The following is a 139245-nucleotide window of genomic DNA, read 5'->3' as shown; positions in this document are numbered from 1 at the left end:
TGAGGTGACCATTATTACACTCCAGAGTGAACACTCTGTGGATCAGGAGGTGCTGAATCAAATGCAGACCAAGTGAAAAGAGACTGCAAATGAACCACCTCCAACTTCCCACTCTGCCAGGCTGAGGCTGTACAGCAGGCGATAAAGGGACCCAGCTTACTGGAGCTGCTTGTGTGAGAACATCATCCAAACCCAAATTTACATCTGCTCCCAGTGCAAACCCTGGCCAGGGCCTCAAAGCAGCCATGGCTCTCCTGTACTCTACTGGCTGCTTTCCAATATGCTCTTCTGCATCACCCTCAGCTCAGGCAAAACTCTCACTGAGCCAGTTTTGCCTGGAGAGTGAGGGTTAATAACCCCTGCCCAAAACAGGCACCTTTCCAGAGGGTTATGTGTTGAGCTCTTTAGAATTTGCTCTTAATTCCTCAACCTTTTTCATCTGGAGATATTTCTCTGTGCACTCAGTTTGGGGTTTCTCAGCTGCTGTCTCTATGTGTAGCTCCACAAGCCCTAAAAGCACACGGTGGCTTGATTGTGTGGTGACAACAGGTCTGCTCCTCTGCAGAGCCTGGCAAGCTGGCTGCCAGCTTTGCCAGTTTGGGATCACTGGGTTTGCACACCAGTACAGTGATTCTTTCAGGTAAATCCAGGGTCTTACTTCTCAGATCTGGGAGGGAGGTGCTTCATCTTGTTCCTGTTAAATCCCCACACCTGTGACACTACAAAGCAGGTGTGGTATCCCCATGACTCTCAGGAGCACAAGTTCACCAGAAAATGAGTTTTTTGGACTTGCTAAGATCCTTTGGTAAGCTCAAAACCCCCATGAGGCTCCTTGCCCTGTGCGAAAGGACAGATCCTTTGTTGCCAACAGACCTCTTTGAAAGCCATCCTGACGCAACCTGTGCACGACGTGGCTGCATTTCCCGAGCTGCCAGTGGCAGAGGAAGGGACTGCCCCTTGCAGGTGTGTCCAGCACTGAGCACGAGGGGAGTGAGTGGGTTTTTAGTGCTACCACGAGTGAAATGCCACCCCGGCAGTGCTGAGCCATATGTGCCCGCTGCGTGTGAGTCGGGAGCTCACGCACAGCGCACAAACCTCTGCCAGGGATGATGAAGTGGCTTTCATTGCTGATCTATTTCTCCTGTATTTACAGCTATTTTTAGAGTGGTTGTCACTGGTGTACGAGGGAAAGGGTGTAACGTTCCTCAGAGCCGTGAGAAAAGGCTTTTTCCAGGGAGCACGTTCTGAGACCGGAGCAGTTAAGTGAGGTCAGAAATCTGCGAGGATGGCGAAGGTGTGGCAGATGGGAGAAAATTGCTGAGAGACTGCAGGAAAGGAGAGAGGTTTGTAACCTGTGGCAAAGCTGCTTCCAGACCCTCAAATGCGGAACTGTGGAGTATGAAAAAAATTATGGGCTTTAAAGAGTCCCTTTTGTCGAGCACCTGAAGGTAACACAGTTGGGTGTTTACTCCATCACAAAATGAGTGCATGCTGTTTCCTTTTATGATCAGGTGGCATTTTACAGTCACTTTGCACTGAATAAATAAAGCTGAAGGTGCTGGATAATTAATTAAAAAAAAAATCTGGTCCAATATGTTGAACATGGAGAGAATCTGTGCCTGAATCAAAATCAACGAACTCAGAGGACTCTGGTTGCCTGCCAACATCTTTTACCTACAAAAGAAGGGGAAGGATGTAGCAGGAACGAATCTTGCTTGGTGTAATCCAAGATTACAGCCTTTCTCATTCATAAATTAACAAGGTGCTGTTTCCAGCTCATGGGCTGGTTTCATTTGTTTGTCCTGGGGCATTATAGGTGTGCTCTGTCATAAAGCAGTGGGGAGAGTGAGCCAAAGTTGATGCAGAAGGTCCTTTTTTCTCCCCCAGCTCCAGCACCGTTCCCTGTGTTCAGGTTTAGGCTGTCACAAAGCTGCTTGGCTGGAATACAGATCTGTCTGACAGCTGTGCCCATCAGCAGACAACTTCATTAAACCTCATTAAGATGTCATTTCTCTGCCTTATTTCCCACCTCTTGGCTCTAATTAAAACCGTCTCTCTCTGCATCCCAGGCGGTCCTAATTTTCTCTGGGTACCTTCTGCAAGTTTTCTCCCTTTACGACCTCAGTGAGGGAAATCCAGCATCCTAAATGCTGTTTATCCAGCCTGCTTGGAAAGGACAACTCTAGACTTTTTCCTGAAGCATTCCCAGTGCACCCAGCAGAGATAACACCTCCTCCCAGGGCTGCAGGAGATGTGCACTGAGGCTTTGTTTGTTCTCTCCAACTGTCTTTAAGGACTTGGCTAATCCATCCTTTCCCTTTGGACATGATGATTTTCGTGGTGTGTCTGGACTGGGTTTGGAGGGTGCCATGCTCAGACCAGCCCCAGCACAGTGCTGGGGGGTGATTTATCACTGGGGATAACTTGGCAGGCTGAAAAGCAAGAGGTGTTGGGTGTATCAGGATGTCCCTGACCTTTGCTGAGTGGTTTCTGATTTCTTGAGCCCTGGGTTTTTATCCGAGTGTTGGAAAACGTTTGCTGCGAAGGAAGAGAAGGGGTCTGTTTGTGAGAAGTGGATGCATTGTAAAGGTGTAAGGAAGCACAAAACCTTTCAGGTTTGGGGATGGAGCACAAATATGTCTTGCAACAAAACCTTTCAGGTTTTGTTGCAAGACATATTTGTGTTCCATCCCCTGGTGTTTATGGCCCAGTGACACACATTGCATCAATTTTCTGAAGACGGCTGAGGCTGAGAGGGGTTGGAGATGTGTTTGTGCAGAGCTCCAGCGAGAGACAGGCGTGGATTTTTAATCCCTGCCCCTGCAGCCCTTCACTGGGAGGGAATGCTGGGGCTGCCCCATCCCCTCCTCTCTGGCTCTGCCCCGTGGCCACCTGCAAACTCTGCGCCGGTGCATTTTCATCCTGCCAGGCCCTGCCTCCCTCCCACCTTCTGTTCCCCTTTTCATGACACCCCCTTGTACAGTAAAGCCTCCCCGTCACGCTGCCATTACTATTATTATTGCAGATTTACTGCACTTGCAGAGTGAAGTGATTGCAGTGACAAGGCCCAGCATTTTTCCCCTCCTTCCCCCCGCGACAGCTTGAAATCAAGCCCTTCATTTGCATTTACATGATCTTGCTGTGCAGCTTATGAGATCGGGAGATTTATTTGCTACTTAGCTTGATGTTTGATTACACTCTAAGAAGGCAGTGAGCTACAAAGTGCAGGGATACATCAGAACTGAGCTGCTGAAAGCCTCTGGGGGACAGTAACTCAACATCAGGTTTAGGTAGATGAGAAAGGGAATGTTCAGTGTTTTGAGAAAGGCAAATTTGATGAGATTTTTTTTTTGTTAAGGGTAGAAGGAAAAACTTTCACCAAAAAAAAAAAAAAAAAAAGGGAAAACAAGAATGTTGTTCTATAAAAACACACCTGAAAATCTGGATTTGTTAGTGCAGAAGAAATCCTAGCAGGGGCTGGTGGCTGCTGGGCTGCCTGCCGCTAACTGCTTGCAACTTCCACTCCCAAGAAGATTATTAATAATAAGTTGGCAGTTGTCTTCGAAGCTTTTCATAAGCATTAAAGGTCAAAGTCAAAGGAAGTTTTGCTTGATGGACCACCACAAAATCTGTCCCTGATTTATTGAGCTTCAAAACATGCCACTGAGCATTAATCCTCTGTAATAAGGGGGAAACTGAGGCAGGGAATCAGTGTGACCACGTAGGACAGCAAAGGGAATGGAGTTTGGACTGGGCAGAGAAGCAGACCATTCCTAATGGTCTCCTGAGTTCAGAGTGGGAGACCAAATTATTACAGTGTCCCACAGCAGTGTGAGATTCTTCCAGAGAAAAGGGTGATGGTTGTGCAAACTGCTGCCCTCGGAGTCAGGGATGGCAAAGCTCGAGGATCTTGCTGTGAGTTTAACTCCTTCCATTACAAATGCTGCAGACAGGGTGGACACTCTGCTAACCCAGGGTATGTCCACACATGCCATCTGTGCTAACCTGTGCTCCTGACTGACCTGCACTGGGAGCTGTAGCCTTATTAGATACCAACCTTGGAGTGTCAGGTCTAAGTTTGAAAGGTTTTCCCCTCTGAGAGCTACGCTGTGTGTGATGCTGGCGCTGGAGGCTGGGTTGGGTAGGGCAGGGAGAGAAGGCAGATGGCACCTCCAGCCCAGGTTCTCCCTCCTCAACCCCTGGCACCATCTTCCCTGCTCACAACAGGGCTGTAACACCCACAACCAAAGGCCACACACGAGTCCCCAGCACAGAAACCCCCATCTAGGGAAGGCACTGTCTGATACAGTCACTTGGTGTGCGAACTGTTTGCACTCAGCTTTTAGTCTTGAAAATTGCCCTGAGATATGCTATTACAATTAATCATTAAAGACTTAAGAAAGAGTATACCCCATTACATAAAAGACTCCGGCGATGATCTTTATCCAACTTGTAAAATGGGCAGACTTGATGCGACTGAATAATTTTCCTCTCATCTGCACAAAATCATGAATGCAAGTCAGACTTTGAGCCTGAAGTGAACACTGCGAGACCAGCTTATAATTACCAAAACAGAAAAAAAGAACAGCGTTTTCTAATGAATGACAAGCCACTAGGTGGAAATCTAATTTGGTCTAATTAAGCAGCCTTTGTGAGGATTTGTCTTTAGATGAAAAGAGGGAGCCAAAGAGATCTAAATGCAAATGAACTCTATCATTTTGGTTTTAAAGGGCCAGGCACATATGAAAGTATTTGCGTACACAACACTTTCATTTGTCTTCGTGGGTGTATTCACCTCCTGGTTTTCCATTGAAAAATCATGTTTGCCCCAAAATTCTGGCACTCTGAATACTAGTGTTTAATGAATTAGAAGATAATGTGCCGGTAGAGGGACAATTTTAGCAGTGGTGTGTTGCAGCTGTTAAAATTGCCTTTCTCCATAACAGGGCTGCTCCTTTCTGCTGTTTGAAAACTGGACTTGGGGAAAAAAAAAAAAAGAAAAAAAAGGATGTTTTCTGCTAAGGAGTCTGATCCCAAGTCTGTCGCTGTCGATGTGTGGCACCAAATAACTCTCAGGTCTTTGGGGGCACCTGCTGGACCCTGAGCTCCTCCTCGGCGCCTCCGTGTCAGGATGAATTACTTCAGCATTGATAAATCACCAACACCTTGCCCAGTTGTGCTATTTCTGCTGATTCTGCCGACAGTCTCCACGCTGGGAGCAGGCAGCCCAGGTACAGCCCCAAAGGCTGAGACTCGCCGAGGTGTTTGACTGTAATTGAGATGGAAATATTGAAAACGATCTTCTCCTGCTCTATTAAATCTGCTCCTGCCTTTAAGATAAATTTGAGTCTGTGTAAGGTTTTGTGCCAGCGCTGAAGGTCAAAGAAGCCACATGTGTTTTCTGCAGAGGGTGTCACAGCTTGTGAAGTTCACATCAGCCCCTGCCTGCTCCCAGCCCTGGAGAACAAACAGGGGCTGCAATCAGGAGACAAAGTCCCTGGCAGAAGGGATGGGTTTCTTGGGCTGAACGAAGATGGGGGCAGTTTACAGCTATCACCAGACTGAGATTTACCTGTATATGATTTTTCTCGAGCTACAACCCCCATTTACCTCTAAGAGACAGAATGAACCTGGGATAGATTTGAGGAAACGTAGGGACAATGAGAAGAAGGTTTGGTGAACGGAGAGACACTTCTCCAAGTCCTTGCTCTCCCTGCAGGCAACATAAAGGGGAAAATGGAGGCATGGATGGACAGATCAGGGTGGGAAAATCAGTGGAATAATTCTGTCTTTGATGTGGCAGCAGTTTTGGAAGCTTTGAGGATAATGTGGGCAGAATATTGAATAGTAACTTGGCCAAAAAAAGCTGTTTTGCCATCTTTGCAGTTGATTGCTCAGAGAAATGAGAGGCATCCAGAAAGGAGCTGGAAAGGGTGTAGTGGGGTTGTCATTTCCCAGAGAAATGAGAGGCATCCAGAAAGGAGCTGGAAAGGGTGTAGTGGGTTGTCATTTCCCAGGGACCCACAGCACTGGGGGTTTCTGCTGTGCTGCAAACCCTGAAGTCAAATTCTGCCAGGGAATGTTGATGTTGCCTTCAGTGGGAGCACCAGGTTTAGCTGAGACAGGGTGTGAGCTGTTTGAGGATGAGAGAGAACATTCTCTAAATGTTAAAGAGAATGGAAAATGCTGTTTGATTGGGTTTTTTTTAAAGGTTCTGTCCCTTTCTAGCAGTTATGACCTTTCCTTTGTGTTTCATCCTTAATAGTATCTGTTCTTTGAACCCCTCCATCTGCTACTTCAAGAAAAATCCCCTTATGTTCTCGAGGCCAGATGTTGGCCCAGATTATGTCCAGAGCAACTCAGCTCAGTGAAGCTGCTGTTCACACCATGTAACTCACTGCTGCTCCTTCAGCTCTGGTTTTTATTCAACCCTCCTGCTTTTCTTTGGGTGCCATAGAACATGTGAAGCTGAATGCTGCCAGCATAGCATCCACATGAGCCACAGTGGCATTAAAGGAGTCGAATTCAAGTGAGAATTTGACTGTGGGCCTTTCTGAGCACATTGAATATTGGCCACATTTCCTGTACAGGAAAATAGTTCCCCAGCAGCACAGACCTCTGATTCTTGGGCTAAATTAAATCCCTGGCTTCAAAATGAGATACTGGCTGCCTGGAGAGCTACCTGTTATTTCAAAGAAGAATTTGTCTGAAGTCAATACACTTGTGGTACCTCCTAGAACAAAATTCAAATAAATTACACAAGGAGACAACTTGTTAAATTTGGGCAAGCCTCTGGTTCAGGAATCTCTGGGCTTTCTCTCAAGGAGAAACCCTAATCTCTGATCACAGATGCAGGAACTTACCAACTTCAGTCACCTCATGTACAGAATAATCTCCAATTTCATTAGAGAATAGATAAAGTTTTTGCTGTTAAAAAAAGGATGCTGTTTCTTTAATGTAATAAAACCTCAGCAGGACAGAACGTCTTTACTAGACTATCCCCCACTATTCCCACAAGAAATCAAATATAATCCTATTTAAGAAGCTTTAAATAATTTTGAGCTTTCATATTGACTTATTAAAATGCAGCTTAAAAAATGCCTTCCTTGCAATCCCTTTACAAGGGTCAGGGATATAAAATTTGAAGAAATATGATTAGTAGATCAGTTGGAAAGATATGCAGCAGCTTCCATTTTTATTATTTAAAATGCCCTTTTAGAAGAGAAGGTGATTCTGTAAAAAGTGGCACCATCTCCCTGAAGGAATCTAGTCCTGGGGTTTCCAGCCTGATCTCCTGTGCTCAGCACTCAACACTTCTGCCAGGTTTTTCTTCGACCTGAAGAGCCCTTGCAGCTGGGACAGAAGAGCTGCTTTCTGCGTCCTCACAGCCCAGCAAAATTGAGGCTTATCAGGCTCGAGCCCAGAATAAGCCAATAACACCTGTGGCCATTCCTTGCCTGGTGCAGAGGACAAAGTGATGATAGAGAAGCAAGTGTGCCCCAGAGGACAAAGCCACTGCAGAGCTGTGACCACAGGTACAGCCTGGTCCCCAGAGCTTTTCTTTTAGCCCCTGGAAACTTGGAGAGATGAAGAACCGTAAACTTTCAGATGTTGCTTGGAGAGGAATGAGTCCCTTTTTTGCCTTTTTTTTTTTTTTTTTTTTTTTTTTCAGTTTCTAAACATTATGTGTTGGAATAGAAAATTATAGGATGAAACAGGGGTCCTGCTGTGCTGACTTGAACTCTCTGCAGGGTGAACTGCATCTCCAGGCAACGGCTGCAAACTCCACCCGAGTCCTGAGGGGCCCAGGCAGAAATCTCCTTCCAACAGATTTCAGTCCAGTTGCCCACGTTCATTCCTGCTGACTTCAGAGGAGCTGCAGTTCCCCTGGGACCAGCAGGGTTGGAGGGATGTAAATGATGAGACGATTTGACCCCCGCTCTTGAAGTGTATGAAATACAAGGAAGACCCAAATTGTGCTGTCAGTTAGGCAGGACTCCCATTAAGCACAGAGGGCCTTGTGCTAATGCAGGAATCTGCCTGAATCATTTGCTCTGTCCTACAGCAAAATGTATTCAACATGCTGGAATTTAACTGCAGAACCTAGTGAGCAAAATCACACCCTGCCCATTACACTTACAGCCAGTTACTGTGAAATCCTAATGTGTCAGACACTTTCTCGGGGAAATCAGGTAACTAATAACTTTACTCCTGCCTAAGGCTGGACTTTGGTCAAGGCTGTCAAGGCTTCTATGATTTTCCTGTGTTTCTGGAAAAAAAAAAAAATCCATGATTTTGACACGCTGGGAGCTTCTGTGTGTGAGCAAGGAGAGAGCTGCAACAGCTGAACTTCCCTGGGAGCTGCAGTGCTCAACCCAGGGTGCTCTGCAAGGTAAATACCAGAGGGTCCCGAGCCCACCAGGGCCTGTCTTCAGCTCCTGAACAAGCCTGGCAGTCAGATGTGCTTAACTCCTGGCAGGATCTTGCCCAGAGTTTTTTCCTGTGGCAGAAGAAGCAGCAGTGACACCAACAGCAAGACCATCAAGCCTTGAAGGAAAGCCTTAATCCTCCAAGGAAGAGTTGTGAGGGTTTTTCCCTGCCCTGTCTTCCGAATTTTCTACATTTATAACAATAATTGTGAAACTGGACTGAAATAGCACTGGCAAGTTGCTGCCAATGGTTAAAAACTATCGTTGCTCATGGGTCAATCTTATTAATGGTGCTAAAAACACAGCTTACAAATTAATGCCTGTTTCCTTCAAAGTATATGTATTTCTAAAATTCCCTACAATCCTACATCTGACTTCCCCATTGCTTTCCCCACCACATTCTCTCAGTATAATTCCAGCTCTGCTTTGTTCTACCCTTTTTCTCTCCCCAGTCCCGTATTTTTTGGAAAGGGTAGAACACAAGGGGTTGGAGACTGCTCAGGTGACGTACACGAGGAGCTCAATTTCTTTCAAAGGGGCGAACTTCTGAGGCAACCAAGAGTTGGCTCAAAAAAAGTCACTTCATAATTGCACCATATTTGCTAAATCAGATATTTTCATGTGCTTAAGAATTCTCTGTGCTCCCTTCGTGTTCAGCCCTCACAAAAGGCTCCTGCTCTGCTGGAGTTCTGACCCATATTTTCCCTGCCTCAGTCCAAATTTGGTCACTAAAAGGTAAAGGGGGAAAAAAAAAAATCTCTTTTCTCATCACATCTCTCCCAACCCCTGTTCAGCTGCTGTGGTATTTTCCTTCATTATGCTGCTGCCTCAGACTGTAAACCTCTCTAATTTCCTACATCGCAGCTATTTATTTAAATGCTAACTCGCATTATGAAGTGATAATCCACAAGCGCAGGAGATAATTTATGAAGCATTTAAATTAAGAGGAGCAGCTAATTGGGAGCATGTGTCTTATAAGCCTTGCTAACACCAGAAAACTACAAATTAGGGAGAAAATGGAAGATATTTTTGTCTTGCTTTTTTTCTTTTGTAATGCACTGAGGAAAAATATTACCATACATCACAGGAACAGTGCTGTTCACAGGAGTCTTCTGTTGTTCCTTTCGTAGTTAGTCCAACACACAACGCTCTCCTTATTACAAATTCCTCATTATAACACACAAAATCATCTCTGCTCTCCGAGAAGGTGGAGCGAGGTGGGGTTTTCTGTCTCCAAATAAAGCGGAATAAATTTCCCAGGAAAGGTCCCCTTCTCGGCTACAGGCATTAATTTAAAAGAGCAAAGACTCCCTTGTTATGTAGGGATGTTAAAGTGCATTTAATTTAGGGCTGCACCACGCTGTAAGAGTTTTATAGGTTCCTGTTGAAATGAGAATGAGCATAAATGGCTGTGAATCAGGGAAAAGCAAACGTGCCACGGGCTCAAGGCTGAGGGAATGCATTGTGGATGCTCTGTTCAGATTTTGACACCAAAGTCACAAACTTTCTGTTTTCACTGCAGCTTTGTGGTGGTTTATTCATTAAAAAAACTAATATTGACCTGACTGTGAATAGCACTGTGCCCCATGCTGTGTAATTCCCGGGATACAGCTCTGTGCCAGAGACACCAAACACTGCTGGGCTGGGCTGATGGGGAAAGGAAGGGTTTGACACCCAGGCCAGGACATTAACATTGGGAAAGATGATAATTATCCCCAGTTTGAGGTTCCCAATCCTGCACCAGATTCCCTGGGAGGCTGCTGCCTCAGTGGGGAGGGTGCAAGGCTGGGTGTTCTCAGGAGGCAGCTGCTTCTCCCTGCAAGTCTAAGGCCCCTTTGGTTGTTTTTGGGTTTTTTTCTGAGTGTCGGTGCTTTGATCAGAGGAAACATCTGGGATGTTCCCCCATAGGAGCAAGAGGGTTTCTCTGCACTCCCCAAAGCATCCCAGGCATCCAGAGGATTGCACTAACACAGTTCAGAGGGAACTCATGGCATATGGAGCTGGCACTAAGGACCACCTCCATATCCAGCCCTCTGCCAGCCTGCAGCAACCACTTTAGTTTTCAGTACAGCTGAGTGAGGTCTTTAGTCAGGAATCCTCCTTTACCAGGCAACCAGTTCATGTGGGTCCCTTGTGTGGCTACTTGAGACAGATTTGCTGTTAGAGTAAAATATTGTGTGCACTCCCTGCCTTGCAGGGAACTTGGGAACCACAGCGAGGTCCTCGGATGGAGGAGGCTCTGGGAGTGTCTGTGTGTGAATTCAAGCCCTACACATGACTGCATGTGTGTGCACTGCATAAATACCTCCCTTTAATCTTTGCATTCCTGTTTCTGCTCTTACAAACCCTCCCTATACATCCCTCCTGCCAAAAGCAGTCAGCAAACAGGCTCTGGCATTATTGGAGCTGCTCCTTGATTCGAAGGAAACCATAAATCTGAAACTTCAATCATATCTTTATGATCATTCAGCAAACAGAGATGGAGGATTTATTCAACATGGGATAGCAAAGGGGAAACTGCAGGGGGTTATTGCAGGAGATATTGGTTTAGCTAAGGCAGAACTGCTCCCTCGGGCCTCTCTAGGGCCGAGCCAATGAACAATGGCACCAATGACAATAACAAGGCAATTATGGGGAAGAGGGTGAGGAGGGGGTAATGCTTTGTTAAAGATAGAGGTAGGATTCCAGCATGGTGTCTCTTTTGTGTGCTTTCGGAACTAAAGGATGGTGTCTCTGCCTGGGGTGGTCTGATTAGGAGCTGGTGATCCTAAAAACACAGCAAGTGCTTCAAATGCCTGTAGCTTGCATGTGATTGTGCTGCTCTTAGGAGGGTATGAAGATTTCCTCCCTAATTAAACAGGGCTGGCAGTGGGTTCCCCTAATCCATGTTGCACTCCAGGGCAGGAGATAAGTACATAAAGCTCTGCTGACAGAGGTTTGTCTCTCTGGCTCTATGATGATGTTGGGTTTTCTGCTTTTAGAACTAACCTTTATTCCCAGGAGGGGACTAAGGGCATCTCCCCTTGCTGGGAAGATGCTCAGACCTCCACCCAGGTGGGTCACAGTGTCATGCCACAAACACTAAAGCCACAAACTTGCCCTGGAAAGGCAGTTTTTGAGATTGCTCAGTGCAAGGTGCCCAGCCTTGCACTGCTCCCAGTTTCATATTCAGGATGATTTTTTTTTAATAACTGTAGCCAACTTTCAACATGCTGACGAGAGAGAGAAGCTCAGTCCTTAGGTTTCAAACACAAGAAGATTGTTGAGCACCATAAGCAGGAGTGTCTGCACCTGCTCTCATGGGGGGCAAACTGGGGCAGTGCTGGAGGGGCTGCTCCTGTAGGACCCCCCCCAAATTCATCCTCGGGGTCAGCCTCGACCACGGGGCCTCCAGCAACAAAGTTTCCTGAGCACCAAATGGGAACACAAAAGCTTTGGCACAAAGGGGTGGAAATGTTCGAGGGTGAGCTGGATCCTGCCACTGTTGCCAATGGATGGGACCTGCATGGAATTAGCACCTTTCCAGGGGCAGGAGACAAGTGTCTCTTCTTTTTTTTTTTTTTTTTATAAAAGATGCCACAGTGCAAAAGCAGGAACTAAGTGATCCATCCCCACCTGTCCTGCCTTCCCCTCCTCTTCTTCTGGCAATTTTTCCTCCTCTCCTTTCCCTGGCGTGCCCCTGAGCGGTTTGTTTTTGCCGGCAGAAGGAAGCTTGAAATATTGCGAGGGGGGTGCAGGCAGCGCTCCCTGTGGCCCTGCCCCTGATGGCAGGAATGCAGACATAAAATAACCCAGCGCCATCCGTAACCTGTCGCCAAAGCCCCTGTACGAGGTGAGAGTTTTCCTCCCTGCCGTGGCTGTTAGCTGCAATGTATTTCTCCCTGCACTAAGCACCGTCTTTCCCAGGGCTGCATTACAATGATTTATAAACCCCATTTCTGGGGAAAACTAATAGATCAAAGTGAGGAGAAGGAAAAGGAGACATGAAGCAGCTGGAAGAAGATATTGAAGCATGAAACAAAAACAGAAATGAAAAAGTAGTTTGTGGCACTAGTGAGTTGTTCTGTGCTGCACTTCTATTATTGAAAAATAATAGGGGGAATCTGTATTTTAATCCATTTTTTTTTATAAGAGACGTTCAAGTAATCTGAAAAGCTCTTCCTAGAGCCAGCTTGCTTTTGTGTGTTTGTGCATCTCGTACAGAACCAAACACTTATTTTTCTGTTTAGCCTTTCCCTGTCTATTCTCATGTCATTTTCAGACTTTCCATGTTTTAAGCAGCATCCAGATTTTCTAACAGGGTAAGAGAAAGCACTGCATGGAGGACTGATGCTCATCTGGACCTGAAGGCAGGACGTGCTCGTTCCTGGGCTGAGACTTGGGCAGGTTTTACAAAGGGACACCACGGACTGAGGTCAGGGTGGCCAGTGAGATATTCTGCCTTTGTTTCTGTTTCCTCTCCTGCACAGTGGAGATGAATGGACGAGATTCATCATATAATTCAAGTTGCAACCTGACTGAACTGAGCCAGGAGCGCAGACCAACGCTCCTCTCTTAGTTTTACGATGATTAATGCATTAGTGTTTGTAAGAGCTTTGGCAACACGGAGCTAATTGGGCTTTTGCGTGTGTTCTGCTTGTCTGGTTCAGCCACCAGACATCCCTGACTTCAAACGTAGGCAGGGCTGGAGAATTATTATGAAAATAACCATAATCCTTGTGGAGCACTTCACATATTCACGGGGCTGCACAAACCTTCTGCCTACAATTTCCCCGTGTAGTGCAGATGTAAAGTGCAAGCGTTACACGCAGCTGATGAAATGTGTTGAATAGGACAAACAGCAGATTTGACAGAAAACAGACACGTGTGGCAAGACCACAGGGGCTTTCCTAAGAGCTTGTGCAGAGCCACGAGATGGAAGCTGAGGAATTATCCCCAGGCACGTTCCAGACTTGTCTGAGGTTTGTAGGTTTCCATTCAAAGTGTTTTTTCTGTGTTCCTGTTGTTTGTTTAAATTTTCACTCTCCCTGGCAATTTTCTGTAGCCAGTTAATGCTACAGTGCCGTGCTCACTTTAGGCTGGCTGGGTTGCCTTGGTCCCTGATTTCTGTTGCACCCTTTGGTGTTGGTGAAAGTGTTCCTGGGGGAAAGGAGATGCAGGGGTATGCTCATGGATGTACATAATTGATACTTCTCAGGGATAACACGGGAATCAAGCAGTGTTGAACACACTTGTGTGCCTGCTCTGCACAAGGAAAGTCTGGGCTTGTTCCCACAGAGGAGCAGTGGTGTATTTTCCCTTTGCTGAATTGTAAAAACATGGCCTGGAGAAGGCACATCCAGGATGGCATTCAGTCTCCAGCATCCATGATGTGATCTACTTTCAGCTGCATGGCATGGCTGTTGATGAGAGAGCTAAACATTGCTACTTGCAAGATCAATACCTGCCCATTCAGTCAGTCTCGTGGGTCTCTTCCACCTTGAGATATTCTACACTCCTCATGGCCAGGCTGGATTTCAGCTCAGGGCTTTGATCAGTGAGAGCTGGGTGAGTTAAAATGAAAATACAACTCTTTTTTTTTCGCTCGTGCCGTGTGTGAGGCAATCTGTGAACCTCTTAAAAAATGCTTCAAACAAGAGAGGTCATCTTGCTGAGATGTTCAGCCCCCTCCTTCCTTTGGCTGTGCAGCCCCGAGCAAACACATCCCTGCTGGGCCATGAGGGTGTCAGAGCTGGTCCTTGGCGTGGTGGCACACGTGGCAGAGGCCCTGTTATTTTTCCTGCATGGATCCATTGTGCTGCTGAGCAGAGCCTCATGCAGCTGCCTCTTCCATCCACAGACCTTGCTCTGGTAGCTGCTGACTGCATCCCTTATTACAGCAGGCAGAAAAAAGCAGCCCGTGCTCTAATAGCTATTGTAACCCTCCTAAAACTATGACAACATCCTTCTTCTGACTCCCCATAGCCCAGCCAGTCTTTACTCTTCTTCTCTTTCCTGTCTGCAGAGAGAGCTGGCAGGATGAAAGACAGCCAGGAAGGCAGGGAGAGCTGAATGTGGACTAAGAGCTGCCAGAGGAATATGAGAAGAGAATTTTGCCCTATAAGCTTTAATAAGGTGGTGGGTTAAGAGAAATGCAGCTGGGGAGAAAAATGGGGAATGTTCTCTCTCCAAATGGGCACTGCTTCAGTTTGTAAAAACACCAGGGATTCCCCATGTGGCTTAATTTATTATTTTCCCACTCGTTAAATGCCAAAACAATAAAGCAAAATCTATTGTTAGCTTTAAAATGCAGGTGATTTGCATATGGCTGTGATAGTCCTACTGCTGCCTTTATTTAAACTCAGTAAGCCGAGGTACCTTTAAAAATTATGACTTGTTTTACATTTAATATACTGAACTATGTTAACATAATATTAAGGGGCTGACTTCACAGCTTAATTGCTGATCACGTAGAAGGCAGCTTTAGCAGCAGCAGCAGCAGCAGTCTGGCAGTGCTGCATGGCCTGATCTGAGCAGCTGGAAGAGCAGCCTGCACAAAGGGGCTGGGAGCTGCTCCCTCCCTCCCTGAGAGCACCCTGGAAACCTGGAGTCCTTTTTCCTCCACCCCTGCTTTCCTCCCTGGGGTTGGAGGGTGTTGGGCTCCCTGTTGCAGAGCAGAGGCTGCACAATTCATACAGGACATGGCTGTGCCTGCACAAAGCAGCACTGGGGTTTTTTCCCCATTCAGTCAGATGTTGCAGATGGGAAGGAATGCACCATTCCCTGGCAGAGCTGGACACACAACTGCACTTCCCAGCCCTGGGTCTCCAGGGTTGCTGCGGGTCGTGCAATTCTAATGTTGCTGTTGCATCTTCTCGTTTTCTTCCTCCCTTCTTTGATCCTTGCTCGTGTCAGGCTGAATGCAAAGAGGGCAGGGTGTGGGAAGGGGAGCCAGGTCCAGACTCTTAACCTCTCCTTGAATCCAGAGCCCCTCTGACAGCATTTTGGTCAATACAGTTGGCTGAGAGTGCCCGTGGCTGCTGGGGAAGGGTGAATTGCTGCAGTTTCCTTCACACCCTCTGTGTTTGCAGCACACTGGACCCCTGGGCCAGCACTCAACAGCAGGGCACCACCTTTAAGAAGGCGGCTCCTACAACTGGCTGACTCGTCCTCGATCCCCAAACCTCCAGCAGGAGAGTGGCACGTGGTGCTCCCCTTCTTGTAGTGTCAGAAACATCATTAGCGTCCAGACACTGCCCCAAGATGTGTCCAAAATAGGAGGCACTCACAGGCTTTTCAGGAGCTGGAAAGGTAACCAAGCACTGCCAGCTATTCACATCCACGTGTCTGTGACTTCCACACGTGGCTCAAATATCAAGTTCCGGACTCCTTAAAAAATTTGCCTTTTTCTCAGTTAAAAAAGCATAAAATTTAGAGAGATGTACATACCAAGTTCTAGCCCTCTATGATTTAAAAGAGCAAAGTTATAGGCCCCTGAAAATTGAGGTTTATAACAGAAGCCCTGGCAAGCCCTTAACTACAGAGAAGCTACCAGGCGTTGCAACAATAATTGGGAAGGGAGGGAAAAAAAATCACACCGTGTTTTTCAGTGCTTAGCTAAGAAATACAACAAGAGAGTTTATTGCTTGCAAAACACAGCTGCAGTGCCTCAAATTGGATGGAAAAACGAACCCTGATAATTTATTACACCCCTAAAGTCACAAGAATGTACCCATAAATTACTTTTTTGGAGGGGGAGGGAAGTGGTACCACTGTAGTCCATTCTGCACAACCTACTTATTAGTATCATAATTTATTATTATTATGCCCTGCTGCAAATAGAGAGGCAGATAAAACTCAAATCTATTAAAACAACCGCTCCACTTTCTCTGAGCCACTGAGGGACACCATTCCAAAGGAAATGAGATAAATTACTAAGACAAATGCATGAGCCTTGCATTAGAACACGTAGCTTGTATATATGCAAGAGCAGGAGGATAATTCAGGCAAAAAAGAGTCCTCTTAAGTTTTACCATTCAGGATTCAACACAGAGGGATTGCAATAACATCAAGTGGTCAATTAAATGTTTCTAATGTATAGATTATTTTTTTTTTCCCAAAGATCCTGTGTGTTAACTTGGAATGAATGTGCAATGATGAAATAACTGCCCTGCTCCTGTTGCAAAATTCTCAGATCAGCATGTATTTAAAAATGTGCTTTATCTGCAGTGAGTAGACACTGTACTGGTAAGTCTGAAAATTACATTGATAGAATATATTTATATATATATGTACTTATATATCTAAGGGGTGCTGATTAATTGCAAAGCTGATTTGAATTTAAGGTTGGTGAAAAGACCTTTTTTTTGCAGTCCCAGAAGGGCGAAGCGGCCGAGCCAAAGGTGCCATTCTCACGTTCACCACGGGCCACTGCTAATGGGTTCCAAATATGTCAACAGGAATTTTGGTTTACTTTTCCCTTCATTTCTCTTCTGGAGCAGCAGTTTTTAACACTGTCCTCCCTCTCCCTGCCACAGGGGTGGATTAGCAGGGATGATAATTGTACTGGGAGGTTATTGCTCAGTTGCCCCCTTCAGGACGTGGTTATTGCCGAGTCAGGATGAGTTTGGTGCTCTTGGCCGTACTCACTGGGGTTTAATGGAGCCCTGATTCTGGAAGCTGCTGTTCCAGAATGGGTTTGAGTGCAATAACTGCCAGGTGTGGGGATAAACCTGGCAACAATCTTCTTTTACACAGCCAATTTGTGGGTTTCAAGGTTATTTTTTTTTTTTTTAAAAGCAAAATGCTACAAATGTTATACAAGTTCATATGGACTTTTCTAAGCAGGGTAAGAGTTGGGCAGGTTTAGGTGGCTTCACTTTTATGAGTGCTGAGGATTCTCAGGGTGGAGACACAGAAGCCAGGAAGCCTCAATGGTCCACAAAGTAAACAAACTTAATGAGAAGAAAAGAGACAGCAATCATCTCATCTCCCCTACAAATCCTGCTGCTCTGGGCAGGGAAAAAATCAGCCAGGCCACGCAGTGAGACATCAAAACTTTGTGCTACAGAGGGTGGGGGAACAGGAGGGACCGGTGAGGAAGGAAATGAGGCACCCACTCACCCTGATACTGCAGATTTTTGGTATTTACAGACTGCTGGTGGCCTGTGGCAATCTGTCCATCAGATCTCTATTGTACACTTGCACACTTGTAGCAGCTGTCTGTGTGTGTGTCCATGTCTCTCTCTCCTGAATGTTTCTCCACACCTTTTCATATTCCATGCACTTGCCCTTTTTCTGTGGGGATGACTCTTCAGAATCATGGTGGTACTTGGAGTGAAAAATGGAAGGTATATAAAATTGTTTACTTTCTGAGCTAAAAAGGTATATGAAATACACTGACAAAGCTACATTTGATGTTGCTCCAGGTTTGGGCTTGGGCATTTTTGCTCCTGCAACTTGTCTAATTGTTTCTGTGAGAACACAAGGGAAGAGAAGGCAAGAACTTGTTCCACCTTCATTTGAATGTCAGCTGCCAAATCCAGCAATTTTAACTTTTGCTTTCTGGGCCTTTGCTGAGATCCTGGATCTCAAAGTTCCCAGGGAAAGCTGAATTTCCACTCTTCAAATGACATGCTGTCATGCTTTGTAAGGATATTTCCATCAGAGGTGACATTTGCCTCTCTGGCAAAGTGCAGGGCTAATTCTTAGGCTCTTTTGGCAGTTTTTCCTCCCACTTTTGCCTTTTCCACAGGGAAATGTTCCTTTCTAGTATTTATTTTGGTAGCTGGTTGCCTTCCTCCTGAGGTTTTGGCACTGCCCATTTACAAAGAGGAAGGCAAAGAGTGGCTTTGACACGTGCCTAAAATGTGGTGCTTGGTTTCTCCTGTAGATTGGTATTCAGCTTTTTCATAAGAGAAAACTGTGCTTTCCCTGCATTAGAAGCTGTGGATGAATTCCTGCTATTTTACAACTTCACAGAGAAGCCCCAGGGCTGGCTGTGGCTCTGTTGGTTTTTAGGAGCAGTGAACAGAGTGCTTTTCTCTGAGCACCAGCTGCTTCTCTAATGGTGGACCCCGAAAGGCTGCTCAGAACAGAGGCTCTGGGATCCTTTAGCTCTTGCTGACCTACAAATATTGCCTGGAAGCCACGGGATGATGCCATGTCCGATGAAAAAATGAAATGCAGCATCATTATCAAATGAAAAATGAGACCAATAGTATTTCTAGGGGGGTTGTGTTGATTGGATGGACAACAGAAGCACATCCTTGTGTGAATGAGAGACACTTCATGGGTGATGTTCACCTGCCTTCTCCACGTGGTGTAGGAACCCCTCTATGTAAATGAACTGTAACTGGGTTTGTGCACTACAGGTGATGTTGGGCAGCCCTTTTCCAAGCTTGGGTAGAATTTTGGGGGAGATAAAAGAAGTGCTGCACGTCCTGAGAGGTAGGATTAGAGCCTGGCACCCCCAAATCAGAGACATCTCTGACCCCAGGCTGTACATGGACAGGGCACATGCCTGAAGAGGTCAGCCAGGAATATGGAAAACTCAATCTCAGAGAGCCATTTTGTGTTGCTTTGGGATCCATGTTGCTGTTCAAGCCAAGTTTCCAAGGCAATATTCCCTCTCCAAAAGGGAAGGGGGTGATGGGAGCCTGAGCAGAGCGAGGATAGTGAAATTTGAAAGTATTATGACACACAGACATTTAATATTACATCACATGTAAGGGAACAAGCACATATGATTGCAATATTACAAGATGAATATAGGTCCTACGACGTTAAATTTAGTGCCTCGTGATTGATGATCCTTTGTTTCCAGGTTTTCCTTTATGTATATATTATTTCTGTAGGATAAGCATCTTACCAGCTGGAAGAAACACACAACTTTTTTTTTATTTTCTAGCATGTAATTTCTGTTTGATTCACAGCTAATAAATAGGTCATCTTGTACTTTTGAAATGCCAACATGCAGTAATTCAGTGAAATGGAGACTCTACATTAAAAAGCTGTCAACCTCAGTGCAATTTTGCTGCACCCTACGCTCGGGAAAGATACCTTGTCACTCATGGTTCAGCTCTGTTTTCCTGAAATATCTCTTCTTCTGCATAAATAATGAATATAGTTGCATGAAAATATCTGGCACAATGTCTGTTCTTCCTCCTACTCTTAAGGAGCTGCAGTGCAGCCTCTGTATTTATTGGCTGATCTCCCCAACAAATCTTAACTGGAATCACAGGTGTGGTAATAGCGTGGCCCCCTCCCAGCTGCAGGCAGGTGTTCCCTGTGCTCACCCCCTCCTTCCCCTCCTGACTGAAGGCAGGGAAATGATGCCTCAAAAAAAAATAAATAATAAAAAATGCCTTTGCTGTTTAGTGCTTCTCAAAATGTAAAGGCTACACAAGGCAGAGTAATTAAAACCACTTACTTGCTTTCAAGCTCTTTCCATTTCTGATGTGTTATGCAGGTCTTGCCCAGAAAAAGTACCAGCCTGAAGCAGATCCCAATTAGGAGTTTTTAATTGTATTCTTTAAAAAAAGCTAGATATAAACCCCATTAGATTACTAAGCCTGTCTCCTAATTCATGTGATCTGAAACACACAATTTACTGGGGTTTTTATGGCTTTCTTCTGGTAGCTCATTAGAGGTGACACAAGGATGGCAAAACCCAGTTCTGTGCCTCTGATTTCCACCCCAAACGTAGGAGCTGGGCTGCCCTGCTTACTCACAGGCCAGAAGGAGTCCTCCAGTTTTCTGTTCTGATCTCTAAAATCACGGTGCTTTCAAGGGATCTCACCTCTTGAGCCAGTTTGCAGATGCAATGCAAGGCAATTTCTGCAGCGCCGATATCTGGGTGTTTATAACCCACCATCACAGCGCACAGACGAAATTTCCAGCCAGAGATTGGATCCTGCAGGTGTTACTCACATGAATGGTTTCCCCTGACCCCAGGGTTTGATAATGTGATGTCAGGCAGGGGCAATTTCAGTGAAACTGCACCGGGCTCAAAGGGTGAGAAATTTGGCTGTGCCTTTTGTGGGTTTGAATTGGCAGGAAGTTGAAGCTTTGCAAGACACAAACCCTGTAAAAATGGGAAAAGCGGGGTGTGCCAAGCCCCTGTGAACTGGGTTTTACAAGGGATAAAGCTGCTGAACCCTCACAGTGAGGTCCAGAAGTAATTTAAATCTCTTCCCCTCTCTCCCTGCTCCCAATTTCCCCATCCCAGTTGTTGTTAGATGCATCAGCTGAGGAGAGTTAGAGAGTGACACTAATAAGGAGGGCTCAGACACACTAAGAGTATTAAAAGGTTAGGTCATGGTGTGTTCTATTAAACAGAATATTAATTGAATTCTTGACATCTGAGGTGAACTGTGACATGCTCATGGGATAAATATTGCATTTAACAGAGCATCATGACCTAAAGCTCTAAATACTATTGAGCATCAGTGCCAATCCCTCACAATAGATCTTGGCCTCCGTCCTCGGGGTACGGATGCTCCCTTGGAGTTTGGGAAGCTTGAGCTGAAAAACAGGTTTCACATTTCTTGTTTCTGGTCTCAGTTAAGTCCAAAATTGCTTCTGCCATCTCAAGGCTACGCTCAGCCTCAGACCTTTGGTTACAGACTCTGAATAAAAAGCTGGAGCTGGACTTTTCAAATGCCACGTGTTCCAACCTATTGGACACGGTTCAAGGAAGGTTGAGAGAAAATTTCTCCACCTCCACCCCCACACCGTAAAGAAGATTAAAACATTAAAAAGACCAATTAAAAATGGGGAAGGGAATCTCATGGCAACATTTTCATTAACCCTCCCCGGTTCTTCTTTCTGTCTCATTAGTCGTCACGGGGAGAGGAAGGATCATTTTAATTAGCAGCATTGTAAAGCTTTATTTAAGGCAACTGCCCCTCCTGCTGCTCTCTGGATTACCCTGACGGCTTATAAATACAATACCAAATCATTACCAGCCAAAAACAACACCGCTGAAGGGGCTGCAGGAAAGAAGATCCACTCTGGTCAATGTTTAGGGCTCTTTAACAATGTCCTTTCTCCTTATTCAGGCATAATTCAAGCGTAATATTGGGCTTTACAAAACAACTCAATATCCTCTTACAGCAAAGCCCTTTCTAGCTGAGGATACCATGTGTTCAACTCTCTTCCCCTTTGTTTTCAAGGCAGTGAAAGCACAGGACCACATCTGATGGGATAGACACGGTAGATAAGGTCACAGGTTTTCCAACATCCCAGGTTAGAATTACTTGGAAAATTCCCAAATTAAAGGGACTGCAGCCCGCTAACAACCTCCCTAGGAGGGAGGTGGGCAACAAGACCCCGACTGGGGGAGGCTGATGGAGCATTGTGGAAAGAGGTTCTTGAGAGTTTAGGAAGAAAACAAAGTGAGTGCCCACATTTCACGGAGAGGAAATTGCTTTTCCCAATTCTCACTTGCTGAGTTTCACATTTTTGTAGGAATTAGCCCAAAGGGTCTGTCCTAGTAAGAAATCCTCAGCCAGTGTTTGCAGCCAGCAGTTTCCATGGCTGGGTCCATGCAGAAGAGCTAATTTGCTTCCCTCACATCCGTGAATGACCCCAGTGCACTGCCCAGGCTTATTTTCAAACTGGTTTGAGTCACTACATTGCAATCAGGGATTAGATGCAAACCAAGATCTCTCACCCTCTTGCAGGATCCTGAATCAGAGATGCATTAATGGAACCAAACAGATCCTAAATACCCCAATACTTGGGAAGATCTGATCTTGCCTCCCAGCCCCTGGATATTTCCCAGTCGTGCACATGAACAGAACATTTTCATTCTGGACCACACTGCAGGATCTCCCTCTTTTGTGTCCAGCAGAACAGTGACGAAAACATCCCATTTTTTAAAGATGTGAGCCGCACAAAACGTCCTCCTTACCAAGAAGCCACCACTCTGTTAGGATCATTAGGACTCTATTAGGATTATTAGAACTATTAGGAGTCCCCATTTAGATCCGTGGCCTACTTTCCCTGACCTGAATATTTAACTACGGATTCCTCAGCACACCTGGATGCTGCAACCTCTAATTGTTCATCACTGTCCAGCCAAGGCAGCTCAGTCTTTCCCTTGGAGCAACCTATTAGCTACACGTGGGAGTTTAAGTGCTGTGAATACCAAAAGGTGGAGTTTTTGTGTCGGGATCACAGTCAGGATTTGATTGTTTAAAGTCATAACGTCCCACGGCTGAAAGTTGCTGCTGAGTTGCCACGTTGCATTAAGGTGTATTAACCACCTAATTCTTCCACTTTATTGCTTGACAGAGGACAAAAGATCTTAAAACTGAAGTCTGAAAATACCAAGTTCCTCTCCCCCTGAAAGCAAGCCTGCCCTGACTTCAGCTGAAGCACTGAACAGAATGTGGAGATAATAGTGGCAAAAAAAGGTGTACATTCCTGAAGAAAGGTTTCAAAATTAGTCTGAATGCTTGATGTTGCCTATGTGAACTATTTTTAACAACAAAAAGGAAGACAGTAATGATACACCACTATATAGTTATTTTATATTAAGTCAAGGTCTGTATCTGTGGAGGTTTGCAGGGAGAGGTGATATCTTTTATGGAGGTGACTGCTCTGTGTCAGATTGTCACAAATGTAAGGGAATTAGAAACAAGTAAAATATTTCCATTTAAAAAAAAAAAAAAAAAAAAGGAGGGGAACACCAAAATTCCAGTTTGGGACTGATCAGAACCTCTGTCTCCATCTCAGCTCCGAGAGGCTGAGCAGGTCCCAGAGCTGAGCTACTGTCACCCAGTGCCACCATCCAAACTGGGGGAGCCTCACAGAGGCCAGAGCACTGCCAGGCCTGAGCAGCAGAACTGCAGCTTCAAGGGATCTCAGTCTCCAGAGATCACAGATGCTAAACTCCCTTAAAACCAGACAGTGAAAAATAGTCTGAGTAACAGTCATTGTAAAAGTTTATATAGGAGTTGCTTTGTTTTCTATTTATAGCTGCACTGTATTTTTCTTGTAATACATTTTTAATGACTTATAAGGCCTAGTTATTTATTCTCCTGAAGCCAAATCCTTTCTCTAGCCTGATAATGCAAGGGAGTGAGCTTTGCACAGCAGAGCTCCCAGGGAGATGCCTGGATCTGCTCCCTGCACTGGCAGCAGGCTGGGGGACCCCACATGGCCCTGGGGACCCCCACAGCACCCAAGGCACTGCTGCCCAGGCACCCCCAGCCTGCAGCTCCCCACTGCCTCTCTGCACAGGGCCCTCCCTGGGCCAGAATATTTTCAATTTAGTAATTATTCTATCTGCACACAGGGGAGCAGGTTTTTGTGGTTATTTTGCTTTACATTTCCTAATCCAAAATTAACTTCATTTAAAAAACAACCCCCAAACCTGCACTGCCACGTAGGCAGTGGCCCCTTCCATCTGTGTGTTGAAAAGTTGAGTAGAATGAACAACAGGCCAAAATTAGCAGAAGATGGGACTCTTTGAAATGGCAGCTTTTTGCATGAAATATAATTAATCTGCTAAACCAGCATCCATCCCTAAGCACAAATGCTGATTGCCTCATGATGAGTCTAACCAGAATGATATTAACTCCACTGTTCTTTCTAAATTGTTATATACCCAATATTTTCTTTTGCCTCTTCTTCATATTTAGATTAATAACTATGTAATCACTTCATTAGTTTATTTAGATTATGTTATTTTAGGAAATGATTGTTTAGATCAGCCCTGTCCTTCCCATCTAGCTGTGCCTTCCCAGAATTAAGTAATATCTGAGGAAACCAATTAATTGCAGCTCGCCCGCTGTAATGGGGTCTGCTCTACAATGTGGCAAAGCCTAATGGAGTTTTAATTTCCCCGTGGTGAGTCAACATTTGCTTAAAGAGAGGAAACTGTTGGAGCAAACCACTGCCTGAGAGAAGTCTGTGAGGCTGTTCAGGCATCTTGGGGCTTTGGTTGGGGGGAAAATTCCCAGTGGGGAGTAGCTGGGGCATCAGAGATCCTTCCAGTAATTCCCAGAACAGGCTGAGGTTTTTCCCGTGGACTTTGTGACTCCCAGGCTGCACCTCCCAGCCTTGCAGGGATCCTGGGGGGCTAAAATGAACTTGTCACCCACTGAAGGTCTGACAGCCCTTTTTAATGCATTGGTCTTCCTTAGGCAATATTTATTTCACTGTCTTGGGTCATCCCTGTGCAGTTTTTGCACCAGCCAGTCCTTGTGGTGGAGCAGAAGCCCATCGTGGTGGGGGCCTGTCAGAAACCAAAGCTCATCCCGAAGGAACCTGCTGTGAGACACTTGGGACAGCAGAATTTACAATGAGAGTTTGACTTTAATTGGCTTGTTCAGAGTGTTTAGCACTGCCAGAAGTTACGTTTGGGATTCTGGGTAGGGGGAGGGAGGCAAAACACCCAGAGCCCTTTGAAATGCCCCTGGTCCTTCCCTGGCTCTGAGCCCCTTCCCAAAGCTCAGCCTGCACTGGTGACTAAAGAGTGCTTTGCTTGGCAAACGCTGACAAACTTCTCAGGTCGGTCTGATCTGCCTTCCCCAATCGTCTGACAGCTTAAAAGGTTGGAAACAAAGCTACATTATGATGCAACCAAATTCAGCAGCATCTGATTAACAAAAAGGAGGCCACAGCTACCTGACAGCAGCCGGTGGTTATTTTTTTTTTTTATTTTATTTCTAAAACAAACTGGTGGCCTCAAACATTCATACCCGTATTTATTATTGTTTGTTTGTTTGTTTGTTTAAATGTCTCATTTCCAGGTTTGTTTTTCTTTTGGATCGTGCAGGGAAATAAAGTTTTGCAATTCTTCTTCTCATAATAAGTCTGTCCAAAAATGATGTCGCTCGTTGTGTTGAAAGATGGTTTCATTTTCTACTCAAAATTGGTATGAAAAATTTGCCTTGCCAAATGAACATTGTATACTGAACTTGTCAAATCCTCTCTCCTGACACAAATAAAAGATAACATTGGGTGGCAGCATGTAAAACAGCACTGACAAGACAGCTAGGATGGAAGCAAAGAAATGCATATTTTTCTCTTTCTCTCTTCCAGAGCAGGGAATGGGAACGATCCAGGTGAGCGAATGCTGGCGTGTTACAACCAAAAATACATCATCTAAAGACTTAACAAGCCATTTCAAGGCAGGTTCTAAGCAGAACATAAGCGATTCCATTTCTGATTAGCAAAATCATGACAAAAGTCTCAACTTTTTTCCAGGCAACCAAGAAAGCTCCTCAGTAGGAAGAGTGGCTGGATGAAAGGGGGATTCAGTTAAAAGTTCCCAACTCTGCTGTGCAGGCTGGAAGGTCTACTCCTAGCACTGCTGAAAATTATTCTAAATATATTTAAAAATAAAGAAGGTAATGATAGCATTTTCACTAGATGTGCAGTCTCACCATGTAAGTGATTTTTTTTTTCTTATTAAAATTGTTGATTGAAAGCTGTTAGCTGTTTATCAGCCCAAAATTACATTTCTTCTCTCTTAGGGGTTGCCTCTTAAAAAAAAAAAAAATAATAAAAAAAAATCATAACAACTGCATAGTTAGAAACAAGAAAAGACTCCTAAAACTGCAGTTTCTGACTTGGGGGTGGTGGGGGGGAGGCAGGAATACAAGCATGAAACACAGATTGCACCTTCAAATCCCCGATGGCATCACGCTTCTTTGTTCTGCTAAGAAAAATTAACCTCAATCTCGGCTCAAGGTCCCCCGATTGATTATCATAGTCATTTAAATACTGTAATCTCATTTTCAGCATCAGGGAAAGGGAGCGAAAAGAAGAAAAAGAGAAAGAGGTGGGGAAGCGAGGGGGAGAGAAAGAGAAAACAGAATAAATTATCTGACAAAAGGAAAAAAGGGCCTTTCTGCTTACGGAGCCTATTTCAGATCCTTCCACTTGATTGGAAAAGTTGATGAAGTTTAAATGAAGCAGAATTAGAGGCTCAGGCCACTGAGTATTGACAGGGGCCCATGGAAGAATGTGCAATTCAATAGGCCTGATTTCTGTGGAAAACAGGGGAAAGGCCTAAATGGTATAATCTTCAATCAAATCTAACATCGACACTGACAAGGCAGGGTAATGAGATAGGCCAGATCAGGCATGTTGGTTAAAGAAATTAATCCCTCTCGCTGCACCAAGAGTTCAGCTTTGATGCCTATTGTGGAGAGCCCCGGCCCAGCCTATCTAAATGCTAACTAAGCACGGCTGCGAGCTGGGACTGTGCTTTTCAGCGCTGGGGATGAGCCGGGAACGATTTTTGAGCTCCCTGGCTGTGGCAGGGCTGGCATTGCAGCCCCTCTCGGAGGCTCCGGGCAGAGGGAGCGGCGGGACAGAGCCCGGCAGGGATGAGGGATGAGAGATGAGGGATGGAGCCCATGGGGGGAAACTTGGTTTGGGCTGGACTGGGGCTTTAACACCCCATAATACGTGGTAATTAGCAGAGTTACAACCACCTCCTGATCATCCCATTGGTATCTCCTGGGAGCTGGAGGGGTGATGGAGATAGCAAATGTTGGGAAGTTGGAAAGCTGCAAACAAAGGGGCTCTTCTACCTGGGTGAGCAGCCCGAAGCTCCTCATAAAAACCCAGTGATATTTTTACAGGCTACTCTGCTCTTTACAAGGTTCACTGTGTTTGCTTTACTGATTTTTATTCCCCCAGCCTGGGAGTTACACTATTATTTTTAATCAGGTTTCACTTGTAAGATTTTTAGGCACAAATCCTGCGTTGGTTTGCTTAAACAAATCAAACCAGAGGTATTTCCCTTGATATTGAAGTTTTCTTAAAGGCTGTTGTTGGAAATCTAGTAATAGAGTCCCACTTTCATTTATCTATGCTACTTCAAATAAATGTGAGTAGAAAAGTCAGAGTAATTTATTTTATAAAGGACAAATGGTTAAAAAGGAAAATAATTCTCAGAAATACAGGTTCTGTCTAATCTGTACAATGTGAGCAGCCAAGCAAGAACAAAACAATCCCTGCAAGATGACAAAAGGCTTCTCAAATTCAATAATTAGGCATAAGAGCATCTCTGAGAATTTGAATGGAAAGCAGTCTGCCCTTGGGGAAAGTGTAGCTAAAAACTTGCAAAAATGAGGAGCTGAAAACGTTGGTCCCTGTGATTGCTGAGAAGGTGCTCCCTTTGCTCTGTGTTCTGCCAGGCAGCACTCAAAACAGAGGGGATGATTGTGGGAAAGGTAAAAATAAAGAGCTTTTCACCTTTTCCTTGGGCAGCTGCCTCCAGTTGCCTGTCTAACACCCTCCTGTCCAGGACTGAGCTCACTGAGCCCCCACCAGCCTTTCCTCTGTGCTCAGGACACTTTCTGGTGCCTCTTCCAGACAAGGAGGGATATTTATTGGTGCTGGAGTGGGAAGCTGAGGATGGAGAGGAAGGAGGGGAGAGCTATTCCTGTGCTCTTACAAGTTGCAGCTGGATCTCTGGTGCTGCTCTCAGTCTGCTGGGGTTGGTGTTCCTGGAGAAGGATTGGTGGGTTCAGGTCATATTGGCAGGATTTGGAATATCCCTGCCTCAGTCTGAAAATAATCTCTTGCCTTAGTGTGCTTCAGGGCCAGCACTATAAACTGGTGGTGGCTCTCCCCCTAAAAGTTTCTTAAATCTTTCAGATAATAAAGCCTGAGGTTTTTTAGGTTCATCATAAAAATTTATATCCCGCTGCAGCTCTGGGTGCACTGTGAATGTCTGGAGCCATTTGTGACCCTTTTTCATTTTAGGGTTTTTTTTTCCCCTATTCTGCCCACATTCTCTCATCCTTTGGCTGAATTTTTGCTTTTACATCACCACCAGCTGAGGCAAGAGGCTGTACAGATGTTCTCTGCTATGACAATGCTGCCATTGGGGTCATAATGCAACAATTTGGTCTCACCATTATTACGGGGCTGGCTGACTTCAAGAAGGCACTTTTAAATCAAAGAGCCTTTGAAGCTTTATTTCCATTGTATTAGACAAATAAACATAGAAGATTTTCAGAAACATAAAAGGCTTTCACCTTGTAATGTTTCTGGGCTTATTAGTCTCACCCATTTGCATTGTTTTGTTCACATAAAGGAGCAAAATGCCCTTTTGCTTGATTTTACATCCTGCACGTGGATCTTGGGGGTGAGCAGCTCTGAGTGCCTGGTGCTGCTGGTGCTGTCCCTCTGCCTGCTGAATCACAGCTGGCAGTGTGCAAGCTGCCCAAGTCCCGTGTTCAAATAACCAGGAGTGAAAAAAAAAACCCACTCCTTTCGCTCCTGCAGAATGTTTATTTGCCTCTTGGAAGCACCTTATTTATTTCAGTGGTGTCTGTGCAAAATATGGGAGGGCACTAAAGCTCGTGAGGAGTTTAATTTTTAGTGTACCAAATAATTCATTTAAAAACCTTAAATGAGTTCATGCTGAGAAGAAAACCCTTAGAAGTCAGAGCATTGGAAAGAAAGCCCAGAACCAAACCTAATGATTATTTGACTAACCAGCCCTTCATTAGCTTATTTCTCTAATGAATTATTGAGCTGTACAATGTAGACATTTCAGAATACATTTTTAAAAGCACAACAACTGGCCTTAGATTGCAAAAAATATAATGGTACGAGTGATGTAATAATAATAACAGTAATAAGCACACAAAATGCTGCCTAAACACTAATTAAACCTCAGTGTCCCCAGGCAGGAAGCACAGAAGGCAGGATGCTCAGCACATGCAGTGATTCGAGGTAAATAGTATAATTAACACCAAATAAGACAACCTTCTTGCAGATGCAGCTCAAAGCACTTGTGGCCACTCTGCTCTGTGTTGTGGGGGTCCTTCACCTGAGCAGACCAAGCAAAACCTGGTCCCTGACCAAATTTTCCACAGATGTATTGATCCCACACAGCTGAGAGCAGGTTTAGGTTAGGAGAGGAAACAGAGTTATTTAAATCATCAAGGCTAACACCTGAGGGAAGTTATCCAAACTCTCTGGAAGCTGCCTCGCAGGGTTGTGATGGAAGCAGCTCTGAGATCTCAGCTGTGGCTGGAGCCCCAGCTCCCTGGGGAGAGCAGGGATAAGGGGATCTGACAGCCCTGCCTGGGTGCCCTGTGGAAAGGCAACGACTTTGCTCCTGTCAGTGCCAGCCCTCACCCAGACACGACCCCTGCACGTTTCTGATGGCTCATCCAGCCCTCTCTGAGCATCCATGGGTGTATTTTTAAGGAAGCCTCTACTTTAGCACCTTCCCTTCCTGCCCAGGTTGGTGCCCTGTCCTTACCCCCACCCTCCCTGGGCATGGAGCAGCTCCTGGGGGAGCTCAGGGAGAGCTCTCCTGTGCCTCCTCTTCCTCCACAAAAAGGGCAGTTCACTCTCCCTGGTTTAACAAATCCTTCCTCTGCTGGGATTCCTGGACCCTCCTGTGCTAGTTCCTATGGTTTTGTGAGCTTTTTTTTTGATCATATATTCTTCTTCTGAAGATTGTAGCTACTGAAATTTTATTGCTGGAGTTCTGTAGCTTTTGTTCAATCCTATTTGGAAAAAAAGAAAAAATTCCAGCCCTCAGGGCTGCAGAAGGAAGCTTAGGAAAATGAATCTTAAATGGCCTGGCATTCAGACCAATAAAGACAGCCTGGCATCAGTTTTCATGTAAATAACCAGCTTTTAAAACAAGTAGTGCACATTCCAGCAGTTCTCTTTGTTAAATCTCTGTCTCTCCTGCAGCCTGGACTGAGACCTGGTGCCAGCCTTTCCCCTGCTCTCACCATCCTCCTCTTCCTCCTCACAACTGCCAGTTCTGAAACAACTTTTTCTGCTGTTGGGGCTCTGAGGGTGGCTCAGGTGCCTCTCAGCAATGAGGGCATTTCCTGGAGAGCAGTTCCCTGCTTTCTGCATGTCCTGTGGCTCCACTTAAACAGGTAAGAGGATGCTTTGGCACGTGGGGCTGAATTCTCCATTTACCTTCACACCTCAGAGATATGTCTGATTTCACACGGGTGACACAATGACTTTGGAACTTATTTATGCCATATTGTGCAGAAGATCTTAATATAAATGTCACCAGACTTCTATGGACAACTTTTTCTGCAGTTCCTCTTGAGCATGCCGGGGGTTAAGGGTGGTAAACTCTTTATTTCCTTCCCAGAGCTGGTTTATTTTTCTAACACAGGAGTTTTCAGTAAGTTTGCACTGCAAAAGTGCTTGGCTAAGGCTTTTATTGGTGAAAACAAACCAAAAATGCTTTGCTCAGTTTTTCACTGGCATCAGTAGATGAAATGCTTTCCTCAGTTTCATGCTGCAAGCAAATATATATATATTGATAACTAATTTAACTCCTTGATTAATTAAAACACATTCTAGCAGAGAAAAATAGAGCATTTATCCCTAGAAATCTTGATGTGAGAAAATGGTGGGTTTAATCTGTGATAGCCAGTGTGTGTGGACACATCCTGGTGGGATGGGGCTGGGCAGAGCCAGAAACAGTCTGGGCAGTGGTTCATTTGGATACCTGATGCCACATTTAGAAGATTCATAAGAGAACTGGGAGAGAAAGCAGCAGATCCTGTTGCTGGCTGCTGCAAAGTGGGGGTCTGTCACACTTCCACCAAGGTTTTGGGGACCAGGTGTCCCATCCATCACTCCTGGGCCTCAGGTTCCTGTGTCTCTGCTGCCCAGAGGGCCTGACTGGCAGCAGTTGGAGCTGTGTGTTCCTCATGCTCCAGCTGCCAGAGCACTTGTCCAAGCAGCAGTTGTCTCAAAGCCTTTTGTCCCTTTCTTCTAAACCGTCTCTGTGTCCTTGGTTTTCAGGTGGCCCTGCACAGCGGGAGGGCTGGGACCTGCTGGCCCTCCTCTCCAAAATGCCTGGTCCCCAGGGCTCTCCTGAGGGGAAGGAGGCTCCACAGACTGCAGCTGGAAGCAGGAGGAGATGTGGCAGAGGGCTGATGCTGTAAGTGTGCCAGTGTGTGCTCCAGTGAAGGGGACTGGCCGAGTACCAGCGTTCACCCAGTCAAATGCCATCCCTTCTCTGTCACCTCCTGGCAGTGAAGGACACCCTGGTAAACCCAGCACTTGCTGGGGGCAGCAGCTCCTTGCACAAACTTTACAACAGAACCTACCACGAGGTGAAATTACCATTGGTTCCAAGAGTAAAACCATCCCTGTTAACAGCCCAGTTACTCCAGGCTCAAGGATTCCATCAGGTGGATGCAAATCTCCTTACATCCCTACCAGCAGACACCCTCCTGCAAGGAAGCCCTGAGAGAACGGGAATTGTCCTGAATGCTAAAATTTAACACTATTTTTTTCCCAAAAAACTTGCTCTAATTTTAGTTTTACCTGGCCACAGAGCAGGAATCCAGATTGGAAGGGAGCTTAAAGTTCATCCAGTTCCACACCCTGCCATGGATTTGAACAAGTGAAGCTGCTTTTGAATTCTGATTCAAAACCTGCTTTTCCTTTTCCTTTTTTTTTCTTTCTTTGCCTGATACAATTTCCAAACATATTTTTAGAGTTTCACGAGAAAGCAAGAAAAGTTACTGAACATTGCAAAGACTCAAATTTTCAGTGACATCCCAAATTTTTTATGGCTGACTTCCAAGCCCGGGGTGCGATTACCGAGGGGCTCAAGAGCTGAACTCCGCGCTTAAAGTGGGAAAGTTTTCCCACCACTGGCTGCAGTGGGAAAACAAGGCTTTGGAGCAGAACCTCGGCAGGGAAAGGGGAAAAGAAGGGCCGGTCCAGCCCGGAGCGCTCGGGGCTCGTTCCCTGCCGGGGCCCGGGCTGGGAGCGCTTGGTTCGGGCACGAAGCTGTTCCGCGAGTGCCATCCAGGGGATGGGAGCTGCACTTTCAGCTGCTGCTCGGTCCGGGGCAGGCGGGGGTTAAAGCGGGACCTGCTGTGGGTTGTGGGGGTCGAGGAGGAGGAACCAACCGAAGGGAGATGCCTAAAACTTCGTAAGGCCAGCCCCGAGCTCGGCCGGTGCGCAGGGCGGGGATACAAACTGAGAAGCGTCAGGAGTTTGTCAAGGGACCAGAGCCTCCACAGCAGGTCTGAAAATCCTAATTACAGAATCCTTACGGTTGGAAAAGCCCTCCAAGACCATCGAGTCCGACCTTTGACCGATCACCACACTGTCAACCAGACATCCCTGTCCCCGAGCTCCCCAAAGAGTGGAACCACAGACCGGGAAACCCCCGACCCTCCGAGGGAGAGCTCCGTACCCGTCACCCTCTGGGACCGCCGGGACTTTAAAACACGAAGGAGCAGCGAGGAAACCCAATTTCCCCCTGCCGTTTTCAACTTTAACAGGAACCTTTTCCGCCGAGGAGCCGCCGCGGTGACCGTGACCCCTTCCCTCCCTCCCCCGCCCCTCCCGGGGGTCCCGTTCGCGGAGGGGTCGCGGGGCTCACCTTGATGATGAGCGGGTTTTCGAACATGCTGAGCCGGATCACGCCGAGCCGCTCGTTCTCGGTGCCCGGGCCCGCCTCGGCCAAGGTCATGGGCGGCCGCCGCCGGCGCCCCGCCGTGCCCCCACCCATGGCCGGGGGGCTCTCGGGGGTCCCTCTTCACTGGAGTCTCGGTGGTCCCGGGGAGCGTCTCTGCAGTCCCAGTCTCGGTCCCGGGGGGTCGGTCCCGGTCGCGGGGGGTCTCTCCCAGTCCCACTCCAGGTGCCGGGGGGGTCTCTCCCGGTCCCAGTCCCGGTCCCACCGATCGCGTGGCGCGCGCGGCGTCCTCCGTCTCCCTGGCAACGGGCGGTGCGCCGCTCTAACGGCTCCGGCCGGGGCCGCTTCCGCCGGGGGAACGGAAGATCCGGCGGCCGCGGGGCGCGAGGGGGACGGCGGCGCGGGAGGACCCCACGTGGAGGTGGCGGGGCCGGGGCGGTTTCGGGGGGGTCCCGGAGGGGTTTTTGGGGGGTCCCGGAGGGGTTTTGGGGTCCCTGAGGAGGCTGAGAGGTCCTGGCGCCGCCGAGAACGCGTTGGGTGCTCTGCGCGTGTCCACGGTAGTCCCGGAGCGGCGGGGCGGGCGCGGGGGGTGCGGCGGGGCCCTGCGCTCGGGCGGGCCTGCGGGCGGGTCGGTCGGTAACGGGGCGCTGGGACGAGCTGGGTGCGAGCGTTTCGGTGTCTGCCCGCAGGGCCTTCGCGGGCCGGTGATGCCCGGCGCTGGCTGGCGCTGCAGACTGCCCCGGGGCGGCGAGATTCAAAGGCTCGGGTTGCGAACGTGACGCGGGTGTTGCTCGGTAAGTACTTTTGCTACGAGCTGGGTATGGGAAAACGTGCTGAAAGTCCTTCCTGCTTGCTCTGTGTAAGCGTGTTCTTCGGGAATTGCCGCGTGCTGGGACAGAGCCGGGCAGGGCTGAGTTCGGCCTCGGCCGGTTTGAGCGCGGGCAGAGCCCGGCAGAAGTTTCTAATTAGAGAATTGGGTTTTAGTGCTGATTAGTCTCATATTTCTCTCTGTTAATTTTAACTTGTTGCTGCTTCGGTGCTGAAAGCAGAGTTGATCATGACAGTCTGACAGTGCTTAGTTACTCAAAATCAAACTAATAGTTATTAAAGTGTGTCTTTTGGTGTTCCAGGAAGGCACTCCCAGGCGGAGTCCAGCTGTGATGCACATCTGTTCCCAAGAGAAGGCGTCAGTTTTTCGTAGGCACTTTGCAAAACCAGTTGGTTTGAAAAGTGAGTGTTTTCATTTAACGTTCCTAAGATAAAATGGAGCATTTGATTTTTAAGGTTTTGGGTGGGCTTTGTGCTTTTTTTTGGGGGGGGAGGGGGAGGGGTTTGTACAGTCGAACGTGGGTCGTGGTAGGTAAATTACAACACTCTTAATAAAACTCCTGTCTTTTATCCAAGAAAAAAGGAAAGGAATGGCACGTGCAGATGATTCTCAAGGCCAGGATTTCCTCAAGAAGAGGAAGAAGAAGAGAAAACACAAGGAATGCAACAGCCAGCGTGGGAATGAGGGGAGTGGGGGGGACCCGGAGCTCGGCCGAGCTTCCCCTCCGCTGTTCGAAAACGCGGCAGCGCAGGGTGAGGAGGGCAGCAAGAAGAAGAAAAAACAAGCCCCAGACAAGGGGAAGAAGGAGCAGCAGGCTTCCATAGCTGATTATTGTGTGAGAATGGACCAGGAGATTACCAATGGAACGGGAGTGGAGGCTTCCCAGAAGAAGAGGAGGAAGCAGGAGTGCAGCGAGAGCACGGACGAGCAGAGCGATGTCACCTGCGTGCTGGTGAACCAGGACAGCCCCGGGGACTGCCAGGACAGCACTATGGATTATGTGTACATCAAAAAACCCCTCAAGAAGAAGAAGAAGAGGAAAGCAAAGCTCCCTGAGGCGGGTGAGGAGCACGAGGAGCCTCCCTCCCAAAGAGGCAGCGAGAACAGCGGAGAGAAAGCCAAGAAGAAGAGGAAGAAGAGGAGAGGCAGCAGTGCCCAGGACGGGCAGGAGGACACGGATGGAGCTGCTGACCAATCATCTCCAGGGCAAAACAGGCCAGCAGGGGACAAAGGGTCGCCTTTACCTGCCCAGGAGGGGCAGAGGCACAAGGGTGGTGACTCTGATGCTGCTTCTGCCACCAGTGAGCTCTCAGTGGAGGAACCTGCTGGTTTTTCCACACCCAGTAAAGCACCTAATCAAGCTCAGAAAACACCAGGACATGCTAAAAAGACAATTAAAAGCAGTGCTTTTGTCACGGAAGAAAGTTCTTCAGACTCAGATGAGATGTAAGTTTAGGAGGGTTTTTTTGTGTTTTTTTTTTTCCTTCTCTCACCCCCCAAAATGTGGGTTTTTTGGGTCCACAGATTTTTCTTTGTTGTGTTTTGTATGTATTTTAAAGAAAAACTTACACAGCACATTGAGATGTTAGAGACTACTTTAAAAGCTTAGTTATCTTATGGAAATACAATAACAATTTGTAAGAATAATCTACAGTTGTCTTCAGTGTGGGCTCCTTCCTCCTTTCTAAAAGCTGTAGATATAGAAATAATGTAAGTTCAAGCAGTTCATATTTAGTAAAAAAAAAAAAAGGGGGGGGAAGGAAGAGAGTTCATGTGTTAAATTTGGAAGCAACTAGTAAGGTTAGCTAGAGAATTTAATGATCTGTGCAGACAAATGTTCTTGTAAGTAGCTCTTGGTGCTTTTACAGCGTCTAGAACCCACAATAAGTGCTCTAGAAAGGGACAGATGGAAAAAAAAAAATCTGTGTGCCAGTGGTAGCAAGAGACACTATTTCTTCAGTGTGGCCAAGGGCGAGAGTTTTGTGGATTTTCTAAAGCTTGAAAAGCTCTTTGACTATTGTAAGTATAGAAATTTGATAATAAATTATATTTTTGTTAAAAAGTTGGAAATACAAGGGGGCGGATTTGTGAAGTGTTCCTTGTTCTTTAATGAACGGGTATGTTCACTCTTTTAGTGGCAGAGATGCTAAGAAAAACCTCTGGGTTGGAGTTCTGGTGGTGTATTTATGTTTGGTTTTGATTTTAAACAGCAGGACCCCAGAACCCTCAGCATCAAATAAAAAGAAGAGCCAGAACAGCTCCTTTGCTGAGATGGCAGCCTCTGATGAGGTGAGTGTGGACGATGATGAATACCTGGACTCTCTCACGTCTTCATTCATGGATTTGGACACTGCCAGGCAAGAATTGAAGGAGTTCATTCCTCATGTGGAGAATCTCTCAGATAGTTCCATCAAGAAGATGGTTGGAAGAGACCTGCCAAGGTTTAAAGAGTTTAAAAAACAAGGTGAGCTCTCTAAAATACTGTTGTGGTGAGGAAGGGCCGTGCTCATGTTTTGACAGAGGGAAAATAATTATCTGTATCATGCCTGTTGTGGTTCACCTCATTCCAACTGACATATTTTCTGGTTTTTTGTGTAAATTACTCTTTTGACTCTTTCAATTTTCTTTTTTCCCCTTTGGATGTGTTGACCTCTTGTTAAACCTGAGCTAAAACCTGATACAAATCAAAGATGCTATTTGAGGTTTGACTTGGGTTTTTTTTTACCTTTGTATATTTTAGGTGTTGCTGTCAAGTTTGGCAGATTTACCCAGAAGGAAAACAATCAAATCCGGAAAAACGTTGAAGAGTTCTTATCCATCAGTGGGTTGGACAGTGCTGAGAAACTCCTGTTCACTTCCAGGTATCCAGAAGAAAAAGCAACAATCAATCACCTCAAGGCAGAGCACGAGTTCTGTGCGAAAATCTGTGAGTATTTTAGTTCCTTCTCAAACAGCTGAATGTTCCATTCCACAGCCTGGTGATGCCATGATATATTTTTTTAAACTGATTTTCATTGAAAAGCACTGATATTGCTGAATTTGGTCAAGAAAGGAGCATGCTGGTGAGATGATGATGTTGTTGATAATCCTCACAGTATTATGTTCGTGAGGAAGAGTTTAGAGATAAAATATCAAGACCACTAACAGAGAGTTTTAAACTTGTATTTGGGCTTTGTGGCTTCAGGTGCATTATTTGCTGGGCAAGAATCTGTTGTTGGCAGCACAGTCATGAAAATGTGTGGTGGTGGATTTTGATTTTGTTTTGTTTTGGCTTTTTTTTTTTTTTTTTTAAATGGCCTGAGCAGCGTGAGAAATGTTTCTTAAAAATGATCCTTTCCCTTCTAGCTGAGGGCATACCCCGACCCTGGAGGCTGATATATTACAGAGCAAGGAAGATGTTTGACTCTAATAATTATAAAGGAAGGTAAGGGAATCATTTAAGGGTTTCTGAATGCTCATATCTGTATCTGTTGGTTATTTGTGCATTAAAAATTTATGTAAATGAAGACTGCCTCCTGTTTATGCCAGTTGCTGTGACGTAATGGATAGTAGAGGTTACAGCTCTTTTAAAAGATTGAAATGATTTGAATTTACAGCTGTGCCCATTTCCCCAACCAGGTACACTGACGAAGAAAAAGAACAGTTAAAGAAGTATCAGGCTATGCATGGCAATGACTGGAAGAAGATTTCTGAGTTGATGTCCCGTTCTAACCTCTCAGTTGCTATGAAATTCTCTGAAATCAAGTCAGGTATTAATTTCAAGAAAAGCCATTAATTCTGTGTAACACAATTTGAGAAGCTGTATTAGAACTGGATGTTGTATGTACCCTACACATTTTAAGTGATGAGGCTGAACTCTCAAGTCTGGTATGGAGAAGAGTTTCCAGGAGGTGTTTTAAGAAGCTGGTCTGAAAATAATAATAATGCAAAATGAAACACTTGCTCATTTTGCCTTTTTTCCTAATCCTTTATGACAAATTACGCCTCAATCTGGTGTTCTTTCAATCTTAGCTGTTAATTATGGTCCTTGGACAAAGGAAGAGATCCAGAAGTTAAAGCATGCAGTGAAGGAAGTGGTAAGGAAAAGAGTGGAACGTGGAAGTTCTCCTTCCTCAGTGGAACGGCCAGACTGGGATCTCTGGGTTGACCGTGAGACACTGTGCCAGCAACTACCATGGACTGAGATTGAAACCAAAGTGGGGAGTCGATTCTGGAGACAGTGTAAACAGAAATGGTAAGGGTTTGTACTCACCTGAGAGAACCAGATGTGTTCTGGGGAGCATTTCTTCTGTGTTTTGTGCTGTCATTTGGTAGGACGTGTAATAGATTGTGGACTACAGAATGTTGCAAATATGTCTGAGACAAATAACTCTTTGCTAGCTGGATTAAATTTTCTTTTTGCTGTGATAGCAAAGCCTGATTTCTGCCCCTCTGTGACAGCAGTAGCATCTGGATGCTTGGAATGATAGAAACCTGTTTTTGTGTGTTTTCAAAGGAATACAATTCTGGTAAAGAAGATGTCCAAAGGGCAGCAGTTCAATACGTGGATCAAGAGATTACAGAACAGGATCACTCTTATTAAAAGGTACAGTTCAGAGGCACTGGGATGTTGGTTCTGAGTTAGTTTTTAAAAGCTTGCAGGGGGAGAACAGCCTGCTTGCAGCTTGATATGTGGTTTTCAACCATTTTTACTCTGGGCTAAATGTCCTGTGCCTTCTGACTTGGGGGAGCTGGGGACAATGAATTCTGTCTTGAATTCTGCCTGCAAACTGTTCCTGTCTTGCCTTCACAGGCTGTATGAAATGAAAGTGGAGGATGCCAATGAAGTAAACTGGGAAGAACTCTGTGATGCTGTTGGGTAAACCTTTCCCCCTCCTCTTTTTATGGGTAGAAAGGGTAGTTGAAGCAGATGAATCAAAATTCTTAGAGCTCTGTAACCACAGCATGTGTTTAGTTTGACAACATACATGTATGTCCTGGCATATCACTGAGCAGGAAACCATCCCTACAGGATCTGAAACTTGCTTTTAACCACATCAGGAAACTCTTCATTGTGTAATACAGTAGAACAGTTGTCTTCCAGATAAAGGAGTGTTGAATATGAAATTACCAGTCCTGTGAATGCTGAACTTCCCCTTTTTCCACATACTTTCATTTAATGTGTGCAATGGCACCGTGGAGGTTCTTACCTTCAAGGGGAATTGCTGTTCTGAAAACCTGTTTTAATTACAAATTGAATTCCATCCTTTCTGCCTAAAGGTATTTTTTAACTGGCATCACTCTCATGAATGGGTGACTCAGTAACAACCAAGCTTTGTGACAGTTCATTGCACCACTGATTCTTTGACCTCTTCTCTTTGCAGAGATGTCCCTTCAGCCTATCTTCAATCACAGTTTTATAAGCTTAAAGTCTCCTTTGTCCCTTTTTGGCAAAACAAGACCTTTTCTGGTCAGTACCCCAGCTGTTTGTATTTACATACATTCCTACGGAGCTTTCCCCTACTTGGCTAAAATCTTGGGCTTTATGCTTATTTTACTGAATGTTTGGTTTTTTGTTTTATAATTTCCAATGTCATCTTTGTGCAGTGCATGTGAAGCTCTTCTTTTTAATACCTTGGCTCTAAAAGTTTTCTGACTGTGCACTTTAACTTATCTTTGCATGTTTGTATGTAGTGGTGTCCCTGCAGCCTCTGTGATCAGAACAACTCAGACATTCTGTGCATTTAACACAACGTTTAAATTTCTATCTGTGAGCTCCTGTTCCCTTACAGATTCAATTAAAACTACTTATTTTTCCCTCTTTTTTTTTTCCCCCCTAGAAATTATCGATTTTCTGTTTCAATACAAGCTCCCAGAATTAGAAGAAAATTTAAGAAAAAAGCACCTGAGTTCTTATGATTTATCAGCCAGTCAGGAGAAAAAGGCTTTCCGACTCAGTGACATTTTTGACTCCGGTGAAGAGAGTGATTAAATGGGACTGTCCTAAAAGCAACTCCTAATTTGCATTTTTAACTGCAAATGGATCTGGGTGAGAGTGGGTGCAGCTCAACAACTGCAGGTACACAGGCTGTGGAGTGATGGGAAAAGTCAAGATGGGCACGTGTGATTTTCTTCTTCCATGTTGAAGACAGAGTTCAGTAGAGCTTTTGAGCTACTATTTATTACTTTCAATTAGTTCTGGGTTTAGAAGCCTTCATTGCTTTTTAAATGTCTCAACGTGATTTTTTTACTGATTTGTTTTCTGTGAAATTAAAAACTGCTGTTTTCCTTTGATGAATAAACCTGGTTTTCAGAACTGTATTTTTTTAAAGTTATTTAAAATTCATGTAATTGGAAAAAGACTTTCAATTTGGTTTTAAATCTCTGTTATAACCATATCTTAAGACATCTCTGTTGATGGAAACAGCACAACTTTTGAGTTTTTTTTTTTTTAACAGGTATATCTTGTTCTTAAAAGCACCTGATTTTATTTTTGATGTAGATTTACACTTTTCTCAACCCTCCCAGCGAGAAAGGATATTTGTCCATTTCTGTTCATAAATTATAATGTCATTTCATGAGAAAACCAAAACAATACATTTGAAATGTTCATGTTTGGAATATAGAGACAAAACAGACAGTGTAAATATATATATACATGTGCATACACATACTTTTATTGTGTCAAGGAGAATTTCTACATTTTAATAAGAAAACTGAGCAATAAGATGGAGGTTTTACTCATGGCTTTGTATGATATTTGTATCTCTCTGCCCAGAGTGATTATCTGTAAATTGACTGCAAAAAACCCCTCAAACCCCAAAATACCTTACTGTGTAAAATGTTTGTATGGCTTGTTTATATTTCCCATATGCTGTTTTTTTAGAAAGCAATGCAAGAAGACTCAGGCTCTGCTTTTTGAGGGTCATTTTGATAAGTTCTTTAATAACTGTTATTGAAAATCCAGAACTCTGAATGCCTTGAAATAAAGGCCTTGTTGGAGGGTCTGGAATGTGATTTGTAGCAAAGGATTTTAAAGGAGAGCTTGCCATATTTAACTGTGTGTGGCTTTGGTCTCTCTCAAGATAGAAAACAGTGGGATTTTTGTGGGACAGGCACGATCAGCCCCTGCTACGAGGGTAAGTTTGCCAGCCAAGACATGAAGTGGGGCAGAGGAGAAGAAAACATTCACCAGTCCTTCTCTTGCTTTATGTGTTTGAAGGTTAAAAGCTGAAAAACGTGGACTTTTACATCTAAAAAGTTTGTGTTTCTCAAGGAATATGGAGATGCTCTGAATTGTCTGCAGGCTGGAGCACAAACAGTTGCCTGGTTGTAGAGTAGATCTCACAGAAATAAACTTCTACCTCCATAATGAGATTTATTTTTATTCTTTGCTTTAAAGGAAAACTGTTGTGGATGAGTGGAATGCACCTAACTCAAAAAAGAGAAGCAGCAATATGTCTTACTGAGGTAAATTCAGTGGAATTCAAAGTTTTAACAGTGGTTTATCAAGATTCAGAGAGTTTGATGGCAAAGTTCACTTTATTAATTACTGCATGGAAGAGACATACAGAAGAAAATTGAGTTAGAATCAAGTTAGAATGATTCACAAAGAGTCTGGAGGCACAAAGGGTAAGAAAAACCCTCCTGTTGAGTCATGAGGTTCAGAGTGGACCCCTTTGAGGGGGTCTCAGAGAGGAGTCTGGGTGCAGCTGGATCCAGGCTTAGTCCCACCCAGGGTCAGCGATTTATATCCATAAAATCTATAATTAATACTGAGTAGCCCCATGGATTAATGTTTCTTTAGTACTAATCCTGTGGCTGTCACTCACTTAGCCAATGATCTCTCAGAGTAAGGGATCTTGGGCAAGGAATCCTAAACCTTGAGAGGTTTCCCTTCTCCAGGGGAGTCACCCACCCACCCTGCATTCCAGCTGCACTTCACTCATTAGGGGGAGATAGCTGTCAGTTAGAGACAACAGAGCTGTCTTTGTTTTAGCTCTGCTATCTCATTCCCTGCTGTCATTATCTTGCATGTTTGGGCTTCAAAACCACCTTCCAAAATATTTTTCTGAGGTACTTTCACTCCCTTGGCCTTGAGCCAGGAGCATTCCAGCTCACAGGGTCACTGCAGGGCACGAGGCCTGTTGCTGCCTCACAGAAATTCTTAAAAAAACCAAAAAAGACTCCCTGCTAGTTGTTAAAAGCAGTTTTTCTGCAAAATGTTACTAAGTCAGGGCAGGAACTGTAAACTTGAAGCCATCACTGCACTGGCTGCTTTGGGAAAACACCTGAGAAAAGAGTGTGTGTCCCTGGGACTGGAGTAAGGAAACTCCTTACCTGCATCTCCCTGGGTGAAGTGGGTGTAATCCATTTGCAGGAGGAGAGCAGTTGTTGATGGCTTCCCAGGTGCTGAATAATAGACACGAGGAGGCAGCTTTTCCCTTCGCCTCCCTCTTACCCAGGCCCATGGGAACACAGACAAAGGAAGGCAGTTGTTTCACGTGGATATTTAAATCTTATTGCTAACAGCAAACTCTGCAGAGGTTTTTAAAAAAAAACACCAAACAGACTTCACAGAAGTCTGAGGGGAAATAACACTGACAAAGCTTTGTGTATCAGGCTGCATTATAAATAAGAGCATGACAGATCCTTCAAGTGTAGAAAGCACTTGAAAAAGCACCTAAAAACTTGGGTGTTTCAAGCAGATGTGTCTCTTCAAGCATTTTCCTGACGTGCTCATGGCCTGAGTGGTGTTACAGCAGAAAACTCAGCTGGGTGGTGTTATCAAAGGCAGAGACAGATGAGTTCCAAGGGTTGTGTTTGCAGCAGAGACACACTTCAAAGCTGAGGAGCGTTACGGTGGCAGCAGCTGCAGATCAAACAGGGACTTGCCTTTTTTCACCCCCTGCACCTGTAAGGTCTTAAACAAGGATCACACAATCATCACGGAATATGCTGAGTTGGGAGGGACCCACAAAGATCATCGAGTCTGAGAGAGAGCTGTTAAATATTGTACGCTGAAAAGCTGCTGAATCCTGTATATTCCCCATTAAGCCTGGACTTATTAGTATGGATAAGTTGTTTCTTTTAAAGTTTTAAATTTTAAGATTTTAATTAACACTTAAATAGAAGATAGTTATTAAAGAACTAATGCAGAATTATTTTAAGCTGAAGTCATGTATACTTCTAATGTAATAACCTTGCATTTTTGGTTAACTTGCTGAGAATTTTCTTACTTTTATCTAGATAAGGGACATAGCTTTTGCAACTGGGGAAAAAACCCACATAACTTTTGCAAGTTAATAGGATGTATCTCTTCAAACGGACAAGGAACCAATCAGCATTTGACATTCAAGGTTGGGAAGTAATTCATCCAAGACAAAAAAGCTACATCATACAAAGGATTTTTATGGACTAGAAACCAAAGACTTATATAGCAAGGAGGCATAGAAAGGTGGGATTTAACGTGAATCTGTAAAGACCTTAGAAAATATAAGGTTTTTGCTTTTGTAATTTCCTTTGGAGGCTATTTATGGAGGGCTATCCCCAATGCTTCTCCAGTGCTGTCAATAAAAAGGGATGCTGCTCAACACTGGTCAACTCCGGTGCTGAGTGAGTTTCTTTAAATCCAACCAAGAATCACAGATTATGCTGAGTTGGAAGGGACCCACAAGGATCATCGAGTCCAAGTCCTGGCCCTGCACGGGACCATCCCCAGGGAGTTCATGGAAGGAGGGTGATCCCTGTTTGCTGTCTCAGAGCCCCCCAGGCTGTGGGGTGGTGTCACCCCTGTGACCCGGAGGGTCAGGGACACTCCTCGAGCTCAGTGGCTTCATCCCCCAGCCCCAGGAGCAGCCAGGCCTGAGCAGGGACCAGCCCTTTTCCTTCCCCATGTGGGATGCGCACCAAGAGGCACCAGGGGCATCCACGAGCGGCTTCCACCGCACCAGGAACCCCCGCGCCCCCGGGGGCATCACTTTGTTGCAGTTTGGTCAAGGCTTGTCTGGAGCATAGGCCTGAAAAGGCCCCTGCCAGAAACAAGTCAGGGCTTGTCAGAGCTAAGTTGGGACTGCTTAGACATTAAGGCTGTGCTGACCAAAAAGAAACAATAAGTCAAGCAGAACCGAGACAAGAAAAATTTGCAACTAGAGATAGGATGTAATCTGGTGGTGGGATTTAATTACACGATGTTTACAGTTAGGTAAATGGATTAACAGTCAGGTAAATGGATTAATATTTGAATATAATCAAAGTGATATGTAAGTTTATGTTTAACTGCTATGTCTCCTGTGAAATGTAAAACCAATCATGTAACCTTGCTTGGAAAATAGTATAAAAGATGCGTTCAAAATGTGGGTCTTTGGGTACCTGTCTTGGGACAGGAGTCCACAGGGACCCCGGGCCCTGAATAAAGCACCGCATAAACTGACACTCTGTTAGTTTGTGTTCTCATTACGGGCAACAACTTCAGGCAGCTGGAGCCGGGCGCGCGTTTGGGGTGGGATTTTACTATTCCACTCCTTATTTAATTCCACCCTGGAGGGCTGCCCGCCCCTCAGCGCCCCCTCGCTGGCCCTTTAAGGCCCCTCCCGCCCGGGTAACCGAGCGCCCGCTTCCGACTGCGCCCGGAAACGTGGGGGGCGCGGCGGCCTCAGGGCGGCACCGCCGGGAGCGGGGGGAGCGGAGTGAGGTGAGGGCAGAGCAGAGCAGAGAGGAGCGGGAGCGGCGGGACCGCCCGCCCGGAGCCGCCGCCACCGCCGCGCTGCCCCCGGCGCGCCCCGAGCGCGGGGCCCTCAGGCCGCCTCAGCGCCCTTCGCGTCGGGCCGGCCCCGCTTGGCGGGAAGGGCGGCGGGGCCCAGGGGGGCTGTTGGGGGGCGCACGGGGCGCTGCGGGGGTTGGAGGCGGGATTGGGGTTATTGGGGTTATTGGGGTTGCTCCAACCGCGAAACCGAAAGCGCTTGCGGGGGCCGGGGCTCCTCAGCCGGTAGCGGCGTTACGGGGGAAGGCGCCGCTCGCAGCCCAGGTTGGTATGCGTGCTTTAAAGCGGTTTCCTTGCTTAGCGTGCGTAGATAAATGTTTACTTCTTTCCTCGACCAAGCGGGTGTTGTCGTACCCGCCCAGCTGGAAGGACAGGAGGGATTCGGTTGCAGAGCCTCCTTATCGCTTCGTGGGGTCCGCTCAATGGAACCTGTGTTATCCTAAATGCCAGAGCGATTCTGAGACTATTTGTGGTGATTTATTGCCCGCGAGGAGGTTGGAGCAAGGTGGGGGTCGGCCTGTTCTCCCCCACAGCCCGTGACAGGGGAGGTAACACAGCCTGCAGCTGTGCCAGAGGATGTTCGGGTTGGACAGCGGGAAGAATTTGTTCAAGAAAGGGCTGTTAAACACTGGAAGGGGCCGCCCGGAGAGGTGGTGGAGTTGCCATCCTTGGAGTTGTTCAGGCAACAGCTGGAGGTGGTACTCAGTGCTCTGGTCTGACAAGGTGGTGACCAGTCACAGGCTGGACCCGAGGATCTCAGGGGGCACTTTTGATTGATTCTGTGACTCAGTGGTTTGATTTCTGTTTTGCTGCTGTAGATCCTCGAAATACCGCCGGGACTTGGTGGCCAGGGGATGGATTGCTGAGGACTCTGCTCTGCTGTGCTGCTCTCAGGGCATGGATGGCTGAAGGGCTCAGCTGCCTTTCCTGCCTGCAGGGCAGTGCTGTTCTGCTTCCCACCATGTGACTGGCACACCTGCACAGCAAAGAGCTTCCCTTTCCAAAGGTAAAGGCCACGGAGGTGATTGTTGGGGTTTTCCCAACATGAGGACTATGGTTTGGCTTTGTCTGGCTTTCTTTGTTACGCTGAATAAGGGAGGCAGTTACCATCTTTCTTTTCATACACTTAGTTCAAGTGTTTGTGCTTTTTCAGCCTTCCAGTATCTGAAAGGGCCTACAGGGAAGCTGGAGAGGGACTCTCCATCAGGAACTGTAGTGATAGGACCAGGGTGAATGGGTTCACACTGACAGAGAGGCAGGGTTAGAGGAGATATTGGGAAGAAATCTGTTCCCTGTGAGGGTGGGGAGGCCCTGGCACAGGTTGCCCAGAGAAGCTGAGGCTGCCCCATCCCTGGGAAGTGTCCAAGGCCAGGTTGGACAGGGCTTGGAGCAACCTGAGCTAGTGGAAAGTGTCCCTGCCCATGGCAGGGGGTGAAATGAGATGGTCTTTAGGGTCCCTTCCAACCCAAACCATTCTGTGATTCCAGTGTTCTGCTGAATTTTTCAGACCAGCAGGGTCTGAGACGACTCTGCTGCTGCTTAGTGAAGAACTTCTGTTTTTAGAGGAAGCAACCTGTGGTGAGAATTCTGTCACACTTTGTAACTCTTAACAGTAATGAAGACAGCGAAGTTCTCCCTAAATATCCTTTGCTTGTGACAAGAGGGATTTGTTGACCTATAAATTTTAGCAGGAGATTAAGGAAAAAAGCTAATTAAATTCTGTGCCACTAGACCTAGATTCCACAGTCACCTGTAAATTAATATAAAGAGCTTTAGCATTGTAGGTCTGGAAATTGCATTATTTGTGGGTGAGGATATTTTTGTGTGTGTGTGTGTGTGTGTGTGAAAAATGAATTTTCACTCATTATTTCACAGTCTGCAAATTCAGCTTCTCTTTGGTGCTTTGCCTGAGGAATGGCAAGCAGTAAGGGTATTTCTTTGTGATGATGTTCCTTTAATGCTTTAATCTGTTTAACTGCCTGCACCTGTAGGAATATATAAGAACACCTGCATCTACTCTGTTAACGAGCCCAGAAATCCTGAAGCTCGCCACACCTGAAAAGTAACTGCTGTTGTGAGCTACTGGGAAACATTTTGCCTCTTCCAGGCCTTGGACTTTATTAATTCCTCGTTTTTCCCACCCCTAGAATGAGCACATGCCGATGGTGCACCCCGAGTGGCCCTGACACCACCGAGTTCCTGAAGCACTATGCCACTGAACAGCTGTCCCAGGACGAGTTTGAGGGATCCAACGATGATCTCAGTTACTGCCTGGAGTGTGTGGTTGAATACCACAAGGCAAGGCAAGAATGCCCAAGGTTGCATAAGGTAATTAAGGGATTAATTAAGAGGCTTCTCTGTGTGTGCCAGCCTCAGTGTAGGGGGAGTTTTGCACCGGGGTTGTGTTTTACTGTTTTTTGGGAACGGGGTGTGTTGATTTTGAACTGTGCCCTTTTCACGTGGAGCTGTAAACAGCTGATTGTTAAGTGAAGACCCTCTTGTTTTGCATATATTCAAATTAGCAAGAACTAAACCAGTAGTGGGAAGTTGCTGACTAGACAGTATAGCTTGGACTTTATTCACGCTGTGCTGCTTTGTCATGTGAAACAAAGAACATCTGCCAGACTAACATTTCTGCAATTTTTTTTTTTTACTTTCCTTTTTTTGTTTGCTTTCACTTCTCGCTTGTAGTTTTCTACTCTGTTTGAATTTCAGAGGTCAGGCCTTGCAAGTCTGTGAGACCGTGCAATTAAAAGCAATCAGAAAAGTTTGAAACCCCTTAATTTTTTATTAGAAGTATTTTGCAATTCTCCCTCACTAGTATCCAGTGTCCATGTAGAGTGAGCAAATCCCTACAAATATCCAGCCAGTCAGTTGGTCTGTTTGCAATGTTTATGTTGTTTTCCTTCTGTTAATTGCAAAATCCACGAGAGGGCAACATGACAAAATTGCTTTTCCCATCTTCCTAAATACGATATTTTTCTATACCTATGTCCTTCCTTGTATTGGCCAGTGGCCTGAAATAATCACTGAAATACGAATGTTTAGCAGAATTATGAAATTGCTCCTGGTTTGAAGGCTGCTCTTTTAAAAAATTGCTAACCTGAAGTGAGAGTTTTGTGGTTTGCACAGTTGAATTCCGTGCCAAAGCTTCAGGGTTTTGTGCCACGCTTAGGAAGAAGCTTTTCAAAATGAAATCTGAAATTTTGGAAGTTCGGTTTAAGTGTCTACGTGTGATAATAAATGCCCTTAAATCACCTCCTTCACAAATGCACTTTGATGAGTTGTTTTTCCCCCCACTGTGAACAGGACCTGTGGGACCTGGAAACGGCCCGTCTTGTTGCCCACATGGAGAAATCCATGCAGGAAGAAGGGGGGGAAGAGGATGAGTTGTTTCTAGTGGATGAGAATGGAGAGACTCGGCTGTCTGGTTACGTGGGCCCTGATTTTGAGAATAACCTGCGAGTGCCCCTTCTAGAAATCCTGAAATATCCCTACTTGCTGCTGCATGAGAGAGTCAGTGAGTATCTGATCGTACACCTGTGGAGGGAATGGTGTTGTTTCCAGTGAAGAGGGTGAAAATAACAAGTAGTAGTTAAGCCAAAATATCAGTGTGCGTGTATATATCTTCTTTGTTTATTTTGACACTAAGTAGTTGTTTGGGGTTTTTTTGTGAGCCTACAGATTAGTCCTTACTGCAACTGTGTCTTACCCTTTTAGGTGAGCTGTGTGTGGAAGTGCTCTGTAGGATGGAACTCGGCCATGACTCCTTTCAGGTCTTTGAAAAATACCCAGGAATTTATCTCTTTTTGGTGCACCCCAATGAGGTGGTAAGTTCCTCTTTCTCTTCTGCTGAATTCCAGGGAATTCTGGTTTCATGCAGCATGTTAATACTGAGTGCTGTATGCTGAGCCTGGTCCTAAGGTTATTTTGGATAAAGACTGATTTTTAATTATTCTATTAGTAAAATATGCCTTTTTCCCATTTGTAGTAGCAATGGTAATCTTAGAGAATTGTGATTTTTATTTGTTCTCTTTATTAATGCATCCCTTTTTATTTCAATCCATAGATTCGCCGCTGGGCCATCCTAACAGCAAGGAATTTAGGGAAGGTTGACAGGGATGATTACTATGACTTAGAGGAAGTGCTGACTTGTTTGTTCAAAGTTATTGAGCTGGGGCTTTTTGAGAATCCAGATATTTACAGCTCTTCAATGTATGAGAAGGGTAAACTCATCCTTCTGCCAGCACACTTGTATGATACAACCAACTACAAGAACTACTGGCTGGGTGAGTATTTATGATCAGAAATGAATCTCTGGAGTCTCTCACATTTGTAAGCACTTGTTTCAAGTCAGAGCTCTGCAGTTTCATAGGTGCTGTGTCAAAGGGAGAATTGAATGTTGCACAGCTGCAGTGATGAGGTTTTGTTTAATTAGTTTCATATTGCTGCTCATCTCTTTTCTCACGTGTTTCACTGGTAATGGCATTTGGAAAATGATCCTGGATTTGGTGAAAATCTGAACAAATTCTTGCAAATATGCAGACAGGTTGCTTCCTTTTTCCCATTCTTCTCTAGGAATTTGCATGTTGCTGTCAGTGCTGGAAGAACAAGCTATGGACTCTTTGTTGCTGGGCCCAGACAAACAGAATGATTTCATGCAGTCCATACTTCACACTATGGAGAAAGAAGCAGCTGGTAACGAATTTTGATACTTAAAGACAGTTCATAGCCTGTTTGTCATCTTTATCAAACTTTCTTGCTTAATTAAGTTCTTAGAAGTGTAGTGATGAGGTGATTTTAACTGAGGCTTATTTATCTTCTGGAAGGTGCACAATATTTGGCCACTGCTGACAAATGCTGAAGAATGACATTCAGAGTCTGAAGTGGAGGAGGGATGGCAGTGCTTTACCCGAGGCTGGTTTAGGGCAGATTTGAGAGGACAAATCTATAATTTCTCTCATTATTTTCATTTAATGTACAGGCTGGGTGTGCATCCACAATGCACATTTCATTGTGGCATGAAGTTAGAATTTTGAGTCCTAAAGTAAAGGAGCACTTCTGAATTGCTGCAGCTTGCCTTAAAATTTGACTCTTCCATCTGTCTATTTGAGGGCTTCCCTTTTGCAGCTGAAAATTTAGATTTATAGTTTAGATAAGCAGCCTGTGGGTAGATCTTGTGGGTCACGTGCCATGACATAGTCTGGGAGTGGCACATGAACTCAAAACCAGAACTGCCTCTTAAATTACTAGATCTCTATAGACTTAGTGTGTTAATCAAGAATATATTACATGAAGGAGGAAGAACACACTTGAAGGAAAACCAATTGCTTCTGGTATAAATGTAAAGTATAAATTGTCATAGCTGTGTAAGTTGTGCCACTTCTTAGCACAGCCCAGCAAAAATCAGTGTAGAAGAATCCATTTCATAGAGTTGAGAAATATTAGTATTATTTAATATTAACAAGGGGCATCCAGGCTCCTGTTGATTTAAGGCTGCCTAAGGAACAGTGTCCCTGTACAGATTAGTGAGCTTGACTTTTTTCCCATCCTTTCTCCAGGTTAAAAAGTATAGTTGCAACTTACCAGAATACTTCTTTTTACATTGATATTTAAGAAAAATCAATGAGAATTAACTACTTTTTAATTTCAGCTTAGTCTAAGAATGTCCAGGACTTGCATTTCAACTGTCCCCACTGTTACTGTTGTATTTCAGGTGATTCCACTGACCCCTTCTGGCCTGCCCTGCATTGTTTCATGGTTATTTTGGATCAGCTGGGATCTAAAGTTTGGGGTCAACTCATTGATCCTGTCCAAGCCTTTCAAACCATTATCAACAGTGAGAGCTACAAAAATGAAATTAAAAATATACGCAATAGCTTTACGAGGTCAGTGTTGTTAAGAGGGTAGAACAGTTGTATGAATTTAGAGTAGAACCTGATCTTGGATTTCTTGTCAGTGCTGCTGTAACCTGGGGGTGGGGAGGGACATGGCAAGTAAAAAAAAAAAAAAGTTTCCAACTTCAATCAATGAAAAGTTGAAGTAGGTCCCCTAAATTTGTGAGGTACTTCCAGTAAATATGTGCTTGCTACTTTTTGGCAAGTCTGATGCCTGTTACACTTGTTGTTTTTTTTTTTTTTTCTGTGTTTCTTTTTAGGACAAAATCTGAACCAGAGTCAGACTATGGTGATGACATGATTACTTGCAGTCAGATTGTGTACAATTACAACACAGAAAAGCCTCAAAAGGTATTAAACTGTTCTTTTTATTTTCCTATTCTTTGAACTGTGGTCATTTTTTCTTGTTACAAAGCAGAGTAAATATTTGTGAATGTGCCCTTCTCTTGATGTGTTGTATTCATGAAGTGTCTTTTTATAAAGGCTTTAAATATGTATTTGATTACCTGAGGTTAAATTATGTCAGCATAACATTGGAGAGTTCACAATGATTTTTAAAGGAACTTCTATTTCACACTGACTTCATAGGTTACATTTTAGGAAAAAAGCTCCTTATACACGTGTTTGGTCTTTGTTTTTTGCATTTTCTTAAATTTAAATTTTACTGCATGTGGGAATACTGTGGGGTTTTCATGCAAGCACAGACGACTCAACACACCAATATGATGATCAGAGAACACCATTTATTTGAATCAAGCCGCAGTCTTTTATGCAGTTTTTTAACAATACTTTTCTATTAACTCATTTCTTTCATGCCCTTTCCCACTCTGATAGCTGGTACTGCAGATGTGCAGATCAGTGAGGGTGATGTGTGGTGGCTTTGTCTTGCAGGACTCTGGCTGGAAGGCTGCCATCTGCCCAGAGTACTGCCCCAACATGTATGAAGATATGCAAACACTGGCTAACGTGCTGCAGTCCAACATCGGCAAAGACACGCGTGTCCATCCCAGCACCTTCCTCTGGTTCATCCCTTTTGTCCAGTCGCTCATGGATCTCAAGGAATTGGGTGTGGCCTACATAGTAGAGGTCATCCACTACCTGTGCTCGGAAATCAGAGATATTCTCATTGAAAGCCTCCAGCAGTGTGACAAAATCTCGGAGTTTTTCCTCCTCATCTTGGTGTGCATCGTTGAACTCCACAGGAATAAAAAGTGCCTGCACTTGCTGTGGATCAGCTCCCAGGAGTGGGTGGAAGCAGTGGTGAGATGTGCCACCCTTCCAGCCAGGGTGTTCACGTGGCGCACGGACAAAACCTCCGGGCCCTTTGGGAAAGGCTCATCCGCGGGATCTTTCCAAGCCTCCAACTCGGTGCAGCACGCCTGTGTGCAGCTCATCCGGAGCCTCCTCAAGGAGGGCTACCAGATTGGGCAGCAGGCCCTCTGCAAGAGGTACCTGGACAAGCTCAACCTCCTCCTGCGAGGAAATCTCTCCATGGGTTGGCAGCTGAACATCCAGGAGACCCAGGAATTACAGACGTGCTTAAAGCAGGTTTTAAGGAGTATAAAGGGCAGAGCGTTGAGTGCCTCTGTGGCCAAAGGGAGCAATTCAAACTCTTCAGCTTTGCCAACTGTTTCTCTAAAGCAGGAGAAGAACGTGGGCGATGATGGATTCAGGACGAGTGCACATGAGAGAGGTGACCTTTATTCTCCATCTGTCATATCAAAGGAAAGCGGAGATTGTCAAGGGAACCTTTTCCCTAGAAGAAAAAATGCCTGGGAAGAGGAATCTAGAGATGCACCTAAAAGTTCAGCACCGTGGACATCCACAGGAGGTGTCTTGACAGATATTAAAAAGGAACCTGATGACTCAGCAGCTCAGGAATTTATCTTCCCACAGAACTCTTTGGCAGCAAAATTACGTAGAAAAGTTCAGGAAAATAGGAACGATGACTCTGTGGCAGGGAAATGCAATATGGATAATCAGGGCTTTCAGTCAAATGCCCAGCATTCAGATTTCAGAAGAGGCAGAGAGCTGGGAGTCATAGAGGAAGCAGGACCCTCAACGGCACGTTATCTGTCTGCTCAAACTCATCTTGGGTCTTCATCTTCAAGGAATTGCAGAAGTGTGCAGGAGACAAGTGTAAACAGCTTGTTTCAATCCAGAGTGGTCCTCACTAAACAGGGATCAAAAGAAACATCACTGGATTGCTCTAACTGCCCTAAAAATGGACCTGGTATGCAAGAGAAGGAAGATAACAGTATTAACACTGACATGCCAAGTTCAGACTGGGACCAGCCTAATTTCAGTGACCTGGCTAAATATGACTGTAAACATGAAATTTCAAACACCTTTTGTACTACTAAAGTTTCAGCAAATGGCTGTTTTCCATCTAGGTCTGAAAACAAGAGGGATGTGTCCAACCCTGCTCTTCAGATCAGGCCACTGTCAGTGAAGCATGAATCAAGTGACAGGTTGTTTACATTTTCAGAATATTTCAAGAGGGGAAACAGTTCAGAGGGGAAAGAAGAGGATTTTGGGAAGATGTTTTCTGAAGATGATACTTTATCAGACTCCCAGGTTGATAGAGAACTCAGTAAATTATCTTTAGCTGCTTATGCCAAAAGTGTTAATTTTCCCTTGGAGTCAGGCCAGGAAACCTCAGAGTACCAGAATCTAAGTGATATTAGGAGGAAAGTGAAAGGTGCTGTAAGATCTTCCAATGAAGGCCAAGGTACCAGGTCTCTCTATGATGGAGATTGCCGTGACAATCAAGTCATTATAATTTCAGACTCTTCTGATGAAGAAAAAGTGTGGGTGACAAGGAGGAAGCAAAAACCAAGGATGAAAATGCTTGTCCTGCAAAGCTGCCTTCATTTTCCAACAGCACTTCTGATACTGATATCAAAATGGAATCAGAATCTCCAAGGCCTCCCTTGTCAATGGATGACTGTGATTCTCAGTTCTTTGAGTTTGAAACAGATGCTGAGGTGTTTTCAGCTTGGCAAGATACTCAAGCCTATGCTACAGAAGCAACCCAGGAGTATAAACAAGGTGATGTTTCAACAGCAGTTGACAGTAGTTCAGATGACTTCCTGAACAGTAGCATAAACGAGTGGGGTTATGATCTGGATTACCTCAGTGATGATACCATGGGAGAAACAGCAAGCTCGGTAGAAAAGCAGATAGAAGACATTTCTCATCAGAAAGAAGCTGACGATAAAAAAGAGGCAACTAACTTGATGTTGCAAGAATCTGTTAGAAAGGAAGACGCAAAAGGGCAGCTGGAGGAATTTGCAGACAAAGGTGGTGCTGCTGAAGGCTTCACCCTGGGCTCACCATTGCCTGAACCCAGAGCATCTACATCTACCACCTCACTGGCTTCAAAGCTGGCCTGGAAGAAAAACACCGCGAGCCCTCCGAAGGCCGCGCGGCAAAACCTAAATTAGCCATAACTGCCCAGAGGAGCCCCAAAAACCCTACGGTCAAAACAGCCCAACCCAAAAAACCCCTCCCTTCGAGCACCTCGGAACACCCCGAGCCCGGCAGGTCGATGCCTGCTGTGGTGCCTCCGAGGAGAGCCCGGCAGCGTCCTGCTCCCACCTCGACCGCGGAGAAGCTGGGGCTGAAGAAGGGCCCCCGCAGGGCCTTCGAGCTGTCGCAGCCGTCGCGGGAGAGCGTGGCGCAGCTGCGCAGCCACGGCAAGGCCGCGGGCAGGGTGGGCGCCGCGCAGAGGCTGCGAACCAAGCTCATCGACGCCCAGAGCCTGTCCGTGAAGCGCAACAAGAAGCTGCTGGCCTGCCAAGACCGCCAGTTCTTCAGGCAGATGAGGCCCAAGAGAAGCGCCAGGGTGAGGAGTCCGGCGGGGAGCTCTGAGAGCAGGAACAGAAGAGGCGTCAGGGGGTGCGTGAAGCCCGTGGAACAAAAGGCTCCGAGTTTTGAGCTGGCGTCTGGGGAAGATCAAAGAGAGGAAACTGCTGGTCTGTCTGCCGGCGAGAGAAAATTTGGAAGCCTGTCTGTGGAAGGCGGGGCGTGTGCCTCTAAAATGCCTGGCTCTTCAGATTGGAACAGAAAATGGGAGGATAACAGTGGGATGGCTCCTGTCCCTATGGATTCAAGTCTCTCTTCCACTGCACTTGCAGATGATAAAGATGAATCTGCAGGAGCAAGTTGCACCGTCCTGCCTGAGAGCGAGGTGAAAACTTCAAGTGGTTGTAAATCATATGAAAGCAATGAAGATGATGATGATGATAATCTGTTTTTAACTCAGTTAGATCCCGTGGACATGGAATTATGTTCTCAGGAGGAAAGTTTTGAAGATACTGCTGTAGATACTAAAACCCCAGAGGAAACGAATGCTGCTGAAAGCCTTCAGCAGAGCGAGTCCCCAGCTATTCCAACATGTAAACACGAAGGCTGTGTGGAGAAAGTGGAAAAAGCAGGGGAGTCCTGCAGTAAACACACAGCCACCAGCTCGGGAGCGGAGCACGTGTTCGCCAAACCTTCTCTGCTGCCTCCCAAAGCCAGAAAACCTTCCACTACCAAGATCTTCAGCTCGGCAAGCTCCTCCCGCAACGCCGCCTTCAGCAAGGACCTGGAGGACGTGAAAAAGCCGCCGCCGCCTTCCAAAAGCAAAGTGAACGCAGCGAAACCCGCCGTGGTCAGACCACCCCTCCCGAGAGCGTACGTGCCAGCGGGAAACCAGCCGTGCAGGGCTCCGGGCCTCAGCCACGTACCTCAACCCCAGCTGTCTAACAACGTCCTGCAGTCGCAGAACAGGCAGTATGACAATGCTCTGAACATCTCCAGAGGCTCTGCACGAGGAGTTTATTCCTCCTTCCTCGGCGCTCAGCAGCGCGATCACAGCATCTTCGTTAATCAGGTCCTGACGTGGACTTACGAGATGTTCGCCAACTTCAGCTACTTCGGAACTCCAAATCATCTCCTGCAGTCTGTGGTGGCCTCTGTTCCTGTCCAGTTTCAGGACTACAATGACTATTTTAATACCTTCTTCCCCTTGATGATGCTGAACGCCTTTGAAACAGTGAGTAGCTTTCTGCCTTTCGGTTTGGTTGCATCGACCCTGGTGAATTTTACCAAGAGATTAAAACCTGGTTTTTGTCCTCTGTTTTTACCATCTGAAAATGTTGAGATACAGATCAGAGTAGAGGAATGATTTGGGGAAAATGACCTAGACAGTTCTGTTTTAAGATTGGGGACTACCAGGCTTATTCACCTCAGTGAAGTGTTTTGGTTTTTTTATTCCCCCTGGGTGCAAATCCACAATAACATGTAAAATGAGAGACAAAGGAGATGGTTCCTCTAGAGAATATAAAGCCTCAAAGGAGAAACCCTTAAGAAACTGAGGTCCTTCAGTGACAGCATTTGTAAAAAGAGGATAAAACCCTACTGTTTAGATTTCTGTTGAGAACTTATGTGAGTGCTGGTTAATCCAAGTATTTTTTCCCAAACTTTAATAGTTTATAGTTTAATAACAACAAAACTCAGTGTTCCTTCAGCTGATGTCTGAATGCTTTCAAGTTCAGTCATTGCGTGACTTCCTCTGTAGAAATAAGGTAAAAAATTAAGTCATGCCAGAATAGTATTGATATTTTAAGGTGAAAATGCACTTGGGGGAACCCACATTTGTTTTGAAGAGCTTTAAGAAAGCCCATTAAATGGGTGAATGGGGAGGAAGCAATTTTGTTTGCCCTGGGTGTTTACATATAAGGTGTATGCTGATGTGAAAAAAAGAACTGGGTAAGATTCCTGGTCTATTTACTTGGCAGTCTGGCAGCTTTCTTTTATTTCTATGTAGTGTATTTGCCCTTTGAGTCATGACAAGTTCTTCTTATACACTAAACCCTTCAAAGTATTTTTATTTACTTTTCAACACGTAGCTGGCACAAGAGTGGGTAGAAAATCAGAAAGCAAGAGAGAAGAGTTACTGCTTCACCTTGGAGAACTTCTCTGCTGACATGAATACAGCACATTTTACAGGTAAGGATTGTTTTGGTTTTTTTTTTAATAAAATCTTCTGATTTTCAAGTAGGCGATGCCATATAATGAGCTGGCACTTACAGGTAGAGGTTTTTTTATTTGCTTTAAATACAGAGAGGATCTTGACTCTGCTATTCTACAGAATGCATGTAACAGAAATATGTATTTTGCAGGGAATTTGTGCCTTCCCTGTCTCTCACTTGGGATTTCCTTTCAGCTTTCTTTGATAAAGTCAGTCCTGGGCTTGCTCTGGTTTTATGCAGTGCTGTGCTCAGGCTTAAGAATGCAGGATGAAGTTAAAATTCTATCTAATCTTTTGCTCTAGCCTTTAATAGCTTCAAAAGTTAACAGATGAGTGTTATGAAGTCCTTGTGATGTGTTAATTGTAGCATTTCTGGAGTCAGAACCGCAGCCGCTTTCTTTTCAACGCTCTCATTTCAACCTGTATTTTTGGGTAGCTCATTTTCGAGAGGGTGACTTGGCAAGGCAGCTTCATCCAAAGGAGGATGACTTAATCCTTTTGGTGGTCCAGATGGAAAAGGACACCTTTGGGGAAGAAGGTGGGATGGAGAACCACGTGGTGAATCACGTCGGGCTCGTGACGCGATTTTCCCGTGCGTCTGGTTATACAGCGAGTGAGTACTTGTGGGGGGAATAAAGGTGGGGTTCTTCTTGGGGCCATAAAATACTTGTTCATAGCTGGCTGGTGGTATATTCTGCTTTCCTCAGAGGAAATGGGGTTGTTTTTCCACTCTAGCATCTCTGTTGTGTGCTAGAAGCTTTGTAAAAAGTCAGGAACTGAAGCTGCAAACTTGCTTTCTGTGTATTTTTCTAGGGAATTCCTTCAATACAAATGTTAATACTTCGTGTAAGAACAGAAACTAATGATAAGTGCTCTGCACACATCTTTAGGGAGGGCACTGCCATGAGAGATAAGTGCCATGAATTTCTTTGACCTCACTGACTGAACTTGTCACTACCTTCTGGAACTGAAATTGTGAATTACCAGGATCACTAAGTATCCAGTATCTGCCTGAATAAAGATCTGAGTAGTTTTATAGAGCATTGATTTGATAGGGATGGGGAAGTGTTGGGGTTTCTGCAAGAGTTTCTTTGTTGACTCCTTAGTAGAAGACAGCACCTTGTTCTGGTGAATTAATGGAGTGACTTTCTGAAGTATCTTTCCGTTAACGACTCAGATATTTGAATTAACAGATATTTGTTTTAATTATTTCTCTCCTTTACCAGGACAACAGGAGCAGGACAGTGTCTGTCATCTCACTGTGCAGACCAGAGGCAACCTGTCCTTCTGCATCCGCAAGCAGGTGAAGTGTGTGGTGGTTGGGTCCCTGGTGACCACACACCGAACCTTCAAAGGTTTGCTGCTGCTGAGCAGGAGTCCCCTGGCCAGACCCATCATAAACCCCTGCTACAACGACTTCTGCCCCAGAGATCTGCCTGTGGTGGCCTCAGGAAGTGCTGTAAGTCCTGCAGCTGCGAGGGGGACAGGATTAACAAAGTGGGCATTTGGACCTTTGGGAGTTTTGTGAATCTGGCTGTGGAGATGACCAAGGGCAAACAGGCGAGTTCCAAAAGCACTGTTGAAACAACTCTTACAGAGCTGGCTGATTGGGTGGAGAGGAATCTGAGCTTGCTCAGGTATTTGTATTATATTGACATTGTGCACTTCAAGCAGCTTTCAGTTTTCCTTTTGAATTCTGGAGAAGTGTTCAGGAAATAAGACACAGTATGGAAAAGGTAATGTAAAAATAAAGGTGTGGAAAGTAAACAAAACCTTCTTTACAGCTTTCAGGTCAGGACTGGGAGTACCTAGAATCAAAAGCTTCCCTGCCCTTCCAGCTTTTGAGTTGTAGCAGGAGGGGTGGGGATGTTCTGGAAATCCACAAAAAGTTTGATCAACATCAATTCATTGTTTTTCCCCCTGTCTATCCCTTCAGGCTTTGTATGTGAATGAATACAATGAAGATCAAAAGAGAGCCATTGAGACAGCTTATGCCATGGTAAAGCAACACCCAGGGCTCCCCAAGATCTGCCTCATCCACGGGCCACCTGGGACAGGGAAATCGAAAACTATTGTAGGACTTCTGTCCCGTGTCCTGAGAGAAGTAAGTGAACATGATGTGAAGGTTCATTTGGTTCCTCAGTGGAAGTCAGTGATAGCTTAAACTAATTGGAAATGCAGTATTGGGAATTACTGGGGGTATAATTTATGAAGCTGAGGTGATTAAATCTGTCTTGTGGAAATAATACCCTTTGGAACACTTATTTCATAGAACTTAAAATGGAAAAATCAAACACTCGTTACATAAAAAAGTAGTACTTTTATTTATTAAGGAATGTTATTTGGCCTGTCCCACTTAAGGGTTTTTTATATAAGCAGCTGGTAGATTCAAGTACATCATTGAAGGGAATTTGTGCAAATAGCATTAATATATTTGACTGCTTGTTCCTCAGTGTAAAACACACCTTAAGGGATGTTCGAGTGCCAGAGCCCCCACACTCTGCCTGCTGATTAAGGTGAAAGTACTGTCTGGCTTCTAAATCACAAATTAGACAACCTAAAGAACCTGTTTTGGTTTGCTGTTAATTCATCTACAGAACACCAGGAATGAGAAAACAGCTCGGAAAAAGAACCGCTTCCTGGTGTGTGCCCCGTCCAACGCTGCCGTGGATGAGCTCATGAAAAAGATCATCGTGGCGTTCAAGGAGAAATGCCAGAACAAACAGGAACCTTTGGGTAGGGCTTGTCTCAAAATTCTGTTTTTATGCTAAATAGGCAAAGCCTGAAGGAGGAAGTGAAACAGTTGATTACATATTGTCTTTACATGCCCCTCTGAGCAGCTTTTTCCTCTTGCAGAACGTGACCGGTACATCCTCACAGTGTTGTTAATTTTAATGTGCTTTTCTGAAAGGTGTGTGTTGTGTGTTTCTTTTTAAATAAAATTGCACTTTGTTTTTATATAGACAGTGACCTTTTCCTCATGCTATTGGTTTAAGTTCATCAGTTTTTAAGCACTTAAAGGTTTGAACACAAGGTTATTGCCTTGATTTTGAATAAAGTTGGACTTCCCTGATCACACAGAACAAAGTGGTGAAAGTTTTGACATGTAAGAGCCCCTCATTTTTCCACCTCCCAGTTGGACTAACACCAAGTAGATGAATTCTGAACGAGGTATCTTGTCTGTGGCAAGGGGAAAAATAATCTGCATTGTAACCAAATGTTAATTTTTATCAGTTTACCAACTGCATTTCTTGATGATACTCAATAATTGTCTGAATTAGGAGTTCTTTAAGTTTGAGATAAACCTGAGAATAAGAGGTAATCTTGTTACTTCTTATTAACATTATTAACTGTTAACCACCACTAAAACACAGGTAACATCTTTTATTTTTTAGACTTTGGAATTACTGGATTTTTTTGTTGCTGCATTTAGATAAGTACAAGCAAATTGTTGAAAAACCCAGACAAGCAGAAAAGGAAAAGCCTTGTTTGATATCCACGATGTACACATTTTTTTTTTAACTCTCATACCAAAGTGGAGAGGTGACTGGAGTAATGTAAAAGTGTTTTGACTCTGGTTTTGTAAACAGGAAATTGTGGTGACATCAAATTAGTGCGACTTGGTGCTGAAAAGGCCATCAACAATGAAGTCCGGGGATTTAGCCTGGATAAGCAAGTGGAACATAGAATGAGTGAGTAACATGCAAATCAGACTTTCCCTCAGTCTTCTTTAAGAGCCTGGTGATGTTTTACATGTGGGACTACATGTCCTATAAGAAGGAATATGTTTCTACAGGAATATTTCATAAAGCTCTTTGTCTCAGTCTTAGTGGGAAAGTGGCAGTTTCTGTATGGGCCGCTTGCTTTTAAAAACCTCAGGGCTGAGAGCAAGAGTTTCTGTAACAGCTTTTCTGTTCCCCCTGTAAGTTGTCCTTTGGTTTGTGACAGAACGAAAGCCAGGGGACTCTGACCAGGATATTCAGAAGAAAAAAGCAGCTCTGGATCAGAAGCTGGACATGCTGTCCCGGCAGCGTGCCATGCACAGATGTGAGAAGAGAGAGGTAGCGAGAGAACTTTTAATCCTGTTTGTAGAATCCAAAGCATAGAGAGCTACTTTATAATGTCACCCCTGAGCAGTAAATGTCTCTCTTCACCTGCTTTTTCAACTCATGGAAAAGTTGGTTAGCACTGTAAAAGGGAATGAAGAACTTTGCATCAGGGACTTTTTTGTTTATTTACACCAGTGTTTTCCACTTGTTGCTCCAGTGTTCAGTTTGGCTCTATCACCATTAGTTTCTAATGCAACCATATTTTTAAATCCTAATGGTTTAATTTGGTTGTATACTTCAAAGCTCTGGTTTTGTTTCACTGGAAATAGTAAGAGACCTTGTGATCTGAGATTTTTAATGTGTCACACTTGAAGTCTTCAATTTTTATTTTTTTTTTTGATCTAAAAATTGGGCATTTCTGCTCAGCTTACAGATTTCTGGTGGCAAACCATTTCCCAGTTGCCCAGAAATGTAAGATGTAGTATTGTGTGTTGCAAAACCTGAATATGTTGACAACTTTCCAAGAAACTGCTCAGCTTTTTCGGACACATCTGGTATTAAAAGTTGGTCTGAGCAAGTCTAAATGTAGGGTATGGGAAGAAAGAAGAAATATGGGAAATGGGTGGTATTAAAGGTGTTTTGTCTTTATTTTTTCCCCATCTAGAGTCAAATGTTAGATGAGGAAATTGCCAGACTTGCAAAGGAGAGACAACAACTTGCTTCTCAGCAAAAGGAGGTAGGAATTTATTCTTTAAGGCAGCTCTTTATTAAACTTCAGCTGATGTATTTATATACTTGGTGTCCTTTAATTGTGGTGGAATTTGGTTTTGGTGTAGCTGGGAATATTTATAAAGTAGTAGGTAAATAAAAGATCATAAGCTAAGTTATGGACCAGCAGGTGTGAAATCTGTGTGTACTCTGGCTGGAAAAAACAACAAACAAACAGAAAACCCAAACAGGAATATTCACTGTTACAGTTGAGAGTGAGTTTTAAACAAAATGTGCCATGTTTGACAAATAAGGTAATAAAAATGTGCATGTCCTCATGTTCTAGGATGTACCTTCATCCACACTTTCATACAGTCCTGCTGGAACTGAGATGCTCTTAAATGTTCCTGAGTAAAGCAACAGCTGGAGGGCTTTTTGTGTGTGTGTAGATCTGAAAGGGGAAACAGGCACTGATAGCAAACCCAGTAATTAATGCTAAGTAGCATGAACAATGAGATGAATGAAGATCCCTCTAATGAATATATGCTGACCCTTAATGGTCATGGAGGCTTGGAGTTACAAATAGGATGGCAAACTAAACTCTGCTCTCAGTTAGTGTATTTTAGATTGCACAGCTGTAGAAAGGAGTATTTCTTTCCAGTTTGCCACCCTCACTGGCACTGACCTGGAATTTCAAGTGAAAGGAACATTTCAGTTAAATAAACTTGTGCCTTTCGTTTGCCATAATGGAGACAGTTCCATTGGGGTGGTGCATTACACACAATTAGCACTTAGACCTGTCCAGGCAGTTACCAATTGCTCTGAGGAGGTCAGAGAAAGCTAAAAGAGGTGTCCTGTTGTACCTGAAGGTTCGTGGGCACTCCCAGAAGGTGCAGGCAGACATCATCCTGGAGTCTGACATCATCTGCTGCACCCTGAGCACCAGTGGGGGGAGTCTGCTGGAATCGGCTTTCGCGCGGCAAGGCCACGACCCCTTCAGCTGTGTCATCGTGGATGAGGTCAGAGGAGCTCTGTGGCACTCCAGTGTTCTACCTCTGCTTGGGCTACTTGTAGTGGTTTGGCTGCTGGTGGAATATTTTGTGGGTTTCATGCCCCATCCCTGCCTTTTTAACTGATACCCAGCCAGTCCTGCTGTGCAGAACCATGAGGAGAAGGAATGACTTTTAATTGCTGACTTGTTTGGTGCTTTAATGGCAGGCAGCTTTTACTTAAAAATCATGGCTGAAGTGTGGTTCTTGCTGTAGAGGTTTCCAGATGGTTTGGTTATATTTATGTCTGTTTGGAGAGTTCTGCAAATGCAATTATAAAATAAATCTGGTTGCAGTCTTTAACTAGGGAAAAGTCCTTCTTTTTCCTCTTATTTTCTTTTTTTTTTTTTTTAAAGACTTAAAGCATTTAAGTTTTCTGGCTGTGTTACAGGAAATTTAAGATGCTTACAACCACTTTTTGTCCTGTCCTCATTCACAAAAGGCAGGGCAGTCCTGTGAGGTGGAGACGCTGATTCCTCTGATCCATCGCTGTAATAAACTTGTCCTTGTTGGAGATCCCAAACAGCTCCCTCCCACTGTAAAATCAATAGTAAGTGTTCAAAGTATTTTCTTTTTTCTTGCTGTGTAGTTTAAGAATCGTATTTATAGAAAATATTTAAAAGGGGGGGGAAAAAAAGAGACATTTCAGTGTAGCAACAGAAACTTCAGGTGGGTTGTGAGGGGTGTTGTGGCAGGCTCTTATTAGGCTATTTTGGGAGCTTCAGTCAGCGTCACATTCCTTAAGGAAGGGAGGATGAAGAGCATGGGCACTTCCGTACCCCCCAGGCGTGTTCTAAGGATGAACACCCAGGAGCACTTCCTCATATCCAGCACTAAGGACTGTTTTAAACAACCTGCTGAAGAAAGGAGAGAAAACAGGCTGGCTTCCTTAGAGGGATAAATCCTCTAGAGGCTTCTTTAATGAGATCCCACCTGGAAGACCTTGCTTTTCATTACTGTTGGTGTTTTTTAAAATGTTGTTGTGACTGAAACAACAAGACTTAACACACGCCAAAAATCAGAAGTGCGAGTAGTTGCCACGAACAGCTTTAATTTCAAAAAACCCAAATCCCTCTTTGTAATTTGGGACCTGATTCCCCAGCAGTTCAGTGCCCTGTGTTCCCTCTGGCAGAAAGCTCAGCAGTATGGCTACGACCAGTCCTTGATGGCCCGACTGCAGAGGCTGCTGGAGGAGCAGGTGCAGAGGAACGTCCTGCGGAGCCTGCCCGTGGTGCAGCTCACGGTGCAGTACAGGATGCACCCTGACATCTGCCTCTTCCCATCCAACTATGTCTATGGCAAAACCCTGAAGACTGCCAAGTGAGTAGCTGCCTGTTTTCCTTTCTGTCTGTCCAAGATAACTTTTTCAGGTCGGGGATATTCTTTTTGAGTCTAAAAATTCCTGAGGTTGTGGGAGGGGGAGAAGTTGTGCGTCCTGTGGGTGCTGGCTGTGATAGGTGAGTTAACTACATCCCTTAAAATGGAGCAGACAGGCTCCTGAGAGTTCATTTTTAAGCCTCAATATGTTTGGGAGCAGTAAAAATTAAGGACTCTGGCGAGTGGGGGGAAGCTGACATTTGGAATCATAGAATTGTTAAGATTGGAAAAGGTCTTTTAAGATCAGCAAGTTCAAGTGTCAGGCATGTTCACCATTAAACCATGTCCTCAAGTGCCACCTGATTTTTGAACATTTCCAGGAATGCTGACCCTGTCACTTCCCTGAATAGTTTGTTCCAACACTTCACAACCCTTTCCCTGGGAAAAATTCCTAATATTTAACCCAAACCTCCCTTGGTGCAACTTGAGGCCACTTCCTCTCGTCGTGGAGAGTTCCTTGTGTTCGATAACCTTGATATAAATAAATGAAGTATCAGTTGATAGCATTTCTGTGTGGTTACCTAGTGATTAAAATGGTATTTACAGAGCAATAGAAGAGAAAAGATGTTCTTCAGACTGGCCATTCCAGCCCTACCTCATTTTTGATGTAGCAGACGGTCGTGAGGAGCGAGACTGCGAGTAAGTCCTGCATTTTGATCAGCCAAAGTTCAGATTTTCTGACAATTAACTACCCAAAGAAGACTTATCTTCTCTCCTCTTTTGTTCCCGATATGCACTAAGTAGGTAGAACCACATTTTTTTTACTTGATTTGATTTAATTTTACAAAAACAGCTGTTGAATGTTTTTGGCTTTTTCTTATCTGAAACTGGTTTTAACCCTGGTTTGACTTATCTGTTAGATGCCAGTAAGTGCCTTCAGGCTCTGCAAACTCTACAATAGTTTGAGTTCCCGATTTTTTTTTATCATCAGTGACTTCCCTTTCCCAGGTGCAGGCTGAGGTGATGCCAGGAGGTGGCAGGCTCAGTCCTCCCTTTTGCCTGTTGTGTAAGGAAAGCACAGCTGGGAGGTGCTAAGGGAACATGGAAGTGCAGCCTTTCCCTGCCTGCACTTCTCCTGCTTGGCAGCCCCTCCTCAGGGTCTGTTTTCCAAATTCTTTGAGCCTCTGTGTGAAAGAGGCTGCACAAGCTCAAGCCAGGCTGTGACTCACAATCCCCCAACAAACTGGGCATTGAATTGGAAAGGTCTGTCCAAGGTGTTTCTGTAACATCTCCATTTTGTCCTGTTCAGCTCTTACAGTAACCCCCGGGAAGTGAAGCTGGTGATGGAATTAATTAGAACAATTAAAGAGAAAAGGAAGGATCTGGGCGTTCGTCGCATTGGAATCATCACCCCTTACAGTGCACAGAAAAAGAGAATTCAAGGTCAGCTGGACAGTGTGTTTAGGAATAACAGGTAAAGAAACCATGAGTTTTCAAAGGAGACCTGGCTCTTGCATACCAATCCTTTGTTTATCCTCTTAAAGTAACGGCAAAAACTCTCAAACTTCTTCGTCTGCTGCTAAAATTTGTATTTGGTTGTGCCTTCAAAGGGGACGTGCAACCCTCTTGCTTAAAACAGGCATGGTCTCCTTGTACCATTTCTTAGTTATTACCTGTGCACATGCTTTCATTTTCATTGCTGTTCTGAATAAAGCTGATTTAAAAGTAAACCTAAAATTCCAAGCTGTGTGGACCAGAACAGCTTTTCAATAACGATGCTGCTCTCAGAAAAGTAAATTCAGCTTTCAGGCTCGTACACAGAAGCAGAAATTTACCCTGGATGGTTTTGACAGATGAGCATTAAGGACACTGTTTGGACTCTGCATCAGTGAGTTGCTGAAAAATTCAACTAATAGAATTTAACAGCTTGCTAATTTATTCTTCAACAGCCCAGGAGAAGTGGACACAGTGGATGCGTTCCAGGGTCGAGAGAAGGATTGCATCATAGTGTCCTGTGTGCGGGCAAACAGCTCTGAGGGGTCAGCACTGGCACATGTCCAGGCAAACAGCACCAAAGGATCCATTGGGTACGTGTCCTGCACTGAATTGCAAGTTACATTTCCATTGACACTGTGGATAAAGTCATATTTTGGGTAGGACCGGTGAGAACGTTGGAGAGAACAAGTCACTTCTAGCGGTCAGTGAATTAAAGGGCACGAATTTGTGTTACTGGTTTGAGCTCTCAGAACAAAAGGGACAGGGAAGTGCTGGTGTTCTGCTCTCTGCTCCTTGCTGGGCTCCCTTAGCCCTCTTTGGGCTTGGCAGGATTGGCCTTGGGGTCTTGGCTCTGTGCATTAACACTGCAGCAGTTCCTGTTCCTGTAGCTTCTGGTACACGTTGTAACTTTCTGAATGCTGTTCTCTCAAAATGAAATCCATTTACACTCTTCACAGCGCAAAACCAGACTTTGCTCTGCAAGGATACACTTTGCACTCTCGAAGCATGACAAAGCAAAAGTCTGCCTTGACGTGCTTCCAGTGCAGGTCACCTTTAAAATAAAATATTCATGCCCAGTGCTCAGTGTTTCAGTAGGATATTTTCCCATTAATCATGCCAAATATTGTTAATCTGTTTCAGTTCAAGTCAAAAAGAAGCTTAAAGTCTTGATAGGTGAAGTGAGGTTGATGTCCTCGGTACTTTGAGGAACGTTTAAGGAAGCAGGGGTTGGCATTAAGAGGGGATTTGCTCTAAGAAAGGAAACATCAACGGCAAGAGCTGGAAAGAACTGGAATTCCCTTCAAGGAGTCAGAGTGGTGCAAGAAAACACAGTTCATGCCAAGCCTTCCACGTGAGGCAGAGCTGCTGCCAGGGGGTCTGGGGACAAGGCAGGAGCTGCTGCTGCTGTTCATTTCACTGACAATTTTACCTCTTTTTCTCACAACCCCTAAACCCTGTGGGAGGGAGTAGTTTAGGAGCTTAGTTTTGTCTTGTCACTCAGGTTCCTGGCAAGTCTTCAGCGCCTGAACGTCACCATCACCCGAGCCAGGTTCAGCCTCTTCATCCTGGGCAGGCTGCAGACCCTCATGGTAGGTGCAGTGTCAGTTGGATGGTCCTCTGTGATCCACCCTCGAGGCAGGGCTGGGAACTCAAACCCATCCTCAAGGCTGCTGCCAGGAAGAGAATAAACTTTGTGTCTTAGCCCGTGGTTGCTCTTTCCCGAGGGTGGGGGGTGTCAGTTTGCCATTAGAGGGCGATAAAGCCACGTGCCAGTGAGAGAAACCTCTGGAAATAGTGGAATGGTCATTTTTGGTGCTTCTGCTGGTTCAAAGTACCCTCCCTGTGTTACAGCAGCCAGAGTGTCTGCAGCTGTTTTGCAGCTGAAACATAAGATTCTTCCATTCCAGAAGGAACGTAACAGTGGTTTCCATGACAGTTGTGTCAGGTACCTTGGTTAAAGGGGTTGTTCATCCTCTGACACCTCTGTCCATTTGTGTTGATTTCTGGCTAACAACTGGTAGTTTTTCCCTTTTTTTTTTTTTTTTTCCTTTTTTAAAGGAAGATAAAAACTGGAATCACCTGATTCAGGATGCTCAGAAAAGAGGTGCCATTATCAGGACAGCAGAAAAGAACTACAAGAAAGATGCTCTGAAGATTTTGAAGCTCAGGCCAGCAGTGCAGCCCCCAGCCAAAGCAGGGGCAGTGACAGCTCCTCTGGTGCAGGCTGGTTCTAACAGTGGCAAGAGGGGGGAGCTCACAAATCCTGGGAGCAGCCCACGGGAAGCTGCTGCTGGCCCTGGCCATGCAGTGCCCCAAGGAAGCCGAGGGCCCTCCCAGCCTCCAGGGGCTCCAGCTACAGATTCCAGGAGGGGCAGCGTCCCTGCATCCATGGGGACTCCTGCTGGAGATTCCAGGAGGGCCAACGTCCCTGTGCCTGTGGGGACTCAGGGTGCGGATTCCAGGAGGGGCAGTGTCCCTGTTCCCACGGGGGCTCCAGCTACGGACTCCAGGAGGGGCAGTGCCCCTGCATCCCTGGGGTCTCCTGCTGGAGATTCCAGGAGGGGCAGTGTCCCTGTGCCCGTGGGGGCTGCAGCACTTCCTGCCAATCCAGAGAAACCACGGGACCCAAGGCTGGCCAGTCTGGCCAGTAGAACTGAGACAAAAGGGAAGGAGCAGGCCTTGAAAGATGGCAGCTGGTCAGCCCAGAGCAATCCAGGATCAACATCACAGCAAGGCCTTAATGCGCCCTCAGCTGCCAGGGATCAGATTTCCAGACCAGAAAATCTCAGGAAGGCCCAGCAGGCGACAGGACAGTGCAATGTGCTTTCCACATCTCCTTGCACAGCTCAGCACGAGGGTGACAGGAGAGGGGCTGTGCCCAAAAACGGTTCCAAAGCCCTCAGTGAAGGAGGTCACAGCAACAGCAGCGAGTGGAACAAGGACTGTCGTGGTTTAACCAGGAGACCATCAGAGGAACCACCAGAGAGCACAGAATCAAGCACTGCCAAGCGAAGAAAGATCTTTCATTGACTTCTCTACTGGCTCATCAGTGACAAGTGTATTCCCAGGTTTCTGTCTAGCAAGGACTGCATCTTAAATTATTCAGCACACCTGGAACTCCCTCCTGTTGATGCCACTACTCTCGGTAGATCGTTCTCCCATCCTGTCCCTAATTGTGAAGGGACTTCATCCCTGACAGATGGGAGCTTTGAGGTTTGGAGAAGAGAAGTTGGGCAGCTGCATTGCTTGGAAGAGCAGTGAATTTTGCCATCTAGGAAGCTAAGGTTGTAAATGTTTAACAATGTATATTTGTACAGTATACAGAATTATTTTAAGATTTAATTTGACAAATACGTAGCTTCTTTTTTTCCCTTGTGTAAATGCTAATTTCTTAGAGATGTAATTTTTTTATGAAGAACCAGAGCAAAGCAAAAAAAAACCACCCCCAAATCCAAAAAAAAACTAGCCAGACTTCTTTTTTCCCTTTGCACTAATGAGTAATTTATTTGATAACAAAAGTGAATGTTGAAAACGTGGTAGCAGTGGTTCTTCCTCATGCTCCACCAGTGCCTCAGGAAAGACTGAGGCAGATGTACATTGGTTGAATGGAGAGAATTCTACTTATTTTGTATATTTTATTGCCTGCTTTTATAGGAACAGAAGAGTTTTTGTTTATACAGATGTGCCTTGAGTTTTGCTGCTGCTCCATCAGTTGGGATCCCTTTCCTGTTGCAGTGGCAACACAACCTGCAGATTAAAACCCACGAGGTCTCTGTTTGTGTCCCCGTGAGGAATAATCAGCACTGTGGAATCTGGGTCGAAGATTTAGTTAACAGTTATTGGTAATAACACTTGAGTTTCTTTTTGTGGAGCTTTTTGGAGATCTACAGGGGTAAAAAGGGCAGGTAGTTCTTTCTGGATGTTATTACTGGATTCTTTCCACTGTGCTGATGAGGAATATACAGCCACTAACAGGGGATGGGGGGGAAAAAAAACCCAAGCTCTTTGTAAGGAAGCCTTCCTCTAATCATAACATCTCACAATAAAAGTGGAATTATTTCTACTAAGATTTCCTTTGGGTCACTGTGAAGTATCACTTTCTTTTTCTGGAGCCACGTTTCTGTCTCAGGGAGGGGGGAAGAGCAACATTTCACCTGCACAGAGTTTTGCATGGAGGCAGCCTGGGAGTGCAGGCAGGGCCCTGCTGTCCCTTGCTCACTGACTGAACCATTGTCATGCCAGGGGCTTTGCTGAAGCAGAAGAGCCACCAGAATTCTCTTTGCCATCATTTTTAGTCCCATTTTCTGTCCTGCACTCAGGATCAGTGTTGGTTTTGCCCTTTCACCCCTCCCCTGCCCAGTGATCCAGTGCAGGGAGACTGGACTTGCAGCACTGCCCATCAGGTGCTGGTTCACACTGTAAGTGCCAGTAAAACACATCCTTTAATGCCTCCCAACCTGGAACAAAGGTGCTTTACTGGCAGCAGCTGCACTGTGGGTGTGTTGGGAGGCTTTGAGTTGCCATCTGTGACTGTCCAGCTTGTGCTGTGCAGGACAGAGCATTTCAGTGCAACAGGGTGGAGTCCTTGAGATCCCTGTGAGGTGGGAGCAGCATCTGTGCATTGTCTGGCTTAAATTACTCGTTCTGTTGCAGTCTGAGTGGCTTCAGTGAGCCCTGGCCACCTCTTGTTAGCACTGTGTGCTCTTCTCCAGCTGCTGTGGCTCTTGTTGGGAGATGAGGGGAGGCAGCTGGAGTGACTCTGACTTTAATGAACGGGACATTTCGGTCACTCCCCCATCACGGGCTCCCTGCCCTGGGTGTTATCTCCCTTTATGTTAATAGGAATATTTAAAAACACTGCCATCTTTCAACCCCCTTGGCTCCTGTTGGCAGGGCTGTGCTGCCCTGCCTGCTGTTTGTACTTAGCACATTAAAAGGCTGCTGCTCTGTGAACCCCACGGCTGGGGAAGCCACTTGGACTGTCTTGATGTAAATAAAGTGAAGCTGGCACCAAAATAAAATGAGGAAATGCTTTGCTGGTAATTAAATACAACTTTGTCACAAGAATGTTTCTCGAGCTTTTCTTCCAGTTGTCTTTCTCCTCAATCTGCATTTTCAGAGCGTGTTCTGAGAGTGATACTTGCCCCATGCTGGAAGGAATTTTGTTGTAACATTTCATTTTTATTCTGCTCTCCAACACCCGTGTTTTTCCATAAATCCTCTCTGAGGTGTGGTCAGTGGCTCAGACTTTTTTGCTGATTTAATCCAGGATTTATCTGACTGGAGTTGTTGGTCTTTCAGTGGTGGCTTATTGCTGCCATATCAGTGGGTATCATTAATGATGTATTTATGAATAAAACAATGCCTGGGTTGTTGCACTTAGAACACTTCTCCCTCTTCACATACCCCTCAGAGCAGGTTTATAGCTTTAATTAACTTTTTTCCCCTTTTGTTTTATACCCATAACATGGAAAACCAAACAAAATCCCATCCAAAGCACTCTTCTCACGGACTCAAATCTGCAATGGGCACCAAACAGATCAGGTACAATTTTCATAACTTCTCTGCTGTTTCCACTGTGTGTTACAAAGTGCTGGGTAGTGATGGGGCAGTCAGTGTGTGTAAACTGTGAGCACAGACTTGCTTTAGTCATTTATAACATCTCAGAACTGGTGGCCATTAGAGGAGGCTGTTTAATGATTCCTGAGTGTTGAAATTTGGAACAAAATCAGTGAAGAAACATATTCAACACAACTTTCTGTAAAACACTTTATTGGAGGTCATGCCAAAACCCTTTGGAAGGAGCAGTATCCAGGTTTTTATACAGAGGCTTCCATGCTGTTTCCAAGCTTGGCAGCTCAATTCTGAGTGCAAAGCCAGTTCCCTCTGTGGTCTTGGATATCAGGAAGAAGGGAAAGTCTTCTTGTAAGTGTTGGACTATGTTTTGTTCAGAGTTCAGGGTTTTTGGGGTGTGTGTGTGTTTTTATTTTTTTAATTATTCTTTGTACACAAAATAGGCTTTCCAGTAAAGGTGGATATAATGGTGGTTATTCCTTTTTCCTTTAAGGTTTGCTGTGGTTGTTTTTCAAGTCATCACTGCCTGTCAGGGCACTGTGAGAGCAAAGCAGGTGTGTGCAGTGATGACATGCAGTGATGACACCCAGCAGGCACTGCTCTCTGGGAAGTGTCCCTTCCCTCTGTGTCCCTGTGCATGCCGTGGGTGCTGCCTTACCAGCTGTCCATGGGGCACCAGAGGGAAACCAGCAGTTTTTGCAGGAGCATTTTCCACTTGGGAAGTGCAGGAGGGAGGTTTTGGAGGGGCCTGAGCGGTGCTGAGAGCTGATGGTGCCCCTGGAGTTGTGAGTGACAATCCCAGACTCCTGGGAGGACATGAGGCATTGGCCTCTCCTTCCTCCCAGTCTCTCCATTCCCACTTCCACTGCTGGGAGTACTGGTGGGATAACGATTTTTTTCCTGTGCTGTCTCCTAGAGCAGCTGAGTGCAGTAGTTAATTAGCAATTGGTCTAATGAATGGTGGCACAGGAGCTGGGAGAGGGATGTGCAGGCTGGAAAGGCACTTCCCCTCTTCCCTGTGCTAGCCCATGGAATGGGAATAGCCCCCACCCCTGCTGCTGTGGTGTGGGGAAGCACAGAGCTTCCAGGGCAAGGCAGAACTTGTAGTGACCAAACTTACTGATTGGGGCTAAACAACCTTCTCAGTCAGCATCTGAAAGACAACGTGGAACACCAATGATTTCAGAGCTGATTTGGGGTTTTGACAGCTGCTGAAGCGTGTGGTGAGATGCTGGGGTTCACTTTTGGGTGGGGAAGGGAGAAGTTGGGAGCATCCAACAGTTGGAGCTGGGCTGTTCATTCACAGCCCTGTGGCTGGAGCGATGCTGTGGGCAAGGAGAACCACTGTCCTAAAAATGCAGGACATCCCCTCCCTTCTGCATGAATAAATGATGGATGAAATGACTGCTGTATTGTAAATGGAATTTATAATGTTAATGATATAATACAGTCTCCTGGCACAACGGGTCCATTCCCAAGCAATATAAAAGGTCTCCTTTCTTGTCTTTTTAAGCTGCTTGGAAAGGAGCCCGATGCCTTATTCTTTAGTGCAAATAAATGTGAGCTAAGCAGCCCTGGACATCCAATATCCCTGACACGGGCCCTCCTCACCATATGTCTGCTCTGGCCTCGGCTAATTTGCCACCAGCTCCCAGGAAAAGCATGATGGAAGTGAAGGTGGCTTGAGAGCACATCACATCTGTTCTTGGGAAAATGGAGAAAGCCTTTATTTTACAGCCCAACAGGCTGCACTGGTGGAGCTGTTCGGTGTCGTCACTGATTTCACTGTTGCAGGAAGCAAGAACTGCCTTTGCCACAGAGAAATCCCATCAGTTCCCCCCCCCCCATTTTAATTGGTGAGACCATTAATTTTATTCCCACTGAAGTGTTGGTTTTCTTCTCCAGCCTCCGCAGGGCTCCTGTAGGGGTCACTCCTGCAGATGAGATGAGATGAGATGTCTGCTCCCTCATCTTTGAAAACCCAAATAACATACCTGGGAAGTGCCAATGGAATTCTCCACACACACACACCTCTCCCACACCCCCCCTCCTTCCATCTCCAGCTCCCAGGGACTCTTGGTTTAACATTTTACATCGGGCAGGTTTTTGTTGCCTTGGGGCTTTTGGTTATTTGGATTTGCTGGTACTCTAAATAGTTAAAATCAGGGTAGAAATTTGAGGTAAACAAGAAAAATCAAGAGCTCTACTTGTGCTGTTTGGAGAGGTCACTTTTTTGCAGGCAGAAGTGTAATTTAAAAACTTTTTCAAGGGAATCAAATGCTGGTGACAGGATGCACATGGAGCCTCTTGAAAGAGTGCAAGAGGCTTTTCTCAGAAAGAGAAGTACCTTCTGGTTAACCTTTCCCCAAGTAAAGCATCAAGCTCATTGGAAAACTTCTCCCATTTGGAAGCATTAGGTGATGTACAAACGTTTCTATCTTAAAGAAGATGAACTTTGGGATCTGTGGGTACTTGCTGTGATGGTTTCTCTGTGTTATTTCAATAATGCTCAGTTCTCTTTGTGCAGACACCCCTGTGCTAACAGATGTCTGCAGTTAATGGATCTTCAGTGCTGAAGCTTTCAGAAGCTTCAAATTATTTTCTTAAATGCCAAATGTAAGTTTTCCTGTGAGAGGTTTTCTGTCTTGCAGTGGTTTTGTGTTATGTGATTTCAAGTTCTACAGCACGTTGGGACAGGTAAAATTCTGTCCTAGTGTCCCACACACAGGGCTGGCTTTGGCTGAGCTGCACTGCAGGCAGAGCCATGGGAGGGACATCCAAAACTGCCTCCTGTTCACGGCCTTTAGGCCATTTGATTTCTTCTGTGAGGTGGAACGTGTCATGTTTGCTCTTTGCAGTCGCTGTTTCAGAGGGTTTGGCTTCTGCATGACTGGGAAGAGCCCAGGGATGGTGCCCACGGCGTGGAGGGTGGGCTGGTGGTTTTGTTCCCCAGCAGTTTTCAGGTGTCCCGTGGCACAGCTGCAGGAGGGTTTGTGCTGCAGCCACCTTCTGCTTCTGCTGGGAGTTACAGAACCATCCACTGGGCTTTGGTGACAAAGCAGGGCCAGGGCTGAATCTCACTGGTATTCAGGGCTCACAGGGAGGTGGCACCATCTCTGGAGCTCAGTTAGGAAGCCAAGGATGCTTTATCTTACAAATGTCTAGCTGAAGATGCCCCTGCTCAGTGCAGGGAAGTTGAACCTGATGACATTTAAAAGGTCCCTTCCCACTCGAGCTATTCTATGATTCTAAAACCCCAGAGCCAAACAGCCAACACCCAATCAACCAAGAGAAAATGCCCAAACCTCAAAAGGTCTAGTGCAGGGGTCTATTGCCTCCAGCAGTCTTTGTTCCTGGGCTGTTCTGAGCTTTGTTGTGCCCTTCTGAGGTTATTTTCTACAGGAATTCGGTGCTGCTGCTTGGCACGTTCCTGCTTGCATTGCAATAAAGGTGAATCTGCTGGGAGCAGAGCTTGTCTGGGATATGGCTTTATGAAACAGTAAATTTTCTGATGCTTAATCTAATATTCTAGAGAAAAACACCAGTACAGGGAAAGGAGAGTGTTTCTTCACCTTCCAGAAGTGCCATCAGAGATCTTGATCTCGTTACAGCCTTTTCTCTGCTATTACTTGTAAGAACAGTAACATATGAGGATTTAAATCTGTGGCAGCCAGAAAGAAAGAGCAAGTGTTGATACCAAGAGAATGTTACAGACAGGGAGGCACTGCTGGGGCCAGCCCACCTCCTCCAGGATCAAATCTCAGCAGGGTGAGTTTAACCCCTCTTTCATTTTACAGTGGATTAACTAAGCCCCGTGTCCTGCCCCCATGATTTCAGTGATGCTCCAAATGTGCACCCAGATTTGTGTTGCTCTTTGAAGTGACAATATCTATCCTGCAACCTGGAGATGCCAGTGGAGGCTGAAGCCTGGACTGTTTGGAGCTCCTTGGGCTGGCTCAGGGACCATCCTGGAGTTGGGATGGGGACCAAGGGCTGCTCATCTGTCAAGGAAATCCAAATCTTTGGATACGACAACACCAAAGCTCTTGTGTTTGTGACATTCTCACTGTTCTGACTGAGTTACATCATTTCTTGTCTCTGGTTTCTCCTGCCTTTGCTTGTGTGCTTGGTTGCAAATGCCTCCTCAGACAGGGGCATGTTTGTGAGCCTTAAATAAGTTATCTACTCCCTATGAGCTCTATACTGAAATTCTAGGCTGATACTCAAAATAAAGAGCATTGTCATCAAAAGGTGCATCATGGCACCAGCTGGAGGCAGGGGGAGCTGGAATGGGACTGGGACAACTGAGGTCCACCTGGAGAAGCATCCCTGGACTAGCCAGCCTTCCCCTGCCACAGGCTCATTTGGAAATGGCCTTTCCACACAGGACCAGTTGCTTAATGCATCACTCAGGCTTTGTTCATCATCTACAGTTAGTAATCTAACCTAGGTTCAGCAAAGTAATTAGGAGAAATAATTAACAGCTCTCAGTGATGAGGCAACCTCTCTCTCCCTCCCCTCTCCCTCACCATGTGGTGCACCTTGGTAGTGACTCAGAAAACACAAGAGGACATTATGAATCAAAAAAATAAGTCTTTACCTGTAATTAACTGTGCACACAAAAAGGAAAACGTGGTGATCAAGCAGCCATTAATAGTTGCTTTACTGGAGGAGAATACACCAGAATCAAATGCTCATGGCAAAATGTCCCTTTAAGTTGTGGTTCTGTTATAACATTTAATCCAAACAAAAATAAGTCTCTACCAAAAAAAAGTATTTGAACTGTACACTATTCGGACATGTGTGGATAAGACACTGCACTCCTCACGTACCTCGTGGCCTCGTGGCCCTCCATAAGTGCAAGGAAACAAACCCCAGCAATGAAAATACAAAATCAATGCAGCAACTAGAGTTGTAGGCAACAGTATGTGCGTGGCCAGGCCAGGCCGATGGTGGGATGTGGGACTATCAGCAGGGATGGACCAGAGTCCCCCCCTTCCCTCCCTCCCCTTCCCCTGCCTGTTGTGCTGTGGGGCTCTGGAGTCATCATGACAGGCTCTTTCGAAACAGGACACTAAGAGGAAGGGGAAAAAAATAAAAAGAACACCCCAGCCTATACCAAAGTAAAGAAAGTAAGAATAAAAAAAATCTCCCTTGGATCGCGGCACTATTTCAGCAGGGCCCTGGCCCCAGCTTGGCCCTGCGTGGGGCAGGCAAGGAGAGTCCCTGTGCTGAGGGCAGGACGTGCCCACGTCCCTGGCACGGGCTGTGCAGTCCCCACACTCCACAGCCGGCTCTGGGCTGGGCCACCCCGGCTGGGCAGGAGCCGGCCCGGGGTTCTCTGCGGGTACCCCTGCTGGGAGAGCGGGCCCAAAGTTGTGCAAGTCCTGGCGCGGAGGAAGGCGGAGGAGACGGCGGGGAGAGCCACCCCGTTAACCTCGGGCTCCCCAGGTCCCTCGGGCGACGTGCCTGGGCTGGGCCCCCTCCCCTGCGGGGTCAGAGGTCCCCCCAGGCGCGCAGCTGCAGGGCCAGCACCCCCAGGGCCACGGTGCCGAGGCTGCCGCCCGCGCCGGGGGCACCGTCACAGTCCTTCTTGTCCACTTCACACCTGGACTGCTGGCACAGCACCCCCTTGAAGCCCACGGGGCAGATGCAGCGCTGGTTCTGGTAGCAGGTGCCGCCGTTCTGGCAGAGCAGGAGCTCGTCGTCGCAGACGTTGGCTACGGGGCGAGAGGGAGGGGTGGAGGGAAGGGTGTGGGTGTTGAACCCCTTGATTGCAGCACAAACTAGAAGCTTTTGGCTCCTAGGGGTTCAGTTATCCAACCCACAGCACTTCCAAGGCCAGAGGAACACAGTGGGAGGTGCAAACTGCACAGACAAAGCCACTGAGTCGTTTTGGAGTTGGGAGGAATGGCTGGAATCTGCTCACCCTCCACCCCGAGCATCACAGTGCTGAAGATCCCCCTCATTTTTGGGCCCATCCACACATCCCCGTGCCTCTCCAGCCCCGGTACTCACGGAAGCAGCCCTGTCTCCAGTAGTAGTTGGGCAGGCAGTCGTCGCACTTGGGCCCCGTGGCGCCTTCCCTGCATTCACAGTAGCCGGTCTCGTTGCAGCGGTCGTGCATGGAGCCGATCTGGTTGCAGTTACATTCTGGCCAGAGACATTCTGGTCAGAGCCTGCCCTGCCCGGGGCCTCTCTGCATGCCCATGCCCTGAGGGAGGCGTTGGGGACTTTGGAAAAGCCCAACAATGTGCTACAGGAGGGACATCATAGACCAGGGAAGGACACAGTGGCCTGAGACACCCTGATGGTGCAAACAGCCATGGGTGCAAAGGCCACCCTTCTTTGGAGCTGAGCCCCTCCTGGCTCAGCAATGCATCTGAAACTGTTTTACAGCCCTGTTTTACAGGCCCTGGCACAGGTTGCCCAAAGCAGCTGTGGTTGCCCCATCCCTGGAAGTGTCCAAGGCCACGTTGGACAGGGCTTGGAGCAACCTGGGCCAGTGGAAGGTGTCCCTGCCCACGGCAGTGGGTTGTAATGAGATGATCTTTAAGGCAGATCCCTTCCAACCCAAACCATTCTGTGATTCTATTATATTATCTGGGGCTTGTTTTCAGGGAAGAGCTTCCTTGGGAAGCTGCAGAGACCGTAATAACCACCATCCTGGTGGAGCACGCAGGTGGGCACAGCATCCTCCAGAGAGGGGCTGAACTGAAGCCCACCCCGCAGAGTGAGGACCCAGATGAGCCACCCCACAGCCCGGCGGCCCTGCCCGGGGCTGGCACACTCACCTATGCACACATTCTCGTCGTCCAGCTCGGCCGAGCTGTTGCGGTAGAAGCCCAGGCGGCAGTGCTGGCAGTGCTGCCCCCGCGTGTTGTGCTTGCAGCTCACGCAGGTCACCACGTTCAGAAAGTCGATGTAGCTGCAGCGGTTGGAGTGCCCGTAGCATTCACAGTCTGCGGAGAGGATGAGAGACCTGGGGGCTGGGCTGGGCACTCCCTCCCTCCCTCCGGGCGGAGGAGAGGAGCCACAGAACCTTGTTAATGAGCAGAGCTGGGTTTGGCTCTGGGGAGGTGGCAGAGCCCTGGTGAAGGCTCTGCCTCGCTGGGCACAGAGGGGGCTGGCAGAGGGTGCTCAAGTGGAGCTGAAGGTGCTGTGTGTCCAGGTAAAACCTTGCTGTCTCTGGCGTTTTCCCCTCTGTGTCCCTTCTCAGCACACCCCTGGTATTTCCCAAGCCAATGCTGCTTGTGAAGGGTGATGACTCTCAGGTTAAATGTTTAAAATGAGTCTGTACAAGGCAGCATGGCTTGTGTGGGGTCCTTCAAAAGCTGGTGGACGGGTGTGTGAAGGTTTGAGCCAGGGCTGCCTGGCACAGCACAACCTGACGGCTGCTGGGGGGTGGGAGGTGCCACCGTCACTTGGCCAAGCACTGCTCCTGTCCCCAGGGCTGACCTCTCTCTGCTGTGGGCATGTGTTAGAACACAACCAGCCAGGCTGAATTTGGAGCCAGAGGAATTGGATGATGTGGTTCTTGTGTTTGATTTTGATTACCATGACTTGGGACGGTGACAACCTTGCAGTGTCAGATCCAGGTGCTGGATCTTACTGGGAGTTTAAAAGGATAATGCAGGAGGAAAGGAGGTGAATTAGTTCCTTTATGGCCCAGTTGTCCTGATCAGGAGGTTCCCAGACAGCATGGGCAGGGAATAATGTGGGCAGAAATGGTGTCATCCAGGTCTGAGCTTCCCCAGCCTTTGGAGAGGAGGAGGAGGAAGGCTCAGAGCTGGGGCTTTGTTCCAGGCAAGTAACATTAAACATTCAAAGATGACAGGGGTGGGATGGAAGGGTGTGGGTTGCCATGCACATGCAACTGGAGAAGGAGAGTTGTCTCAGTGAAATGATGACCAGGGAAGATGGAGCAGGGCAGAGGTTTCCCCGTGGTTCACAGCTGCCTGAGGAGGAGCTGAGAGTCTGTTGTAATCTTAACCTGCTGTGAAACAGCTTCTGCCTCGTCAACCAATATGCAAAGAATTTCAGCTCAAATTATTGTGCCTGCAATTCCTAAGCGTTGTTTCAGTCTGGGGATGCAGCTGACTTGGATAGCCAGACCCTCCCCATCCTCTCCATGTCTGAGCCTCTTGGACCACATCACCTGAGTGAAGACAAGAAGCCCTGGAGCACCACCCTCCCTCCTCTTACCTCTGTAGGATTCAATAGGAGCCACTGGGCCAGCGTTTGGTTTGAGCCGGATGAGTTTTGAGCTCTTTGAGGACGCTTAAGAGAAATCAAGAGACACGCCTTTTTCTCACTGCTTAACACCACCCTGCCACGAGCAGCTCTGCCACGAGAACAATGCCAAGCCAGGAACACCCCCTCTGGCAGCTCTGGCATCTCATTTCTGCACCAGGAGCTGCGAGCTGCTAAATTCCTCCTCTTCTCCTCCCCTCCTCGAAGTTTGGGGCATGAAAAACTCCACGCACGGCGCTATTGCAGAGCTGGGAGGAGCTACTCACACATCCCCCCCTCCCGCCTTTAGGCACGTTCGGTGATGTGGATTTGGGTTGTTTGGGATAAGGATCTACAAGTCTAAACAGCTTGAAAACAACATCTACTTGGTTGGGTGGCGGTCACGCCAACTGGCACCCAAAAAGCAGCGAGGAGGAAAAGTGCTACGGAGCTGGGGTCTGGCAGGGGGATGCCACGGGGTCCCGCAGAGCAGGTGCTGCTCCAGCCTGGCCCGTCCCCAGCAGCACGTACCTGTTTTTTTGCCGTGCTTCTTGCCTGCAGAGTGTGCTGTGCGCCCTGGTTTGCTCTTCGGAGCCGCTGCGCCAGAGGATGAAACACTCCTGAGTGCTGTGGAGGGGAAGGGGCTCCCGGGGCCAGCCCAGTGTGGCTAAACTGGGATGTTTCCTCGGGGTGAGGGGCTGCCCCAGCTGGGATGGTGCTCCCTGCGGGCTGTGCTGCCAGCCAGACCCCGTCCCACACAGAATGATCCAGCACTGGGGGTAAAGGCCATCGAGCTGGTGGGGTTTGATTGGTGCTTGGGGGGGTTTTGTGCTTTGGTGACCCCAGTGAGGGGCAAGGTGGAGCAGCACTGAGGTGTTTGGGAACAGGTCCTGCTGTTTATTTGTGGAACATGAGCCCTTGCAAGCGCTGTGGGGCTCAAGGAGGCACTGGGTGGGCACTGCCAGCTACAACCACCTGTGTCAGTCACGTCCTGACAGCAACAGCCCTCAGTGATAAGGGGGCCATGGCTGTGGCTGTTGGGAGCAGGGTGATCTGCTAACAAGGCTTGTCCTTGATGGGCCAGAGCAGCCCATCAGCCCAATTAACCTCGCCCAGTTGACTTTGGCCATGGCTTAAAAACCCTTCCCAAAGCAGCCCATGGGCTCTCCCAGCCCCACACGTCTCCAAAAAGACCTCTGTGGGGCTGGATAAGCAGCAGAATGAGCTGAGATGGACCCTCCAAGAAGGAGACTGGATTATTTGATGGTCATGCTGAGGACAGGTGGGTTGTCCTGGCCCATGGCACTGAGGGGGAAACCTGCCCTGTCCTGACCCTGGGGGTGGGCATGGCCTTACCTCGCATGTTCTTGGGAGGGTCTGGGGGCTTCAGCTTGCGTCCAAGTGCTGCTGTGTTTGGTGGGTCACCACAGGTGGCATCAGAGAGAACATCAGATTTAACACAGATCCCCCCTTGTTTGCTTACAAAGGTGGCAAAGGGACACTGGAAGCTCTAGGCAGGTCTCTGGGGTGGGTGGGCAGAGCCGTAGCTGGTTGAGGATGTGCTGAAGCAGGAACGAGAGACAAAGTCTCCTGAAAAGTAGCATTTATAAATGTGAAGAGAGACAGGAAAAGTGTTCCTAAGGGGAGGGCGTGGGAGCTGCTGGGTGACTGAGTGTTGACATGTGGTCTTTACATTGCCCAGGCACGGAGAGAAGCCAAATCTGCAGACCACTGTCAGGACTCAGCACAGACTGACAGCACCATCCGGCCCTGATGGCTGTGGTGTGGCCCTATCACTTGTTGCTGCACCAAGTGCAGCTTTGTGTCTCTGTGAGACCAGAGACAGGCCCAGGGTGCTGTGTTCTGCTCTGGAAGGGATGCCACTGTCTACAGCTGGAGCAGCTACAGGATCTTGGGTGGGGAATGGGAGCTGAGCACCAGCAGGCAGCTACTGAAGTGTGTGCTGGTGGGAACCCTGAGGAGGAGAAGCTTCAGCCTCAACAGCCAGTGTGAAACCTCCCAAGGTTCCCACCAGGAGCAGCTCACCTTAGGCAGTCACTCAGGAGAACAAGAAGGCATCTACGCTCTAGACAACACAGGCTTATCCATTTACAGAGTGATTCTGCTCTACAAACAGACTCCGGTCTCAGGAGATGACAGGATTTCCATGATCCTCTCCGTTCACCCCAGCAGCAAGCTGTGAACAATCCCTTCTACCACTTACCATCCTCATCTTTCATGTACACGGCTAAACCCCGAGGCTCAATGCAGCCTCACCAGAGTGCCAGCTGCGTGCAGGGCACACACAAAACCCCGAGCTCTTTCCCAGGTGGAGGAGGAGGAGAGAGGCATGGAAAGCAGAGGCTCAGAGCTGGAAACTACAGCGTTCTCAGAGCACCAGGAGCTGGTTCTCACTGGCAGGACCCAGCTCAGCCACTGAGTGGCTCTCACTTTCTCACCTTCTGCTCCTGGGCCAGCCTGGGCCGGGGGAGAGCCCACCTGCAGCGGGGCAGCCGCCGACAAGTCCGTGTAGTCTTGGAGTGATCAGAGGGGAAAGTTGTGTTACTGGGTGTGCTGGGAGAGCTGGTGTCCCACAGGCAGCCCTGGAGAACCCCGATGGGGAGCCAGAGCCCCAAAACAAACCGCCCCAACCCTGTGCCATGCGGGTTCTTGCACCCGCTTGATGCCAGCGCTGCTGCTGGCACAGGGTGGTCAACATGTCCTCAGGCTCTGGAGGGGCTGGGGAGCCCTTGGATTGGGAAGGGCAGGATGGCAGCGTGTGTTGAGCTGCCCGTTCTCAGCCCAGCTCAACACACAGGGGTTTGCTCATGTGTTTTTATCAGCACCTGCTCTGCACCCCTTGGAAATAACAGGGCTGAAACAGCACAGGTGGCTTGGGATGGAGGCACCAAATCCTGGTTCTTAATCCCAACTTCCAGCCCTTCCTTCAGGCTCTGCCCTTCTCTCAGAAAATACCAATTTGCAGGGAAATTAAAACCAGCATTAAATTTATAGCTCACTTGTTTGATTTCCCTGCAAACCCTCACCCCCACTGGCTCCATCCCCCTCCCCAGCTCCTCAGTATTGGTAACAATCTTCAGGTTTGCTAGAAAACAAACCAAGGACTAAAAAATTTAAAAAGCCATATTATTAATTTCAAGCTCCAGTTGGGTAACATAAGGAGGAGGAGGAAAAAAAAATTTAAAAAAAAAAAATCTCTTGATCCTTGCCAAGTTTCAAAGGACAAACCCGAGTAGGAGAGAAATGTGATTTCCCAGCCTTGTCAAGGGGATGATAAACAATACAAAATGAAAAAGTAAAAAAAAAATAATAATTTTTTTAATGACGAGCTGTAAGAGAAGGTGATAGACACTGTCCTTTTCAGCTGGAAAGTGGAAACCAATTGATATTAATATGGTGTTAAAGAGAATATGAAAAAAGCCCGGTGCAAATTGGCAAGGGTTTAATTAGAGTCACAATAAAAAACAGCCCTGGAGGCATTTTGCTTTTTAGTCATTCACATACACCTCCACTCAATCACATTTACAGAGCCAGGAAAATTATTAATGCTCATTATCCTGAGAACCTTTCCCTTGCAGCTCAGGGCCATCATGGGCAGTTTTATATTTTGGGAGGGGGGAGAGACACGTTTTGCCCCCAGACCCAGTTGGTACAAATGGGAAACGATGGGCAGCTCTGATGGAAATTGCTGCTCTTGGTGGGTTTCTTGAACCAAGAAGTCACACTGCACAGCAAAAACCACTGGGGCAAACAGTGCTGGGGTAGTGGGGGACCCTGAAAAAGTCCTGCTCAAAACATAAACAGGGGTCCCCTTTCTGCAGGCCCGACACAAAGCCAGGCTGTCAGGAGCTCGTAACCACCAAGCAGGGCTCAGGTTGGCTGTGTTTTTCCCAGAGGTGAACTGGCACTGCTGAAACTGCCACAAACCAGAGTGGGGGGGAGAAAAAAAAGCTTTTTTTTTTTTTTTTTTTTTTTTGAACGCGGGAAAAACGTAACAAACGGCAAGGAAGAACCTGACAGACTTCGAGGAAGGTTTTGAAATAACAGAACTGCAGAAGGCAAAGGAGAATAGCACTTAATTCATCCTCCTTAGGGGAACTCTGCCATTTCCCTTTCTTCTACCCATTTTGGCAGCCTCGAGCTGCCTTCAGACCACAGGCCTTGCCCATGAGCTCATTCTTCTCTCCCCTCTTAACCCACAACAGGCGACAAAAGCAAACACAATCCTCCAAACACGACCACAGCTCCACCTTGACCACGGAAAACACCACGAGCAGCCAAAGGAAGCAGATGTCTAGCAGATCCTTGCAACCCAGAGACAACCCAAATCTAATCTACTCCTCTAAGCCTACGTGCAGCGTTGCTTTCTGCCTTGCTGCTACCCACCAGCGTGCGGAGGCACCAAGGAGAAGGGGAAAAACACGTCGGGCTGGCTTTAAATACCTGGTTTTTTCTGTGTTTCTGTCACGGGCACAGAGGCAGCAAACTCAGAGGCTGGTCTGATGACGCTTGCTTATGGTGGGAAGAAGAAATTCAGAGGGCAGAAGACAGCGTGTCAGTTGGAGGGTGGAGCGGCGCAGGGACGGGGCAGGGCTCTGATGGGACTTTTTTAAATGCCTGGCTGACTGAGGTGGCTTTAAAGCAAAGAGGGATTTGAACACTTCTGAAACTCAGAAGGGAGGTAAAAACAGGGTGTCTCACTTTGGGATTCTGACCCTGCTCGGGGTTATTTTGTCTCCTGCAAACGTGTGTCCCACCAGGAGCTCGAGGGGTCACCTCTTTCACAGGGTGTTTCCCTTGAGGTCCAGGTGAGTTAGATCTGCACCCTGTGGGGATGTCGTGGTGTTTAAAGAAATAACTTATGCTTTGCAGGGAGGAGGAGGAACGTTCTGGCCAAAAGCAGATCTGGCCAAGACCAGAACTAAGCTGGGCCTTGATTCCCTATTGCTGGTCAAAGGCACAGGTGGACCTTTGTCATCAGACTCATCATGCTGCCCAGGTAAGAGCAGGTCCCTGAGCTGCTGGGTGGCCCTGGCTGCCTTCTTATATGGAGCAGCCCCTCCAGGGACTGTCACCACTCTTTGGTGGGGCCTGGCTCTGCAGAAGCACAGATGGGGATCTGGATGGGGGCAGGAGCTCAGAGCTCAGGCCTGGCCATATCCAGGCAGGGATCTGTCAGCCAGGCTGCAATCTATTAATTTTCTCCCTTGCCCTCAGTCAGTGAAAGCATGAGGAAAACATTTTTTCTGGCCAGGAAGCAGGTTTGGGATAAGGAATAAACCCCAAGGTGCATGATGTCTCTCAGGTCCCTCAGAGAAGTTTGGTAGGAGAGATTTTCCCCCACCACCCCCAGCCCCACAGATGCGTCCTGCCCACTCCAGATGCACGACACGAGGCAGAGCACTGCAAGTCAGGCACAAGAGAGGCACTAAGCACATCACCCACATGTACACAGCTAAAAAATAGCCCTAAAACGTCGCTACAGGAGAGCATGGATAAAAACCAAACGACCCCAAGCATTTGGTGTGGATGGGGATGTGATCACTGCCCCTGCTGGGACCGTGGTGATGTGTGAGCTCCGGGCAGGGGTGGTGGATGAACCTCCTCCTGCACGTGTACAGCGTGGATCTGGATGAGGAACACTTCTTAACAGAGCTGGGACTTACACTTTTTTCCCAGGGTCACTCCCAACTCCATGGAAGTTGGTCCCTAAGCCCTCAGCTTCCTGATTAACTCCCCAGGCAGGGTACTTCCATGAATATATCTACATTTGCATAAACATGCAATCAAGTTTCCTCATCCCTTTGACTGGCTTCTGGCAGCTCCCCCAGACAGACTGTTACTAACATACTGTGGGTGTAAAACGTCCTCCTGGGAAATATCAGGCCCTGAAAGCATGGCAAGGGGAGGAATGCGTGTCTAATTCCCCCATGAGAAGCTTAAAAAAAACGTCCTGCTGTTAAGTTTTATCTGCTCATTTCCAAAAGACAGGCGAAAACGCCGTCGTCTCCTTGTTCACGGGGAGGGGAGGGAAGGAGGAACCCCCAAGGAAAAGGACAAAAGTTTTCCTCCACGGGGTGATTTTGGAAATTAGGAAAGGATGTTTCTGGCACGTGTGTGACTTCCAGCCCCACACGCTCCCTGGCTGCTTGTACAGCAGCTGCCTGGGGAATGTTGGCAGGAGGTCAGGGATGGAGCAGGATGTGGTGCAGTTCCTCTCTCTTTCCAGAGAGATGTGTGGTTTAACTTTATCATGGGACTGGAAAATCTTCCTTGCCTTCCTGCCCTGCCTCGTGGTGGAGCTGTAAGAGAGCCCTGCCAGCCCTGTGCAGGACAGCACTGCCAAGTCCAAGGGATGGATTTTGAAAACCTTCTGTTTTTAAAAAAAAACAACAAAGTTGAGTTAAAACAGTGAAAATCAATGGTTCCCCAGCATCCAGTCCCAGCTTCACTTCTGGCTGCCCTGATGGTAACAGAGTGACAGCTGGTGAGGTGGGATGGCACCCCACGGGGTGGTTGTCTCTTGGCTTTGAGGTGGACCTGCCGTGGCTGTCCCTGCTTACAGGGACCATAAACCTTGCTCCTGGCTCATGTTAGACAGGAGCTGAACACAGACAACAGCAAACCAGAGCTGCCTGGAGGCTGGGAGACGTGAAATGAGTCAGGGTGATTTTTATCCATGTCTCTTTATCATCCTACAGAGCAGATATCCAGGGCCACCGACGCGGCAGCCCCATGGGAAGCAGCTAAAAAGAGAGGAGCTGGGAAGAGTCCCGGCCTCCAGGTGAGGCAGCGAGCGTGGCACCCACCTGGCTGGGTGGTGGTGGCTGGTAGGGGCGTGGTGGTGGTGGCAGTGGTGGTGGTGGTGGTGGTTGAGGTGGTGGTGGTGGTGGTGGTGGTGGGCGTTGTTGTGGTGGTCGTTTTTGCGGTGGTGGTTTTTGGGGTGTTTACCCGCTGCGGTCGCTCATACGCTGACAAGCAAAGAGAAGAGGTGGGAGGCACTTACTGGGGGGAATGGAGGGTTTCCTTGCCAGCCTGCAACCCCCACGAGGCTGCTGCTGGGCTGAAGTGGTGACTGGTTTCTCAGCACGGTCACAACTGGGGCACCGAGGGGATTAAGGCGACGGCAGCTCGATGACGGCGGACACAGCGAGCACATGAGAGTGTGTGTGTGTGTGCAGGGGCTGGAGGCTGTGGCTGTATCAGCTTACTCTCCTGGTGCAGATATTGGCTTAAATACTTACAGCTCTATCATAAACTAATTGCCAATTAGGCTGAAAAGGGGAAATGAAGGCATGTGTGGGCAGGGATGGGGTGAGGAGCAGGCGGGACGAACTCCCAGCCCAAGCTGTGATTCCGCTGCCCAGTGTCCACGTGCCTGGCTGTGCTCCTTACACAGCACCATTCCCTCCTGACAGCCCCAAACTGCTCAGCACCATCAAAACCAACCAGGATCACTGGCACCTGCTCATTTCCACTGGCACCCTTCAAATTAAAGGATGGCTCAGGGTCGGGGAGCCCCCACAGAGCCAGGAAGGAGGAGCCCTGGGTATGGAGCCACAACAACCTGAACTGAAATAACACCCAAACACAAATTCCTACTTAACTTACACCTGCTGCCCTCCTGTCCTTGTTTGTCCCACTGCTTCATGCAGATTATCGTGCTTAATTTCATAATAGCCCTGAGCTAGTTTAAATACTTAATTTAGGTCACTTCTAGTCTCCTGTGTGGGCTAAATAATCTCTCCTTAACTGGCCTTGGACACAAATCCCTCCTGTCCACCTCCTGAACGTCGCTCCCAGCACCCCCAAAGCTTCTCCCCAGCAGAAAATTCTGGTGGGAAACGTTTTCCAGTGAAACAAAGGTAGGGCTGAGGATGCCAAGCTTTGTTAAGAGGGGATAAAAAGAGTTATCAAAATGGTTTTGACCAGGAAGGTGAAGAACATTTTGGACTGTTAAAACATTTATTTTTTTCTAATTCTAAATTACTGAAGGGAGACTTTTAATTTTCATTTGAAAATTTTAAGCATTTAACTGCTTAAAATCTAAATATGGTTCATTTACCCAGAAAACCTGTCCTCCACTTGTCAATTAGGTGCATTTTTCTTAATTGCATTTGCATTTCTCTGAAACTCTTTCTCCTCCAATTCTTCCCGCTTGCCTGCAAACCAAAGAATTCATTATTCATTCAGCTCTCTGATTTGTTTCTTCTGGAGGGGAATTCTGAGCCACAGAATTCAAACCCGGGCTTCTGCTTACCCAAAACTCCAGGCTCTTTGATATCAAACTACCTCCAGCTTTGTTAAATAAGGAGTCCTCTCAGCCCATCAATCTTGCAGCCGAAATCCCCACTGAGCTCTGCTGCCTTCGCTGCCGACACTTCATGGACATGTGTTCATGCACATACACGTGCACATGCAGATGCACACACGCTCTACATGTTATTTTATTGATAGCCCAAGGTGACCCAGACTGGATTCTATGCCGAATAATTCACACCCAGCTCCTTCTCAGAGCAGAATCCTGCAATCCTGGGGGGTTGGGGCTGGGGTGGGGGGGGGAGTTCACAGCAAGCGCTGGTGATTTTGAAGAGTCTTTTTTTATTTCCTTTCCTGCTGCCATACTAACGAACCTCATGGGGGGAAACCATGCCAGAGGAAGAGGCAAAATGAGGCTGCTGAAGTCAAAGGAGGAAAATGTAAGACTCATTCGACAAGACAGAAAATGAGGCACAATTAGGGAAGACTTATTGCCTGGAAAACGATAATGGACAGAAAAATAACCGTATTTCTTTTTTCTAGTGACATCCACAAGGACCATGCACCGAGGTGTTAAATGCCAGCATTTCAGTTTGGGTTTTACTTACTGCCAAAGGCCGAGCCCGCAGCTGCACCTGGAAGAAACAAGAAGAAGCCCAGTCACTGGAAGCAGGACACCACCAACCCTGTGACCAGGAGGTCACACAGTCACACAATGTTGGACCAAACTTTTTTTTTAATTTAGTGGGGGTCTTGCTCATGGGCACATCAGTTTGCTGCAACAAACAGCTTAAAAGCTGCTTTTGTCAGACCACAGGAGCAACCAGGCAGTGCTGTCTGGGGTCTTGGCATCTCAAGCCTGTCATGTGGGGAAGGAAAACCAGCGTGGTCTTTGCTGATGGTTTTTCCTCTTAACCATTTTCTTGACCGGCCCTTAAAGCCCAGCAAAGGACAATCACATCCTCTGAGGCTCAGTGGGCTGAGGACAAGCTGGAGGGACTGAACCAGCTCTCAGCGAGCAAGAAGGGCTGGACACTCTTCCCACTGCAGCATTTTGCTCCACAGGATGCTGCAAAGGCACCAGCTCCAAAGTCCATCCAAGTGCCAGCTTCTGGCTTTTGGCACCCAGGAGATGAGTGGCCCTGCTCCTCCCTGCTGTAACCACTGGGTGAGCCATGGAGAGTCTCAGCTCTGCATGAATGTAAAGCACAGGAGCAGCAATGGAAGAGGTGCAGGACTACCAAGAGGAGAGGGCTTCAGAGAACTGCCTCTGCTGCAGAGGAAGAGGATGTTGATGTGGGGAGGAGGAAGCAGCAGAGAGAGTTGAGGCGGGGAGGAGGAAGAGGACTGAGTGACAGATGGGAAGAGAGATGAATGGGAGAAGAGCAAGCAGAGGAGAAAGAGAAATAGGAAGAGACACAAGGAATGGAGGGTAGGGAAAGAGACAGAACAGCATGTCTGTGCCTGTCAACACCAGAAACTCTCCCAGGCTCCTTTGAAGCAATGCAGCCGCTTGGTGGGAGCTGACAAGCTCGTTCCCTTTCAAAGAACCTGCTCATCTACCAGCCCTGGCACACACAAAACATTCCTGTCACGGCCCTCGGAGCCTGAATTTCAGCTTTGATCATCTTAAAGCACATGAATCTTTCAAAAAATTTGGGGGGTGGGAGGGAAAAGGTTCTCTTTGGGAATGCTCAAAGCTGCTGCTTGAAAGGCCGGAGTGGCTACCGTGGCTCCGTGACATTTAAACAAGTCTGCTAATGTGGACTGGACAGAAACCCAGGAGGAACTGGCCCATCTGTGATGTTCCCTGCCCCAAATCCCCCGCTCGAGCGATGGTGGGGATGCATCCTGCGTGCCTCTGCTTCTGTCAGAGCCTTGTTCCAGCAGCAATTGGATGAGACTGGGGCTGCGCAGAGGGACCGGAGCTCGCGGCGCTTGCCTGAAACAGTGACGTGCACAGAACGGGATCCAGGAATCAACCTGCACTGCTACTCCCTCTCCACAGCCAGCGCTCTGCTGTGGTTAACAGTGCTTTCTCTAAAGGGCAAGAATTTGCACTGCCACAAAGCCATGGACCTGCACCTTGGCCCGAGGTCACCCTCCCTATGCCTGACCATCATTTAGATTCACTGCTCATCTACCAGCAGCCAACATACCACCTCTGCATCCACCAGGTCCTCTTTCACATCTCTGTGTACAAAGACAGGGGTAAATACCCGCTTCCCTTTTGAAAGCTGAGCGTCCTGCACCGATTCCAGTTGGAGAAGGACAAGATGAGACCCTTCTCCCGTCTGTGGGTGTTGTGCAGGCCAAGGTGGGAGTGCAGCCAGGGCTGGCTCACAGCAGGTTACTTACATGCATTGGGGGACCCGTTAGGGAGAGGCAGGTAGGACCCTGCTCGCCAGGACCGGGAGCGAAAGTTCTTCTTGCACTTGCCGCAGTCCTGCCCCGTGGTGTTGTGCTCACACTCGCACTGCAGGCTGCCCTCTTTGAAGGTGCACAGGTTAGCGTGGAGGTTGCATTTACACCTGGAGGAGGAAGACAGGGAAGAGCTGTCAGGTGTCACTGCTGCTCCTCTTTGCCCCTGGTGTAGTGCCGAAAATTGTAGTGCTGAAGCCGGGCTGGTCACCCCCCTTCTGTTCCTTCGGCAGGACTTTATCACTGAACTCAGCTGTTTTCCCCAGGTATCTGTGCTGGGGTTGTGATGTCCACTTCCTTGCCCAAGGTGCATCTGCTGTCTCTAGTCCAAGATGAGAGATGCTTTACTCCCACCATCCGACTGGAGCAGCACAGACTTTGATGGTAAGTCAGTGTCTCCAGCTGAGACTCCAGGAAGGAGTCACTCGCATTTCGGGGCCATTACAGAAATCTGGGTGATTACCTCAGATGGAGGCTTTTACTGGGAGGCAGCCTTGGGCTTTAGATGGAGGAGCGTGGCCAGCACTGGTGGGACTTTGGCCCTTGCCCCTTGTGATAAAGTCAGCAGCGTTCTCTCCCGTGGTGTGAAGCTGCACAGCACAAACCCTTTTCCCCAGCCTGCTGTGACCAAAATAACACAGAGAGCAAGTCACCATCAGAATGCGCCTCATCAGAGAAGGCAACAACTAAAAACACTATTCAGCAATTTGCAAACATTAAGAAACTTTTAATGAGCTGTAGTGCAGCATGCAGGGAATAATTATCTCTGTGCACAATAATTCCTGTTGCTCACACTCTGGAGGTGACTTGCGCAGAGCACAGAGACTGAGCCCATAACTCACACGTGGCTCTGGTGACTCCTGGGCCCGAGCTCAGACCATCAGACAGAGACTTTGGGGACCAAAACATCTCATTTCATTCCAGACAGTCGATCCCTAGCACAGCCCGACGCTTTGTGCCGTAATTTACACTCTCAGATGCAGAAGCATTAGGAAAACAGTAACGCTGAGCCTTTTGTGCACGGGTGAGATCTGATGGGGCGACACCTCGTTTTACACAAGGCTGAAGAGATGCAGAGCTGAGGGAATGAACCACATGCAGAGAAGACAGAGGAAACATGGCCTGCTGCTCCTTGTGCTCTATCTGCACCGGGATAAACAGCCTGGATTAGGCTGGGAGCTGGTGCTGCACATGCCTCCCCAGCTCCTGGTGCCTCTCCCCTCTCCCTGGGAGCCCCCAAAGAAGCTCCCCAGCCACCTGCCTGACCCACCGAGGCCGCCTTTGCTGTGCTCTCCTCACGCATGGCTGGATAAGCTGACCTCATGTATGATTTTTTTCCTCCCTCCCTCCCCTCCCTGTCCTTAATTCTAGCAAACCCCGCTCAGAGGCTCAGCATAAGCTGGATGAACGATCTCTCTCCCCATCTTACAATCCTGCCCTGTCTCTGACCAAGCAGAGGAGGGAATTTTGCAGTTTATAAAAGGGAGGGAGGAAGAAAACATGGTCTAGGGAGCAGAGGCAGACACACTCAGCATGCTCCACTTGAAACTGTGCGTTAGTGAGAGCTGGAGATGCCGCGTCACGGCTGAAAGCATTAACAGCCTCCGAGCATCATCGGTGCTCTGGGAACGGGTCACAAATCCAAGCATCCAGGGGAAGGAAGTGACTTTGGCTGGTACCTACACGGGAGGGAGGCTAAATTTCAGATGCTCCATGTCCCCTCTGCCTCTGGTGAGGAAGGATTTTGGCTGAGCTGTCCCAGCCCTGTGGCAGAGGTGATGCCCAGCCCCGGAGTGCTGCGGAGCCTGGCTCTGAATTATTCAGCGTCCACACAGCGTGGCCTCCTTCTCTCACTTCAAAACGAGCAGACGAGAGCAAAGCAGGCAAGATAGTGGGTTAAAGCAGGTCAAAGCCTCACTGCTGCTGCTCTGGGCCCAGCCTGAACAGAGCAACAGCTTCTGGGAGCTGCAGATCTCTCCTCCCTCCTCCTTTGGTGGGAGTGAAGGGATGGGACCAGCTCCAGGGCACAGCATCACAATCCAGCTGAGGACGAGTTTGAGCCCCAGGGCAGTGGGTACAAGGAATGCAGGGACTGTCATGCCCCTTGTTTTCCCTGTAGGTTGGGAAGATGTGGAGGGTAGTGCTTGGCTCCAGTCCTTGACCCTGTGAGTCTCACAGTAGGAACAGCAGCCACAGGGAGGCACCACCTGGTCCCTGAGGTGGCCTGGGACAGCCTCAATAACCCCCTCCACACACAGCACATCCTTGCTCCTGACATCCCCCACCAAGAGCCAAGCAGATGTTTTGAGGTGCTTCTTCTGGCTCCAAGCTGCTGCCAGTGCAGGAGGGTGAGACCTGTTCACCGTTAATTTGGCTCCAGCTACAAAACCTTCACCAAGCAGTGGGACCCAGACTTCCTGCTGAAAACAAGGGCAGTCAGATGTGTCTGCTCCTACACACACACTGCTCACTTGCTGCTGAGGAGAGCTGGGAGCTGAGAACCAGCTCCTGGGACAGCCCCAGCTGCCTCCTGCCCTGGCCAGCAGGATGGGGACAGGGTGGGTGCTCAAGGAGGTCCCCCAGCCACTGCATGTAGGTGAGATGGAGCTCTGCCCTTCCCAGACAAGATCCTCACTTCCTAATTGGTGTAAACAAGGAAAACTAAGTGAAAACAGAGGCAGACATTCACCTTGCCTGCCTGTGCCCAGCTCACTGATTTTTCTCACTCGCCCTTTGCCACCGTGCAGAAGTTTTTTTATCCAAAGGATCAATTTTACCAGGGAATTGCTTTCTGAATTTGACCTTTGAGGATCATCAATCTAAGCTGAGAACTGTAACCCCAGCAGGCTGACCCCGCAGCACAGCACTTTTCAGCCCAATCAATCAGGCTGCATTATTTAATGGCCAACAGCCGAGCGCCGTCAGCCAGTCCTGATTGCCAGCTCTGTTTTGGGGGGCAGGGTGGGGAAGGTTTCTGCATCCCAGCCTTCCTGCTGCTTGGGCTCAGAGGCTCAGCTTCAACCCCTTCTTCAGGCTTCTCTACCTCCTCCTCTGGGCCTGCAGCCCAAGGACATGTGCTTGTTGATGGTCTGTGCACAGCCAAGACCCAGCTGGCAGAGACTGGAGTAAATGGCATTAGCCCAGTCCCCTGGGTGGGAGCTGCTAGTCCTGCCTGCCTCTGCCCGTCTTCCTGGGCGGCCAGCCATGGCAGGAAGGAGAGGATGAAGGGAAAGGTTAGGAGCTACTTAGCAGGGAGGCTTAAATAGCAGGCACAGGGCAGACACCTGCGCCGTGTCCTGCAGCCATGGCCCCGCTCCAGCCCCGGGGCTGCTCCAGCAAAGGGCTGCTTGCAATATGGTCTCTCTGGCTCTGGAGATCTGAAGAACCAGGAGTGTTTCTCCTCCAGCCCGTGGGTCAAGGCTCACAGTGGCAGTGCTGTTCCTCAGTGAGCATTTGGAGCCCACGGTGGGGAGCGGCCCCAGAGCACACCCATGAGCAGCACCCATGGCCTGGGGACACCCATCCTGCACTGGGCAGCAGTCACACAACTGCATTTGGCATTAAACAGGGACTGGCTCACGCTGTTCCCAGCAAGGGAGGCCGGGGCACTGTGTGGCCCAGGATGTTACAGTTTGCAGAGTGGGGTATTTAGGAGTTTGTTTTGGTGCAGCTGCTGCCTTTCCTCAGAGTGGTGCAGTGTGGCCTGATGCTGCCAATGCCTCCACCAGGGAACATCACGGAGCTTGGAGCGCCAAGGAAAGTTTACAGGAAAGTGTCTTTTTTTTTTTTTTTTTTTTTTTTTTTTTTTTCCCCAGCCATAAAGAACAGTTTCCTGCATTTCTCCAAGTCAGCATCCTGGAGGTCACAGCAGTGAGCGGCTGGAGAGGTGTCTGGTGCCAAGCCCACGTGTGAGGGAAGGAGATGCCCATGCAGAGGAAGGGAGTGAGTGCAGAAGCCATGCTGGGAATGGGAAAACAGCCCCTTTCCCTGAGCTTTCATTAGTAATGACTTTTGAAGTGACTTTAAAAAGTCCTCCCAGCCCTTTGTTTTCCTTCCAAGGATTCTTATGTGTTCTATAACTTCTTTTTTTCTCCATAATCCCAGTTGCAGAGCAGGGAAGTAAGGCAGAGAAAGGCAAAGAGCATCTCCTCATCCCTCTCCCTCCCCTCCCCAGGGGCTGAGACACTGTTGAGGTGTTGTCACCCCTCTCAGGACTGATGCAGTGACCCCCCTGCTGTGTGGGGTAGGGCTGGAGGAACCCCTTGCTGGCTGGAGACCCAGCGAGCTGTCCTGTCCCCTTGCACCTTCCACCCACTTCCTATGGAGACAACACTGCCCTGAGCTCCTTAAAAAACCCTGGGAGAGGACATGGAGCAGCAGGAGTCCACTACAGTGGGGCCACCATCTCCTTGCCAAGTCTCATTCCAGACCAGCCTGCAAATTCCTCTCCTCCCTGTGCTCACCACGAGGATGCTGCCGTGTGTCCCCAGGGATTCCATGGAGACTGGTCCCCTCCTGCTGCCTTCTGAGACACTGGGCTCCTGCTTTGCCCCCTCACCGGTGTGGCTTTGCCCCCCTGCTCCCTCTCTGCTCCCTGAGCCGGTGTTGGGGAGAGGCATCGGCTCAGAGAGCTGCTAATGACTGCCGGCCAAAGGAAGGCTTATCAGAGCTTCCCCTGAATTGTTTGCTCTCACTGTAATTGATGAGCCTTTAATGAGTCTCATGGGACGATGTGTTTGAAGGGAGCTCTTTCCTCTCCATCCCCAAGGAAAATGATGTTTCAACTGATCTCGGCTCTCGGGGAAACATGAATAACTCTTTTCCATCTCTCTATTGTCATCCCCAGCCGTTGCTCTCAGCACGCTCCAGCAGCTGCCTGGCCATCACTTACCCACTTTTACCTGCTCCTTTGCAACTGTTTTGGCAGCTCAGCAAAAGCAGGGAGCAAACCTTTTGGGCAAAGCATAACGGGTGCTGAGCTTGGATTGTTTCTGGCCCATCTGTGCGTGTGGAAGCAGGTAAAAATAGCTTCTAATGGCTGGGCCATGGAAGAAGCGCAGTCCCTTTGTGGAGAGCAGTCATAGGAGGATTTGCCTTGCTGGGAGATGGCTGTGGCAGAGGTTTGCTATTGCCAGGCCTGGAGCAGGGCTGAAAGGGCTGAAGAAGGCAAAGGTGGCTCCTTCATCCCAGGAGCAGGACTGGGAGCTTACTGGAGCCTACGGTCCAGGGAGTGAAGAGCAGGAAAAGCCATTTTAACATGTTGTTTCTTTCAGCTTGAACCAGGGTGAGAGGCTTCTGGGTTTCACTGCTTTGTGCAGAGCCAAAAAAATGAAAAAAAACACCAAACCCTGAGTTAGGTCAGAGGGACATGTGAGTGGGTTTATTTTCCTTGTGGGTTTTTACTTTTGGTTGTGTGGCAGGGATGGAAGGAACCCTCCTCGCTGCCCTTCGAAATGATTTGAGGTTTGGGTTACAAAGATGAGACAATTTAAAAGATGCCAAAGTGGAGAGCACGCTAGCTGGCTGTTCCCATCCGAGAGGCTATTTATTTTAAATAAGTTGACACTCACCAGCTGTCAAGATCCTGCTGACTGGTGGAACATTATTTACATTCAAAGCTGTCTTAAAAAAGCAAACACGAAACCAAACTTCCCCATTAGGGGGTCGGGCAGCAGAAGGGAAGAAGGGTGAAGAGGACATCACACGGATATGTGAACATAAATATTTGCAGAGTAATGTGTATAAATGCTCTTGGTCTTTCTCCTGGAATGCAATAATGCCTGCAATTGAGTTCATTGGCCAAATTGAATTTGGCCTCCTGTAGAAGTCTCTTTATATTAAGTGCTTTAACATACATCACCTTCTCAGTCTATCGATGAAATCCTATTATCCGCTCAGGGCCGGACGCGACTCGGCAACAGAATCGGAGGGGAAATAAAAACCCTCACAGAGCGAAGCCAGGAGCAGGTAACAGGACCTTGGGCATCCGTCTCTGGCTATCGACAAAGCGTCAGGAGCGCTGGGGGAAGGAGGAGCTCTCCGTGTTTCTCGCTAACTCCCTCCCTCCCGCTCTGCAAGTTTCCCCTCTGTCGTTCTGCAGTGGGAGCAGAAACCGTCGCAAGACTCGAGCGAACAGTTGCTCCACGTTAACTTAATTTAACTATCTGACCAAGAGCAAGATTTTGCTTGAACTCCAGCTAATTCCAGCCTGGAAGAATGCCAGGGAAATTCAGCCATCCAGCTCCCAGGGGCTGCCCAGCGTGGAGGCGAGGACGGGCCGAGGAACGCGGCGCACCGTTGGCACAGACTTGGCCGTCCTTGACACGAGGATGCTGTTACCTCCTGGGACCCGAATCCTGTCTGCCAGGAGCTGCAGGGGAAGGAGCAGGGACAGGCACAGGCAGTGCTTGCCCTGGTTTTTGTGGTCTTCCCAAAGTTGCTGAGTGTGGGTGGCAGCTGGCCCAGGGCTGCAGGGGCGTTGGGCAAGTTCTTGGGGGTTGTTTGGGTGAGCCCGTGGCTATTTTGGGGGTGATGCTCCAGCACTGGGGCTGGGAAGGCTCAGCTGGGGAAGCCCATGGTCTCACAGATCACACAAAGTCCTGTCTGTTCCCCTTTGGCAAAGCAGCAGCAGTGCAGATTCCCCCCTGCTCCCCAGGGAGGGATGCTCAGCGGGGCCATCGGCCACCACACAAAACCAAGACCCTCAGCAAGAGACTGTTCCATGGACCAAACCTGCTTCTTTTCTCCCTTTTAGAGACAGCTTTGCTGGAGAGGCCAAGATCAGCTGGAGGGTCTCCAACAGCTTCAACAGAGCCATAAAGAGGAATGTCCAAGCAGGGCAAAGCAGCTCAGGGGCTGCCAGGACGCACTTTGCTCTGACACCCCTGGTTTGAGCTGACCTACAACTGCAGGGGAAGTGCACTGAGCTGCTTCAATGTGCTGGCCAGGAGGGCAGAGGAGGAGGCAGTGACCAGGCCAAGCAGGAACTGCTTGATCTTTAACAGCAGTGCAGCATCAAGCATCCCCAGGTCTCAAAACTGATCATGAATGCAGAAAAATACATGTTGCATGTGGGTACTGCTGACAATCAACCAGCTTCATTTGTTGCAGGAAGTACTTCTGGGGATGGCCTTGATCCTCCAGGTCTGGAGTGCCTGATCCTGGCTGTTGGAGACTGGGCAAAGTTGGTCTGCTCCACTGGCACAAACTCTCCCAAAGAGCATCTGAGCAAGGCACCAAGAGCACACAAGGGGAAAGCAGGGAAAGAAGCAGGGGAGCACAAAGGGCCTTTCCCTTCAATTCTTTTGTGTAATCAGAGCAGCAGCCAAGGAAACCATCAGAAGAGCAAGGAAAGGAAATGCTGTTACAAAACTGGAAGCCTCATCTTGTTGGTCCCTCCTGGGCCTGAGCACAGCCCACTGTTCCATGGAGCTGCTCAGGGATGAGGAACACTCCCTCCTCCTGCCTTCCTCCAGGGACTGCTCATCACCAGCAGGATGGACAGACAGACAGGCAGTGCATGCACTGAGGCAGGGGAAGACAAAGGAGCGAAATCCTAATATAAATCAGCCTCAAATTGATTCGCTTCTGCTCAATGTGATTTCTCCTAACTGGATCCACATGTCCCGGCCATGGCACATTAACTTCAATTACAGCTTATTAATGTCTCCGTGATGGAGCTCGGCCTGCTGAGCACGGCGGTGACTGACGTTATGGAGGGGAAAAAATTACTCCAAAGAGACTCGGCGTGTTAATGGGAAGGGAAGCAGCGGCTTTCATCGCGCCGGTCCCAGCAGCCGGGGGAAAGCTCATTCACCCGTTCCTGAGGAGATGACCGAGCTCATTGCTGCACCGAGGGGAAAAACGAAGCAATGGATAGAGATCTGTGGGGAAAAGCCTTTCCGCTTCCCTTCCCAGCCCTGCCTGGCACACACACGGCACACGGGCCAAGGGCTCGCTCGTGTCTATTCCTGTCTTTGCTCTTCTGCGTCTCCAGTTACTCCGTGGATCGATAGGGACAGGACGGAAGAGGGAAGGGAAAAGAAGAGAAAAAGATACCAAGAAGAAAGAGAGTAAAAATAAACTGTCAGCCATGAACGGAGAAATGGACCTGGCTGAGGCTGTGGGAGGAGGAGATGCAGAGGAGGCCCTGAAGCACCAGCCCATTGCACCAGCTCCCAGGGAAGAAGCAGTGACTCCCTGGATTCACCAAACTCGTGACCACCCCAGTCCATCTGGCTTCTGGGAGAAGAGAAGGCAGAGAACTCCTTCCCCTTGACCCCATGTCCTTTGCTCTGTCCCTTTCTGCTTTTCCCCCAAGTTCTGGGAGACTGTGGTGAGGGGGTCTTTTGTGGTGGGAAGCTGAGGTGTGAAGGAAGGGGTGGGTTTGGATGGGGGCCCAGGAGCACATGGAGTGTGTCCCAGGAGGGGATCACAGAGACCTCTCTGAACCCACCAGCCGAGGCTGCAGCACGAGAAACTGCCCCAGCTCATGCTCTGCTCTCAGGGCAAAGCGTTTTCCTCTTCCCTTGACTGTGAACACCAACTAGAAATGAACTTGCAAGTGTCTCATCACCCTGTGGGCACTGGTAGCTGCTGCCAAAATCCTGGTGCTGCTCAGGGACAGAGGCAATGCCACACTCTGACAGCACACACTGCTCCTCCAGTGCCACACACCACGGCTGGGCACGGCTCCTCCAGCCTCCCAGGGCTGCTCACACCCCTGCTCTCCAGGTGGAATTTTCTGGCTGCTTTTTGCCTCTGAGCCCTCATATTGTCATGATCATCTTCCCTCTTGTTTCCATGCCCCCTGTAGTGGATCCCTAACACCAGCCCAATTTTATCCAGGCACTTTCCTCCTGTTCCTCGACCACAGTCGTTCCCACATGCTGGAAGTGGCACTGTGTGTCCATCCCCATCCCTGCCTGCCCTTCCTCCCCCCTTGCCTGCACAGGGCTCCTGTCAGGCTCACATTGATTTCTCCTCTCTTCCTCTCAATAACCCATCCCTTGTTGAGCCATACACAAGATTTAATTTGGTTTTAGTCCCTGCACTGTAACTGGCTTTGCTTACAGCTGGAATTAGATTGCTTTTCAGTGAGAAACCTGCTTGCTGGGACTGGAATAATCACAGGAGCAGAGTTAATTCACACGAGGCTTCTCCATCTTATACACCACTTATCCACAGTTCCTCAGCCAGTCACCTTTCCCTGCCCTGTGCCCACCAGAGCTGGAAGAGTCAGCACAGGACAGGCATCGACCTTTTCCCTGTCCAAGCTGTGTCCCCCTCTCCTGGGCACCATCCCAGCAAGCCGGGAGAGCCGGAGCAGTGCAAAGCCGGGTCCTGCTGCAGCTCAGGACTTGGGAGTTTGGGCTGAAAATAAAAGCAGATTTCAGAGTTTTCTGTCTTCCCAGCCAAGGAAAAGCCCTGTCCTCCCAGAGGCCCTGCTGCATGGGAGGAGTGGGTCAGGCAGCTCGTGGTGAGTGCAGCCAAGAGGGAAGTGGAGGCGAGCGGGAGCCGCTGCTCTGCAGCAGCCGTGGGCAGCCGGCCATGCCGGCACAGAGCCAGCGCCGGGGAGAGGCCACCAGGAACCAGCCAACAAACCCCAACCTGTCTCACCCTGGCCCCAGCTAAAAAAGCAGCATTGCAGCTTCCACTGGGCGGTCGCAGCCCGGCCCTCCCTCGCCTGCCCTGTCCTTGGGGTGCAGGTGGCTGTGGAGTCTTGGATGTCTCTTAGAGGTTGTGACCCCCTTCCCCCCTGCCTGCACCAGTCCTGGGTGCTTGAAAGGGTTTCCCTCCCCTGCCCTGGTTCTTTTCACATAATTTTTGGGATTTTAATCTCTTGAACTGATTGCTGCTATTATTAAATGGTGTTGAATTTGGCCAGTGAGTTCAAAAGCTGATGAGGGATTGGGTGGGTGGGAGGAGGGCAGCCAACCACCAAGGTGCTGGTTTGGGAAGAATCCCTCCAGCATGGCCTGAAATCCAAAGTACTGAAGCAACAAATGCTGCCCAGGGCAGGCAGAGAATGTAATGGGAGGAGGAAGAAGGCATTCACGGGACACCAAGAATACTTGAACTCTTTGAAGCACTGAATATCCTGCACCTGCTGCAGGAGCAGCAACAAGTCCTTGGTTGTCTGCAGTTATCTCCACGCTTGGAAGCCAAAGGTCACTGCACAAGCATTGACATCAAACATTCAGTTCTAATTTACCACTTTCTGAGCTGAAAACTCTGTATCCCTGTTACAGAGTCTAACCAGCCTGGATAAGTTGATGCCCCAGCTCCAACCCTTCCTGCCAGATGCTCTGGTCAGTGTGGGCTTTGGCTGGGGATTGATCCCTGCAGTTTTGCCACCACTGTCAGTAACATCAAGTGTCCCTGTGGGCAGCTGAGCCACCTGGGGGGAGCAGGGCCACAAAAGAAGGAATAGGGGACAGGACTGGCTGTGGCTGGGGGGAGATGGAGGCAACATGTTTGCCTTTTTCCTCACCTTTGCCTGCTTTCCTTCCCTTCCACCCTCCTTACTTTGCTATTTTGCTCCATCCTGAGCTGGTCTTTGGACTGTGGATATTTAGTACACCTGTCAACGCTTCTCATGGGCAGCACATACTTACACAGAACCACACTGCACTGAAACATGGGCACTTGCAGGCACATGCAGAGGGCTCTGCCTCTCCTCTGCCCGTCTGCCTGAGCTCCCCCAGGGCTTCTCCCTGTGCAATCCCCACGGTGGGCACTCCAACATGCCACCAGTCCAGCTGAGAGCCACAGCTGCTCGTCCCAGACAGGCAACTAAACCGTGAGAAAGACCCTCACCGCTGCCTCCTGCCTGCCCTGGCGGGTGGAAGGGGCTCTCCCATCCCTCGCTGCAGCTTCCTTCCCCTTGGAGCCCGTTCAAAGCCAGCCTCGGTGGCACCTGCAAAACATTTCTACTCACAAGTCTCAGTGGCAAACAGTTTGGAACCGATACAAACGGCTCCTCTGTCGCTGTGGTGATGCTTGTTAGCACGGGGTGGGTGATGGGGAGGTTCCTCCCCTCTCGCCTGTAAGTCTCGCACAAGCTGGATGGGAAATCAGCCATCTCGGCACTTTTCCACCTTACTTTGCTTTTTTGGTTGATGTCATAGCGTAACATATGGCACCGTACAGAGAAATTAAAAACAAAACCCAGGAGAAACACCCCCCACTTCCCCTCCCCCACAGCTTCCCCTGCCCCAGATGTGTCTGGGGATTTACCCTCACCCCAAAATTCCTCTGCCAGAGCCAGGGCTGCTCGGGGGGTGAGGACCGACTCAGGATGACCCATCCTGCTTGTACTGGCAGTGAGCTGGAGTTTAGTGGGATGAGCATCATTTCTCACCCCCAGATGCATCAGCATCACCCCTGAGACTTTTGGCTGTGTTGGCACAGCTGGGGACAGGGTTTTGGGAGGGAATTCAGACCCCGACTGTCCATCTAAGCCATGTCCCAAATCCCCCAGCACCGGCTGCAGGAGGACATAGCCCCTCTCATCAGACACAGCCTTGGAGGTGCCCCGGCCGTTCCCTGCAAGGACACATTTGTTTTATTTCCAGTGCTGCCCTGCCTGGGAAGAGAGGGTGTCAGAGGGAGAAACACCATCTGCAGAAACACTGATGGCTTAGTTTACTAGCAGTAACTTCTCATCCCTCAGAGAAGAGACGCCCAAAGAAATACAGCAGCCGTTACCTGCCAGTGACTTCGATGTTGGAGACGGCATAGAAGTACTTGTACAAGTTCTCCCTCTGCACATAGGTGCCCCCCAGGGCGGGTCTCAGCAGCCTCATCCGCAGGTCAGTCACGGTAAAGAAGTCCTTGAGCCCTTTGGCGCTCTCCAGCCGGGTGTACAAGTTGTCCATGTTCTTGAGGTCGGGGCCAGCAAAGATGGCAAAGCGGTCCCTCACCTCGAAGCGGACGGTCTTCTCTTTCTTGGAGCCCGCCCAGCGGGAATACTCCTCCGTGCAGAGGACCCTGTTGGCACTGGTGGTGGAGAGGTCGCGGACCCTCCGTGCTGGCATGCTGAAGGCCTCCATGCAGTCATCTGCGTAATACTGGTACGGGTGCCAAGTCCTCCCGTTGTCCAGCGACTTCTCCAGCATCATGATGGTGGGGCGCCCGTACTCGAAGGTGATCACGATGTCGTCCGTCAGCTCGATGCTCTTGTTCCAGGACAGGGTGATGTTGGCCAGCAGTGGCTCTGGGTAGCGGCGCCACGTCACGCTCTGCCAGTACGTGGCCAGCCCCTCGTCCTCGCTGTCAAACATGAGCTTGGGCGGGTGGGCCAGGTCCGGGTTGGAGGCGTCGCACTCGTCGCTGCACAGGTACGGGTTCTCCTGGAACGACAACAACGGTCACCAGAGAGGGAGGCAAAGCCTGGGCATCGTGTGGGCATCGTGTGGGCATCACAGCCAAGCTCACACCGTTACCAGGCCCTGGATCTGGCTGCTTGTGTCAAACATTCACTGCTGGGCTGAACCAGAGTGAGCCACGGCCTGGCTCTGGAGGAAGCTCTGAGAATGAGTTTGAGGCAGAAAGATGAGGCTTTGCCTCCACTGTAAGAACGGCTGAGCTGTTTCCTTTGAAAGGCCCTCTGGGAAAGGGCTTTTCAATTTGGCACGGGGGCAATTTTCATAGAAAGCGCCTTCCCTGAGATGGTGTTTGGGAAACTTCGGTTCAGCGTGGCCAATTTACAAGCCTACAGAAAGCTGTGCTCTGCCCTGGAAGAAATGAATGGCTAAAAATCCCCCAGACACAGCCCTGCCTCTCATGGCTCCTGATGCCAAAAATCCTGGGGACACACCATCCCCCCTGTGCCACTGAGCATGGCCAGAGGAGGGAAACCAAACTTCTCCAGCTCCAAGCTGGGACAGGACTGAGGAATAGCAGGGAGACCAGAAATTTGTGCTCCTGGTGCCATGGTCCTCTCCTGCCTGCAGGGACCATGGAGGGAAGGATGGCTCATCCCATCCAGGTGAAAATGTCCACCACCTGCAGGCCTGGCAATGGGAGAAAAGGAACAGCCACCCCACTTTGCCCACAGGTGACAGTGCACAGCCCAGCTGGCATGTTTTGCAGGGACACACAAAACATCCATGTGCTGAGCTGCACTAGGGCATGCCATGAAGGCTGAAGTTTTGGAGGTGGACATCAGGGTTGCTAGCTGTGCCAATGGGTTTACTGCTCATCCATATGTGTGTTAAAGCCCAACACTACTTGCCCTGCAGCCTCTGCCTCCAGGAGCGAGCACGTGGGTCAGACCTTCCCTGGGGATAATGCAGGCCTGTGTTATAGTGGGCACAGACCACAGATCAACTCTGCAACACAATGCAAATCTTTTTTGCATATGAAGCATCTCTTTGCTGTCACTTTACCTCCCTCTCAGACTCAAAATCCAAAGGGTTGGAAAAGGAGAGGCATTGGTACGACAGCAGGCTCTGCTGCAGTGGGACCCTTGTCAGGGAAGCAGAGGCACCTGGCAGAGGAGGAGGTGGTGATAAAGCAGCTGGAGCTGCAAAGAGCTTCTGGCTGGAGGTGAGGAGCCTGCTGGGGTGTGAGGTCTGTCCCTCCCAAGCACGGTGGATTTACAAGGTAAGACCGAGCCGGGTGCTGTGGTTTGGTTTTTGGGTCCCTTGTGTGTGGTTGGGCCATGGGAAGGTGCAGCTTGTGGGGATCAGTGTGTTCCTACCCAGCCCTGGAGACCTTCTGCAGTGCTGGGGCTGTGCTGGGGTGCAGGGAGCTCGTGCTGGTACCTGGGGGCTCTGAAAAATGAGGTGCAGGGCTGGGATCTGTGCAGGCTGGTTGTGTCCCTGGGCTGGGAGAGCCCTGCTGCAGGCGTGGGAAGAGGCTGCTCCTGTGTCCATGGCAGAATGGGGACTGACCCTGCACCGTGGCTTGCTTTGACCTGGGAAACTGCTGGAGTCTGAATGCTTGTGACCTGCTTTTAGGGTGCCTTGTGTGTACCCCAGGCAAAGCAGAGGAGGGGATCTGGCTCGTACAAAGGGGTGCAAAGTGGAGCTCGGGGGCTGTGCTTTGAACGTGGAAACCTCTGCGTAACACAGGGTGCTTTGGAAAATCAGTGCTTTGCCACTGCCAGCTGGGCAAACAAAGGTCTTGGGAACTACTTAGAGCTTCTCTATTCCATGCCTGTAAAATGCGCCTTGGGTGCCTCCCTCAGCTCAGAGCCATGAGCTGAACAAGAGCGACTCTTTGCAAAGAGAGCGGAGCCCACGGCACCCAGGAGCCCTGGAGAGCCCAGGGGGGCATAAATAATTCTGTGCTCAGAGCAGCGTGCGAGCAACGCTCTGTAAATAAGGCAGGAGGCTGCTCCGCCAGCACGGGGGATAAAACAAAACAGAGGGGAACTGATCTGCACGTGAGCACCGGGATCGTCTGCAGGGGAGACAGAGACAGCCTTGGGGAGACAAGGGGACTCCTGTAAACACAGCACACGTCGTGGGTGTGTGTGTGTGTGTGTGTGCACGAGGCTGCCAGGGAAAGCAGATCAGAAAACAGGTCAACACTCGAACTGTTTGCAGCACCGCCTTGCTCTGACACGGCACCTGCCTGATGGTAAAGCTGCCAGTGCTGTGCTGGGGTTTGTTCCTCCTGTTACAGCCTGAACTCGAGCAACGTGTGGCTTTTGTGCCCACCCCGAAGCGTGAAAGTTGATTCTGTGATTCTGGTCCTAAACAGATGTGCTGGCTGGTGTTTTAAAGGCAAGTGGCTGGATAGGTTTTATCGTTGTCTTATTTGCAGCTGTGACAACTGAGCAAGGCAAATGAATGGGAGTGCTCAGGCTTGCTTGGGTGGGTGAGGTTGAAGGGTGAGGGCACCTGCCCAGGTGCTCCCCACTATCTCCCACAAAGAGGGGAAGATGCCAACTGGGGTGTGGTGGAGCTCTGAGCCGCACTGGGGGGTTCTCTCCTGCCTCAACACACTGTTCTGGAGTAGGGATTAAGAAACCCTGAGATAGTGACACATTAAATATGCTATCCTGACTCGTCACGTTCAGAGGAATTGTTTACCTCTGCTAATGAGACACAGCTTCCTGCTGGGGGATGGAGCTGCCTCTCAGCGCAGCTTTACAGCGGTGGCTGATGGAAAAGGCAGAAAATTCCCCCTCAGCTGAAGTGCTGGGGGCTCTGTGAGTGTGTTTTCTGTGCTGAGGCAACATATTGTGCTGCAGTATGGTCCTACTGCCAATGTGGCCATACAGATGGCTTAATAGGGCAGTCCTGAAAAGACCATCCCAGAGGTCCTGTTTCACCACTTGTCTGAAGGAGGGTGCAGCAGTGCTGTGTCTTGGTGGGCTCAGGTGGGGAATTGACTTGGGGTGGCAGCAGAAAACTCCCTGATAAACCCGCCTTGCTGCTCAGAGCGGCTCTGTCTGAGAGGAGTCTGTCACAGAGCTGTCCTGGCTCCTGCTGTCCACCTTCCTTTCTCTGTGTGCAGCAGCCACTGGGGCTGCCAAAGCCCTTGAGCTGGTGTAAGATGAATCTCCACTGAATATCTGCCACTTGAGCTGCCTCCAGCCTGGCCACAGTGGTCACCTTCACCTCCAGGGCTACAGATGATGCTCCTATCAAGGCTTTCTTTGGAGGCTTCCTTAAGCAGTGGCCAAATTGAACAAAAGAAGTGTGACCAAACCACAATAAGAAAACATTAAAGGGTTTTTCACCCAGACCAGTAAAGGGTGGCCAGGATGGGAGGTGGGACAGATTTCCCAGGAGCAGTGGGGGAAGCAACTGAGTCTGACAAGCGTGATCCCTCTCTCAGTGTCCCGTCTGGAGGGACAGGGCTGGCCAGGCCTGTCCCTGGCAGGGGACCTGGCGGGTCAAGAGCAGGGAGAAGAGGAGCCAAAACTCTGCCTGTCTGCCATATGCTTTGTCCCAGAGATGAGGGACTGGAGGTGCACGATCCCCGATGGCTCCCGTGCATCCCAACTTGTGAGTGTGCTCAGCTCAGCAGGCAGAAACCCCAAAGATGCCTTTAACCACCCTAATGTTCTACAGAGGCACGAGGGCTGCGTGGCTGTCAGAGGGCAATCACAAAAAATAACCTCTAAGTGACAGCGCTGGAAGGTGGGGGAGAGCCTCAAAAGCCACCGAGTGAGTCACAGCACTCCAGCTTCCTCTGCGAAAATGAAGTGTTCCTTTTTGGGTTTGGGTTTATTGAATTGTCCTTCCTCTGCGGGATGCTCGATGCCTTTTCTGCTGGGGGGGGGAAGGGGTGGTTTGAAGTGAGCCAGGAGGGCAGGGGGGGAGCGGAAACAGATGGCCATACTTTGGCTGCTCCCTTGGCCCTGGTAAGATCAGATATAGCACTGTTGAAACAATTCCAGGTATTATTTTTGAATCCGGTTTCCTCCCCCAAGCCGTGTGTCCTCCAAAGAATCTGTCCAAAGTCTCATGATATTTAAGTCTTCAATCTAAAAGTCAGGATGCATTAGCCAGGCAAACTTGGTCTCAGTGAGCTTAAAATAAACCAGTTCACTTTGAGTCTCACGCTATTAAATCAGTCGTGAGTGTCCTCACGACAACTAGACATTGCAGGATTCAGGCTCTCCAGCTCTTCTGGCTCTGCATCTCTTCAGGGTGCACCAAAGAGTGTTGCAGCCTTGCTTAGCCCCAGCTCAGCCCAAAGGGACAAATCTCCAGGGGACAAACTGCAAGAGCCTCGTTGAGGACACGCTGTCCTAAATAAATGGCATCATAACAAGATTGTGCCTCTGTGAGGAAATCACAGAGTGGTTTGGGTTGGAGGGGACTTTTAAAGGTCATTTAGTCCAAATGGGCAAGGACATCTTCAACTGGGTCAGGTTGCTCAAAGCTCCATCCAACCAGACCTTAAATGTTTCCATGGATGGGACATCCATCACCTCTTTGGGCAACCTGTGCCAGTGTTTTACCACGCTCATCATAAAAATTTTCTTCCTTGTAACTAGTTGAATCTACTCTCTTTTAGTTCAAAACCATTATCCCTTGTCCCATCACTACAATTCCTGATAAAGAGTCTCTCCCCATCTTTCCTGTGGGCCCCTTTGGGTACTGGAAGGGACTCAAAGTCCTCCTTGCCAGGTCTGCTCTCAATCCCTTCATCCCCCAGCCTGGATGGATGTCAGGAGTTGCTCTGACTCTGGTGTAGGACCTTGTGCTTGGCTTTGTTGAACCTCATGAGGTTCCTGTGGACTCACTCCTCGTGTCCCAGCCCTGGTGACTGCAGACCCAGCCCTTGTTTTTCCCTCCTCTTGGTGCCTGGAGTCTGTGCTGGGCAAAAACGCTGCAAAAGGGACTTTCTGAAGGTGGCAGCGGAGACTTGCTCCTTGAGGAGGATTTCTTAAGAAACAAGATCTTGGTCCTGACAAAGCACAATGCCTGGAGTCCAGGATGCTGCAGCAAAGCTGCTCCCCACCTTGCTGGGAAGGGAGGGAATGGGGGAAAACAAGCACAATAAAAGGTTTTACAAAGCCCAGCTGGTTTTTAGGGCTCTTAATGAGCACAAAAGTCTTTTTGCCTCCTCCTCCCCTGCCCCCCCCCCCCAGCAGATAATGCCATTTTTAAGCCTCACAGCATAAAATTATGTATTTTTGTAGGTGAAATTGCTTGATTAATCATTAGGCTGATGAATATTTTAAACAAACTAGACATCTGTTGTGAATGGTGAAAGCTGCACAGAAATAAGACTGCAGCTTTTAGATCTCCATGCCAAAGGGAAGCTGGAAAGCAATTGCAACCACTAGCTGCACAGTGAAGAAAAATAAGAAAAATAATAATAATATTAAAGGGGAAAATAAAAAACAAGAACCAAGATTTGAGCATGGAAAAATAAGTAGATGACGTGGGAGCTTGTACTGCTCAGCCAGGGATGCTCATCACAGCTCTCACACCTGCTGTGATTTGTTTAATGGTGTCTTGGTCTTGGTCCAGGGAACCCCCCTGGACTTCTTTTGCTTTTGGGGGTCTCTTCTGCTTGTTGTTTAAGCCAAGGCCTCTGCTAAAATGCAGAGCACCCTGGGATCACTTGGTTTTAATTATAGTCTCCTAATAAGAGTACTGACAAGGTCTCATCAACTTGGACTAGTCTTGGAAAACCAAATTTTAAATTTTTTTAATTGAGGGAGGAGGAGATCTTTGGCCTTTTAAAGGAAGATTTTTATCAGAGGGGGAAAAATTTAAATGTGTTTATTTGGCACAAAGACCCAAGCTGTTGTGCGGGTTTCTCTCAGGTCCTTTTTTCTGTAGTGGGTTTTTTTCCACTATGAACTGGCTCTCCAACCCAACCAGAGGTTGCTCAGATCTTGGGTGTCTCCAGGCTCTCCTGCAAGTGCTGATGATGGGTGGGACTGGGGGCTGTTTGACAGCCCCCTCCATAGCCTGATGAGCCATGTCTGGCTCCCTCAACATGAGGAGAAGCAGGAGATGGCACAGAAACCTCCTTCCCTCCTCGGGAGTGCTCATGGCTGAGCAAACCTTGGTCTGGACCTCCACCTCCACCCATGAGGGGATAATTCCCCCTCCACAGCACCCACCCCATCCAGCTGTGATGCTTAAGGAGCTCTTGGGTGCATCCCAAGGCCCTTCTGTTTCCTGCAGGGCACCTCTGATGCTGCCTTTGAGCTTCTGCTCAAAGCCCAGCCGATGAGGTTCACAAAGTCCCCGCGTCGCCTCGCGCTGCAACAAAGTCCTAAAGTTGGTATCAAATTTCCTCCAAATCCTGCAAAACAACCATATCAGCAAAATCTCTGTGTGCACCTGATCCCTCCAGCCCTGATAATGTCCCTGCTGAGGAGCGGTGCCACCGTGGGTGTCCTGCAGCCTCCCCTTCCCTGAACAACCTATCTGTCAGGGGAGGATGGACAGCTATGGGAGATGGGTGCCCCAGTCCCTGCCTCTCTTACAGATGTTTGGGAACACATTCCTCCTTCCCAATATTTTACTTTACCCCCTTCCTTTCCCCATCCAGCAGCAAATTGGATCCATTTGCTCCACAGGCTGCAGGATGGAGCTGAAATGACCGTCCTGCCACATTTGCTTTCCTGCTTTACACTCGGCTGAGTTCCCCCAGTTCACGCTGGGATTGAGCTGCGAGGCTTCACTTCCCTTCCATCCCCTGCTCCGGCTTTCCTGACTCTGCCAGGGCTTCACAGGGATCTCTGTCCCCATCCTGGCTGGGCTGTGGGTTTGCTCTGGTGTCTGTCAGCACCGGAAAATCACCCACCGAGCGGGGAAGATGCTGTCTCTGATCCAGCTCTGGTGACAAACACCTTCACCCTCCCCACGGACACCAAGTTAAACCTATTTTCTGCAACACAGATTTTTGACAAGGGTCACACTGAGCAATGTGTGTTTTGGGAAACTTTCTTGGTTTTTCTATCAGTAATTGCTCCAGGATGTGATGCTCTTTCCCAAACAGAATTGCATTTACCCAGGAGAAAACACGGGCTCACCCTAATGCCATTTCAGGGTGTTTTCACTCTTGCTGCTCCTGATCTGAGGGTTCAACTGCTCTGTCTGGATTTATGAAAAGACAAGGTGATCTTATGATCAAAAATAACATTTGTGAGTAATTAAATCTCATGCTTCAGGGCATAAACCATAACCTGCCAGTGGCCAGGATGGGACTCCCAGAGAACTGGAAATACTCTCTGACAATTAATTTTCACTCTATTCATGGGCTGGGAGGGATCAGAGGGGTGAAACAACCGTAATTAATTTACAGCGATTATTTCCAACAGCTGGCAAGTGGCATAACTCACTGCAGAGAGGGCTGGGAGCTTGGAGAGAGATGAGGAGAAATGTGAGGCCCCTCTTGTGCCAAAGAGCCCCACACTGGCCCTTCCCTGTGAGCCCAGGTGAAGGTCTGTGCCCTCCTTGCTCGATGCTCCAAGGGATATGGGAGGGCACTGGGAGCTGCCTGGCCAGGGTCCACTTCTCTGGTGCCCAAGTGGGCTTTCCCTGCAGCTTAGCAGTGACCTGAGCCTGGAAAACACCTCGGGAACAGCTCTGCCTGTGCTTTTTTAGGATATCTGTCAGTGTGCAGGGAGGGGTCCCTGATGGGCCCAGCAGCACAGCATTGGACTGTGGAGACACTGGGAATGCTCTGAATGGAAAAATGTGCCTTTTGGAAAAGAAATCTTAACAGGTTTCTTCAAGATGCTGTTTTCTTCTATTTTTTTTTTTTTTCTAAAAACCACTTTGGTCAGCTCTATATATTTTAGATAACCAGAAGCTGCCTCATATGGTAGAAGATACAGTTTTCCCAAGGGCTGCTTGTGCGGCTGCAGCCCGAGAGCCACTCAGGAATGCTCCCCTCATCCACATATTCCCCAGGCATCGCTCTGCTTTTCCTGGTGTCCCTCCAAAGGGATGTTTTTAAGTGGCATGTGTGGGTAGGCAGGTTCTGGCAAGGCACCCAGGGGTTATTTCACAGCTTCACCTCTGCAGGGGAAGGGCAGCTCCGGCGGGAAGGCAGTGGGTGCTGGGGCAGGGAGCATTTTTGGGATGGGATAGGATGGGAAGCTCAGGGTGGGATGGGGAGGTGGTTTGCCCGCTTGTGTGCCCTTCCCTTGCCACCTCCCTCCCCCAGCCATCTGCAAGGGGCTCTTATTAAGGCAGAGACAGCAAAAGGGGAGAAAACCGTCCTCACTAACAAGCTGTTTGCTGTTTATGAGCAGGTAAAGGCAGAGCTGGAATGAATTATTAATAGGGTGGAAATGGGGTCCCTCCACAGATCTGTTGCTAATTCTGGCTCAGCCGAATGTCACTCCCTCCATCTCCTCCCCGGCCGTGGTTTGGGGGGATTGATTGCTCCTCCGCTTCCTTCCCCTTCCTCCCGGATCGGAGGTTGTCCAAGCCCAAGGTCACCCCTGGCAGGGTGGTAGGACAGGCTCGGATTCGGGAGCAGGTGACTCAGCACAACCGGCCCCACGTGCGGCTCTGGCCGAGACAGCGGGGCACACGGAGACATTCTGCTTTTTGCCTCTCGCCTTTGGCCTGAAGCAGATCCTCACTCGCCGAGCAGCGCCGCTCGTTCAAGGCTCTCGGGCTCCCTTGGGCCCGTCTCTCCGCCAGAGAAGAGATTCAAGCCCTACTCGTGGCTGCTCTTCCCCTTCCCCCTCCAGCCTGCTCTGAATTCGAGAAGCATCTCGTTCGTATTTCATCCTGGCTCAGGGCTGTGCCCTTCTCTGCACCAGCCCTGGGGAAACATCACCGTGCCAGACAGGGGCGGGGTGGTGGCAGGTCAATGGCCTGTCTCCAGCTGGGGAAATTGAGGCAGGGAGGGATTTCAGGAGCAGGTCTGGGTTTGATCAGGAGCATTGAGGGTTCCACCTTTCTGAGGACTGGACTCCCCCAGGCATCTGCAGCTGGGAAAAGTAGTGGCTTGTCCACCCAGTGTTGATCTGAGGGTCAAGACAAACCATGAGGGTCAAGGAAATCTCTGTTCTCACCCCATGATGTCTCTGAAACTCTCCCGTGGTCTGTTAGTACCTCCACGTAAGGGTCTGAACTGGTCTTTGCACCGTAAATGACACAACCTCGGCAGGAGGCTGATGTCCAGGCAGGAAGCATCCTCTCCACAAAGGGAGGATCCAGAGGGAGATGCTCCTTGTCACGCACAAGGGCTGACCCAAGTCACCTGTCCACCCTCGCAGCGCAGCCGGCACCGCCCGTGCACCGACACAAATCCCCTCACGCCCACTCTGGCTCAGCCAGAAGCAGAAAATCTGGCCACACGACGAAATTTAACCTCCAGACTGCAATCAGCCCAGTCCACGGGTGACCTCTCCAAGAAGGGCCCCAAGCACGATGTTTTGCAGGGTGGCATCGGGGCAGCGCTCCCATTCCCAAAGCCAGGATGGGCTTGGCAGCAGTTCAGCTGCTGGATCCGCTGCCCAGCTCCTCGTTCCGCGTGCGGCTCATCTGGGGGCGGCACAAGGGTTAACGCCGCCCGGAAAATTCCACTCCTAAGCAGATAATCTCATCTGTGCCGGGGATCCACACACACCACCCGCAGCAGCCCGGCTTCCCATGGAATCATTTTTGAGCAGCTCTTTCTTTGTGAACTGCTAATCCCCCCCCGGTGAGCCGCTCTCACCCCGTCCCTCCTGGCGCCCTGGGCTCACCTCCACTCCCACGACCCCCCGGCCAGGGCTGCACCCCTGCAGCCCCCACCTTTAGCAGTGGGGATTGCAGGGTGACCCAGAGCCCGGGATCAGAGGCTGATGAACCAGTCACCCCTCAAGCCGGCAGCCGTGGGCACGCGTTCAAAAACGCGGGCGTTTAATCCCATTGACTGCTTTTTAGCTCGTCTCCAAACTCGGACTTTCTGTACCCAGGAGTTGCAAGCTTTGGTCTGCCCAGGGCACTTCCCTGAAGCTTGTTTACAAATTAAGCTGCTTGGATCCTGCCCTATCCCTTCTTTGACAGATTATTAAGCCCTTGCATCTTGCTACAGAGATGTATTTGTGTCCGCAGCCCCAACCAGCAGGAGCACAGCAGCAGTGACCTGTGTGCTGGGCTGCGAGTGCATTATTGATTCAGGACTAAGAAAATGCTTAGGAAGTAGGAAAAGTGTCCTGCTCTCTAAAAGCCTGTGCGCCTTGTAAGCTCAATACATGCAGCCTTTGCAGAGAGGCTCGCTACGCCGCTATTAATAATTTATTCTGCAAGAGAGGCCCTGATAGTTTGAATGGGGGAGGGCAGGACGTGGAGGCTGGGGGTGGGAAAGGCAGGGAGTGGAGGCTCTGCTGTGCTCCTCAAATGGAGGTGTGGTTTTGAAGCCTTTCTGGGGGAGCACAGTTGGGTAGTGGGTGCCCCTGCACCCACCCCGGCCTCTGATCAGGGCTCCTGTGTCTGGTGCATCGAGCGCTCTGCCTTTGCTGTTGCAGCAAAGCATTTGGCTGCTTTATGCTCTGCTTCAGGGGAACAATTCAGCAGGTGCCTGTTGGAGGTTGGGACTGAGCTGTGGTCAGCCCAAAATGTGTCCTGGCTGTCCCTGAGGGCAGGACAGCGATCCTTTCCTTTGAGAGGGCTCCCAAAAGCCCCTGAATGGCAGCACCGTGGAGCTGAAGCAGCTGACTCAGCCAGCAGATGGGGAGTTACAAACCCTTTAGCTGGGATTAGAACCAGTTGAATCTGTGCTAGTTGTCCCTTTGGGATATTCCCCCTGAAAGGGGCGTGGAAGTGTTGAGGCAGGACTGGTCACAGTGGTGGCAGCAGCATCCATGTGGAGCTCAGCACTGAGGGAGCAGAGACCCATTGCCTGTGCTGGAGTGAGCAGCAAAACGGGTGGTGGTTCTGGGATGTGGGTGTGTGGGCACTGGAAACCCCCGGCCCTGCTCATGGGTGGACCCTGCAGCCCTCTCCAGCCCTCCCCCACTGCTCTAACACACTCTGGTGTTTGCCCTCCGTGTGACTGGCAGGCTGGAGCCTGCTCAGGGATGGCTGAGAAATGGAGAAATCCACCCTGGAGCCAAAAGGCACAGGTTTCCCTGAGCCTGCCCACATGGAGCACGGAGCAGATGTGCAGAGGCACCAGTGCCAAAGGCTGGAGCAAGCACGGATGAGGGCAGTGGAGCAGGGCAGGAGCAGGGTCAACACTGCAACATGTCCCCCCTGTGGGTGCTGGTGACCCTGCCTGGAAGATGGGGGGGCTTGTGGGAACCTCATGGGACACATCTGAGGCTGCAGGGGATGGCTCATCTGCCTGGGGTGAAGGCTGGAAGTCCAAACTGCTGTTTGCCAGGGCTTTGCAGGCATAACCTTCTCGCCAAAGACATCTCCAGAATGGTCACCCAGCAGTGCTGTGTGATTTGGGGAGGAAAAAGCCTCTTTGGTGTTTTCCAGCACAGAAAATCATATCTATGCTGTAGAATACGATATAGATTTTGGAATCAATGAAAAAGGAAGGATTTCCCTGAACAGCTTTGGCTTCAAAAGTTGCTTATGGAAAACTGTGGTAGCTGGGATATAAGGGCTGCTGTGAGAGCTGCTCTTCCAGCTCTGGCCACACTCCCCAGCAAGTCTTCTGAGTTTCTTCTCTTCTGCTTTTCCCATCTGGTCACTACTCCCTTTGAAGAGGAAAGCTTTTCTTAAAAGTAGTTTTTCTCCCTCATCTCCTTCAAGGTGGGGGTAAACTTCCTGCTCACTGTACCAATTAAATCTACTTGACAGCTTCGTTTTTATCGCTGTGTCTTTTCCATCAGCAAGTGGAAATGATCCTTGCTAGGAGAGTAGCATCCCACTTTACAACAAGATGAATCCCGAACTGGGCATTTAAGGAAATTGTTACAGACTGTGAGGGAAAATCCCGTGTACTCAGCACTCTCTAATTTAAAGCTGAATTGTGTCCTTTCATTTGTCTGTGAAGCCTTTGCTTTTGTACCACCAAGATCCCGCCGTGCTCCGGAGCAGCCTCGGTGGCAGGAGAGCAGCAGTGTGTAATTTGCTGAGCTGCTAATAACGTACAACCCAAGGGTCTGGCCCCAAGGGCAAGGAGCCACTGATCCTGACTTCAAACAGCGTCCTCTGCAGCAACCCTGATGCTGAGAAGTGATTAAGGGTGGGAAGAGAACCAAAGGGCTTCAGCTTTTTCTCCCACGCTCGAAAGCAATGCCACGACAGTGCAAGGCGTGGATTAGGGAAACCTGCATCCGGGTGCAAATGGCAGCAGTTGCCTTTTCCAGGCTCTCCTCAAAGGAAAGAGGAGCATTTTCCAGGTGTTAATTTAATGTGCTGGAGGGTTCAGAGGGAAGGGGGGCTGTTAGCACTTTGTAGATGTGAAAAGAAAGATGTGTCTTTTCGTCCCCACAACCTGGCCTGAGATGTCTTAGGTCATTTGACAGCAGAGAGTGAGTTTCTTGTGCTGCTGAATTTTGGTATAAAGGCAAAGTAGCGATCATCCTCAGTGCCATGCAGGTCCCACAATGAAGGGCAAAGGGGAGCTCCAACTCCCAGCCTGCTGCTATGGCCGAGGATGGGTTTGCAACCAGTAGTGGGTAGTGCTGATTTATTCGAGGAGGAGGCAGAACATCGGCTTTTCTTGGAAAGGATTTTCCATTTGACTTGCATACAGGCTCTGCTTAGCCCAAAGGGTGTCCTTGAACCCTGGGGCAGTCAAAAGGCTGAGGATACCTTGTGCTTTGCCCCCTGGTTCAGTCTGAAACAACATTCAGGGGCAGCACAGGCGCCTCCAGTGGGCTGGGAAAGGGCTGTGGGTCTCTGCTCAGGGCACCAGAAGGGATGAATCCATTCTTTGATCATTAGATCATGCTGCATCTTGAAAAATGCTTCTGGAAGAGCATTTCTGAAGCAACTCCTTTTTCCTTCTTACTTTAAAAACTTCTGCTTTACTTTTAACCATCCCTAAACCCACAATCCTTTGTCTGCACCTAAACAGGTCTATGAAGATATGGTTGGATAGAGTTGTATGAGGTGGGCTAAGAATGTAGGGAAAAGGGTTTCTGTGCCCAAAGGATTGTCTGCTTTTTCCAATTTTAGCACCCAGTGTAGCAAGAGAAATAGTTCTTCAGCACAAGCCTTATAACCACATGTCATTCAGAAAAGTTTAGCTAAGAATTAAACTAAACATCCAATTTAGCTGCATGTGTAATGAATAAATAAAGCCTTTTCCTTTCATGTACCCGTGCCAAAGTCAACAAGCTCTATTAGCTGATGAAACAATGCTGACGCCAAACAAAAATACCCCTGACCCATCAATATGGGCTAAGAGCTCGGCCCTGCATCAAAGAGGGTTGTCAGAACAAGAAATACTGTCTCGACACCTCTGGGGGGGAAAACAAAAGCCCCCATTCCTGCAGCAGGCTGGGCTCCCTGTGCTGCTGGTGCAGGGAGCTCCCACTGGGACGTCAAGGAGCAGCAAAACCATTCCATGGGGACCGTCTCCTGTGGACACCCCTCCTTGCTTTTGATAGAATGATTTGGAAACCTTCTGAACTGCAAGCTGGGATTAGGGCTTTGGTGTTTGCTTGCTCCCCACTGCACACCCCACATGTGAACTCCCCACAAAACCAGGGGACGTTTTTATCCTGTGTGGAAAACGCTGACGCTTGGAAGTGAAATCCTCCAAGGTCCCTGCCCGGCAGCAAAGAAGTGCTTCAGCATCTCAGAGCATGGACACCTGGGAGCACCCTGCCAGCTGGGCCATCCTCCCTCTCCTCCCCAGGAGGGTGGGAAGGTGAAGGAACACTCCATCTCCCCTCTGCCCCTTGCAGACTGTGCAGCTTTGCCATTCCCCAGCCGTGCTTATCCTGCAAACCCCTCTCCTTTGAAACCCACATTCAGCTGCTCCGTGCCGTGCCCTGCATGTGATCTTTGAAGTCTCGCCCCTCCCTCGACATCCTTGGCTAAAAGATCTGTTCCCTATTAGTCTTCAGTCACGCTTTTAGATTCATTCAGGCTTTTATTTACTTATCCATCTGTCTTCCTGCTCCCACCACTCCCCCTGCCCTGCCAGGAGGGAAAGTACAATTCATTTTTCAGGTGACCCTGCCAGGAAGGCATTGACATGAATAGGAGCAGGTTTAGAAACTGTGGAAAAAGCAAACCCCTTGACTTTAATAAGCAGCAAAACACTTCCCAACCAGAAGAAGGCAGCCAGAAGTGGCTAGAATTGCTATAAAACAGAAGAGAATGTCCTCCAAATAATTCCTGCCATCCCCTGACGCCTCCTTGTGCAGAACTCTCTGTGAGCACTGCTCAGAGTTGTTGCAGGGTAGTGTGTGATCCTGTGGGCTGTGTGATGCCTCCTGGTGCTGCTACAGCCTCGCAGGACACACTCACTGTCTGACAGGGTCCTGACTGTCACCAGGACTCTGCTCCTCTGCCTGCCCACAGCAGTGCCCTGCCCAGGGACACGGTCCAGCTCCCTCCTGTCTGGCTGCTTTGAGCATGGAGGGGTGTTTGTGTGTCTTCAGTTTTGATTTCAGCTGTCTGAGCAGTGCAGGCGTCCTGCTGGGCTGCGCTTAATTCTGAGTAACGCGAGTTTAACTGCACGGACAGTACCCCGCTGTTTTGAAAGACACCTAAGAAAGCAATATCGTCACCGTAAGAACTTCTCTGCTGGAAAGCCAGGCTCCTATGAGAACCCACCTGTTACAGAGAAATAATTAAAACCTGAAGAGGAAGGATAACAGGACACTGAAAGGCACCTGAGTGGGGCTGGCTGAGCGAGGAGCAGCTCAGGGTGTGTGTGAGCTGCTCGCCCTCCCCTCCCAGCCAGGGCCGGGGCTCGGAGGTTGTAACGATCGGTGGGCAGAGACATCGATTTTTGTCCAGCACTTCCTTAGTGCAGGGGGAGCAAAACTCGGCTCACATCCTCTGCGGGCTCGGCTCGCCTCCCCCTGCCTGTCAATAGGTGTCAAGTCACCACCCAGGACCGGCGGTGGAAGGGCCGTTTCTTGCTGATTCCACTTTCTGCTGACCATGAGGGGATGCTCAGCAGTAAGTGGCCACATGTCATTCCCTGTGAAAATTTACCTTGATGGCCTCCCAGCCCACACCACTCCGGTCCTAAGGCTGGATCTCTCCTGCAGCCACCTCCTGCTCTGTGCACTAAGTGCTGGGTGGGCTCTTTGCTCACCTCAGCAGAGCTGCTCTTCCTCTGCTTCATTTTTATAGCTCTTTAGTCCTCTGGAGAGGACAGCACCGATGTAAGAGGTAGGGGGAAAGGGCCATGAATACAGTGGAATTTCATAAACCCATCCCAACAATCTAAAAAATTATATTGCAATGTATCATTCCTGTTCTTAGCTTGATTCTTCATCAGGGAATTGCTCGGGGACGTGGCTGTGAGTGCTTGTTTCTGTTTTGGAAGACAAAAAGCTGGGCCAGGCTGGGGTGAGGCAGGGACAGGAAGGCAAATCCATGTTTTGCATTTGTGTAGCTCTCATTCACGGCTGTACACGGTGTTTGCAAGTGTTACAGCACATGGCAGGCGTACGCTACACGGAAACACTGCCGGTGCCCAGAATAGAAAGATTTCAGCTCGGTATTGACTGACTCAAGAGATGTGCAGGGCTGATTGCAGTTCAGTTTGCGCCTTTTGCTTCCTTGGAGGTCAGTGGAGCTGAAGTCTGGAGCATCCTTAACCAGAAAGGGTTTGCAAAGAGCTGCAGGGAGTGTAGTGCAAAGCAATTTGGTGTTCTCCTTTTAATCCTTCTGCTGCCAGTCAGATAAATGGAAATACAGACCGACCCATCAATAGTTAACGGTTTTATTTGCAACCTTGGACTTAATCTTTCTTTTCAAACGATCTTTTAAAAGGAAAAGCTGCTACTTATCTGGAATTAGTGGAAATGTCTTCCCTGGTACTAATGAGACCCCTTAGGCTGGAGGGAACTGGGGAACTACTGGCAGCATGTTCTGATGGTCATAAATGTTTGGTGTCCCTTGGTATCAAAGCAGCATTTTTCTCTTGGATTTTCAAGAGGTGCCCTGAGCTGGTTGGGCCTGGGGTATGTCCTAGGTGGCAAACTGAGGCACAGGGTACACAAGCCTGGATAGCATTGGCAATAGAAAGTGGGACTGTATTAGAGGGAGAACTCCCTTTCTCATTATAGGTAATAAAGAAAGAATATACTCTTTTAGAATACCTCCTTGTCCAGTGCTCACCACAATGGAAACCCTGCCAGCATGGGCTGGCTTGGTCCCTGTCCCTTAAATGTGTGCTTGGACCACTCCTGGGGCACATTTGAGAGGGGGCATTACTGTTTTGCTCTTTGCTTTGACCCCTGAACTCTTTAACAATGTAAAGCCTTGTGAATTATAAATCAAACGCTCCTGCTGAGCTTTGTGGTGCACAGAATGAAATGCAATGATTAATATTTAAGAGAAAATAAGTTAAAGATTTTAACTACAAGGGCAAATGTCTGTCCACAGAGTCTTTTCATGGGGAGGTTAGAACAGAGGGAGAACCACATTTTCAGATATTTCAGTGAAACTTATGGCTGTCAGACCAACTGCCAGAGCTGTCAGTGTGCAGGGGCCAGGCTGGCCCTCACCAACCTGCCCTTCACTCTTACTCAGAGATAACTCTGATAAAACCCCAGTGCTGGAGCAGCTCTTTGGGGTGGGAGTGGTGAGCACACCCCACATGCTTTAGCAAGCAGAGGGACGTGCTTGGAGCAGCTCGGGTTGAGTGCTCGCTGGGGGCAGAGCCTTTCCAAAACCCAGACCTTACCCAGGACTTGCTCAGCCCTCCCCAGCCCCTCCTTGCCCTCCCCTCTGCCATCCCTGCTGCAGGACTGGCTTCTCCTCGGCACAGCTCTGGGATGGGCAGGATGCCTTCCCCCAGCTTGGCAGACCAGGACACTGAGAGCTCAAGGCAGCAGCCACTGTGGCCACCCTGAACAAAAACGTCCTTACAATGGCCACCAGCAGAGCCCGTTACAACCCATCAGATAAGGAGGGAAACACTTACATGGGTGCAGAACCTCTCGGGCGGGTCCCCGCAAGTGATTCCTGCCGGATCCACCCGGACCGTCACATAATCCTTCATCCGCATGGCCTTGGGCTGGCAAGCGTAAAACTCCCATGAGGGGCCATCGTCCGTGGTCACCCAGGACTTGCAAATGTCATACTGTCCCATGGCCAAGGGGACGCAGTGCAAGAGGAGAGCAACCAGGCGGAGCATGGCAGCTGCGGCCGAGCGCGGGGTCCCTGGGCGAGGGCAGTGCCGGCAGTCCCGAGGAAGGCGGCTACTGGGCTAGGGGTTGCTCTCGGGATCAGCATGGAAACTCCTCATCTAAAAATGATCCAGTGGAAGGAGACCCAGGAGGTAACAGGGGTGATCCCAACTCTGCCCGCTGTGTCTGGATGTGGAAAGTTCCTCTCGGCACGGAAGCCAACTTTGCAATTCACTTGATTGGGAAAGTTTTGGCCAGAGTTGCTGATCAGTGGTCAGAAGTCTTCCTTAACCTCATTTTTCCCCCCTTTTATTGTACGAAAGGTCTTCCAAATCAGCATGAAAATATCTAGAGGTGACTCCAGTCAATCAATAGAAAGATCAAGTTCTGAGCTGCTGATGAAATTTGATAGGAGTAAATTGGAGAGCCCGTGAGATGGTGCTGGATCAGGTTTTCCTCAACCTTCTTGTCTGCTGCAAGTGCGTCGCTGTGGAAAGTGCCTTAAACTGTGTCTGCCTTAGTTACTGGGGAGTTTGAACATCAACACATAAAATAAAACAGAGCACCTGGTCATCAGTACCACTCTGCCAGGAGGGACCCTTTGGAGCTAAAATTCCTTTCTCCAGAAGGACGGCTGTGTCAACACGGACAGGTCAGGTGTCAAGAGCCGTGGTGGTCCCAGCAGGATGCTGGGTGGTCACTGGGTTGACAGGAGCAGTGCTGGTCTCTGCTGCTCCTGCCGTGTCCTGTGGTGGTGATGAGGCACTCGCAGGCGAGGATTTGTCCAACTCTGCCTTTTGGCAACAGAGCACCAAGTTCCCAAAGCCTTCAGCTGCAATCCATGGGGCTACCTGAGGTCTCCTCTCCCTTTCATGGTCAGGGCAAAGGGAAAGCTCATCAGCAGGTGGCACCTGCAAGAAATTGAAAGACAAATTGGGTGGGAGCAAGGGGGGAACAGTCAGAGCAACAAGACTTGTAAGGACAGGGGTCCCCAAGGAGGCAGAGTCCTCAGCTGGGCTTCCCAAGCCACCAGACAGGTTTTTGTACCAGAGAGATATACAACTTTAATAAAAACCAATCCATAGTAAGATGCTTATGGCTTTTCTGCTGTCTGGGAGAAAGGAAGGAGCGCTGCCCCCTTTGAGGTATCTGCCTTGTAACAGCAGCTGGTCAACAGGAGCTCTAATGGGTCTTCAAATAATATCAAGAAGGAGCTATAGGTCGTTAGAAGATGGAGAATATGCAGACACAGAGCAGGGATAGACAGACAAAATGATAGTCTTTAAGAAGATAAGCAAATAAGTAAGACAGCTGGGGAGACAGATACATTGTCCAGCATCCCCACATATGATTTATCTGAACAATAACATTTAATAAAAAACAATTTAAAGTCCTAATAACATTTAGGTTCACCTAATACAAAGAGCAATGACCTTCCCAGTATTCATTTCAGGTTAGAGCAACATTTCTGCAATTTTGTTGTCTTTCCAGTAGAGCTATAAAAATTGTAAGTAATTACAAAACAAAATGACAAAGACCTGAAGGAGAAAAAAAACCAAGCATCAAACCCTCTCTCAGCATTAGATTCAGGAGGAATATCTCATCTGGGAAGGCAGGAGGCACCTATCCAGAACAGAAATTTAGCTCGGGATAATTCCCTTTCTGTTTGTTTCCCCAACTTTTCTTCCACAATTCAGGGATGCCTGCTTCAACAGCACGTTGAGCATTTGCCTCCTCATCAAGCTCAGCTGCTAAAGCTCTGAAACTCCAGGTTAACAGATGCATTGATCCACGTTCGGGGGCTTCACACTGCCGTGCTGCCATCTCCCTTTCCCCCCTTTTTGGTTGAGGGATTGCTGATTGAGATGAATGAGTTCAGATAAAGAGAAGCTGTCTCTCATGCTTCATTGCCAGCTCTCAACGAACAGCCTATTATAGCTGCGTTGGACCTGAATAAACTCCCAGAAAAAGAATAGACTGGCTGCTATTTTTACATTATGAGTAAATGTAGTAAAAATAATAAGCCGGTGTGACACAGTGTTTATAAGTCCTACTTACATCAGAGCTGTCTTTTCAGTTATAACAAGTCAGTTCCTAATTATTACATCAAACTGGTCACTGCCAAGTGCCTGATAACAGCGGAGAGTGTGAGACTCTGGCATTGTGTAGAAAACAAGCAGGGTAGTTTTAATGAGGACTCCAGTGCTGTTAAGTTTATGGATCTATTTTCATAGCCTCGACAATTATGTTTTGCACTTGAATGGCTGTCAGGGAAAAACCCAGGTAGAAAGGATCTATAATATCTATTAGTGTCTTGTTATGCTGGCTAAATGTCATAGATTCCCGGGGAAATATAAATTTGCTGGGAAAAAATGTATTTACTCTCAGTCCACCAGACAGGCGAAGCGGATCTGGGGAGAAGTCTGAGGTGCAACACTTTGCCAGTCCAGTCCCTTTGCAGAAATAGTTGGAGTGTTGCTCTGAAATGAGCCAACATACTGCAAACGGGGCAGAGAGGCTCCCTGAATTAAAGGTTTCACCCTGCTTGATTTGGTTTGATTCTTAGAAAATAAATCTTCACCTGATATTATTAAGAAACTGCAGTTCATGGGAACAAATAGAATCAATGCTCTTTGTTCTCTTTGAAGAGTACTCAGCACTCGCTGGGGACTGATAGCCGGAGTATTAAAAACACAAAATTAGATTGTGTCTTGACTTAGCTGGCTCCAGTTTTTTTTCTTATTATTGGATTAACACCCTATTGAAATAAAGGGACAACGCTGAGCAACAACTGAGCTGCTCTGGAATTAAGAGCAGAAAGTAAACTCAATGGAGGAGTTTTTAATTTTCTCTCAGAAGTGTTGCTTTCCCCACGCACCCTCCGCTCTCCCCCCGCGCTCAGGGAGCGGGAGTTCTTCTCCTCTTCCCACGCTGATCATCCCTTCCCCGCGCCCTTAACAGCGAAGTTGGGGAGCCCCCGCGGGGTGCCGGGACCCTGAACCCCGCGATAACGCTGCGCGGCTCAAAGCTCCCGGCAGAAAAACCTGTAAATCCCACTCGCATCCCGCCGCTCTCCCTGATGGATTCGCGGTTCCCGGCAAAACCCGATGCCGCTCCCCCCGCTCCCGCCCCATCCTCCCCGGTTTCTTTTACACCGAAGGACTTTGGGGGGTTGCAAGGGCTGGGAGTGGGAATCGGCGGGGCGGGGGGAGCCCCCCCGGGCTTCCCGAACTCCGAAGTGGGAAAATAAAGCCCATCCCGCGGCGGGGAGATGGGGATGTTGCGGGGAGCGTGACACAGAGCGGGACACCCCAGGAAAGCCTGGGAACAACTTGGGAGGTGCGGGGGACACGCGGGGTTCGGGGATGGGGCAGATGCCGGCGCTGCCCGCCCCCCCCCTCCGCCTCCCTTTCTCCCCCTTTTCCCCCCATCCCCGGTGCTCGGCGCTGCGGGTCCTTACCGGGAGCGAGCTCTGCGGTGCGGGGCTCCCGGCGGAGCAACTTCGGGGCCGGGGGGAACCCCAAACACACCCCCCAGCCCAGCCCAGCTAAGCCCAGTCCAGCGCGGCGGGGCAGGCGCTGCGCCGCCGGCCCCCAAGGGCAGATGGCCGGGGGAGCTTTGTGCAATCCCGGCTCCCCTCGCAAGTTAATGCCGAGGCTGAAATCCCTTTTGCTCTCACTTTCAATCACAATCGGAGCTTTTATCTCCGTGCCTGATCCCGGCTGCGTAACTTCCTCTGTGCAGCTTTAGCACACACCATCCCACCGGCGGCAATGGGCTTCTTAAAGGTGCAGGAGGAAATGCAGGGCGGGGGGGAGGAGGAGGAGGGAGGGAAAACCACCCGAGGAAGAGGAGGATGCGAGCGGGAGCCTTCGGCTCCGGCGGCCCCGCGGCTCCCGGTGCAGCATCCGCGCCGTCCCGCTGCCCCCGGTTGGATAACGGCAGCCGGGAATGCCGCTCGTCGGGGCTTCTCTGTTATTTTTTTCCTTTAAGAGCTTTAAAAAAAAAAATAAAATAAAAAATTAAAATCATGAGATCATGTTTGCTCGAGGGGGAAAAAAAAAAAAAATCTCCGGTCACGAGGGTTTCCCCACACGTGTAAGTCCTCGCTTGGTGTGCCCTGAATATTTTGGGGAGGCTTCTGCTGGCGAAGATGCTGTAAATGAGGCTGCGTGCGTGTGTGTTGGGGGAAGAGGGGGTGGTTGGAATTAATAGGATAAACAAAGCAGGAACTCGGGGATGGGGAAATCAGATGGCTGGGAAATGCTTGATAATGGTGGGAATGTGCTTTGGGATTTAACCAAACTGGGGTTTTCTTTGGTAGGGTGGGGGAATTCACATGCAAGGCTGTAAAGTCTGTCAGCACGTTCCAGCATGGGGCTGGAGAAGCAATAGGGGTTGCTCAGGTCAACTCTGTTGAGTCCATGCTGAGGGGCAGAGGAGGCTCCAGCTGTGGACAAGGTGGATAAAGCTGTGGCAGGTAAAGGTCTGAGTTTTCCCTGCACAGGGAAGCTACTGGAGACAGGATGCCAAAGCAGCGACAGGTTTTTGTCTTGCCCATGGATAAATGACAGTTCATTTATGGAGAGGAAAACCAAAGAATCCCCACTGCCTCCTATGTACACGACCTCCAAAAAAAATAACTGCTCCCTCCTAACCAAGAATTCGATAATTCCTAAGCCAGAAAATGCATTGTCCAGCTTGTATGTGGTTTGAACCTCATTGACTCAGTGTTTTGTTACATGATTTCCTTTGGCCCACTGCTCTGAGGTCTCCGTGTGGCTTCTCCCATCTAAGAGTCCCTGGAAAACGCACAATCCATCCTGTGACAAGACAGAGGTGATTTAGAGCTCTTCTGGGAAACGTTTCCCATATTCTGGAGCATAAGTGAGATTTATGAAATGCTGGCATTGTGTCTTGACTGTGGCCCAGCCTAAAAGCGACGCTGATGCACGGGGTGGTCTTTGCCTGCAAGGATGTCTTTGATTCTGGCTCAATTTGCACTCCTCTGGTGAGGACACAGTAAGATACTTTCCACATGCTAACTTCTTCTGTAAACACTTACTTTACAGCAGCAGTATAACTTAAGTGAGAAGCACTGGCTGGGAATCCAGGGCTGGCTAATATTCCTGGATTTCACTTTGTGCCTTTAGGTCTGCTTGCTAGTAATGACTCCCCTGGAAATTCCCCACGTCTCACTTATTACTTCTTTATTAGTTATTATGGTACCGTAACAGGATAAAAAGGAGTTGGTATTTCATTTTCATTCCCTCTAATAGCCACGGCAAAGACCAAGTGGTGTGCTGATTATTGACATCAGAGTTAAGTGATATGCACGCATCATTAGGTTTCAATTGGAAAGAATAACAGCACAGTGTGAGTCGTCACACTTCTAAACTCCGTGGCATTTAAGGAAAAACCAAAGTCGTTTTTCTCAGCCCTGCGAGCTCAAAAGATCAGAAGCTGGCAATAATACTTGTATAGACACAGGTAAAAGGCGCTAGCTGCAGGCAAAGCACCAGAATTAACTAATGAGCGTGACACCCTGGGGAGGCTGGCGGCAGCTGTGGGGCTTGTCCAAGGTTACACAGCGATGCAGGAGATCCGGGAGCAGGCTTGGAGGATGGGAAATCACCCAGCTCCTGGCTTAAACAGACAGGTCTGGCTCCGAGGGTCCTCATGGTGGGAAGGAAAGAGATCGTCTGTGGCACACACAGGCACGGGAGCCCAAAGGAAGCAGCTGCCGGCGGTGCTGCTGCCACAGGCAGGAGGGAATGGGGAAGAGTTGCAGCAAATGTTTAATTTTGGACCATTTTGCATTCTTTTACCCGGGCACATTCTGCAAATATTTAATGCTGGGTGTAGTTCTCTTCTGGATGAAATTTCCACAAGGAGCAGAAGGGATGTGATTTTCCTCGAGGGGACAGCTCTGCCCCCTCCCTCGCGCTGAGCGCTCCCTCCTCGCACGGGGAGAGCGCGCGGTTGAAAATCAATGGGTCTGCACCGAGATTTAATTACTCCAACATAGGCAGGGGGTGGAGAATAAGGCCCTTAATATTTAATACAGCCTCTGCTCCCAGAGGGATCCCCAGGGCTCAAGGGCCAAATGTAAACCCATTATAAGCAGGTGTAATTCTATTGACATATGCGGGCTCGCACCTGTTTATACTGGGGCTGTATTTGGCTCCCTAAATCTAAATGGCAAATGGGGCTTTTGACATGCGTGGAAGAAAGAGGGAAGTGTTTTCCCGACTTGGGGTGATAGGGGATATACTGAGACAACAGAAGGAAAACGTGGCACCTCGCAGTCCCTGTTCACAGTGGCGACGCGCTCGCTGATGCCTGAGCTGAGTTGAGCCCGTGGAGGGTGATCCAAGATTACTGCCAGAATAATAACCAGGCTTATAAAGGACCTTTCACTTGGGGATACATGTTGCTGTATCACCTATAATAGCAATACATTCTTTTTATGGTCCTTATCTAGCAATGTGCGGCCAAGGATGTCAAAGTGGCTCCTGCCAGTGAGTAAGCATTTTATTGGGTGGAAACACGTGGCTTGGAATTGTGCTCCGAGCCCAGGAGCAGGAGAGGAACCCCCTTGTGAGGGAGGGTCTGGGGTGATATTTGACAAGCACAGCTTGTTCCAGCAGTGACTCTCTCCAGCCCGCCAGGACCTCCGGGGAGAAGTTTGCCAGGAAAAGGGAGGAAATTACTTATAGGTGGTTTTGGTTGGGATGTTGGGGATGATGGAGGTGAAGGCTGCTTGAACCTTGTGCTTATCAGGGGGGATTTGTCTCATCTCCCCACCCTTGTACTGCCCTTTTGTTCTGAGCAAGCTGAACGCTAAAACAGCTCCCAGCTTGACCAGGATGGGAAGGTTTGTGCTTCCCGGTTCCTTGTGCTCGGTGCAAAGACAGAATCACGGAGTTTTAAAAAAGGCAGAGAGGCAAAATATTTTGTAGTTAGGAGAAATGCTGGAAAACCCACACAAAGCCTTGAGAAGCTGAGCCACAGCCAGCTCTGGCATACACAGGCCGGGAGGGTGGGTGGGGGACATTTATTTTCTTGCCCTCCCTGCCCACTCTGCCCTGGCCTCGGGGCCAGACTCGCAGGCGCTGCCCGTGCCCTGCACACACAGACCCGGTGAGCAGGAGAGGGAAGAGCCGAATGCTTCAGTCCCTGTGGAGTACTCCACATTTTTCTTCCTTTGTGAAAGCTACTGGGGAAATGGCAGAGAGCATCTGCTCTGGGAGGGGAGGCTTCCCCAGCTCCCTCCTCCTGCACAAGACCTCGGATGCATTTTCTGCAGCTCAGCCGCTTTCGCAGGGCCCCGAGTGAACGTTGCCCTCCCTGATTAGATAACCAAAGGAGCAGTGACTGTACTCTCCAGAGAGAAGATGCTGTCTCTTCCCTGCCAGAAGGACAGCTGGAGGGAGGGTGGGATTTTCAGCATGCAAGCACTTAGCCAGATCAAGGAAATGGGATGCAAAGCATTTTAGGCTAAGAAAGGTTGTTGTGCAGGGAAACATGAGGCTGCTGTTCTGTTCGGGAGATAACGCTTCTCAAAACGCTCCTGCGTGCCAAACTGCAAGCCTTGACTACAGCAGGTCATTGCCTCTTTAAGGAAAACAAGCATGACAAGTCAGAAAAAAAACCCCATCACTGTCTCTGCTGAGAAACTTTGATCATTTAAATATTATTGATGCACATTAACCCCAGCAGAGATGGGCTGGGTGATGGGAAGTGCTTCACCTTGACACAGGGAAAATATGTTGCTTTCTGTTGCCTTGTCTTTTGTTTCATATATCAAATCGGAGCTTAGCCAAGTGAATCAGCTCAAGGAAGCATTTAGGATGTATTTGATTTTTGGGGAAGGTAGAGCTTTCCTCCTCTTTACCAGCTGTGGGGGTGTAAGCATGGATAAAAACAGGAGGACTGTTTAAAGGAGGGATCTATAATTAACAACCCCTCAGAAGGGGAACTTTCTTTTTAACTTACTATTAAAATGGAAGTGTTTGGAGAATATACAGTTTTGGCTCTGGGGATCTCCCCTGTATATTTGACAGAGCCCTGTGAATTCCTCTAATCCCTGTCTCGGAATGTGTCTGTGCTTTAAAAACAACTCCTGCCACCCCTGGATGGATTCCCATGGGAAGCCCCAGTGTCACCCACCAGCCCTGATGAGAAGGGGCATGGATGGGAGGGGAGCTCCCTTCCCAGGGCAGGGCTGTGTCTCCCCAGCCCTGTGCTGGGAGTAGACGCCTTCCACAGATGCTTTTTAACCTGAGGAAGGAAGGTGTCACTTCTAATGGAGCTGACAGCAGCAGGGAGGGTTTTTGGGGTAGTGGTTGAAGAACACACTTGTAATGAGTGAAGTAATTGAATAAATGCTGACAATTTGATGCGGAAAATGCATTATCAGCTCGCTGTGGAAGGTTGACTTGTTCTTTTTTCTGTCTTCCCTTAGCACTGGGATAAATACTTATCCTGTTCCAAGCAGGTGATGTGTTCAGCAGCACAGAACCTGGAGACCTGTGCACACGCTCCCCTCCCCACACACATGCCCACCACCAAATAATTGACCCAGGTATGCTACCATGCTATTAGTAAATACATATGTAATAAATCTCAACACTTAAATTTTTCTCGAGTCACATGCTGGTTGAACACTCCCTTCAGCTGTTCACTGGCTCCAGCCCAGACACAGTCCCTGTGCCTGTTCTAGGGAGAAAGGTGCCAGTCCCTGGGTAGTGACAAATGAGGCCACACCAAGTAGTACCAAGAGCTGATCATGCAGGAATAACTTACATTTTAAGTGGCTTTTCAGATCCCAAACACAGCTAATAAATTGTGGATGTAGACAGTGGAGCTGACATATACCAGTGCAGTGCCTTTCCCTATCCAACCATCATCTCAGCTTTATGCAGATGGAAACTGAGTGGCTTTCTTGTCATCAAGCCCCCAGTTTTAGTGTGACAATGGGAACAGTATCATCTGTGTCATGTATGTTGGAAGCAATGAATAGAGAGCTGAGCTCACAAGTCTATTTGCATATTGAAGATATGGAAAAAACCTCTCTTCTTGCTTACTCTGCTGCCTACTCAAATATGTGAATCAAGGAGGAGAACATGGGCCCTCTTTGTACTTCAGATCTTAGTGCCCTTGAATAAAATGATTGCTCAATCCAGCCTTCTGGGATGAGTGTGAGACTCAGAACCAACCACAGTGACAGGAGCTCTCCATGTCTGCAGGCTGGTGGACGAGAGGCAGCTCCTGGATTAAAAATGCTCATCAAGGTGGATAGTTTGACTTTATGTCATCAGGACACCTTCTCCACTCCACATCCGAATCAGCACTTGCATATCTAGGGCAGGGAGGCTTGACCTGCCAACTGTTAAATAAATCACAGCATTCTCCCCCCCAAACCATTAGCATGGAACAGCAGACATCCACGGCAGAGACAAGCTAAGGACACGGCACTGCACAAGAACAATGAGCCATAGAGCCACTTCCTTTTGGATGGAGCTGAAAGAGTTGTTTATCATGGAGAAAGTGAAATAGCAGCACACAGCAGTTCACCCATATCCAATAGAGGCACTGGGCTATGACTCCATAGCCAAGGCTGAGCTCAAGTTTGGACTTGGCTCTCCCAAGCCAGCTCTGGGTTACCTTCTTTTTCTCTTGAATAACTAGTTTTCCTCCAGGTTATAGCTTACTTAAGCAGTAGCAGTGAGATCCAGAACAGGCTTTAAGGGGTTGGCATTTGCATGTTTTTTCTCTTGTGCTGCTGGTAATAATTTCATATGCAGTGGAGAAGTAATATCCTGTCTGTCACTCGAGAGGAAGATATGTGCGTGCCTGTATACGCACAGTCACTGCTGACTGTTGGGCTTTTTCACTCAAATTTCGTTTTTTTGGGAAAATTTTCTAAATTAGAATGAAAATCGGCCGCAGAAGCGACGGATGTGAAATGCCAGTAAGGCCAAAGCATGAGGTGTTTTCTCTTGTTTTCGTAACTCGTGGTCTTTGTGTGTAAGAGTGTATTGCATGGCAACTGCATTCACACTTCCCTTTAATAAAAGATCCAAGCAGATGGACCCACTATTAACGTGTATCCCCCAGATTTGCATATTTCATATTCATGCCAAGATGGCACTGAGCACACATGGGATGAACAAGGCTGATATAAACACAATTGCACCAGATTAATGCAGTGATCAAAGAGTATTGTCCCAGCGTCCCCGTTAGGAATCCACTTTAATATTAGTTATTAATATTGTTAAACTCCTACCGGAGTCAAATTAAGGTCTTCCAAATACGGTCGGACAGGGCTCTTAGGTACTACAAGTTGATGAATATGCTATGATTCCTGAGAGAGAGGGCTAAGAAACAGCATTTGCATCTGAGCTGCGAGGAATCCAGTGCTGGAAACATGCAGACCTCGAGCTTTGGTCCAGCAGTGCTGTGTAATTAGGACTCGCTTGAAATTCAGATCTTATCCAAGATCTGTATCTGGGTTTCTCAGAATTCAAGTGCAATCGCATCTAGTCAGAAGACAAGCCTATCTGTAATATCTCATCAAATATTAGGCATTACAAAGTGGTATTCTGGAGCCCAAAATATATTTGATCGCATTGTTCCAGTCCATTAATCAAACACTGCGCTGCACATACTAATAGGATCAAACATTAGGAAATATTTATGAATGAGCATTGTTGTGACTGCAAAAATTAAACACAGCAGGTTTTAAATACACAGGATCTCAAAAAGGAAAACTTGATTATCTCCTACATATCTGGTGCCAAATTCAGAGTGAATTTTAAGTGAATCTCAGGTAGCTTATGCTTGAGTAATTTACACCTCCTTCCAGCTCCCTTCAGCGCGTAATTTAGACCCTCTCCCACCCCTGTTGAACTGACCCACTGCACTGAGGATACCAATGCAATGATGTAGCACCAGGTAGAGGAGTTTTGGAGAGGGGCTGTGTGCCCATGACGTGCTGGTACTCAGGGGGTACAAAACTCAGAGCCACATGTGATATCCCTGGACCACATTCTGCCTCTGCAGCTCCCAGGGAAAATAAAACCCTGCTTACCCACGGCAGCACTAATGTGATGGTGTTTGCACCACTTCTGTGGGCTGGGTGGAATCCAGACAAGGTGAAGTCCTTGGGTGTTGGGAGTTTTGTCCCTTCCTGCAGCAGGGACAGAATTTTGCTCACTGGATCCAAAGGCATGGCGTGGGCACGAGGGCTGCAGTAGCCCCCCAGGCCGTGGTTTTGTCAAGAATAAATCATGTCAAACCAATCTAATTTTCCCGTGGCAGGGCAGCAGGGCTCGGAGAGAGAGGAGAGGCTGGAGGTGTGATACATCCTGACTGCAGCCTGGCTTCTGACACTCACTCATGTGGTGTTCCCAGGAGCAAGGTGGGGGAATATGGTCGAGCAGAAACGCTGTGAGGTACCAAACCAGCTGGGCAAACACACTGAAAAGCTGTTGGCTGTTTGCTGTCGAAGTGGAAGGATGGCTCGAGCCTGGCCCTGCAGGGGTCTGTGCAGGGTCTGGTATTACTCAATATTTTCATTAGTGGCTTGGGTAATGGAATATGGAATAGACTTATTGCATCTGCTGGCAGTGTCAAGCTGAGAGGGGCTGTAAGTGCTCTCAGAGAACAGGAGTAAGATTCAAAAATCTTAACAAACTGAAGAAACAGGCTGGAAAGAAGAGATTGGTGTTCTAAAAGGACAAGAGCAAAGCTGAATGTGTGAGAACTGTTGAAATGTGCCTCTGGAAATGGCTGCATAGGCAGCATTTCTCAGGGAAAGGGATAATATCATGGGCAAGATATTAACCCTGAGCCAACTGTGGTGCTTTGGTGTGAGCAAAGCAAAGCTGACACCTCTGTGTGTAAAGAGGGTGGGGTGTGGTACACTGCTCCCATCTCTGCTGAGTGTTGGGGAGGAGCAGTTTAGGTCATCACACTGCCAGAGAAATAAAGAAAATGAAAAGAACAGTTGGAGTTCTAGGAAATAAACCTTCCAAGAAGGAAAGAGGGAAAGAACTGTGGTCCATTACCTAAGGCTGATGAAAGTACAGCAATAACCTCCCCGAATGTAAAAGATGCTACAAAAGTAATGAACTCTTGCTCACAAACGGAAGCAGTGGGATTAAACTGCAGCAAATGCAATTTGGGTTAGAATGTGGGGAAAATGTTCCATCTATAAGAATAGCTGACACCCAGAATAGACCATCTGGGGAGCTTGTGGAATCTCCTTGAAAACCTCTAGGGATGAACAGGTTAGAGCAACTCCTGTCAAGACTGATTTAGGCAGGGTTGATCCTACCCCGGGGGAAGGAGATGGACTAGGTGACCTCTCAAGATGCTTTTTCCTCTTATTCCCTGTGGCTTTGTGTTTGTTCTGTGTGGGGAGGATCCTGTGAGAGCGGAGAGCTTTGTTTGTGCATGTAGGGTAAACATTTCACATTTAAATTGGAAAGTCTCGTTTACTTGTCAGTCCGTTGCTGTTTCAGTTTAAATTTTACTAATTTAAGTTGAATACTGAATTATAAATCACAGTGATGGGCTTATGATGAATGTCTGGGGAGGCAGGTACTGAAAACTATTAATCCATCGATCGCATTGATTGGAGCGTTTAATTTGGAATGGCATGTTCCTGTTTTTAAATATGTTTTAAAAGACTCTTTTAAAAACAACTTTGTTTCATTGCAGTGCAGGAACTCTCCTTCTCTCTGATAGGTGTGTATCCTTAAGCAGACCCATGGAAAAAATTGATGTTGGCATATGCAAAAGATGCAGGATGAAACCTTTTGCCACCACAGTGAAAGGAAACCATCAGGGTTTTTAAATGAAGTCAGGCAGTGGTCTGGCTGGCAATTAATGATCACATTACTGTTAAGTGATAGCTTTAAGAAAAAAAAAAAAAAGTTGCTGAGTTCTCATAATGGTTCTTGCTCCTTTTTCCTCCAAGCCCCACCATTTCCTGGGAGAGGAGCCCCTCTGGCACTGGGATGCAGCAGCTCAGGGCCTGGCAGTGAATAAGGATCCCGGACTGAGAGTGTGTGTGTGGGGGGATCTACGACTGCAGAATGTAATTCCACAAATTAATTTGTTCAGGACCCAGGGGTTAGCACTAATTTTGCACTAAATACCAGGAGAGCTTTAATGACCGCAGATAGCAAACACTTCAATTTTTGCTTCGTCCCATTCCGGAGCCAAAACTGCCAGGTTTACAGTGCCCTCTAGTATCGCACTGGAGCATTAGCTTTCCCTGCCACCTCCGGAGCTGCCACATCGCAGAGCATCGCTCACTACCGCAGATTTTGCCTTCAGAGCTTTGGCACAGGAACAGCAGCGCTGGGAGAGAGGAGCGGGGCTGGCCGGGGCTGTGCTCAGCACTGCTGCAGGCAGGCAAGGTCCTGCCTTTTAGCCTTTTTTAGGCTAGAAAAGCAGGTGAAGATAAAAATGCGTGCTCTGCTTAGGGGGTTGCAGTGAGCAGGCTGCTTGGAAGAACGATGCTTGGAAGAAGGTGTCCCTCCCCATGGAATGAGATGATCTTTAAGGTTCCTCCAAAGCCAAGCCACTCTGTGGTTCCTTTTCCAATAGTTTGTGGCAATTTGGCAAAGTGATATTAAGAATAATTTGCCTTAAAATGGCACTTGGCAGCTGTTGCTGCATAACCACTAACTAGCAAAATGCTCAGTGGTGAAGGAGAGGAAGGACAAAGGAGAAAAACCCGAGTCATATGAAACCCATCAGACATCACCTGGGACCACATTCCAGCCAGCTGAGGTCACCTAACACAAGGACTTCTCAGAGCTGTGACCTTCAGCATCACAAAGATTTCTCTGTGGAGCAGATGCAGGGAAATTCCTTGGTGGAGTAGGGTGTGGCACCCAAGCCTTTGGGGGCTACCTGGGTAGGACTGAGCTGATGTTTGTGCAGCGTTCCTGCTGCTCCGAGCAGTGCTGTGGGAAAGGCGCAGGGAGCTTAAACTCCTGCTGGCCTCCAAATGGGCCTTGCCCAGGAATTCTTCCTCAGAAAATCTTGTTCACAGGGGTTGAACTTGGAGTGATTTGTAAAAATGCTGCCTAGATCACTGTTGTTCTAAGGAATCAGACCAGTTCCTGGCAGTGAATGAGCTGGTCCAGATGATGCCCGTGGAGTGTTTTCCTTACAGGGAGAACTACTCCACTAGTGAACTCCAGTCAAGCTGGTGGGACATGGAAATTACTAAGTTTACATTAGCTAAGCAAATTTAGGAAATGAATTGTTAATATTCAGATTTTTCACAGCATTTTCTATGAGATTGTGATGGACAAAAAGTGGCATAAAGATGAATCTCCTCTAGTATCCAGCATGACAGTGCCTGCACTTTCCTTGGAAATACACAGCAATAGGACAAAGTTTCTTGTCAACTTAGGCATTGACTTTTAGTTGCTTCAATTCCTGGTTTATAAGCTACTGAAGACACTTGAGCCACCTTTTCCTGATGGCACTGCAGAGACCAAAATCTGGTTAATAGCAACCATTGCTACTTTTTGAGAAGATAAATAACTTTTCTTGCTTTTAAACTATGTGTGAGGTTATCACACATATTAAAAATATCATATGGAATAGTAACCAGTGTATCTAAGGTACAGGGAGAAGGTAGAAAAAGTGTTAGTAAAATAAAATACTAGTAAAAGTAGGAGGTATAAAAGGTAAAGAGGAATCATAAGGTGAAACCATTGATATGTGTCTAAGAACTGAACTGAATCTTCTTTTTCTTACTTTAAGATGGTTTCCTCTCTTTCTTTTGCCTTGTAGGGCTGTATGGAACATGCAAATGGATTTATTTTCCTTGGTGTCATTCCTAACAGCAGGACAAATAACAGAAGATGAGCAGGGAAAACCTGCATCCCAAGCAGGCATTGTCCCTTCAACACCCCCTCCTGACTCGTAGCACACTGACAATTTCTGAAGCACAGAATGTTTAGCCAGATCCTTCTGCATCCAAACATTTTCAGGCCCTCTCACATACTGTGCATTCAATGTAAATGCTGAACTTTCATTACTGCCAGTGTGATTTCCTCACTTGGAGCCACAAGAGTCTGAAATAAGCGGTCTGGAGCCCTTCTGCTTTAAATTCTACCTCCTGCAACTCGTGTGGTAGAAATGAAGAGCCATCTCATTGTATATGCAATATGTAAGTAGTTTGACAAGGATGTCTCTCCACAGCTTAAGTGTCAGCTCTGGATAGATGGATCTGGGGTCTTGAAAGGCACGTTACACGTCTCTGCATCATCGTTCGTAAAAACTTTACTAAGTATCTCAAATTCCTTGCACAGCAACACAAGCAACTGCCTCAGCTTCTCAAGGGCACTATACCTTTGATAATGAATATATTTAAACAAAAGAGGGAAGAAAAACCACCTTTGCTGAATATAATAGAAATGCAGCTTTCTACTTTCATATTTCATGGGACGTGAAGGTTCATCATTTATTGAAAATAAGATGTGGACCATCAGTAACATCCTGTCTGGATTTCATTTTCAGAGTGAAAAGCCTTTCTGGTAAAATACAAGAGAATGCTTTTTTCAGACAAACCCCTTGTATTCCAGCTGTGCTGCAGTATTCTCCAGACTGTTCTCCCCCCTTTTGTTGTGCTCTCTGCTATAGCTTGTTTTGCAGAGAAACTTCCTTTGCAAATTCATTTTCTCCTTCATATTTAAAAATTATATCGTTCATGTGGGCCAATTTCCATAAGCCTTCAGGGACTTCAGATTTACTGTTATTCCTCACTGGCCAAGAGACAAATTAATTTGATTAGAGCTCAACTCTCAAGAGAGAATTTTGAGGGAAGCAGAGTCCAATTAAGGAATACCTGAGGTCAGCTAATGAGCGAGCACCCCCTCGACAGCGTGTTCTCCCTCTTCCATGAGCTGAACTCGCTGTACATGAGCAACATCTCTAGCTCCAGATGCCACAGGACATCTCCACTGTGGCAAAAGGACCAAGGCTTGTGCTGCTGGAGAGCTCATGACCTGCAGTAACAGGCACAGGGGTGTCACTGAGCTGATGTGGAGGAGGCAACTGAATGCCAAACCCCAGGCAGAGGCTAAAAATGACACCTGCCTCCCATTCTGTGGCAACCAACGGATGCCAAACAATGCTGAGGACTTCGAACGAGGAATAGAGATGGCAAATAGCATTTTCTAGCAATAGAAACCCCAGAATAAGTCCCATCAGTTTCTGAGGCAGCTCTCCTGCCTGCAGTAGGTCCCTGACGTCCAGGCTGAATTGTGCAATGGATGCATTCCCAGAGGACGAGGATGAGACCATCAAATCAATTGGGCTGCACCCGCCATCACCTTGCAACGTGATGTTTGCTGCTCTCACAACTACCAGGAGTGCTGGGTCAGTGGCTCAATGGAAACCTTCAGTGCTGCAGAACGTTGTTTGGGTGGTTCAGGAGCTCAGCTTCCTCAGGATCAATACTGGATTGAACGCAGGGGGATGAGATCGGAGGCACCACGCTCGGGGAGATGCCGGCTGTAAGATGAGATATGGAACTGGAGTGCACTTGTAATACCTTCTTGTAATATTTTAACAATTCAGCAACAGCTTTGTAAGGCAGGTTATTAGCAGGACAGCGCCAAGCAATTCCAGCCTGAGTAGCCGAGTCCTCTCGCTATGAACGTTGCCCCTGCATTTTTATTTCTGTATAATATTCCTGACTTGAGTTCTTGCATGGTGTTGCTATGCATTATTAAACACCCACTATTCTCCACTCCAGAAATGGCTGCATTTAGATTTAGGTGAAATTTTGGTGGAAAGGTTAATCTGCAAAAATGCTACCTAAGTGCAAACTATTAATTACTACTCCTGTACTTTTAAGCTCAGAACCCCTGGTTGCAGAGATGAAGTTGGTGCATTGGCTCACTAAGTCACTGAATCCTCATTCTCTCCCTGTGGAAGAGAAACTTACTCCCTCTCTCTTTTTCTTCTCATTTTTTTTATCTTTTTCCCCAGAGGAGTACAGTGACCAGATTGTTCATCCTCTTTCTCACTGTGAGTGGTCTCCTAAATACTGAAAGATGGCTTGTGGGGTTTGTTCAGAAGGTTGGCATCTCTTCCCAGGGCTGGTCCCCTACTGTATTCACATTTATGAATGCATGGAAAGGCCCCTGAAGAATAATATAGAACCTGATGATGCAACAAGCCAGGAGACCAAAAAAAAAAAAAAAAAAGGCCTGTTAAGAGGACAAAGCTAATCAATACTAATAGCAAAGATGAAGATTTTAAAAGCCTCTCAATGAAGTCAGGCACAATGTTACCAGTCAGTCAATGAAAAATGAAGTGTGCTGGGGAGAGAAGCCTGGGGCAGGTCAGAGAGAGACCAGCCCCTGTTTTGGGAGGGACTCAGATAAGTTGGTTCCCCTGGATGGCACAGCATGTCCTGGCTGCACCTGGGTGAGGTGGCAGGAACAGCAGTGCCTGACGTGGTAAAATGCAGACAGCCCATGGGAGGGATCAATTTGGTTAGTTCCTCCTGCATCTGCTTTTCCTGAACTTTTCCAGGTACAGTTTAGGATCTGAGCAGTAGGATTACCCACTGTGTGTCAACGCCTCTGTGCTCAGCCTTCCTCCTCCACTTCCAGATCTGCTCACTTCTGGAGACAAAGGTACTGTGGTTTAACCCCCTACCTGGGAATAACTAATTCTCCCAGGAAACTGTCAGATCAAAGTGGTTCCTTCTCACTGCTCATTTCCACAAGGACAGTTATGAATTCAGTACTTCTCAGTCATGGAAAAGACACTTCAGATGGTCTTCTGTTATTCTGACTTTTTTTTTTTTTTTCTTTGGCTTCCAAAATTCCAAGACAACTTTCCTAGCCCCTTCTTGCTCTAGGTCAAACTCTCTGGTACATTTCCTGTTCCCTTTCATGTCATTGGAAGTTCATCTGTTGTTCCCAAAACACAAACACTGCAGACTTTCCTTCACCAGAGCCATGCCAATCCTTCACTCCTGCCTGCCATGGTGCCCCATCTGTCCTGCCTCTCCCACCCTGTCCTCACCTCCAGCTTAGATTGTACAGATTTTTTTCTGTGTAGCCTCTCTGAAACGCAGCCTCTCATATCCGTCCACATAAATGAAATTCAGGTCTAGAATCAATCCTGTGGTTTCTACTGCTGTGTGCTGATAACATCATCCTTCCTCTCGGCCACGTCTGGCACAAGCCATGTCTTCCCATGCTCTTCCAGAAGCTGCTGGTAAAGGTGTTTTCCTACCTGTCTTTGCACCTTTTATTTGACTTCTCGGTATATCCCCACGGGGGAATCCTCCATGAGTATTTGAGAAACCACCCAGTGCTCTTTCAGATGCCTCCTACTCACTCATTTTCTATCCTGCTCCTGCCCACCATGCCTGGAATCCTCCTTGCTGTGTGTTGCACTCCTTCTCTCTCTCACACTCCAGCTTGGGGCGATCCCCCCACCCACCACCACCCCCTGCCTCTCACCCCATCCCAGCCCTGCTAGAAAAATGCTGGTTCTGTGACCTAGAATGCCCTTCCCTCAACCCCTGCAGTCCAGGCATGCTGGTAGGCAGAAGGAAGGGCAGTGTCTTCCTGCAGCAATGAACTTCCAAACACAGACACCACGTCAGCCACTCCAACTGCTCCCAGAGGTCTTGTGAGTGAGTTATGGAATCATAGAGTCACAGAATGGTTTGGGTGGGAAGGGACCTTAAAGCCCATCTCATTCCAACCCCCTTGGAATGAGGTAGGGACACCTTCCACTAGCCCAGGTTGCTCCAAGCCCCTTCCCACCTGGCCTTGGGCTCTTCCAGGGATGGGGCAGCCACAGCTTCTCTGGGCAACCTGTGCCAAGGCTTCACCACCCTCACAAAAGAGAATTTCTTCTTAATAGCTAATCTAAACTTACCCTCCTCCAGTTTAAAGCCATCCCCCCTTTTCCTACCACTACATGCCCTTGTCAAAAAAGCCTGAGAGGACCGAGCATCCCTTTGCCCTGTGCGTCAGCACTGGTGCCTGGCTGTGAGCTGCCTGTGAAGAAGAGGAAGGTTGCTCAGCTGCTGTAGTTCTGCCAGTCCTTGGCCCCTCTACTGAAACTGCTAGAAAAGCAGAAAATCACTTCAGCCAGAAGCGAAGGCAGCAGCAGTGCTCTGGAGCTGCGCTGGGATTGTTAGGGTGGTTAATATTCAGCAGGCATATTGCTAAAAAGGCAGTGCATGCTAAGGAAAAAAAAGCAACAAACCCCAATGCTGCACAGAGGACCTTCTGGCAGAGATATCAGCAGTGACAATGTTGTTTGTACAACAGACAACTTGTGTCCCCTAAGATCAGACCCTCTGCCACGCCACATCTCCCTGAGGTCATCGTGGAGCCACTGTGAAACCAGTCCTAAATAACATGGGCCATCTGAAGCCCATGAAATAGAGATTAAATGCTTTTTAGTCCTTTACTCGTCCTAAGATGACTACTCTACCTCAGCACAAAATATTGTGGTCAAGCTGATAATATGGCTTTGGTCAGGTGTCCAATATAAATGGCACTAACTAGTACCCACATCTCCACAGAGGGATACATATTTTGCAAGAAATCTTATTTAATTCATTGACAAAAGAGCTCAGAACTCAAGGAATACTTTTAGAAGGCCTTCAACTGGAGAGAAAGGATGTGTCATCATATATGCAGGGTAGCTGTAAGAGAAAATTATCAGTGTATGTAGAGACTCTGTAGTCCAAAATGCGTTATCAGGCAGAGAACCCAAATCCCTGTAAAGGGCCACCTCTTGCTATAATGCAGGTCTTTTCCATAACAGAGTCAACTCTGATATAGGACTATTGCTGCACTGCAAGATGCAATAAATATTAATATGTCAAACTGTATGCCACCTCTATTTCAGGATGGAGGCAAAAGCCAGCCTTTCAGAGGATGAGTCGCAGCCCTGCCAGGGAGCTGGTGCATTCCCAGGGCTTTTGGTAAGGAATTTTTCTCTCTGCAGTGATTGGATGCTGCATTTCTCTAAAGAATCACCAAACCCCCCATTTTACTCTGTAAGAAAGGCATGAAATATGGCTGTGCTTGGGGCTGTGCCTTGGGGGAGTGATATTTGCACTTCGTGCTGCGTTC

The 139245-nt window shown here is 48.1% G+C and overlaps 3 protein-coding genes and 1 long non-coding RNA gene across 10 annotated transcripts; 3 read left to right on the top strand and 1 right to left on the bottom strand.

The window, feature by feature from the left end:
* The first annotated feature begins 25285 nt into the window (after nucleotides 1-25285).
* LOC126642406 (uncharacterized) lies at nucleotides 25286-33015 on the top strand. Its single transcript, XR_007629435.1, has 4 exons — nucleotides 25286-25771; nucleotides 30099-30292; nucleotides 31182-31320; nucleotides 32441-33015. It is a non-coding gene; the product is annotated as an uncharacterized LOC126642406 (long non-coding RNA).
* A 184-nt stretch (nucleotides 33016-33199) lies between these two features.
* On the top strand, nucleotides 33200-44056 carry TTF1 (transcription termination factor 1). 4 transcript variants are annotated; one of them, XM_050320003.1, is made up of 13 exons: nucleotides 33200-33235; nucleotides 33504-33608; nucleotides 33945-34044; nucleotides 34219-35089; nucleotides 35854-36107; nucleotides 36384-36569; nucleotides 36989-37067; nucleotides 37262-37392; nucleotides 37655-37877; nucleotides 38139-38228; nucleotides 38436-38501; nucleotides 39007-39092; nucleotides 39463-44056. In XM_050320003.1, the coding sequence occupies exons 3-13, from the start codon at nucleotides 33975-33977 to the stop codon at nucleotides 39612-39614; spliced, it is 2208 nt and encodes a 735-aa protein (XP_050175960.1). In that variant the 5' UTR covers nucleotides 33200-33235; nucleotides 33504-33608; nucleotides 33945-33974; the 3' UTR covers nucleotides 39615-44056. The 4 variants fall into 4 exon arrangements, 3 of the variants coding, with proteins under 3 accessions (XP_050175960.1, XP_050175961.1, XP_050175962.1); XM_050320004.1 differs by lacking the exon at nucleotides 33200-33235 and adding an exon at nucleotides 33352-33371; XR_007629434.1 differs by lacking the exon at nucleotides 33200-33235 and having other exon boundaries at nucleotides 39463-41092; nucleotides 42872-44056.
* Nucleotides 44057-44253: 197 nt separating this feature from the next.
* SETX (senataxin) lies at nucleotides 44254-69987 on the top strand. The gene is given in 28 exon segments (XM_050319711.1): nucleotides 44254-44315; nucleotides 45203-45390; nucleotides 46532-46712; nucleotides 47694-47904; nucleotides 48105-48214; nucleotides 48454-48673; nucleotides 48963-49082; nucleotides 50101-50272; nucleotides 50542-50632; nucleotides 51173-53092; nucleotides 53095-53703; nucleotides 53706-55322; nucleotides 56179-56278; nucleotides 56737-56913; nucleotides 57527-57759; nucleotides 58237-58404; nucleotides 58898-59036; nucleotides 59891-59992; nucleotides 60249-60361; nucleotides 61014-61085; nucleotides 61927-62076; nucleotides 62549-62656; nucleotides 63239-63426; nucleotides 64030-64122; nucleotides 64733-64897; nucleotides 65373-65510; nucleotides 66422-66509; nucleotides 66979-69987. Coding segments are annotated over 26 exon segments (8256 nt in total). The 5' UTR covers nucleotides 44254-44315; nucleotides 45203-45390; nucleotide 46532; the 3' UTR covers nucleotides 67951-69987.
* A 5080-nt stretch (nucleotides 69988-75067) lies between these two features.
* On the bottom strand, nucleotides 75068-123207 carry NTNG2 (netrin G2). Of its 4 annotated transcripts, XM_050319716.1 has the most exons (10): nucleotides 122550-123207; nucleotides 118885-120000; nucleotides 101137-101780; nucleotides 89365-89537; nucleotides 87615-87641; nucleotides 82412-82435; nucleotides 78700-78774; nucleotides 77289-77456; nucleotides 76513-76647; nucleotides 75068-76214 (listed from the first exon to the last, which is right to left on the bottom strand). In XM_050319716.1, exons 2-10 carry the CDS (start codon nucleotides 119095-119097, stop codon nucleotides 75991-75993), a joined length of 1683 nt encoding a protein of 560 aa, XP_050175673.1. In that variant the 5' UTR covers nucleotides 119098-120000; nucleotides 122550-123207; the 3' UTR covers nucleotides 75068-75990. The 4 variants fall into 4 exon arrangements, with proteins under 4 accessions (XP_050175673.1, XP_050175669.1, XP_050175670.1 ...); XM_050319712.1 differs by lacking the exons at nucleotides 78700-78774; nucleotides 82412-82435 and having other exon boundaries at nucleotides 122550-123204; XM_050319713.1 differs by lacking the exons at nucleotides 78700-78774; nucleotides 82412-82435; nucleotides 122550-123207 and adding an exon at nucleotides 120628-120920.
* Between the last annotated feature and the right edge of the window lie 16038 nt (nucleotides 123208-139245).

The sequence above is a fragment of the Myiozetetes cayanensis genome, unplaced genomic scaffold (genome assembly GCF_022539395.1).
Source record: "Myiozetetes cayanensis isolate MyiCay16 unplaced genomic scaffold, myiCay2020 scf23, whole genome shotgun sequence".
Taxonomy (NCBI): domain Eukaryota; kingdom Metazoa; phylum Chordata; class Aves; order Passeriformes; family Tyrannidae; genus Myiozetetes; species Myiozetetes cayanensis.
The sequence above is the reverse complement of the archived record's forward strand: the minus strand, read 5'-3'. Positions and strand labels throughout refer to the sequence as shown.

Coding starts and splice junctions, on each gene's coding strand:
- TTF1 (XM_050320003.1), top strand. CDS start 33,975: ATGCACATCTGTTCCCAAGAGAAGGCGTCAGTTTTTCGTAGGCACTTT. Junction 36,108..36,383: donor TAAAGAGTTTAAAAAACAAG/GTGAGCTCTCTA, acceptor TGTATATTTTAG/GTGTTGCTGTCAAGTTTGGC. Junction 36,570..36,988: donor CGAGTTCTGTGCGAAAATCT/GTGAGTATTTTA, acceptor TTTCCCTTCTAG/CTGAGGGCATACCCCGACCC.
- NTNG2 (XM_050319716.1), bottom strand. CDS start 119,097: ATGCTCCGCCTGGTTGCTCTCCTCTTGCACTGCGTCCCCTTGGCCATG. Junction 89,538..101,136: donor AACATCGAAGTCACTGGCAG/GTAACGGCTGCT, acceptor TTCCTCCTCCAG/GTGTAAATGCAACCTCCACG. Junction 82,436..87,614: donor TGCGGGCTCGGCCTTTGGCA/GTAAGTAAAACC, acceptor CACCAAGAGCAG/CAATTTCCATCAGAGCTGCC.